Source organism: Lolium rigidum, chromosome 1 (assembly GCF_022539505.1).
Source record: "Lolium rigidum isolate FL_2022 chromosome 1, APGP_CSIRO_Lrig_0.1, whole genome shotgun sequence".
Lineage (NCBI taxonomy): Eukaryota > Viridiplantae > Streptophyta > Magnoliopsida > Poales > Poaceae > Lolium > Lolium rigidum.
The window spans coordinates 115,087,190-115,209,382 of record NC_061508.1 but is presented as its reverse complement, the minus strand read 5'-3'; the positions used below and the strand labels follow the sequence as shown (position 1 = coordinate 115,209,382).

The window sequence follows — 122,193 nt, the reverse complement described above, 5'->3', positions numbered from 1 at the left end:
GGGATAAAAAAAGGCAAATAGCCAGTAATTAGGGTAAAAAAAATCAAACAAAGGAAACTTTGACTGTTCATAGAGGCTGACATGTGGGACCCATGAGCCAGCAGCGTCTCAACGTTTCAGAGGCGGCATGAGATCGAAAGAAAAAGGCAAATAGCCGAAATTATGTGTCAATAATAAATCAAACAAAGGAAAGGTTTATTGTTCATAGAGGCTGACATGTGGGACCCATGAGCCAGCAGCGTCCTCAACGTTTTAATGGCGGCACGAGATCGAACGATAAAATAAGCCAAAAATCATTTGGTAAACAAAATCCAAGAAAAGAAACATTTACCGTTCTGAGAGGATGACATGCGGGACCCATGAGGCAGCAGCATCCTCAACGATTCCAAGGCGGCGAGGGGATCAAAAGAAAAAAAGGAAATATCCAGAAATTAATTAGGGGTTCAAAATAAATCCATCAAAAGAAACTTTTATTGTTCATAGAGGATGACATGTGGGACCGACGTGCCAACAGCATCCTCATCGTTTCAAAGGGGGCAGGAGATCAAAAGAAAAAGGCAAATAGCCGGACATTAGGGGTCAAAAATAACTCCAAAAAGGAAACTTTTATTGTTCGTAGAGGATGACATGCGGGACCCATGATTCAGCGAGCTTACTCAACGTTTCAAAGGCGGCATGAGATCGAAAGAAAAACGCAAGTGACAAAATATCGAGAGCTAAAGATAATCCAAGAAAAAAAGAAACTTTATTGTACATAGAGGATGACATGCGGGTCCCATTTAGCAGCAGCGGTCTCAACGTTTCAAATGCGGCTTGAGATCAAAAGAAAAAGAAAATAGCCAGAAATTAGGGGGTAAAAAACTCCAAGAAAGGAAAGCTTTATCGTTCATACAGGCTGACATGTCGGACCTATGAGCCCGCGGCTTACTCAGCGTTTCAAAGGCGGCAGGCCGGCGAGGGGTCAAAAGAAAAAGGAAATAGCCAAAAATCAGATGGTGAAAAAAAATCCAAGAAAAGAAACTTTTATTGTACATAGAGGATGACATGCGGGTCCCATGAGCCGACGAGGTTCCTCAACGTTTCAAACGTGGCATGAGATCGAAAGAAAAAGGAAAGTGACCAAATATCAAGAGCCAAAAATAATCCAAGAAAAGAAACTTTATGTTACATAGAGGATGACATGTGGGTCCCATTTTGCAGCAGCGGTCTCAACGTTTCCAAGGCGGCACGAGGACCAAAAGAAAAATGAAGTAGCCGGAAATCGGGGGTGAAAAAAATCCAAGAAAAGAAAGATTTCAATTGGGTCAGTATCCGGACATCTGGGCCTTCGAACTATCCTGCTGGGCCTTTTGTCTCGTACAATTTCAGCCCACTCCAAAACAGGAAAGTTCGGATTTTTCTAAAAAAAACAGGAAAGTCCTATGCATCGCAAAAACAAAAAACAAGGACACTCAACATATAAGTTTGTTTATGTAAAAATAAAGATTTAATTTATCCGTTTGCAATAGCTCAGAGCGAAATAATCAAGATATCACATGTTTCTTGTACGGGGAGGCTGACATCGGGGACCCATGAGCCAGCAGCGTCGTCAACGTTTCAAAGGCGGCAGGGGATCGAAAATAAAATAAAAAACCAAAAGTCAGTTGGTAACAAAATCCAAGAAAAGAAAACATTTATCATTCTGAGAGGATGACATGCGGGACCCATGAGGCAGCAGCATTCTCAAACGTTTCCAAGGCGGCGGGGGATCAAAAGAAAAATAAAGGAAATAGCCAGAAATTATTTAGGGGTCAAAAATAAATCCACCAAAGGAAACTTTTATTGTTCATAGAGGATGACATGTGGGACCGACCTCGCCACGGCGTCCTCATCGTTTCAACGGGGCGGGGGATCAAAAGAAAAAGGCAAATAGCCAGAAATTAGGGGTCAAAAATAACTCCAATAAAGGAAACTTTTATTGTTCGTAGAGGATGATATGCGGGACCCATGAGCCAGCCAGCTTACTCAACGTTTCAAAGGCGGCATGAGATCGAAAGAAAAAGGCAAGTGACCAAATATCGGGAGCCAAAAATAATCCAAGATTTATTGTACATAGAGGATGACATGTGGGTCCCATTTTGCAGCAGCGGTCTCAATGTTTGTAATGCGGCTTGAGATCAAAAGAAAAAGAAAGTAGCTAGTAATTAGGGGGTGAAAAAAATCCAAGAAAAGAAACTTGATGGACATAGAGGATGACATGCGGGTCCCTTGAACCAACAGCTTACTCAACGTTTCAAACGTGGCATGAGATCGAAAGAAAAAGGCAAGTGACCAAATATGAGGTGCCAAAAAAAACTCCAAGAAAAGAAAGTTGATTGCTCATAGAGGATGACATGCGGGTCCCATTTAGTCTGCAGCGGTCTCACCGTTTGAGAGGCGGCGGGGGATCGAAAGAAAAAGTCAAGTGACCAAATATGAGGTGCCAAAAATAATCCAAAAAAAGAAAGTTTTATAGTACATAGAGGATGACATGCGGGTCCCATGAGTCAGCGAGCTTACCATACGTTTCCAAGGCGGCGGGGATCAAAAGAAAAGGAAATAGCCAAAAATCGGAGGGTGAAAAAAAATAAAGAAAATAAACTTTTATAGTACATAGAGGATGACATGCGGGTCCCATGAGCCGGCGGGTTCCTCAACGTTTCAAACTTGGCATGAGATCGAAAGAAAAAGGCAAGTGACCAAATATGAGGAGCCAAAAATAATTCAAGAAAAGAAAGTTTTATAGTACATAGAGGATGACATGCGGGTCCCATTTAGCGACAGCGGTATCAGCGTTTGAGAGGCGGCGGGGGATCAAAAGAAAAAAGAAATTGCCAAAAATCGGATGGTGAAAAAAAACCAAGAAAATGAACTTTTATAGTACATAGAGGATGACATGCGGGTCCCATGAGCCTGCGGGTTCCTCAACGTTTCAAACGTGGCATGAGATCGAAAGAAAAAGGCAAGTGAAAAAATATCGAGAGCCAAAAATAATTCAAGAAAAGAAAGTTTTATAGTACATAGAGGATGACATGCGGGTCCCATTTAGCGAGCAGCGGTATCACCGTTTGAGAGGCGAGCAGGGGATCGAAAGAAAAAGTCAAGTGACCAAATATGAGGTGCCAAAAAAATCCAAGAAAAGAAAGTTTTATAGTACATAGAGGATGACATGCGGGTCCCATTTAGCAGCAGCGGTATCAACTGTTTGAGAGGCGAGCGGGTGATCGAAAGAAAAAGTCAAGTGACGAAATATGAGGTGCCAAAAAAAATCCAAGAAAAGAAAGTTTTATAGTACATAGAGGATGACATGGGGGTCCCATTTAGCAGCAGCGGTATCACCGTTTGAGAGGCGGCAGGGGATCGAAAGAAAAAGGTAAGTGACCAAATATGAGGTGCCAAAAATAATTCAAGAAAAGAAAGTTTTATAGTACATAGAGGATGACATGCGGGTCCCAGTTAGCAGCAGCGGTATCACCGTTTGAGAGGCGGCAGGGGATCGAAAGAAAAAGGTAAGTGACCAAATTTGAGGTGCCAAAAATAATCCAGGAAAAGAAAGTTTTATAGTACATAGAGGATGACATGCGGGTCCCAGTTAGCAGCAGCGGTATCACCGTTTGAGAGGCGGCGGGGGATCGAAAGAAAAAGGCAAGTGACCAAATATGAGGTGCCAAAAAAAACTCCAAGAAAAGAAAGTTGATTGCACATAGAGGATGACATGCGGGTCCCATTTAGCAGCAGCGGTCTCAACGTTTCCAAGGCGGCAAGGGATCAAAAGAAAAAGGAAGTAGCCGGAAATCGGGGGTCAAAAAAATCCAAGAATAGAAAGAATTTTGGTTCATAGAGGATGACATGCGGGACCCATGATCCCGCATCGTAAACGGCTCGATCGGAGAACGTTGAACGAGATGGCGCGATCTAGAAAAAAAACAATGCCAGAGAGGCTGCCATCTGGGCCCTACATCCCTCGGCGGTGCGGATTTGCGTTGACTCGGCCGGCGAACCCGAGATTTCGAGATGCACCACGTCCCGGGCCACCATACGCCACGTTTTGGCCGCTTTCGTCGGGCTAGGTGGCCTCAAAAACGAGAAAAAAAAGTTTTGACATGCACCACGGAGGGACCAAAATCGTCGGCCATGGTACACCAGCAACCACGGCGCGACTTCAACTTCGTCGGCCATGGCAACTTTTCTTGTAGTGTATTGGAGTTGAAGGAGAAGAGAATTTTGAAGTGTTTGAGGAAGACTAGGGACAAGTAGCCACTCAAGGCAAGCCATCTTTTGATCTCATGCCTCTATCCTATTTGCATTGTGCACTATTAATTGTCTTTGCCACTTGCATTATCCTGAGTTGATTATATTCATCTATTTGTTAAACTTGGCCCTCCCAAGTTTGATTGGCTCTATTGATACCTTGTTATCACCTCACTAGTTGTAGGATACCCTATTGATACCTAAATACCCCCTTACTTATTGGATGATTATTAGCATCATGCCCCTTGTTGTAGCCTTGATCATGAGACTTAAACTATAGGTTGGGAACCCCTCGGAAAATGTTGTTCAAATGTTTTAAAAACCTTGGGGAGAATTGTTATTTCTCAAGTGTAAGTTTAAAAGGAAAGGGTGTTGTCTTTTAAAAAGGAAGGTTTGAGGGTGGAAAGGAAAGAGGTGCAGAAGAGCAGAAGCAATCTAGCAAACTTACGTGGTCCGTGGGAGGGGATGATGGAGCAGAAGATATCTGGATGCCCTTAAGGGCACCCGACCTTTTGGCCCTTTTCGTGGCAAGGGCTCGGGGGCTCTCCTTAAAGACATAGGGCTTGGATGGTTCTGCGGTGGTCGCCAGTGGGTCAATGACCTTGGTAATGACGAAGTCATCTAGACCCGCGTCTTCGTCAGATGCATGGAGCTCCGTTTGAAGTCCCTCGCCCCAACATCAAACATCGGGTTCAATACAACAAAGAAGTCAAAAAACAAAAGCAGTGGCAGTTGAAAAGAATAACAAGTTATACTTACTTGCTCAATATTTGAGCCATGGCGAAGGGATCGTCAGCGTATGAGGAGGAAGGAAATGCCGCAGGGATTGATTCACCAAACGATTCTGAATCATCGGCAATTTCCATCCTCTTCCACTTCTTCTGAACTTCCTCCTCCCCATGCGATGTCACAGAGGGAGGGGAATTCTTGGTGTGAGATGCCTTAGATTGCGCGTCCTCCTCATCATCATTGTCGAGCTCTGGGGTGGCGACGGTATCTGCTGCTTCGCTTTCAGCGATAACGGCAGCCTCAGGCATGTTCCCACCCCAGGAAGTGGCGGGAGAGAAGATAGGAAGCGATGATCCTGAAGAATATAAACAAAACAATTGAAGAACAAGCTAACAAGCAGCATCAAGTAATGAAGGATATAGGTCGGCGAAACATACCGAAGGCGTTGGATGATTCTTGTCGAAGTACTCAGCCTGGCAGGTGATGGGTACTTCATTAGTTGTTGTGAGGGTGGTCAGCCGGCGAACCGTATTCTTCACCTCATCTTTAGCAACATCATCTCTGAAAACACGGGTTGCATCGGTTGAACCCGCGTAATTCCACATCTGATATGCTCTGGCTTGCAGAGGCTAGATGCGCATTCACATCAAGAAAACCATGAGTTGGAGGCATGAGAGCTCCTTACCCACCGTGGTCTGAAGGGCTTGGATCTTCTGCATCATCGACTATGTTTCCTCCAGCTCAACAGCAGTCAAAGGAATGTCCTAGGACTTCAGATTCTTCACTTCAGCAGCGGCAGCCAAAGGAGCAAGCCCGTACATCTGTCCATTGATTGGCTCATCCTTGACGTAGAACTACTTCTTGCGCCAATCATGGACAGAGTCTCGCTGGCGACGGTCGAAGTATCCGGTTGGGCCCTTCGTCGAGATAATGGCGCCCCCGATGTCATGCACGGCGGTCCGGAAGACATTGCGCTGGATGCAAATGATGCGGCGCCAAAGCCCCCAGTGGGGGTCAATGCCAAGAAAGCATTCACAGAGAGTGACAAAACACGCAGTGTGAAGAATGGAATTTGGTGTGAGCTGGTGAAGCTGCACACCGTAAACAAAAAGAAGTCCACGAAGAAATTCATGGACAGGAAGAGAGAGGCCGTGGATGAGACATTGGGAGAACATTACTCGGTAGCCCTATTGAGGGTGGGGCACTGTCTCCTCAACGGGGATCATCACCTCTGTGGAGGTAGCGAGGAGCCCGGCAGCGCGAAGCTTGTTCAGGTCGGTTTTGGAGAAGGTGGATGCCACCCACCCGGTGGCCTTCTCCTTCTTTGACACTGCTGCACCGTTGCTACCCCCGCGCCTTCCCTTTGCCTTGCCAATGGAGGTGGCAGCGGTGCAAGGAAGGAGCACTGAAGATGAACTGCGCAAAGGAAACAAGAGCAGCGGCGCGAGGAGAATGAAGATAAAAAGGGATTTTTGTTGTGCGGGGTGAATGGTCTAGTACGGGGCGTCTCTCCCCTTTATATGTCAAAGGATACGAAGCGGCCACCGTTCGATCTCAGGAAACGGTTTGCATGAAGAAAATCTAGGGCACCACATGTCCTCCAATTACGGAAGTTACCGCAGTAACTCCACGCGCCACGGGAAACGAGGAAGTTACTGCGCCGTGTGCCGGTCGTTTCATTTCTCGTGCGGTCGTGGGCGTCAAATCAAGCGACGTGGCGCACGCCACCATTTGTCATCATGAGGTGGGCCCACGAATGACCAGTCATATCAAGCATCTTATGAGGACGCAGTCGAGCACACCATCTTCATCAGCAATGACGTCATGGTTTGTTCAAATTTCAGTGAAAGCAAGGAAAATTATCGAGTGAACATCCTAAAAGATTACTCCCACCGGCAACGCTGAACGCGCACTTGGCAGAAAGACTTTTTTCGAAGAAGCTTCTTTGAACCTATGATCGAGTACGCATACTCGACCATAGCCTCGGGGGCTACTCCCATCGGGAGCGCTGACCATGCATCCGATAGAATCAACATCATCCAAGAGTACAAGTAAGTTTTTCATATATTATAATTGTTCTTGTGTGTGTAGAATTTTTGAACATATGCTCGAGTACGCATACTCGACCGTAGCCTCGGGGGCTACTCCCATCAGGAGCGCTGAAAGCGCACCCGATAGAAAATGAGGAAGTGACAAGCACAAGTATCAAGCAAAGGAGTTGGTGTAAAACTTCGAATAGATGTTCAAGTGGTAAACCCTTAACGAACATTACTTCGTCCTTTACTCGGCATCCGATAAATAAATAAATGCCTAATCTGCGTCGTCGTGAGCCTCCAGATGACATGGTAGAGCATGAAGGTACCTTTCACTCTCATTTGTTGGAATTTAGGACTCGATAAGTCATCTGCGGCTCGATCTAAATTACGCCAGTTTTCCATATTCGTGTCCGAAAACGCGAGTTTGAAGTAAGGTTTACTTGTATTTGCTCACGCAATTAACTGATTCCTGATCTTTCGGATGCATCAGGCTTGTTCCCAAATATCTCTATGATTAAAATATCCATATACAAAGAAAACAATGAAATGTCGCATTATCCATGTTCGAAAGGAAGAAGAAGTCAAAGGCTCAAGTAGAGTCTCGGGGGGCTACTGACGTGGTTATTCCATATCGGGTCCTCAACATTGGCGTCCCTGGTATAAAGCCCATGAAGGAATAAGGGGAAAGCTCATGAAGAAATGAAGAAATCCAGATGTAGCCGAAGATCTTATGTTATGTAAATTAGGAAAGCTAGGCCCATATCGGGTAAACCGACCTATGATGTAACTCGATCTCGAGATGGACTCTAAGACCTAGCCCGCTATATAAGGGCTAGGAGGAGCCACCGAGGGAAGATAGATTCAACCAGATGATACACCATGTAGCCCTAGATTCACATAATACAATCTCGGCAGAGCCTTTGATCATACTTTTCGTTGGCTGACCGGTTTGTTGATTCGCCAGTGTGCTCCTTCCTAGAAACCCCAAGTCCATCATCATGATCATTGACAAGGTTAACCCTTTGTCACCGGCGCCGGTGTGTCCCCGCCGCCACCGCCGACCTGCCCACTCGCGGCCGGCACGCTGCCGCGACACCTCGCCGCCCCACCCCGTCAAAGCTCCTCCTCCACCGGTACATCGCCGCCTCAGCCATCCCTCTAAGCCCCACCCCCTTCTTCCCGGCGCCGACACCCTGCACCCCAAACCCTAAGCTCCATCCTCACCGTCGCCATCTCCGTCACGGCCAGCCGCGCCGTCACCTGCTCCGCCTCGCGGACGTTCCCCCACCCCCTCCTCCCTCCTCCCGCTCGGTGTGTGCAAGGTAGAAGACGACCGCACGAATCTTGGCGCGATTCAACAGTTGCAGTTGCAGTTTAGTGAGGATTCGCAGAACCGATAAATTATTGACGGGGTATTTTGTAGAATTGAGGTTAGGCATGGGAATGAGGTCATGGAATTATCAATTGAATTGGCAGGCAAGATCTTCCTCCGGCTCAGGAGATAATCTGCTTAATTAGATCATAAAACAAATACTATGTCTAACAGCCAAGTATCTTAGTGCATCACAAACTTGCCGTGTGCGTTGGGGTCTGCAGTCGAACGCATAAATTAGGCGCCCGTGCGGATACCTTGTTGCCGAAAACTGAAACAATAAATCGTGGAGCAACATGGACATGCACGCGTGAATCATTTCGTGCAGCTGTATGCCGAAGACTAATTTAATCGATCCCACGTCGAAGTAAGCACCTCCTCCTCCTCCAGCTAGCCGTTCTTAAGCTAAACAAACATGCATCTCACTTCACGCATGCTCGTGCAGATGATGTTGCATGTGGTAATGGAGACATGGCACTGGCAGACAGCGTCTTCTCCATCGAGCTCGCGTTTTGCCATATCACATGAAAGAAGCAGAGACTTGCCGTGGAGAGATTCTTGCTGTCTGCAGGTCCAGCTGTGCAGCGGCATCTTCTTCATCATCCTGAGGTAGCAGACAATTGGAAGGCGCATGGAACGTCTCGAGATGCTGCAGCCTGCAGGTACGCGTTGGAGCCTCCAGATATGAAGTCAACTGCTCATCGATCTACAACGATAAGCACCCGTGTGGCCGTGCGATGAATTTGCCTCCAATAACCGAGATTCTTGTCGTGCAGATTCTTGCTGTCTGCAGGGCCAGCAATGCTAGCCTGTTGCTTACTCTTCTCATCTTCCACTGATATATAGGGGACAAGAGACACCATTGCACCTCCATCAGCTTCTCTTTGCTCCATTTCGAGAGAACAACAAGCAAAGCAACTCCAGCTTCTATTACTTACAGCCATGGCATCTCACCTCAGATCCGCAAGTGTGCCTTCCAGCCCTAGCTCCTGCGAGACCAATGTCGAAGAAAAGCTTCAGACCCTTAACGCATCTACCTCTTCGACCATCGAGATGGTATGCGATGGTTTGAGGAAGCTTGGAGACATCTACGACTGCATCGACGAGCTGGCATCTTTGCCCAGCAGCCAAGTTGTCCTTTGCAAGCCGCAGCAGAGGATGGCCGTGGAGCAAGAGCTTGAGTGCTCCCTTGTTTTGCTCGACCTCTGCGATGTTGTACAAGTGAGCTTCTCTGAGCTGAAGGCAACTGTCCAGGACATGCGGTTCGCCATCAAGAGAGGAGATGATGCGGCTCTTCAGGCCAACATTATCTCTTGGTTCCGCCTGGCCAAGAAAGCCCAAAAGCAGCTCAAGAAGGTCTGCAAGAAGTCCTCTTTCCCTGACCAGGAGAGCTGCAGAGTGGTCAAGTTGTTGGTTGAAGCTAGAGAAACCGCGGTCAAAATGATCGAGTCCTCATCGGATCTCATGTTGAAGCAAATCACGATGCCGAATTCTAGCAAGTGGTCTCTTGTATCCAAGACATTCCAGAAGACGAGAGTTACATGCAAGGAGGAGCAATTGCAGGTGCTGGAGTTGGACATCGCTGATCTCGAGAGCGGAGTCGAGACTTTGTTCAGGAGATTGATCCAGAGCAGAGTTTCCCTTTTGAATACTCTGAGCTTGTAGATTAGTCACATAGCAAATCTGGTACCATGTGGTTGGCGTCCGCCTTTTAGAGGATTTGCTGATCATCATAACAACCTTCCATGTATATATGAGACGAATTGTACATATACACTCAATTGAGAAACAAACACAATTTTGGTCCACTTACTGTTGTGCCTACATGGTTTGTTAACTGTTAAGTTTGGAGCTATTCATTTGAAAGATCCTTTTCCCGGAAAGAAACAATTTATTTACAAGATGCTTATCATTACTGAATATTATAGATGAAGTTGAACAGATTTTTCACGCTGGTTAGAAAATTCCGTACTATGGGATAGCCATGTTATTAAGAGTTTCAGAGATGTTATGAGTTACAGCAGAAAAGCAAAAGATCTTTCTTAGTGGATCTTGCTACCCGACTAGAATGTAAGCAAAGAAACATGAATTGTGCATAGTAGAACACCTTCTGGAATTAACAACTGCACAACAGCTAGATAACACGCTTCTGGCGCGCAATATTCCACCAAAATCATCTCTAGAGCATGCAATTATGCCAAGACCCACCAGTTGAGTTAACTTGCCTGCTGGTTCTTGTTGGCAATAATAAGAAAAGGATACCCTGGTATCATTGGGAGGACTTGCAGGCAGTCACTAAATAATTGAGCTACACACGACTGATGAAACAAATTATCACTGCCAGTACCTGGAGCACGCATGCACCAACGATGCTACTCAGTCAGTAACCTCCATTAAAGTAATAGATCATGCAAGCTACCATATTGATTCTTGCTGCCTGTAACTGGAACATGAAAGTGTGATACAGTAGTACAAAATTGAAAGCAAATTGATCATCTCGAGATAGGGGAAGATATCAAATTATTGCAAGCGTGGCAGGTAGGAGAAATATACCAGGGACGCCACACGGAGAGCGATCAGAAAACCAGATAAACAGTGTTGTGTTGGAGCCTGGAGAGGTAAAGTCAACTGCTCGTTGATCTACAACGATGAGCACCCGCGTGGCCATGTGATGAGTTTGCCTCCAATGGCCGAGATTCTTGTCGTGCAGATGGGTGGTGCCTGAATGCATGATGCAGCAGCACCATTATCGAAGAGATTCTTGCTGTCTGCAGGGCCAGCGATGCTATTCTGTTGCTTATTCTTCTCATCTTCCACTGATATATAGGGACAAGAGACACCATTGCAGCTCCATCAGCTTCTCTTTACTTCCATTTCGAGAGAACAAGCAAAACAACTCCAGCTTCTATTACTTGCAGCCATGGCATCTGACCTCAGATCCGCAAGTGTGCCTTCTAGCCCTCGCTCCTGCGAGACCAATGTCGAAGAAAAGCTTCAGAGTCTTAACACATTTACCTCTTCAACCATCGAGACAGTATGCGATGGGTTGAGGAAGCTTGGAGACATCTACAACCGCATCGAAGAGCTGGCATCTTTGCCCAGCAGCCAAGTTCTCCTTTGCAAGCCGCAGCAGAGGATTGCCGTGGAGCAAGAGCTCGAGCGCTCCCTTGTTTTGCTCGACCTCTGCGACGCGGTGCAAGTGAGCTTCTCTGAGCTCAAAGAAACTGTCCAGGACATGCAGTTGGCCATCAAGAGAGGAGATGATGCGACTCTTCAGGACAACATTATTTCTTGGTTCTGCCTGGCCAAGAAAGCCCAAAAGCAGTTCAAGAAGATCTGCAAGAAGTCCTCTTCCGCTGACCAGGAGAGCTGCAGAGTGGTCAAGTTGTTGGCTGAAGCTAGAGAAATCGCGGTCAAAATGATTGAGTCCTCATCGGATCTCATGTCGAAGCAAATTGCGATGCAAAATTCTAGCAAGTGGTCTCTTGTATCCAAAGCGTTCCAGAAGACAAGACTTACATGCAAGGAGGATCAACTACAGGTGCTGGAGTTGGACATCGCTGATCTTGAGAGCGGAGTCGAGACTTTGTTCAGGAGATTGATCCAGAGCAGGGTTTCCCTTCTGAATACTCTGAGATTGTAGATTAGTCACATACCAACTTTGGTACCCTGTGGTTGGCATCCACCTTTTAGAGGATTTGCTGATCATCATAACAACCTTCCATGTATATATAAGAGGAATTGTACATATACACTCAATTGAGAAACAAACACAGTTTTGGACCACTTACTGTTGTGCCTACATGGTTTGTTAAGTTTGGGGCTGTTCATTCGAAAGATCGTTTCCCCGGAAAAAACAATTTACTTACAAAATGCTTATCATTACTGAATATTATAGACGAAGTTGAGCAGATCGGTCACACTGGTTAGAAAATTCCTTTCTATCGGATAGCCATGTTATTAAGAATTTCAGAGATGCTATGCGTTACAGTAGAAAAGCAAAAACCTTTCTTATTGGGTCTTGCTACCCAATTGAGAATGTAGGCAAAGCAGCATGAATTGTGCATAGTAGAACACCTTCTGAAATTAACAACTGCACAACAGCTAGATAACACGCTTCTCACGCGCAATATTCCACCAAAATCATCTCTAGAGCATGCAATTATGTCAAGACCCACAAGTAGAGTTAACTTACCTGCTGGCTGCTGGTTCTTTCGGCAATACTAGGAAAAAGATACCCTGATATTATTGGGAAGACTTACATGCGGTCACTAAATAATTGAGCTATACATGATTGATGAAACAAATTATCACTGCCAGTACCTGGAGCACGCATGCCGGCATGCACCAACGATGCTACTCAGTCAGTAATCTCCATTAAAGTACTAGATAATGCAAGCTGCCATGCTAGTTCTTGCTGCCTGTAACTGGAACATGGTAGTGTGTTTCGGTAGTACAAAATTGGAAGCAAATGGATCATCTCGAGATTGGGATAGATGCCAAATCCTTGCAAGCGTGGCAGGTAGGACAAACATGCCAGCGACGCCACACGGGGAGCGATCAGAAAACCAGATGAACAGTGTTGCGTTGGAGCTTGGAGAGGTGAAGTCAGTTGTTCTTCGATTAGCCAAGGGACAGCTCACCAGCCTCACCATATAGGTCTACACGCCCGTGCAAATGAGTTTGTCCCCGATAACTGAGACATGATATCCTCATACCTCACTTAGAGAGATGCCACCTACTGCAGATGGTTGGAGACAGAGAAGAAGCACCACTTAGCCGCCTAGATGGTTGTTATCTGTTGTAGAAGCACAGCACTCCATCGTCGATGAGATTATTTTTGTTCACAATGCCAGCGATGCCATGATATCTGCTTCCTTCAGTATATAGGGACAAGGCATAGACAGGCCCAAACACCATTGTAACACAACTTCTTTCTCTTCTCTTCTTCCATCTCCAAAGAAGAAAAAGGAACTTAAGATTCCAATAAAGCCATGGCATCCCACCTCAGATCTGCAAGTGTGCCTTCAAGCCCCTGCTCGGGCAAAACCAATGTCGAAGGAAAGCTGCAGAGCCTAAACTCCACCATCTCTTCACCCTCTTCGACCCTTGAAACGATGCTTGATGGGTTCAGGAGGCTCGGAGATATTTATGACTGCATTGATGAGCTCACAGGCTTACCCAGGAGCCAAATTCTCCTCTGCAAGCCGCACCAGAGGATTGTTGTGGAACTAGAGCTAGAGCGCTCCCTCGCCTTGCTTGACCTCTGCGACACGATGCAAGTGAGCTTCTCTGAACTCAAGGCAAGCGTTCAGGACATGCAGTTGATTATCAAGAGAGGAGATGATGTGGCTCTTCAGGCCAAGATCCAATCTTGGTTCCGCCAGACAAAGAAGGCACAAAAGCAGTTCAAGAAGATCAGCAAGAAATCATCTTCCACTGATCAGGAGAGTTGCAGAGTGGTCAATCTTTTGGTTGAAGCAAGAGAAGCTGCTGTAATGATGATTGAATCGTCATTGGAACTTCTGTCAAAGCAAATTGAGATGCCAAATTCTAGCAACTGGTCTCTTGTGTCTAAGGCATTCCAGAAGAAAAGAGTTACATGCGAGGAGGAGCAATTGCAGGTGCTAGAGTTGGACATTATTGATCTTGAGAGTGGAGTCGAGACTTTGTTCAGGAGATTGATCCAGAGCAGAGTTTCGCTTCTGAATATTCTCAGCTTGTAGACTAGAACATACACCAATTCTGTGGCCCTGTGATTAGCATCCGCCTTTTAGAGGATTTGCTGATCATTATAACATTTTTCCAATGTATATACATGAGAGGAATTGTACATATATATACTCAATTGAGAAACAAAAACATAATGTTTTGCCCAATTGCTGTTGTGCCTTATGGTGTATGCATGTTTTGGTTCAATGACTAAGTTTGGGTGTTCTTTTATAAGAATCTATGCTAAAAGTAATTGATTAGAAGATGCTTGCAGAGCAGTTAGACAGACTGTTGACACTGATCTTTAAAATGTCTTAATATGAGATGGCCATGTTATTCAGATGCCATGTGTTGCAGCAAAAAAAGCAAGATGTCTTTTGTAGTGGATCTTGCTACCATATCTAAAACAAGCCAGCGCAAACCCATGATGTTGAGCATGTAAGCAGCATGAAGCGCACAAACACGTACTGGAATTAACAGCTGCACGAAAACTAGCAAACGCCCTTGTCAAGAATAATGCTTGGTTAGCACAAAAAATTACCTACAAAGAGCACGCAATTATGTCAAGATCTACCAGTAGAGTGAACTGACCAGATTACTTTTTTGGTAATAGTTGGAACATGATAACTTGATAGATCACTGGGAGGATGTAACATACTGGCAGTGTGCTACAAAAATTGGGCTGTGTTGATAAAATGGGTTGCTACTCCAGTAACCGTTGTAACACGCATGGCATCAAAAGCACTACTCAGTTAGAAATCTCCATTATAGTCTTAGATCATGCAAGCTTCCATTCGAGTCTTGCTGCCAGTAACTGGAAAATGAGGGTGTGATTCAGTGGTAGAAAACTGGAGGGCAGTATGTGTAATGTCCCAGGTTTAGAGACGACCGAGGGGTAGATTTTAGAAAGGGATGTGCACTGCATTGCAAATTCTGGGAAAATTTCGCGCTTTTAAACAAAAACTGCATCGTAGGGGGACAAGTTTCTCTCTCGACACCTTACAGGGTTAGGGTTTCGAGAGTGCGACAAACTTGAATCTCACCTAACTAGATTAGGGTTTTGAGAAGAGAGGGGAGAGTTTGAATCACCAATTTAAGTTGCATGATTGAATTCTAAGTTAAGATGGATGATTAAGTTCAAACCAAATTTGAATTTGAATTTCAAATTCAAACATCAAGTTAATATCTCATAATTCAAACTTGAGATAATTCAATAAACAATTTTAAGTAATTAAGAGAAATAAATAATACACATAATAAATAAAGCTCATTAGAGAAAACCTTGAGCTTTATTGATCATCACACATTATACAAGGTCTTTACAATATTTATAATGGAAATAAATGAATATTACAACACATTACAAGAATTGATAAAATAGGAAAAGAAAAGGAAAATTACAAGTAAGTAAAATTTATACTAAACTACAATATGATCTTGAATTTGGTAATCTTCATGTCCATTTGATCAACTTCTTGATCCCTGCACACAAACAAAACAAACACAAAGAAAATAAAACAAGTATTAAGCCAAGTGGCATTGCCACTTGGCAGGTTAGATAAGAAATGAAAATTTGGAAGGTATGATCAACTCTGCCGAGCTGATCCAGCCACAGCCAAGGACAAAGCCAGATACCAAGTATCTGCACACACACACAGCCAGACTGCTCACAAGGCTGTGTGCATGCAGCACACACACACAGTGAGTCACCAAGAGGAGAGCAGGAGCTGTCGACCAGGGAAACAAAGGTCAAACATATAAAAGCCTCTCCAACAGTGAACCCTAGATCATTCATCGACAGCAGCTGGGTAAGTTCACCAGAAATCACAAACACAAGAACAGGAAGAACAGTACTGCTGTTCAACCTGTCCAAGATCACCAAAGAACCAAAGCAAGCTTCACAAGCTCACCAGGAGGAGCAGGGCAAGCACCAGGGCATCACTAAAGCAAACCAACCAACTAGAAGCAATCCTCTGCACCAACAAACCATTCTAGGAGCTGGAGTGAGGTATACACACCATCATGAACAACCCAGATGGTTTTGTTCATAGATTGCACAAGCATGAGCTCAAGCACACCAAAGGGTGGGGTAACCCTGTTTTGATCATCACTTGGTCATAGACCAAGTGTAACCTGGTATAAATGGCAAAGCCCAGGGATCAATCAAGCCCATGACCATGGTTATGCCAACCAGTATAGTGGTAGCATCTTCCAAATGGAAACAGGAAAGAAAACCATCCCAGAAACTTACCCAAGCATAACCAGTCAACACTAGCCCATTTGAAAACCATCAGAAATGCAGAGATAATTGATCTACTGCAAGTATTTGTCAACACCAAAAGCTCTAGCAACCAAATTTGGCCAGGCCAGAAAGCAACTGTCCATGCAACCCAAGCCAACAGGTGTGGGAGCTTCCTGAACAGCCAGGATTGACTGTTGAGGCCACCTCAACCACAAAACCAATAATACTGAAAGAATATCATTACCCTGTTGGGTTCAAAAGGAGGGCTAGGGTACACAACCAGTGTTGGCATCCATCTAGCCCTACCAAAATCAATGAAATGATCATAACTGCAGAGCAGTTCACATCATTTATCTACTTAGTGAATCAAAGCTAAACAGATAAATGAAACAGGCAAGTTACTAATGCACTGGATCTTGCAGATGATCCAAAGGATCATTGCAAGCATCCACTGATGCTTAGATAAGCACCAGCACCCACAGGCTCAGCCTGTATGAAGCACAAACAGCACTGGTTGAGCACCATTAAATCACAGAGAGAAGCACACACTTGCTCCCAAGCTAGAAATAATCATCAGAGCATCACCTGCTCTTGATACAGATCACCACAGCCAAGCATAGTATCAAAACATGAACCAGACACTAAGATCAGCCACAGGACATGAACAAATACATCACGAGATAATCAAATAAGCTAGAGATCAAAGTATCCGATAGCGAGATCATCATGGGACGATGGCAGTACAGGCACAGCTCTGCTCAGTGGAGCATCTCCATGAAATAAAGCACCCAGGAAGGCATACCAGAGGCACTGGCACTTGCAAATTTGCAAGGATTACACACCATAATCAAGCCAGGGAAAGTAATTGAATACACTTGATGATCTAGCAATAATAGTATCAAGCACAGAGGCACAGGGATAGTTTCAAGCAAGAAATGCTCATAAGCAATCACATGAGAGCCACAGTAGGAGTATAGGGTACAACAGTAGTGCATAGAACAAAGCTAGAAGAGCAGCAGTAGCTAGCATGCATGACAACAGCAAAGAGCATAGCGGCATACACACAGTCAGAGCAAGCACAGCAACATCACGGCACGGCCACACCTCTATGAGTAGAGGCAGTCCAGTGACCAAGCTAGGAGAAGGAAGAGAAGAAGCAGAACAAGGAGAAGAAGAGGGATGGCGCACTTACTGTGGTCGAGTAGACAGGCGCGGCCATGGCGGCCACGACGGCACACGCCGGAGCGCGGCGGCGCCAGGCCAAGCCAGGCCATGGCGGCACCGTGGTACCACCCGCACCACGGCGGCGGAGCCAGGGCGGTGACCAAGCACCAGGAGCGCCAGGAATGGCGGGATCGAGCGGATCCCGTAACCCTAGCACCAGAGGGGGTCGAGGTCGAGCGCAGCTGGCCGCCCGCGTCAGATCGACGCGGATAGGATTGACCGCCGTCGTGGGGCGCGTCGATTGCGCACCCTGGCGGGGGCCAGTTCCGGCGAATCTCGCCGGAATCGAGCGGCGACGGCGGAGGCGATGCAGGTCGCCAGAGAGGGGATTAGGGTTAGGGTTCGGACACGCGCGAGAGAGAGAGGGAGAGAGTGAGGTGGTCGGGCCGGACCAGGTGGGTCGGCCGACCTAACCCGTTGGACCACCCTGACAGGTGGGGCCCAGGGGCAATTGTGACATTTCACAATTCATAAAATGCTGAAACTTTGAAATTAAATAGAAAATAGATAAAAGCTCTAAAAAATAATTAAAAATATGAAAATTGATCAGCATAAAATTCCCTAACTAAATAAAATATGAAAGGGAATTTTTGAAGACAATTAAAAATAAGTCTCAATTTGATGATTTAAATAATCACTTAAATCACACATATTATTTTCAATAATAAGTCCATTAATGCATTTGGACTTTAAAAACACCTTGACAACATTTCAAGGTTGTATTTTACCCTAAACAGAGTATCCCTAAAATTGTTCTTAGTATTAACCTTCTACATAAAATAATAAACACCGGAAAAGGGGGGGAACAACCCTAAAAGCTGAATCATGCATAATTGCTTCTTTAACCATTGCCCTTATCGGACAATGATGCTATTTTTCAGAAACAGAGGACAAGGGTCAGTCCACACCATCCAACTGCAACACTTTTCAGTGTTCGGGCAAGTTCATCGCTTGCTCATGTCATTTGAGTATTTTTACCAAATTACTTGCAAAGTACTATGTTTATCACTATTGCATAAAAAGCAAAACCACTATTTTCATAACTATGAATATGACTATGTGGTGGGCAATGGAACCATGGATTGTGTTGATATGGTGGAGGTTCCATTGCAAGGGTTTATATCCATCTAGGATTAAACAACAAATGTCGTCCAGTGATTCTTGTGCCGTAATACCCGTGTTAACCATAAGATCCGGAGTGGGACGGAGTAGTCAAAAGTGTTTCCACCTCTCGTTCATCAACGGATGCGCTTTACCGTAGTACACTTGTGATCCAAGGGGGCAAGCTGGTGAGGCTGGGGAGTCCTAAGTCCCCACGGCATAGTCTGTAGTACACTTGTCGCCCGAAGGAGCAAGCGGTGAGGCTGGGGTGTAACATCCCAGTTTTAAAATTTCCAAACATCATGCATGGAATTCATACGCATCATCTCATCATTGCATTTATAGGGAAAATCCAAAATTCAAATTCGTTTCAAAACCCCGAACCCCAAAATGGCAATCTAGCCACATAGGCATGTATGCCAATTTTTGGTTTTATAAAAGATTTTATTTTTCTTCGAAAGTGGTCTCGTAGTGAAGGCCTTTTCACAAGGTTTCCAACAATATTTTATTCGTATTTTTCCGACTATTTTTGAGCGCTGAAATGCATAATCAATTAAGAGAGAGAAATAAAAAAAAAAGAAAAAAAAAAGAGAAGGTGGCCGACCCAACTGGGCCGACCAGGCCAAGCACCGGCCCAGCCAGGCCAGCCCGCACCCAGCGCCCCGTCCCCAACCTCCGAACCGCCGCCACCTCCCTGTACGCACGACGCGCGCACGTACAGAGGCCCCGGCCACCTCCACCGCCCCACTCGCCACGACCTCTCCCGCGCCTCCCTCTCCCGTCCGAGGCCGTCCCCATAAAGCCCCGCCCCTCCTCTCTCCATTCCCCTCTTTTTCCCTCCCTATTGCGCCCCCAGGCTGCCCCGATCTCTCGCCGGAAGAGCTCGCCGCCGCGCCAACTTCAGCCACCCCTCGCCGCCGGCAGGGACCACCTTGGGCCGCGCCGTAGACGCCCCTAGACCCGCCTCGCCGCGCTGCACGCCGTCCCCGCCTCGGCTAGGCCGGGAGACGCCGTGAACGCCGCTGCTGGCCGCCGTCCGAGCCGCCGCCGGCGAGCACCTCGCCGCCGGCCACGTCACTGCCACGTCGCCGCCTCGTCATCGCCACCTCAGCCGCCACCTCTGCGCCACATAGGTCCACATCTTTCTCTTCTATTTCTTTTCCTTTTCTGTAAACAGATCTGGGCCGCACGTTTAAAGTAGATCCAACGTCCCTGAGTAGCGATCCGCGACGAAGAGGTCTCGACCAATAGCAGCACGCCACATGTCCAGCGTCCACCCTAGATCTCGTTTAATTCGATTTTCGATAGTCCGCGCCTTGCAAAAATCATAACCGGAGATCCGCTTGTCCAAAAATTACAAATTATATACCGTTGGAATCCTAAAAACATAAGGAACATTGTGGAGCTATAAAATGTGACCTAGCAGAACTTTGAAAATCATTCATATTTAAATGCCTAATCGGAGTACTTCACCCATAGAATGAGGTCTACATACCCTTTTCGGGTGAATCCTTTTGCATATGCTTGAAAATGTTACCCTCTGTCCAGTAGTACCAAAATCATCATTTGTCTACTGTACCAAAACACCTTTTACAATTAATGGTTGTTGCCCTTCGCTAGTGCGACATAGAAGGTTCGCAATAATTCAACCAACCGTAAAACTTGACAATGGCATCATGCATATAGTGACAACCAGAGAACAATAAATGAAGTGCACTTGTGTAAATCTCATATGCATCTCATGTCTATGTTTGTGCATTTGTGTCTTGCATTGTGCTTATGGTGCAATGTTATCGGATTGTAGATTGTGATTGTGCTGACTGCAACGGTTGTGCATGTGAAGATTGTACCAACTCTCCACCTTATCCAGGCAAGTGACACACACAAAAAGTCCCAGTTTTAATTCTTGCACTGTAGTTTTTTTATAGTAGACATGTCTAGGGTATATGCTTTGCTATGCAATCCCAGTAGTCTAGCTATCCCTACTTGAATTCTTTGTCGCCATTAAATTTAGTTGTTGCTCAGCTATGCTATAAAATGATTTTGACAGTGAGTTATGGAAAAACAACTAAGTTTAATGAATTACCTGGGTGGAATTGGTATTGCTCGGGTTATGTTGAGTGGTTCCCTGGGGTCATGTCGTCGAACCTCCGAACCGCTGGTGTATCGCACTTGTGGACGGCCACCCAGGAACAAAGAGATAATAGACAACCTTGCTCATTAGCTTTCCGTACAGCCACATGCTAATATGGGCTCGGCTTGATGGAGTATGTTGTGAGAACCCGGATCCTACGTGACGAGATGATGTAGGGGATTGTAGGTTGGTACGGGTCCGTAGAGAATGGTCTGGGGGATTACTTCGGAAAAGTCTTGTCCTAGTCAACATCTGTCCATTTGAGCAAAATGTGCATCATGGAAGAAGAGCAGACTAGGTCATGTGGGTAAATTTGTACAACCTCTGCAGAGTGTCAAAACTAAGTACTTAGCCGTGTCCCCGGTTACGGACAATTTGAGCGAACTGACAAGGATCCTGTTCGAAAGTCTCCTCATTCCAATTTCTTAAATAAAACTTGATGGGTGAACAGGGAATATGTCAATTGGTGCAAGTGACTATCGGCTAGCGGGTCCCGGTGCCATGTCTATGGTCCGAGTCTACGAGGGTAGGTCGCCCAAACCAAGTTGGTCATATGAAATAGGAAGGCTCACTTATGTCTATCGGTGGTGTCTAGGTTCATTGATGTCTATCAATGGTACCGCTTAATTAGTCTGAAAGAAAATGATTTGTCAAATGATAGGATAAAATTTGCTTTATGCAAATGTGCCTGAGCTCTACCAGCCAAATGTGCACTTAAGTGTTAGGTTGCCACTTGTGTCCACCATAGTGTCATCTTGCCAATACAATTCCAAATGTATTGACCTTCGGGCTGTAACGTTTTATGTTGCGAGTTACTTCTCTAGCTGAAGATGTTTGTTTAGGTTCACGAGTCTTTGCCCAACATGTCTGCTTCGTGGCTTCATGAAGGAAGATGGCTCCATGCTTTATATTTTCCTTGCTGCTTTAAACTCTGAATTTGTGCTAGCCTGAGAGCTATGCAACTTGTATCGAACTATTTTATTTCCGCTGGATCTTAGGTTGTAATGAAGACCTTTGCTACTTGGTATTTCATCTTAAACTGTGTGTGCTAGCAGTTCGATCCAGGGACTAGCACGGTTGCACAGAGACTCTCACTTTTTCAGGTGAGGTCACTACATGGGGAGTCCTAAGTCCCCACGGTATTGCGGTCTAGGATGGGTTGCAGCTACCGGCGTAGGAGTGTGTGGTAGAGCCCAGCACTGATGTCGTGGTCGGGGTCCACCTTGAAATCTACAGGAATAATGGGACCGACGTGGACCCAGGGTCGGGGCATGCAACAACGGGTGGGTGTTCGAGGTAGCGGAGGAACATGATTGACTAGGACCTTATACTAGGCCTCACACCAAAGGAAGTGTGGACGGGAAAGCTGCCCGGTTGGCACCAAGGTTAAGATCTCTTATGGGTAAAGAAACACACCTCTGCAGAGTGTAACGAACTGTGACCAGTCACTCCTTGTTCCGGGATTTGGAACTGCGAACGCTGCCGGAAAGGAACTACATGAAGTTCTAGTCAACCGGTGAAGGCCGACGGACATAGTTCTTCCGAATAAAAACAACCTTTTGAAGAAATGGTTATCAAAACCTGCATGGTATCGGACTTTCGGTGCTGGTACCGTAGTTAGTGCATTAAACACCTCTTTCCTAATATGAACTTGTTGAGTATGCTCGTACTCATACCACTCTTAAATCCCCTGCTTAGACTGTCTGAACCATCTGGAGGAGGACAACAACAACCCTGAAGGAGCCAACATCATCGGCTACGAAGAACCAGATCTCTCAGGAGGAGTTGAAGGTATAGACTACCTGATAGTCTACGGAAACGGAGAGGGATCCGGAGGAGTATAATCTTAGAACCAGTAGTAGTAGTTGTTGTACCGAGCAGTCCGAACTTCTAGTATTTAACTGCTCGCGGGGATAAATGTATAACCTAGTAAGACTTCTGTATTGTAAGCTAAGTTGGGTTCGCCTCGAACCCAGGAGTAAACCTCTTCGGACCCAAGAGGAGCTCCAAGATGATATGTATATATATGGTTTGTAATAATGTATGAATGAGTTATGGACCTGCTATGTTCTGTTGTACTACACTGAGGGATGTAATATTTGCGGATTGGTACTTCGCGAATGTTATATCAACGACTGGCATACTACAACATGCGGTGGTATGCGGGGTCACCACAGGTTGGTATCGAGCAAAAGCTTTGACCTTAGGTTGGAACCTAGTAAATGGGACGAAAACGTTAGGAGTCAAATAGGATTAGTAAAGAATTCTCTAAAAATATGGTGTATATTCAATTGAGAATACAACAATCATATCTTTTAGTGCGATAATTCTTTATTATCTCTATTATGATGCTTTATTACTAATCTCATATTCTTTCTATTTCTACAGCCAACAATGGCAAGTTCACGCCCGGGACGTAATGTGAAAGTGAAGACGTCAAACTTGAGTGAATACGACGACATTCTACGTGCCATGTTACTTGAATTTGGGTGCGATCCCCAAATCCAAGTGATGAAATATTGGTACTATGATGGACCAGTATTGGCAAAGTGTAGAGTAGGGCTACGACTTCCCGAATCTTTGGGAATGAGCGTAGTTATGCCAGCAGGAGAAGCCAGAACCATCAACACAGCCTACCATATAGCTGTTATGAGAGCCATAACCGATATCCGGGAGCATAAGACGAAAGAGCTTATGGGTTCCGAATTCACTCACATTCCTCACATGGAGAAAGAGGATGATCCCATGCTGAACCATCTTAAATATGCCAAACGCAAACCAGTTGAAGCTGCAAAATACATGGACAATAGCCGTAACTTACTATCATTGTTATTTCACTTGAACCGTCATTTGACGGGAGCAATTGATACAATGCTAGAAGAGTTCACCGAGCCCAAGGAGGAGACAAAAGGAAAGGAACCTATGGAGGGAGTGGTGCCTACACCAGTTTACTCAGCTGGTGATTACATTAGCATTGACCATCCAGAACAGCAAACCACACTTATTACTCCTAGGTATTTTCCTAATAACTCCTATGGAGGTTATGAAGGTGGCGAGGAATCCGGAAACCATCAGCGTTCCGTGACTCCTATAGAAAACTCAACAGGTTGGCGTTGGGGGTCAGATACTGGAAACCCTAGTGATTCGGTTAAGTATAATCCTGAGATGAATGATGATGCCACAACCCAGTTTCAGAACAATCAGTATAATAGAGGAGATATTGAGGGGTATCCTATGCTGATTGAGTCTGATACTGAAGGTGGGAATACCTTTGGTGGAGTCACCGGGGAGTACACCCGATGGGTGGACTATGATGCACTGAATGACCAGTTCATGAACACAGATTTTGCCCTCAGAACATCATCCGATTCCGACTACAAGCCTACGGGAAGACCTTATGTTCCAGATTCTATCAGGAGGACTTCACGTTCGACCGGATGGAAGCCTGGGATGTACCGGGAGTGAAGCACGACTAGAGACTACCATGGGAGGCGAGACTACAATACAGTTGTACCACATGTATTGTAGTATGTAATATTTGTATAAATTTGTACATATACTTTAATAAGTGAGTTTGCATACTCACATCGCTACTGAGTATTGTAATAAGACCACTTATGTATGTATATATGGGGTATATGTTTTGTATGATCTGCATTTGCTTCTTGATTTCCATTGCGTGACTAGTTCTGTGCACAAAGTTGAGCTCAGAAAACTTGCGCATGGAGTAATTATGAGTACCACTTTGTGTTGCAGAACTAGGGGGATATGTCGTGAGCGCCGAGTGAGGAGAGTGAAGAGCAGCGCCTCGAGCGCGAGGCCAGACAGAAGGCTGAGGCTGATGAAGCAGCCAGGGCTCAATTTCCACCACCACCACCACCCATGACGCAGCAGAACTTTGTCCAGTACATGCAGATGATGGAAGAAAGACAACGTGTGACGTTGGAGCAGCAGAATAGGTTCTTCCAGGAGCTGCTGCAACAGAACAGAGTTGAGAGACCTGAGAATCAGGGAGTCACCTTGTCAGACTTCCAGAACACAAAGCCAATATCTTTTGCATACGCGCCCGAGCCAATGGACGCGGAAGACTGGCTTATGGACACCGAGCGAAAACTCAATACTGTTGGTTGCAACGACCAGGAGAAGGTCCGTTACGGTACACACTTGTTGTGTGGACCTGCCGCATCTTGGTGGACAATATAGTAGCCGTTTATCCGGCTGGTAAGGTATTCACCTGGGAAGAGTTTAAGAGAAAGTTCAGGGAATCCAATGTCCCTGAAAGCATACTGGAACTGAAGCGTCGAGAATTTGAAAGTCTCGAGCAAAAAGACAATGCTATTCTGACTTATGTCAGAGAGTTCTCGAAGTTGTCTCGGTATGCCGTTGAGGAGGTCAATACCGAGGACAAAAAGAAGAAGAGGTTCTTGCGGGGATTAAGTCCCCAGTTTAAAGTACAGCTCAGAATGATGAGAGCAACAGAGTTCCAGGAATTGGTGGATGCAGCCATCACCCTGGAAGATGACTTCAAGCAATTACAGGAGGAGAAGAGGAAGAAGGCCAAGTTTGAGCCTACAACAACAACAACAACAACAACAACAACAACAACAACAACAACAACAACAACAACTACAACAACAACTACTACTACTACTACTACTACTACTACTACTACTACTACTACTACTACTACTACTACTACTACTACGGTAGTAGGAAGAACCAAGCATTCCAGACTGCAAATCAAATAGTTTGTCGAAGCTGTGGACTCACAGGACATTTTGCCAAGGATTGTAAGAAGCCAAGGATCATATGCTTTGGTTGTCGCAAGGAGGGGCATATGCTGAAAGACTGCCCCAAGAGAAGAAATGATGGAGGAGGTCAGTCAGGAGGAGGAGGAATCCGAGGAGGAAACACCGGAGGGAATTGGAAGAACAAGAAACCCTTTGGCAAGTTGAACTGTACCAGCTTGGAGGAGGTGATTAACTCCGATCAAGCAGTGATAGGTACGCTTCAGATACTCACTCATCCTGGCAAAGTACTTTTTGATACTGGTGCAACTACATCATTCATTTCCCAGCAATTCATCATCAAACATGGGATTAGATGCAATAAGTTAGATAAACCAATAACCATACTTTCTGCGGGGGGCACGATATTAGTCACCCATACTAAACCTGGACAAGTCATTATGATCAATAAGTGTGTGTTTGACGCAGACCTGTTCATTTTACCGATGAAGGACATTGATGTCATTCTTGGTATGAACTGGTTAGAGGAAAATGGCGCACTTATAGATTGTACCCATAAAACAGTGTCTTTGAAAAGCCCAGGTGGAGAAAGAATCATTTACCAAGGAGATAAGCATACTCAAATTGAAGTGGAGTTGAAGTTGAACAGTATGAAGGAGGTGAAACTGGAGGACATTCCAGTTGTCAACGAATTCCAAGATGTATTTCCTAAGGAATTACCTGGAATGCCCCCAGATAGGGAGATAGAATTTACTATCGACCTAATTCCAGGAACAGCTCCGATTGCTAAAGCACCATACAAGATGGGGCCTAAAGAGTTGAAAGAACTCAAGGAACAATTGGATGACCTGGAACAGAAAGGATTCATACAGGAGAGTATCTCACCATGGGGATCACCTGTGATTTTCGTGGATAAAAGAGATGGAGGTCGACGCATGTGCGGAGACTATAGGAACCTGAACAATGTCACAATCAAGAACAAATACTCACTTCCTAGAATCCAAGATCTTTTTGATCAAGTTAGAGGCGCGGGAGTCTTTTCCAAAATTGATCTAAGATCCGGTTATCACCAGATAAAGATCAAGAAGGAAGACGTTCCGAAAACAGCCTTTGTCTCGAGGTACGGACATCATGAGTATCTCGTAGTACCTTTTGGACTAACCAATGCCCCAGCAATATTCATGAATCTCATGAATAAGATCTTCATGCCATGTCTTGACAAGTTTGTCATCGTGTTCATCGATGATATCTTGATATATTCCAAGGACAAAGCAGAACATGCTGAACACCTTAGGATAGTGTTGCAAACACTAAGGGAACACCAACTGTACGCCAAGTTCAGTAAGTGTGAATTTTGGCTAGATCAAGTAGAATTTCTTGGTCATGTCATTAGTAAGGATGGGATAGCAGTCAACCCAAACAAAGTAGCCTTAGTTTTGGACTGGGAAGCACCCAAGAACGTCAAGGAAATTCGAGGATTCTTGGGAATGGCAGGATATTATAGGAGATTCATTGAAGGATTCTCCAAGATAGCAGGACCAATGACTAAGCTGCTAAGGAAGAACACACCATTCGTGTGGTCTGATGAGTGTGAGAAGAGTTTTCAGACTCTGAAAGAAAAACTCACCACAGCACCGGTGTTAGCAGTTCCGGAAGATGGCAAGGATTACACCGTGTACTGTGATGCATCCAAACATGGATTGGGATGTGTACTCATGCAAGACCGGAAAGTAATATCATATGGATCAAGGCAACTCAGACCTCATGAAGTAAACTATCCAACTCATGATTTAGAGTTAGCAGCAGTTGTTTTTGCCCTTAAGACTTGGAGACATTTTCTCTATGGAGCCAAGTGTGAGCTCTATACTGATCATAAGAGTCTCAAGTACTTCTTCACTCAAAAGGAACTCAACATGAGGCAGAAGAGATGGCTTGAATTGATCAAGGACTATGATTTGACCATCAACTATACTCCAGGAAAGGCTAATGTTGTAGCAGATGCCTTGAGCAGGAAGAGTACTGGCGGAATAGAACCAGAAATATCACCAGAGTTGAAGAAAGAAATAAGCCAAGCCCAAATCCAACTTTGGGAGAAAGAGGCTCATGAAGGACTATCAGCTCTACAAGTAGCTGATGAGATGAATGTCAACCTCAAGAATGAGATAATCATGGGTCAATTAGATGATCCATTCATCGTTGAGGAGATGAGGAGGATTGACGAAGGAAGACCATCAGAATTTCACCGTGGAGAGATGGGATCACTATGGTTCCAGAAGAGGATTTGTGTTCCGGATATTGCTGAGATCAAGGAAGTAATACTCCGGGAAGCCCATCAAACACCATACTCCATTCATCCGGGAAGTACAAAGATGTACATGGATCTAAAGGAGCTATTCTGGTGGAACAACATGAAGAGAGAAATAGCACAGTATGTGGCGGAATGCCATACTTGCCAAAGAGTGAAGGCCGAACACCAGAGTCCGGCAGGAAAGTTACAACCTTTACCTATTCCAGAATGGAAATGGGAGGAGATAGGAATGGATTTCATCACCGGACTACCCGTGACCAATAAAAAGAAGGACATGATATGGGTAATCGTGGACCGGTTGACGAAAAGTGCACACTTCTTAGCGGTAAACCAGCAAGATAAAGGAGAAAAACTCATTGATCTTTACATCAAAGAGATCGTGAGTAAACATGGAGTGCCCAAGAAGATCGTGTCAGATCGAGGATCAGTGTTCACATCGACATTCGGAAGCAACTACATGAAGCTTTAGGATCCAAGTTGGATTATAGTACCGCCTATCATCCTCAGACGGGTGGACAAACTGAGAGAACTAACCAGATCCTAGAGGACATGCTTAGGGCTTGTGCTCTAGACTTCGGAGGATCATGGGAAGAACACTTGCCATTAGCAGAGTTCTCATACAACAACAGTTATCAAAGCAGTATCAAGATGGCACCATTCGAAGCTTTATACGGAAGAAAGTGTAGATCACCAATATGCTGGTATGAAGCTGGATCAAGCAAGGAGTTCAACCCAGATTACGTCAAGGAAAAGCAACACATCATTGACATCATAAGAGATAGACTGAAGATAGCCCAAAGTCAACAGAAGAGCTATGCAGACCAAAAGAGAAGGACTTGGGAGCCACAAGTTGGAGATATGGTATATCTTAAGGTGAGCCCGATGAAAGGTCTTCAGAGATTCGGAGTAAAGGGAAAGTTGAGCCCTAGATACATCGGACCTTTCAAGATACTGAGCCAGAATCGAGGTTTAGCCTTTGAATTGGATCTACCAGGAAGGCTAGCTCAAGTTCACAATGTATTCCATGTGTCACAACTCAGGAAATGCTTAAAGACCCCAGATGAGCCAGTATCACATGCTGAGCTCGAGTTACAACCAGATTTGACATACATCGAGAAGCCAGCGAAGATTCTCGAAGAGAGCTGGAAACAACTCAGAAATAAAGCCATAAAGTACTGCAAGATACAATGGAAGCATCACCCCGAGAGGGAAGCCACCTGGGAAAAGGAAGAAGACTTGAGGAAAACATACCCCGAACTGTTCAGGTATTACAACCACAACTTCGGGACGAAGTTTTCTTTAAGGGGAAAGGCTGTAATGTCCCGGGTTTAGAGACGATCGAGGGGTAGATTTTAGAAAGGGATGTGCATTGCATTGCAAATTCGGGGAAATTTCGCGCTTTTAAACAAAAAGCCGCATCGTAGGGGACAAGTTTCTCTCTCGACACCTTACGGGGTTAGGGTTTCGAGAGTGCGACAAACTTGAATCTCACCTAACTAGATTAGGGTTTTGAGAAGAGAGGGAGAGTTTGAATCACCAATTTAAGTTGCATGATTGAATTCTAAGTTAAGATGGATGATTAAGTTCAAACCAAATTTGAATTTGAATTTCAAATTCAAACATCAAGTTAATATCTCATAATTCAAACTTGAGATAATTCAATAAAAAAATAAGTAATTAAGAGAAATAAATAATACACATAATAAATAAAGCTCATTAGAGAAAACCTTGAGCTTTATTGATCATCACACATTATACAAGGTCTTTACAATATTTATAATGGAAATACATGAATATTACAACACATTACAAGAATTGATAAAATAGGAAAAGAAAAGGAAAATTACAAGTAAGTAAAATTTATCCTAAACTACAATATGATCTTGAATTTGGTAATCTTCATGTCCATTTGATCAACTTCTTGATCCCTGCACACAAACAAAACAAACACAAAGAAAATAAAACAAGTATTAAGCCAAGTGGCATTGCCACTTGGCAGGTTAGCTAAGAAATGAAAATTTGGAAGGTATGATCAACTCTGCCGAGTCGATCCAGCCACAGCCAAGGACAAAGCCAGATACCAAGTATCTGCACACACACACAGCCAGACTGCTCACAAGGCTGTGTGCATGCAGCACACACACACAGTGAGTCACCAAGAGGAGAGCAGGAGCTGTCGACCAGGGAAACAAAGGCCAAACATATAAAAGCCTCTCCAACAGTGAACCCTAGATCATTCATCGACAAGTTCTTGGGTAAGTTCACCAGAAATCACAAACACAAGAACAGGAAGAACAAGATCATTGCCGTTCAACCCGTCCAAGATCACAAAGAACCAAAGCAAGCTTCACAAGCTCACCGGAGGAGCAGGGGCAAGCACCGGGGCATCACTAAAGCAAACCAACCAACTAGAAGCAATCCTCTACACCAACAAACCATTCTAGGAGCTGGAGTGAGGTATACACACCATCATGAACAACCCGAGATGGTTTTGTTCATAGATTGCACAAGCATGAGCTCAAGCACACCAAAGGGTGGGGTAACCCTGTTTTGATCATCACTTGGTCATAGACCAAGTGTAACCTGGTATAAATGGCAAAGCCCAGGGATCAATCAAGCCCATGACCATGGTTATGCCAACCAGTATAGTGGTAGCATCTTCCAGATGGAAACAGGAAAGAAAACCATCCTAGAAACTTACCCAAGCATAACCAGTCAACACTAGCCCATTTGAAAACCATCAGAAATGCAGAGATAATTGATCTACTGCAAGTATTTGTCAACACCAAAAGCTCTGGCAACCAAATTTGGTCAGGCCAGAAAGCAACTGTCCATGCAACCCAAGCCAACGAGTGTGGGAGCTTCCTGAACGACCGAGATTGACTCGTTGAGGCCACCTTAACCACAAAACCAATAATATCGAAAGAATATCATTACCTCGTTGGGTTCAAAAGGAGGGCTAGGGTACACAACCAGTGTTGGCATCCATCTAGCCCTACCAAAATCAATGAAATGATCATAAGCTGCATAGACAGTTCACATCATTTATCTACTTAGTGAATCAAAGCTAAACAGATAAATGAAACAGGCAAGTTACTAATGCACTGGATCTTGCAGATGATCCAAAGGATCATTGCAAGCATCCACTGATGCTTAGATAAGCACCAGCACCCACAGGCTCAGCCTGTATGAAGCACAAACAGCACTGGTTGAGCACCATTAAATCACAGAGAGAAGCACACACTTGCTCCCAAGCTAGAAATAATCATCAGAGCATCACCTGCTCTTGATACAGATCACCACAGCCAAGCATAGTATCAAAACATGAACCAGACACTAAGATCAGCCACAGGACATGAACAAATACATCACAGATAATCAAATAAGCTAGAGATCAAAGTATCCAGTAGCAGATCATCATGGGACAGGGCTGTAGTCATGCAGGCACAGCTCTGCTCAGTGGAGCATCTCCATGAAATAAAGCACCCAGGAAGGCATACCAGAGGCACTGGCACTTGCAAATTTGCAAGGATTACACACCATAACCAAGCCAGGGCAAGTAATTGAATACACTTGATGATCTAGCAATAATAGTATCAAGCACAGAGGCACAGGGATAGTTTCAAGCAAGAAATGCTCATAAGCAATCACATGAGAGCCACAGTAGGAGTATAGGGTACAACAGTAGTGCATAGAACAAAGCTAGAAGAGCAGCAGTAGCTAGCATGCATGACAACAGCAAAGAGCATAGCGGCATACACACAGTCAGAGCAAGCACAGCAACATCACGGCACGGCCACACCTCTATGAGTAGAGGCAGTCTAGTGACCAAGCTAGGAGAAGGAAGAGAAGAAGCAGAACAAGGAGAAGAAGAGGGATGGCGCACTTACGCGTGGTCGAGTAGACAAGGCGCGGCCATGGCGGCCACGGCGGCACACGCCGGGAGCGCGACGGCGCCGAGCCAAGCCAGGCCATGGCGGCACCGTGGTACCACCCGCACCACGGCGGCGGAGCCAGGGCGGTGACCAAGCACCAGGAGCGCCAGGAATGGCGGGATCGAGCGGATCCCGTAACCCTAGCACCAGAGGGGGTCGAGGTCGAGCGCAGCTGGCCGCCCGCGTCAGATCGACGCGGATAGGATTGACAGCCGTCGTGGGGCGCGTCGATTGCGCACCCTGGCGGGGGCTAGTTCCGGCGAATCATGAGCATTATTCAGCAGTAGAAAATTAGACAGCACATGGATCATCTCAAGATAGCAATACATGCCAAATGCTTGTAAGCGCGGAAGGCATGCAAAACATGCCAACGATGCCGCACAAGAAGCGATTGGAAACCAGATAAACACGATGTTGCATTGGAGCCTATCAGCATGGAGCAGTGAAGTCAAGTGTTCTCCTACTACCAAAGGCATAGCTCACCTATCTGGATCGACACACAAGTACATATGAGTGTGCCCCCCAATAATTAAGAAGCTTGGTTAGGAGTCATAGGAAAAAGACATCAGCATGTAGTGGAGATAGGTGGTATTTGTCGCAGCAGAACAACACATGTATCAGAAAGGAGAAAGGTCCAACTTAAAACCACAGAGCCAATTCAATTGGACTTTTGCTAAATCTGAACATGAATAAGTGAGGCAATTGGATTCTTGCTACAATAACTGGACCATGAATAAGTGAGGAACACACTTGAGGCTCCTCAATGCAGAAAAAATAAGTGTGCATCTGATACCTTCATTCAAGATTTTACCAGCCCCATTGTTATCCGTATCTGGGACTCAGCCTCACACAAACTCTACGAGATCAAACAGCAAGATTAGTGTTTACCATTAGAAACATGCTTCCTGTTCATAGATAGGCCTTCTCCAAAGGGTGAACATGATCAAACCTGTTTCTTTCATTCTATGTTGTTGTTTCTGGTTTATTTGTCACCGCACATATTACAAACATTTACATTGCTATATATTCTGAGCTAGTATTTTTTGTTTGCTTAGTCAATAGTCATTCTACAACTCATGGCTTGAGAACAATAGGAGTTTACTATGAACTCATGAAATTTAGGCTGCTTTGCACAATCTTCACATCAACCAAACTGTCCAGATTCTATAAACATCACCTAATAACATTATGCCTCCTTGCAAACACCACAATGAAAATATACAAGAAAGACTGTAGTCACTCATCTGTGTCTTGATGCACAGACCTGCATCAGAAATATGTCCATGGTTTCATGCTTCGTGGAATCCCTTTTTTCAAAAGTAAATGTCACTTTGCTTGGACTGTGCCTTGAGACCTTTCAATTTCTTTAATATGTTGGAGAAATAATCTTGCAAATATTTCTCTAAGGTGAGGATATCCTTTGCCTCCACCCCAAGAAGCTCGTATGTCTCATTCATTGGAGCTGAGAAAACAGTGTCACTGGAGAGCACCTGGATTATAAAATGTAAAAATTCTTGTAAGCTTTCACAGGATTCGATATATGTGTTACTGTTACAGTATTACACGCGCACTGCATAAGAGGCCTAGACGAACCTCTGAAAATGCGAGCCTGTCAGCCACATCATTTGTCCACTGGAAGAACCGTGTTAATTGACGAGTAAATCTCAACACTCCAACAGGGACAGTAGTTACATTGGCATCTTGCCCAGCCAGTCTCTCGCATAATGTAATAACCTGAATAAGGCAAGACAAATAGAACCTCAACAAAAACGTACCAACTCTCATGAGCCATCATGTGGTACATTCTCAAAAGCAAAATAAATGCCTGAATGATTATATTGGTACACTTCCTACGAAATAGGACAATATACCAACTATTCATTAGTGACAAGCCAATACTCAGAAGACCTTTCCTTCATTAATGACAGGCCAATACCATTCATTAATGTACTTCATTCGCTAAAAAAGCATTAGTGTTAATTACCTCCTGAGTTGTCCAAGATCGTGGTCCAGCAAATGTTAGGAGTTTTTTGCTGGCCTTCTCATTGCGCAGAGCAACAAATGTCAGGCGAGCAACATCCTATAGTTGCACAGAGAATAGGCGTCAACAGAAAGCTACTTTGGAGAGAGACTGGTACAGAGATATCCACAGTTCAGTTTTCCTATATGGAGGAGGAGGGGAAAAAAGATAACCTGGGTATCCATGTACGCAATCCGAGTCGGAGCATCAGTTCCCCAAACTGACTTCTCTTCTAGTATAGGCACCGCATACTGCCCAATGAGGCCCTGCAACCAAACAGGCGTCAGAAATTCATTCCTAGAAACAACCAGCAAAACATAACTAGACAAAGATGTACGATATGAACTTCCAACTATATGTCACATCATTGCTTTTAACTTTTACTTGTTCAGTACTATGATGAATTATGAACAGCACACAGTTAGTTTAGCAAGAAACTGCAGTGCCTTCTGCGGTCTCACATATCAGCATCTCGGGAAAAAGGAGCAAATCTAGCTACCTGCATGAAACCACAGAGCCGGATGATGGTGTAATCGAGACCGGTATCCTGGATAAACTTCTCGGTGCAGTACTTGATCTCCATGAGGGGGACCTCGGGGTGCTTGTCGCAGTTGTGGATGGAGTAGAACACGTACTTCTGGATCCCCATCGCCTTGGCGCACTGGATCAGAGCAACCTTTCCTTCCCAGTCTACCTAAACAGAGCAACCGTCAGCGCGCGCGCCCGAACGTACCTCGTGTGACAGTAGCAGCATTCTTCTCTGTGTTTTTGTTAGAGATTATTATATGCGGATGGCATACCGTTCGAATGGGCTCTTCCGGCCGCCCCGTCGCGCAGTCAATCACCGTGTGGACGCCGACCAGCGTGGCGGGTATCGTCTCCGGCTTGCTGAGGTCGGCCTGATTAAATCAGTTATTACACGCACAAACGATATCATGAGATGGATCCGCAATGTGATACGTGGTGCCGCAAAATTACATAGAGCAGGAAGAACTGAACAGTGAAGTCGATTGCACACAGTGCAAACCTACATTGACCACGGTGGCGCCCCAGTCCCGGAGGAAGTCGGCGGGGGCGGGGCGGGGCCTGACGAGGCACCTGACGTCGTAGCCCTCGTCCAGCGCCCGCCTGACCACCTGCCGCCCCAGGGTGCCCGTGGCGCCGACCACCAGCACGCTCGTCGGCCTGACGGGCGTGCCCTGCCCAATGCTGATCGCCTGCGCGTTGCAGGTCACCGCCAGCCTGCAGCGGGACGAGACGGCGCGGGCCGCCGGGTGGGGGAGCGGCCGCGCGCGGGCGATGGCCCAGGAGAGCGGGGCGCGGCGGCCCGGGGTGGCGAGCCGCGAGGGCAGCGCGGCAGCAGGGCTGGTGGACGTCGCCATTTCTGCGCGCGGTGGTTTTTGCCGTGGCAGTGGCGGAGGCGTGGTTTTGGGGGTGCGAGGAGTGGTGGAGAGGGGATGCGGAGCAGCCGATGCCCGTCGCGCCACGTCACCTCCGCCATCCCCGTGATCCGTCTCGCTTCCCGTTTCTTTCCCCGCCCACTTGTGAGAATTTTCACCCTTTGCTCCCTTCCATATTCTACACGATTTTGTTTTGAAAAAATGTTAAAATCTGATCTCTGCATCGAAATCGAACTAGGAAAACTAAGAAAATAAAGACTTCGGGCTATCTAAAAGCAACGCCTCCAACAAAAAAACAGCACGGTTTTCATCCTGAAGATAGTACTCGCTCTCAAAACAATGTTTTCAACAAGGTCATTGCCAGACATAACCAATTAAGGCCAGATCTGGCCCAGATCGGGCTCGCGCCACCGTCGCCCAGCTCACCAGCCGCCTCAATGTCTCCTCCGCAGAACCACCAGGCCCACCCACCGCCGCGCCTCCCCACTCGGACGCACCGCTGGAGGCGTCGCCTCTACCCTCCACCATTTGGCGGGTCGGGCGCCGCCACCGCCGCCGGCGTCGGCGATGGCAGCGGCCTGGTCGGCACGACGTTGGGAGGGGCGGGGTTAGGGTTTCTGGGTGGCCTCCGGAGTCGCCCCAGCGGGAGCGACCCAGGAGACAGCGTCGATTCTGTATGTCGCTAATATCGAAACCAACTGCATTATGCATACGACTTATGACTTTTATTTAAATTTTATTTAACAAATATCCTCCAAGAGCATATACAAAAATCTGAAGCCACCACACAACATCTATAAACCCGACAATTGGTGAAGGTCATGCTATCAACACAATATGCTTTGAAAACACGAACTACGTCCCATCAACTGGGTACCGGAGGCATCACTGAGTCACCCTATGGCAAAACAGGAGCACACTTTTGACCCCAGATGCCATCACATACATGAGTTTTTATTTGGTATATTTTTGATTTTTCGTCCTTCTAACTCACTTAATCTCGATTCTTGAAGGTACATCCATAATTTTGTGTCACTATCCTCATTGTCATTTATTCTAGGCTCATGCTTATAGGGAAGCAATGGATATTGATTTGGGTGGATAGAAGCTCCTAACAATTATAATTTCCCATTTAGGCTTATGAGATGTGTAATGTCTATGTTCCACTAAATTGCATAGATAGGTGAAGATACCTTGCAGCAAATGATCTAGAAACGAGTCGATAAATTTATAAACAGTTAAATCGTATTAAAAATATGGTGGTCCATGCCAAAATAAAATAAATTGTCTTGGAAGATACTACTAATTGACCGAACCGGTATGTCCGTGAAAGAGAGGCAATTAAGAGACGTTTAGGGTTTCCCAGCCACCTCCCGTCGGCTCTGCCAATCTGTCCAATTATGTGGCCTCTCGGGCCGTGGAGGAGGCGTGGATCTCGACCTCGTTGGCGGGAGGGCTCTGATTTTTCTAGTTTTAGGGTGAAGGTTTGGTCGGATGGGGCTAAGTGATGGCGGCGGCGCCTTCTCCGATAAAGTTTCATGGGTTCAGCCCCATCTCAGTGGTGACGTCGAGAAGCTTGTGGGAGTGGTGTGTTTTCATCGTCGGTTATTCCTTCTTCCACGTCTCCAGGACGGGTGCGGTCTTCTCGACCCGTTCGGCAACTTCCCGTCCGCATCCAACAACATCAGGTCGGCTCAGGGAGAAGCGGCAGCCATTGGCGCGGGCTGGAGGTTGAAGTCGAAAGGCATCCAAGGATTTCGTTGTAATTTTCCTTTTTGTTGAGATGCTTTGTACTATTCAATGTTTCTCTTAATGCCAGGGTTCTGTTCGGAAAAAAAATATTGGTCTTAGTGGCTACGAAATTAGAATAACCTAAAGCTGCAAGTTTGATATGTTTAGGAATTGAAAATTGTTAGATGTATATATCTGTATATTGTAGTTTCCCCATATGTTAGGGGGCTTCCTGCATATTTCCACCTGTACATGTACTATATATTGTGGCCTTTGGCCCCCTGGTAATACAACAAGCATATTAACCTAACATGGTATCAGAGCAAATATTGATCCTCTAGTTTCTCCCGGCGACGCTGCTTGTTCAATCTCCCGTCCATCGCCCGATTACTGCTCCAATCTCATCCCGGTCGATTCCGCCCGGCCTATTTCGCCGCCCGTTTCATTCCCCACGCGTGGCGCCCGCCCGGCAGACTCCTGATTCCTCCGCCCGGCCGATTTCGCCGCAGGTTTCCTTCCCCGCGCGTGGCGCCCGCCCGGCAGACTCCCGATTCTTTCCTTCCCCGCGCGTGGCGCCCGCCCTCCTGCTGCGTGGCCGGCCTCCACGATTCCTCCCAGATTGGATCTCCACGCGCCGCTGGCCTCCTGCTCTGCTCCGTGTCCTGCTCGTCTTCTGCAGTCCGGCCGATCTCCCCAGGATCCGCCTGCCCCCGATCGACCTCCCAAGGATCCGCCCGCCCTGCTGCTGGCCGATCTCCCTGCCCTCTCTCGCGTGGCCGTCCCTGCTGCTGGCCGATCTCCCTGCCCCCGCTCGCCCGTCTGCCCCTGCTGCCTGTCTGCTGCTGTGCGTGGTCGCCCCGACGCCTCGTGTGCGACGCCTGCCCGTCTACTTTCCGCCAGATTGGGCCGCCTGCTCTTCTCGATCGGCCCGTTTCCCAGCAGTTTGATATCAATCTGAGGTACAAAAAAAAATATACTATCGTCAGCTATGTCTTCTTCCGCTGATCCCGCCTTCTCTTTGGGTCTCCCTTCGGTACTTGGTACGGCTAGCCATTCTTCGTCGTCGTTTGCAGCTTCTTCACGCGGCTCTGCCCGCGCTTTCCCGACTTCGTCTACGTCGGCTCGCCGCTCTACATCGACTTTTGCGGCCTCTTCACGCGACTCTGCCCGCGCTTCGCCGACTTTTGTGGCCTCTTCATGCGGCTCTGCCCGCGCTTCGCCGACTTCGTCTACGTCGACCCGCCGCTCTACATCAACTTTTGCGGCCTCTTCCCGCGGTTATGGCCGCGCTTCGTCGACTCCGTCTACGTCGGCCTGCCGCTCTACATCGACTTTCGCGGCCTCTTCACGTGGTTATGACCGCGCTTTGCCGACTCTGTCTTCATCGGCGTGTTGCTCTCCGTCGCCCCCTTTGGTGGCCTCTGTGCGTGTGGCTGATAGCTCCTCGTCGGCACCTGATTGTACGTCGACCTCTCCAGTCGCGCCCCTCTCTGCGCATGAGATAGCGCAGCTTCACCGCCTGCTTGATGCTTGGGATTCCAGTTTACGTCAGCAGCCTCGCGGTCCGAGTCTCCGCCCTCGTCCTCATTGCACCTCACTGTGGCAAGGTTGGCCACACTTCCTCCACCTGTTGGACGCGGGATCCCGGTTTACGTCGGCAGTTTCGGGATCGTCGGCGGGCCGGCTCTTCGAGATCTTCTGCGGTTGCACTTTCCGATCGGGACATTCTCGGGGGTCTTCGTGGTCTCGCTCGCTACTACGGACTCTTCCTCGCCGGGCGCTGCTGGTTCCGTGACCGGCTCTTCGCGCATCGCGCGACCACCAGTTTCTACACAGTCAGGTACATCCCCGTGGTATCTGGATTCTGGAGCTTCCTTTCATATGACCTCTGAGTCTTCTATTTTGTCTGCTCTTCGGTCTCTTATTTCTCATGTCCGTGTTGTCACGGCTGATGGTACCTCTATCCCTGTTTCTAGTAGAGGCACCCTTTCTACTCCCTCTTTCTCTGTCCCTGATGTTTCTCATGTTCCTCGCCTTCAGATGAACCTTTTCTCTGCTAGCCGACTCACCGATTCCGGTTGTTGCGTCATTCTTGACACCGAGTCTTGTGCGGTTCGGGATCGTCACACACGAGCCCCGATTGGAACTGGCCCTCGTAGCCGTAAGTCTCCGGGGCTTTGGGAGTTAGACTGGCTTCGTGTTCCTTCCGCTGCCACACCATCTGCTAGTTCTCCTCCGGTTGTTGCCTCTGTCACCGGCTCTTTTCAGCACTGGCATCATCGTCTTGGTCACCTTTGTGACTCTCGCCTGTCGTCTTTGGTTCATCGTGGCCTTCTGGGGTCTGTCTCGGGAGATGGGTCGTTACATCGTCGGGGCTGTAGGTTAGGCAAACAGATTCAGCTTCCTTATCCTACTAGTGTGTCCGTCTCTCGGCGACCGTTTGATTTAGTCCATTCGGATGTTTGGGGTCCGGCTCCCTTCGCTTCGAAAGGGGGCCATCGATACTATATCTTATTCATTGATGATTTTTCACGGTACACCCGGGTGTTTTTCATGTACTCTCGCAGGTGAGGTGCTCTCTATTTATCGGCGTTTTGCGGCCATGGTCCGCACTCGGTATTCCTCACCCATTCGCGTGTTCCGTGCTGATTCTGCCTGGTGAGTATATCTCCCGAGCACCTTCGTGGTGTCCTTGCCGAGGAGGGCACTCTCTCTCGGTTTTCTTGTCCCGGCGCGCATGCTCAAAATGGCGTCGCCGAGCGTAAGCATCGTCATCTTCTTGAGACCACCCGTGCTATGATGATTGCTTCTTCTCTTCCGCCACATTTCGGGCTGAGGTCTGTTGCTACGTCGGCCCACCTCATTAACATTCAGCCTTCCGCTGCTCTACGGGGTGGCATTCCTCTCGAGCGTCTCTCCGGTGTTTCTCCGGACTACTCGACTCTCCGTTCATTTGGTTGCGTCTGCTATGTCCTTCGCCTCCTCGTGAACGCACCAAACTAACCGCTCAGTCTGTTGAGTGTGTTTTTCTCGGATACAGTGATGAGCATAAGGGCTATCGCTGTTGGGACCCCGTTGGTCGTCGGATGCGCATCTCTCGTGACGTCACGTTTGATGAGACGCGTCCCTTCTATCCTCGCCCCACCTCGGGTACTTACCCGGTGGATGATATCTCTTTTCTTCTTTTTCCGGATGCACCCCCTACTGTTCCTCCTCCCTCCCTCCTACTTCGATGCGCCCCCTTCGGCGCCATCCTCTCGTTCATCTAGTCCACCTAGTACTCCTCGTTCTCCGGCTTCGGCTCCTTCCGATGCTCGTCCCTTCTTCCTCTTCTTCTCGATGACTTGTCTTCCGCGGATGAGCTTTCCCCTTCACGGCACGTGCGTCGGCGTCGTGCTCCAGCTCGTTACTCTCCTAGTCAGTATGGTCTCTCTGTCGTTTCCGAGCCGACTTCTTATCGGGATGCCGAGCGTCATCCTGAATGGCAGCTTGCCATGGCTGAGGAGATCGCTGCGCTTGAGCGCACTAGCACTTGGGATCTTGTTTCTCCCCCTTCTGGTGTTCGTCCTATCACGTGTAAGTGGGTCTATAAAATTAAGACTCGCTCTGATAGATCTCTTGAGCGCTATAAAGTGCGTCTTGTGGCTCGTGGCTTTCAGCAGGAGCACGGGCGTGACTATGATGAGACTTTTGCCCCTGTGGCTCATATGACTACTGTGCGTACCCTTCTTGTTGTTGCTTCTGTTCGCCGCTGGTCTGTCTCCCAGCTTGATGTTCGGAATGCTTTTCTTAATGGCGAGTTGAGTGAGGAGGTTTACATGCAGCCTCCTCCTGGGTATTCTGTTCCCGATGGGATGGTTTGTCGTCTTCGACGTTCTCTCTATGGTCTCAAACAGGCCCCTCGTGCCTGGTTTGAGTGCTTTGCTTCTGTGGTGACTGCTGCTGGTTTCTCTCCTAGTCTTCATGATCCAGCACTTTTCGTTCACACTTCTCCTCGTGGACATACTCTTCTTCTTCTTTATGTTGATGATATGATCATTACTGGCGATGATCCTGAGTATATTGTCTTCGTCAAGGCTCGTCTTCGTGATCAGTTTCTTATGACTGATCTTGGTCCTCTTCGCTATTTTCTTGGCATTGAGGTTTCCTCCTCTTCTAATGGTTTTTCTATCTCTCAGGAAAAGTACATTCAGGATCTTCTTGCTCGTGCTGCTCTTGGGGATGAGCGCACAGTTGATACTCCTATGGAGCTTAATGTTAAGCTTAGTCCTACTGATGGTGATTCTCTTCCTGATCCCACCCGTTATCGCCATCTTGTTGGGAGTCTTGTTTATCTTGCTGTCACTCGTCCTGATATTTCTTATCCTGTTCATATTCTGAGTCAGTTTGTCTCAGCTCCTATCACTGTTCACTATAGTCATTTCCTCCGTGTTCTACGTTACCTTCGTGGCACGATCACTCGTCGCCTTTTCTTTTCCCGTTCCAGCTCTCTCCAGCTCCAGTGCTATTCGGATGGTACGTGGGCGAGTGATCCTACAGATCGTCGTTCACTTCTACGCTTCTTGTGTGTTTCTTGGTGGTTCGCTTGTTGCTTGGAAGACGAAGAAACAGGTCGCAGTTTCCCGTTCGAGTGTTGAGGCTGAGTTGCGGGCTATGGCTTTGTTGATTGCTGAGGTGACTTGGTTACGGTGGTTGCTTGCAGATTTTGGGGTCTCTGTTACGACACCCACTTCACTTTTGTCTGACAGTACAGGTGCTATCAGTATTGCACGTGATCCGGTCATGTTGGATAATTAGGCACAATTTCCATGATTAATTCCAGAATATAAAACATGATGATAGCAACTACTAACATGTGAAACTCGAACATACTAGATGCATTAATCAACATGAGTAGCAGCAGCGCAAACGGTAAAGCATCCATCGCTAAACAGATCGAGATATGTCGCACGTACCGATCTGGTGGAGGTGGCGGTGGAGGTGTAGCAAATGATGTCGCAGCAGTAACGTTGTTGATGACAACGTTGTTGACGAAAGGTACGACGGGTCGAAGTAGACGGCGTTGAAGACGACGGTAGGCAGCACCGCCCGACTCTGACGGAAGGCGACCCGTGATGAAGAGCTTGAGCAGTCGCGCAGAGCGCTTCCCAAAAACCTAATTCGCCCTCTCCCGTACAGGATCGCAAGGACGAGCGGTTCCGGAGACCTGCTCTCCCGTTCGCCGATGCACGTCGGCGCGCGGGATGGAGTAGGCTACGATGGCGGCGCAAGCACAGAGAGGTGGAAACCCTAACTCGTGTATTTGGTGTGTTTCTGCGGTAGCCGGGCAAGAGATTATATAGGCTCGGGAAACCCTAGGCAACGTGGGCCACGCCCACGTCGCACGAACGTTTCGAGTCGGTTACAGATAGCCCATGATCCGGGAGCGACCCGAACCGACTAACTGTGACGCGTCCGTCTAGGACTCTGTTCGTTTTCCTGAGCTGCAAAAAGTAAGGAAAGTCTCGGCTCGAGGCTCAATCCACTCACCACGAGCGCGGCGCGCGTCGTGACGTGTCGAGTCGAGTCGAGACGAGACGAGCGAGCGAGGAGGAGGAGGAGCGCGCGTGTAGCTAATACGTCCCAAACGTATCTATAATTTCTTATGTTCCATGCTACTTTATTGATGATACCTACATGTTTTATACACATTATATGTCATTATTATGCGTTTTCCGGAACTAACCTATTGACGAGATGCCGAAAGGCCGATTCTGTTGTTCTGCTGTTTTTGGTTTCGAAATCCTAGTAAAGAAATATTTTCGGAATCGGACGAAATCAAGACCGAGGACCTTATAATTCCCGGAAGCTTCCAGAGCACCGGAGAAGGACGAGAGGGGAGCCAGGGGGCCCCACACCACACCCCGGCGCGGCCCAGGGGGGGCGCGCCCCCCTATGGTGTGGGCACCCCGTGGCCCCTCCGACTCTATCTCTTCGCCTATTTAATCGTCCCTGACCTAAAAACACCGACAGAGAAGACGAGACCCGAGAAAACCTTCCCGGAGCCGCCGCCATCGCGAAATCAAGATTCGGGGGACGAAGTCTCGTTCCGGCACCCTGCCGGACGGGGAATTGCCCCCGGAGTCATCTCCACCGCCGTCTCCACCGCCATCTTCACCGCCATCGCTGTTCCCATGATGAGGAGGGAGTAATTCTCCCCTGGGGCTGAGGGCTCTACCGTAGCTATGTGGTTAATCTCTCTCTCTCTGTACTCCAATACAATGATCTCATGAGCTGCTTTACATGATTGAGATCCATATGATGAGCTTTGTATCGCTACTAGTTGTGTGCTACTCATGTGATGTTATTAAAGTAGTCTATTCCTCCTACTTGGTGTAAAGGTGATTAGTGTGTGCACCGTGTGGTTCTTGTCGTAGGCTATGATCACGATCTCTTGTAGATTGTGGAGTTAATTATCATTATGATAGTATTGATGTGATCTATTCCTCCTTCATAGTGTAATATGGACAGTGTGTGCACTATGTTAGTTCTTGGTTTATTTTGCAATGATCTATTATGCTCTAAGGTTATTTAAATATGAACATTGAATTGTGGAGCTTGTTAACTCCGGCATTGAGGGTTCGTGTAATCCTACGCAATGTGTTCATTATCAAACAAGAGTGTATGTAGCACATATGAGAAGAAGTATTTATTATGCGATCAATGTTGAGAGTGTCCACTAGTGAAAGTATGATCCCTAGGCCTTGTTTCAAATACGCAAACACCGTTTACTTACCGTTACGTTGCATGTTTACTCGCTGCCATATTTTATTCAGATTGCTATTACCACTCATATACATCCATATTACTTGTATTTCACTATCTCTTCGCCGAACTAGTACACCTATACATCTGACAAGTGTATTTGGTGTGTTGGGGACACAAGAGACTTCTTGCTTTGTGATTACAGGGTTGCTTGAGAGGGATATCTTTGACCTCTTCCTCCCTGAGTTCGATAAACCTTGGGAAATCCACTTAAGGGAAACTTGCCGCTGTTCTACAAACCTCTGCTCTTGGAGGCCCAACACTGTCTACAAGAATAGAAGCACCCGTAGACATCAAGCACTTTTACGGCGCCGTTGCTCGGGAGGAAAGGTAAAAGGCACTAATACTCCGGTTCCAGTGTAAAGTACTTTTCTGGCGCCATTGTGTGTGTGCTCGAAGCTATTTCCTTTAGACTCTGCAATTACATCTTTTTGTTTCTTGTTTTTATTTTCACTAGTTAGGCATAATGGAAAACAACAAAAAAATTGGTGAGCTTTTTAATCTTTTTCCTAATTTAGAATTGTTTGATGCGAAAATTAAAAAACCTATGGAACCTTATTTACATGATAGTAGCAATGTTATTAGTATGAATGCAATTACTGCTAATGCTATGAAGAAGTCTAAGCTTAGGGAAGCTAGTTTACATAAAAATAATCTTTTTGCTCCTCCGCTTTGGAAGAAATATTTTGCTCGATGATGCTTTATCTCCCATATGCGATAACTCTAATGATGCTTCGATATTTTAAATCCACCTGCTGAAAGTATTCCGTATAAAATACCTATGGAAATTATTGAACGTGTTATGGATAACCGCTATGAAGGGGATGGAACTGTCCATCCCGGGAATCATTTACTTGTTTTTGCATGAATTATGCGGGTTATTCAAGTGTGCGGGTATTTCAATGGATGAAGTTAGGAAGAAATTATTTGTTATGTCGCTATCACGGTGAAGCAGACGCATTGGTATAAACTGCTTGAAGGACGGGCGCTCTCTTGATTGGAAGGATATTGTGCCTCTATTTTATTCCAAGTTCTATCCTCCAAGTGAAATTCACAAAGATCGAAACCGTATATATAATTTCTGGCCTCATGATGGAGAGAGTATTGCCCAAGCATGGGAGAGATTGAAGAATTTAATGCTCAAATGCCCCAATCATGAGCTTCCAGGTAATATCATCATTGATAATTTCTATGCAAGACTTTCTTTTCAAGATAAGACCTTGCTGGATACTACTTGTTCTGGATCATTCACGAGCAATAAAGAAGAGTTTAAAAGGGACCTTCTTGATCGGATTAAGGAGAACGCTGAAGATTGGGAGAACGACAAAGGTAAAGAGTCGGGTATAAATTATGATTATGAATGCATTGAAACTTTCATGGATAGTGGTAAATTTCGAAATATGAGTGCTACTTATGGTCTTGACTCTCAAGTTGCTGCAAATCTTTATAAAGCTTTTGCTTCTCACATTGAATTGCCTAGGAAGAATTTTGATAAGTATCATGAACCTTTTAAAGACGCTTGCATGAAGAATGAAATTGTTGTTAATGATTGCAATAAGCGTGCTCAAACTCCTAAGAATGCTATTTCCTATAAGCATGTTAATTTTTGTGGAATACATAGACCTTGTGGAATTAATCAAATAGAAGATGAATATTGTATCCATCACAGAAATGAAAAAACTAGAAAGTGGTCTAGAGCTCTAGATGATCTTGGAGAAAAAGTGTGTGCCCTCTATCCTTTTATTTGTGAACTTTGCCATAGAGTTGGTCATTTTAATTTTCAATGCTCCTCCAATGATAATTCGAACCCCATGAGTGCTGCAAATTTGTATTGTGATGATGAAATCATTCCTAATCAGCATGATGAACTTACCTTATTTTTGAAATGTGAAGAGTTATCAAGAAAAATTTCTTTGTTAAATATTAACGATCTTGATATTGATGATGTCCTGCATGGGTGTTTTTCTTACTGCACTAATAATTGCCATACAAATACTTACATACAGAATATTTTAGAAGATGACACCTTGCCAAAATATGATAGGACCGCTGTGTGTTTTCAATTAATTAATGAAAAGGAGGGATCCTCCCAAGTTTCTTCTATTGTTTCTAAAAGTAAATCAGGTTATGCGGACAAGCCACCCTTCAAACCTCTTCCTCCTAAAGAAGGGAGCGAGGAGAGGGAAGAAGAGAAGAAGAAGAAGAAGAAGGGAACGAAGAAGAAGAAGAAGAAGAAGAAGAAGAAGAAGGAGAATAAAAAGAAAGAGGTAACGGCGTATCCCCGCGTGAATGAGATAACGCTAGGTAACCGTAAGTATGTTGCTCCTAATGATTATTGTGATAATGAATCTGAATACGATGATCTTCCTATGCCCTTTACATACATTAGCGATCATGATTTGAATGAGCATACTACTTTTGATATTACAAATCTCTGGGAAACTAATTCTGAAAATGATAATAATTGCCATAGTGTCAGTACTATCCATGCTTCCCCCCATAATAATATAGAAAGCTCTAAGCTTGGGGAAGAGGTGTTTGAAAATCCTTTTGCTACTGGTCATTATGTTCTTGATACATCTCCTTCTAATAACAATGATGGTATGGTCATAGATAAACCGATCTGTGAAAGATAACTATTCTATTTCTTATGATGACACTCGTGCCTCCGATCTTTGATGATTATTATAAAGAATGCTATGATATAGGTTATAACTATCCTTATGAAACTTGTCATAGTCATGATTGGATTACCAAAAACAATTCTTTTAATATGCAACTTGTTTACCATGTTCAAATTCTTGATAATAATCTTGCTCCAATTACTATTAATGAGAATAACTCTTCTTATGCCAAAATTAATGATATTTCTATGCATATGAACCATGATAAGAATGTTTTAAGTGATGGGTATATTGTGGATTTCATCAATGATACTACTGAAAGTTATTATGAGAGAGGGAAATATGGTTATATGCATCTTAATAATATTAAGTTTCCCCTCTTTATGTTGAGAATCTTTAAGTTACTCGTGTTTTATCCTCTTATGCTTGTCACTTTGCTCTTCATGAATTCATTTGTGTATAAGATTCTTCTGCATAGGAAGCATGTTAGGCTTAAATGTGTTTTGAATTGCCTCTTGAAGCTCTCTTTTGCTTCAAATACTATTTCTTGCGGGTGCATCACCAAAACTGCTGAGCCCATCTTAATGGCTATAAAGAAAGAACTTCTTGGGAGATAACCCATGTGTTTATTTTACTACAGCAATTTTTGTTTTGTTGAGTCTTGGAAGTTGTTTACTACTGTAGCAACCTCTCCTTATCATGTTTTTGTGCCAAGTAAAGTTTCTATGTTAAAGTTGATGTTATATTTGGGATCGCTGCGCAGAAACAGCATTGCTGTCTGTCACGAATCTGGGCACAGGCCTCTGTAGAAAATTCGAAAAAATCTGCCAGTTTACGAGCGTGATCCTCAGATATGCACGCAACTTTCATTAGTTTTGAGTTTTTCCATTTGAGCAAGTCTGGTGCCATCTTAAAATTCGTCTTTACGGACTGTTCTGTTTTTGACAGATTCTGCCTTTTATTTCGAATTGCCTCTTTTGCTATGTTGGATTCATTTCTTTGATCCATTAATGTCCAGTAGCTTTATGCAATGTCCAGAAGTGAAAACAATGTTTGTGTCACCTCTGAACATGTGAATTTTTGATTATGCACTAACCCTCTAATGAGTTTGCTTGAAGTTTGGTGTGAAGGAAGTTTTCAAGGGTCAAGAGAGGAGGATGATATACTACGATCAAGAAGAATGAAAAGTCTAAGCTTGGGGATGCCCTGGTGGTTCATCCCTGCATATTTCAAGAAGACTCAAGCATCTAAGCTTGGGGATGCCCAAGGCATCCCCTTCTTCATCGACAAAGTATCGAGTTCCTTCTCTTGAAACTATATTTTTATTCGGTCACATCTTATGTACTTTACTTGGAGCGTCTGTATGTTTTTGTTTTTGTTTGAATAAATGATTGTTTGGGAGAGAGACACGCTTCGCTGGTTCGTATGAACACATGTGTTCTTAGCTTTTAATTTTCATGGCGAAGGTTGAAACTGCTTCGTTAATTGTTATATGATTGGAAACGGGAAATGCTACATGTAGTAATTGGTGTAATGTCTTGAATAATGTGATACTTGGCAATTGTTGTGCTCATATAGATCTTGTTTAAGCTCTTGCATCATGTACCTTGTACCCATTAATGAATAATTACATAGAGTTTGTTAAAATTTGGTTTGCATGATTGGTCTCTCTAAGTCTAGATATTTTCTGGTTGAGGTGTTTGAACAACAAGGAGACGATGTAAAGTCTTATAATGCTTACAATATGTTTATATGTGAGTCTTGCTGCACCATTTTATACTTGAGTTTGCTTCAAATAACCTTGCTAGCCTAAACCTTGTATAGAGAGGGAATACTTCTCATGCATCCAAATACTTGAGCCAATATTCATGCCATTTGTGTCCACCATACCTACCTACTACATGGTATTTCTCCGCCATTCCAAAGTAAATTGCTTGAGTGCTACCTTTAAATAATTCAAAATTTATCACCTCTTATTTGTGTCAATGTTTTATAGCTCATGAGGAAGTATGTGGTGTTTTATCTTTCGATCTTGTCATTTACTTTTGACGAGACTTTCACAATGGACTAGTGGCTTCATCCGCTTATCCAATAATTTTGCAAAAAGAGCTGGCAATGAGGTTCCCAGCCTCAATTAATTAACTTGCATTAATAATTCTCTTCACATGTTTTGCTCGATCTATCGGTAAGCAACTTAAATTTGCAAATAGACACTCCTCCATGGTATGTGAATGTTGGAAGGCACCCGAGGATTCGGTTAGCCATGGCTTGTGTAAGCAAAAGGTTGGGAGGAGTGTCATCCATAAATAAAGAAAAACTAAACTAAAGTACATGTGTAAACAAAAGAGAAGAGGGATGATCTACCTTGCTCGGTAGAGATAACGTCCTTCATGGGAGCCGCTCTTGAAAGTCCGGTTGATGAGGTAGTTAGAGTGCCCACTACCATTCGTTGACAACAACAAACACCTCTCAAAACTTTACTTTTATGCTCTCTATATGTTTTCAAAATCAAAGCTCTAGCACAAATATAGCAATCAATGCTTTCCTCTTTGAAGGACCTTTCTTTTACTTTATTGTTGAGTCAGTTTACCTATTCTTTCTATCTTAGAAGCAAACACTTGTGTGAATTGTGTGCATTGATTCTTACATGTTTACCTATTGCACTTGTTATATTACTTTGTGTTGACAATTATCCATGAGATATACATGTTAAAGTTGAAAGCAACCGCTGAAACTTATATCTTCCTTTGTGTTGTTTCAAAGCTTTCTACTAAGAATTTATTGCTTATGAGTTAACTCTTATGCAAGACTTATTGATGTTTGTCTTGAAAGTATTATTCATGAAAAGTCTTTGTTATATGATTCATTTGTTTACTCATTATCTTCATCATTGCTTCTAATCTCTGCATTCATCTCATGTGCTTTACAATAGTATGATCAAGGTTATGATGGCATGTCACTTAAGAAATTATCATTGTTATCGTTTACCTACTCGAGGGCGAGTAGGAACTAAGCTTGGGGATGCTTGATACGTCCCAAACGTATCTATAATTTCATATGTTCCATGCTACTTTATTGATGATACCTACATGTTTTATACACATTATATGTCATTATTATGCGTTTTCCGGAACTAACCTATTGACGAGATGCCGAAAGGCCGATTCTTGTTTTCTCGCTGTTTTTGGTTTCAGAAATCCTAGTAAAGAAATATTTTCGGAATCGGACGAAATCAAGACCGAGGACCTTATAATTCCCGGAAGCTTCCAGAGCACCGGAGAAGGACGAGAGGGGAGCCAGGCGGGCCCCACACCACACCCCGGCGCGGCCCAGGGGGGGCGCGCCCCCCTATGGTGTGGGCACCCCGTGGCCCCTCCGACTCTATCTCTTCGCCTATTTAATCGTCCCTGACCTAAAAACACCGACAGAGAAGACGAGACCCGAGAAAACCTTCCAGAGCCGCCGCCATCGCGAAATCAAGATTCGGGGACGAAGTCTCGTTCCGGCACCCTGCCGGACGGGGAATTGCCCCGGAGTCATCTCCACCGCCGTCTCCACCGCCATCTTCACCGCCATCGCTGTTCCCATGATGAGGAGGGAGTAATTCTCCCCAGGGCTGAGGGCTCTACCGTAGCTATGTGGTTAATCTCTCTCTCTGTACTCCAATACAATGATCTCATGAGCTGCTTTACATGATTGAGCTCCATATGATGAGCTTTGTATCGCTACTAGTTGTGTGCTACTCATGTGATGTTATTAAAGTAATCTATTCCTCCTACTTGGTGTAAAGGTGATTAGTGTGTGCACCGTGTGGTTCTTGTCGTAGGCTATGATCACGATCTCTTGTAGATTGTGGAGTTAATTATCATTATGATAGTATTGATGTGATCTATTCCTCCTTCATAGTGTAATATGGACAGTGTGTGCACTATGTTAGTTCTTGGTTTATTTTGCAATGATCTATTATGATCTAAGGTTATTTAAATATGAACATTGAATTGTGGAGCTTGTTAACTCCGGCATTGAGGGTTCGTGTAATCCTACGCAATGTGTTCATTATCAAACAAGAGTGTATGTAGCACATATGAGAAGAAGTATTTATTATGCGATCAATGTTGAGAGTGTCCACTAGTGAAAGTATGATCCCTAGGCCTTGTTTCAAATACTGCAAACACCGTTTACTTACTGTTCTGTTGCATGTTTACTCGCTGCCATATTTTATTCAGATTGCTATTACCACTCATATACATCCATATTACTTGTATTTCACTATCTCTTCGCCGAACTAGTACACCTATACATCTGACAAGTGTATTTGGTGTGTTGGGGACACAAGAGACTTCTTGCTTTGTGATTACAGGGTTGCTTGAGAGGGATATCTTTGACCTCTTCCTCCCTGAGTTCGATAAACCTTGGGAAATCCACTTAAGGGAAACTTGCCGCTGTTCTACAAACCTCTGCTCTTGGAGGCCCAACACTGTCTACAAGAATAGAAGCACCCGTAGACATCAGTAGCACTCCTATTCTCACTCACTTACTAGTGGTGAAACAACCCACCTTATAAGGTGGTCTAACTTCCTCCCAACTTTCCATGTGGGACTAAACTTCCCACCTCTTGCCACTCACTAGTGAGCTGCCACCAACTTGGGCTCAAACTCACAAGGCTGCCACTAAGTGGGCTTTGAGATTTATAGGGAAAATCTGAAATCTAGTATGGGCCACTAAAAGTGGGCCCAATATTTCAACAATCCCCCACCAGATCTCAAATCCCCATTTAGAGATTTACCAATACTCGCTACTTGTTTATATACCAGTGTTTCAGCGGAGACTGTTAAGTTGAACTTCCGCCTAGAACCTTAAGCTACATCCATTCACACTTGAAGAATGGACTAAGCCTTGAATTGCAAGTTTTGCGTGAACATGGTTTCACTCAAAGTCATGACCAGTACATGGCTGCCAGTAGCCTACCCCGCGGGTGAAGCATATGCGTCATACTTCATGGTCTCTTCATGAGTTTACTAGAGATCACCCAAATCTCATAGATTGCGACGTTTAACAATCGGACTCATATAGGTGTGTTATTTCAAGAATGCTCTGTAGGACAGCATCTTTGCTATAATAGCCAACATAAACACATTGAGGCTTGTCGCCAACCTACCTTACAGCAATTGAGAGTTGTGCATCTTCACATAGAGAGGGTTACATAATACTCTCCTCAATTAAACCACTAGTTTGTTCTTCCCAGGTCCTAATTCACGGGATCTCCGATCACAAAGGTTGGGTTACCACTATGGTGTAACATCAACGGGTCTCAAAACCATCTCCCTCGATGCACTTTCTATCACATTACGTGATAGTCCCTTTGTAAAGGGATCTGCTGAGTTTTTGTCTCGTTTGAATATATGTAACGGTTATTACTCCGGAGTTTCGCAATTTCTCGACGGACTTCAAACGTCTCTTGACGTGTCTTGATGACTTCGCGTTATCCTTAGAATTGTTCACTTTGACAATTACGGTTTGATTGTCACAATTCAAAAGAATTGCCGAACAGGTTTTTCAACCACGAGCAAGTCCATCAAGAGCTCACGCAACCATTCCGATTCAACGGTGGTTGTGTCTAAAGCGATAAGTTCTGCTTCCATAGTTGACCTCGTCAATATGGTTTGCTTGCAAGATCTCCATGACACTGCGCCACCTCCAAAGGTAAATACATACCCACTTGTGGCGTACAGATCAGCTACATCCGAGATCCAATTCGAATCACTATATCCTTCAAGCACAGCTGGGTGCCCTGAATAGTGAATCCCATAACTCATTGTACCACATAGGTAGCGCATGACCCTATCAAGTGCATGCCAATGATCGATACCGGGTTTGACATGAACCTACTCAACTTGCTAACGACAAAAGAGATGTCGGGTCTAGTCGCGCTCGCTAAGTACATGAGAGAGCCAACGATCCGAGAATATCTCAATTGATCTATGGCGATTCTCCGGTTCTTGCGTAATGTCACATCGGGATCATAAGGTGTTGAAGAAGGCTTGCTATCAATATAGCCGAACCGGCTCAAGATCTTCTCAACATAATGGGATTGCGTTAGAGTAATCCCACTCTCGTTCTTAATCAGCTTGATGTTCGGAATCACATCGGCTTCTCCCGCATCTTTCATATCAAAGCTCTTTGACAAGAAAGACTTGACCTCGTGTATTACTTTCATGTTTGTACCAAAGATCAGAATATCATCCACATACAAACATAATATAACACCTTCGCCCCCACCATGGCGATAGTAAACGCACTTGTCGACCTCATTGACAACAAAGCCTACGAAGTTAAAGTTCGTCAAACTTCTCATGCCATTGCTTAGGTGCTTGTTTTAGACCATATAAAGATTTTAGCAACTTGCACACCTTTCTTTCTTCACCTTTTACTACAAACCCATCAAGCTGATCCATATAGATTTCCTCTTCCAACTCTCCATTAAGAAAAGTTGTCTTTACGTCCATTTGATGAACGATAAGACCATAGGAGGCAGCCATGGATAGTAGTACTCGAATGGTGGTAAGTCTAGCGATAGGTGAATAGGTGTCGAAGTAATCTTCGCCTTCTCTCTGTGTGTAGCCTTTCGCTACAAGCCGCGCCTTGTACTTCTCAATAGTACCATCAGGTCTTAGCTTCTTTTTGAACACCCATTTGCAGCCCACGAGGCTTGCATCCATGGGGTCGTTCCGATAGCTCCCAAGTTCCATTAGAAAGAATCGAGTCCATCTCATTATGGACAGCTTCTTTCCGATCATCCGCATCCGGAGATGCATATGCCTCTGCAATGGACGTGGGAGTATCATCCACAAGGTACACAATGAAATCATCACCAAAGGATTTTTCAATCCTTCGTCTCTTGCTCCGTTTAGGAGCTTCATTGTCATCCTTCTCAAAAACAATCTCATGTGATTGTTCAAAATACTCATTAGATGTACTAGATTCAGGAACTATCTCGAGTAGAAATTCTAGCAATGCTATGCATATCTTTCATAGGAAACATATTCTCAAAGAATGTTGCATCACGAGATTCCATAATAGTATCAACATGCATGTCGGTACTTCAGATTGAACTACTAAAAATCTATAGCCTACACTCCGCGGAGCATAACCTAGAAAGATACAATCCACTGTCTTTGGTCCGAGTTTGCGCTTCTTAGTAATTGGAATATTGACTTTCGCCAAACATCCCCATGTGCGCAAATATGAAAGTGATGGTTTTCTCCCAGACCACTCCTCGTAAGGGGTTTTATCTTTATTCTTGTTAGGAACTCTATTCAGGACATGACATGTCGTCAACAAAGCCTCCCCCCACCATGCCTTTGATAAACCAGCAGTGGCTAACATGGAATTCACCAAGTCAGTCAGCGTGCGGTTTTTCCTCTCGGCAACCCCGTTTGATTGGGGCGAATAGGGTGGCGTCCTCTCATGAATAATACCATGTTCCTCATTAAATTCATCAAAGATTTTAGGAAAATATTCACCACCACGATCCGACCTAAGACGCTTGATCTTTCTCTCTAATTGATTTTCAACTTCGGCCTTATAAATTTTAATGTAGTCTAAAGCTTCATCTTTAGTTCGCAACAAATAAACATAGCAAAATCTAGTCGCATCATCAATCAATGTCATGAAATATCTCTTTCCACCTTTTGTCAACACACCATTCATCTCGCATAGATCAGAATGTATGAGTTCTAGAGGTGCCAAGTTTCTCTCCTCGGCCGCCTTGTGAGGCTTTCGAGGTTGCTTTGATTGCACACAACTATGGCACTTAGAACCTTTGGCAATGGTGAAATTTGGAATTAAACTTAAACTGGATAGCCGAGACATTAAACCAAAATTAATGTTGCATAAACGAGAACGCCAAACACTGGTATCATCACTAACATTGCCACAAATATGGTTCACAGACTTATTACTGAAATCAGAAAGCGAAAAGCGGAACAAGCCTCCGCACTCATAGCCTTTACCAATAAATTGTCCAAACTTGGAAACAACTACTTTATTCGACTCTAAGACAACCTTAAACCCATCTCTGCATAGAAGGGAGCCGCTAACGAGATTCTTGTTCATAGTAGGGACATGCTTGCACGTTCCTCGTCCGCACGATCTTTCCCGAAGTGAACTTCGGATCTACCGTGCCAACACCACGAACGAAGCATGTGACCCATTCCCCATCAAGACGGAAGAATCCCGGGCGACCTGGTAAGAAGTGAACATGGATATGTCAGCACACACATGAACATTAGCACCCGTATCAATCCACCAACATGGAGATTGAAATACCGAAAGAACAAGTAAAGAGATTACCGTACCCATCAGCATTGCTAGCGGTCACCGTGTTGACTTGCCTCGCCTTTTTCTTGCGGTTTGCCCTCTCCGGACGAGTCCTTAGAAAAGTGGCCGGTCTCTCCACGAGTAAAGCAGCTCAGATCTGCTTTGTTTATCATCTTCTTCTTCTTGAAGGTTGTAGTCTTCATAGGCTTATTGAAGGAGGGCTTGTTGTTCCCTTTGTTCTTGCTCGTAGGGTTTCTTCGCACCATGTTGGCGCTAGACCGGCCCTCTCCTTTCTCGGTAGTATCCTTAGCTCGAGCTTTCTCCTCAACATCAAGAGACGCTATCGGGTTTTCAACCGATATCTCCTGTCTCTTGTGTTTGAGAGTTGTGGCAAAGTTCCTCCATGAAGGGGGCAACTTAGCAATAATGCATCCAGCCACAAACTTGTCAGGTAAGGCACACTTAACGAGTTCAAGCTCTTTCGCAATGCACCGTATCTCATGAGCTTGTTCGACTACGAACGGTTGTTCACCATCCTGATGTCATGGAAGCTCTCCATGATGTACAGTTCATCGTCTGCATCGGTTGCACCGAATTTAGCATTCGGTGCATCCCGGAGCTCTTTACCATCCGTTATGTGCATGTACACATCACACGGACGATCGAGCAAGAATACTCAGAACGCATCCGACGAAGAGAGTATTGTTTTCCTTGAACTTGTTATGATCTTGGTCAGATATAGTTCCTTCAGGTAAACCATTACTAACTTCGAACACTTTCAGATGAGTAAGCCAGAGCGTGGCCTTAACCTCGCCACCTCTTAAAGTGCACACCGGTAAACTTATCCGGCCTCAGTGCATCAACAGAAACCAGCCATTGTTAACTCAGGAAATTGCCTACAATTAGGTTTTTGGATTGTTGGATAATTAGGCACAATTTCCATGATTAATTCCAGAATATAAAACATGATGATAGCAACTACTAACATGTGAAACTCGAACATACTAGATGCATTAATCAACATGAGTAGCAGCAGCGCAAACGGTAAAGCATCCATCGCTAAACAGATCGAGATATGTCGCACGTACCGATCCGGTGGAGGTGGCGGTGGAGGTGTAGCGGATGATGTCGCAGCGAGTAACGTTGTTGATGACAACGTTGTTGACGACAGTGCACGACGGGTCGAAGTAGACGGCGTTGAAGACGACGGTAGGCAGCACCGCCCGACTTGGACGGAAGGCGACCCGTGATGAAGAGCTTGAGCGAGTCACGCGGAGCGCTTCCCAAAAACCTAATTCGCCCTCTCCCGTACAGGATCGCAAGGACAAGCGGTTCCGGAGACCTGCTCTCCCGTTCGCCGATGCACGTCGGCGCGCGGGATGGAGTAGGCTACGATGGCGGCGCAAGCACAGAGAGGTGGAAACCCTAACTCGTGTATTTGGTGTGTTTCTGCGGTAGCCGAGCAAGAGATTATATAGGCTCGAGAAACCCTAGGCAACGTGGGCCACGCCCACGTCGCACGAACGTTTCGAGTCGGTTACAGATAGCCCACGATCCGGGAGCGACCCGAACCGACTAACTGTGACGCGTCCGTCTAGGACTCTGTTCGTTTTCCTGAGCCGCAAAAAGTAAGGAAAGTCTCGGCTCGAGGCTCAATCCACTCACCACGAGCGCGGCGCGCGTCGTGACGTGTCGAGTCGAGTCGAGACGAGACGAGCGAGCGAGGAGGAGGAGGAGCGCGCGTGTAGCACTCCTATTCTCACTCACTTACTAGTGGTGAAACAACCCACCTTATAAGGTGGTCTAACTTCCTCCCAACTTTCCATGTGAGACTAAACTTCCCACCTCTTGCCACTCATTAGTGAGCTGCCACCAACTTGGGCTCAAACTCACAAGGCTGCCACTAAGTGGGCTTTGAGATTTATAGGGAAAATCTGAAATCTAGTATGGGCCACTAAAAGTGGGCCCAATATTTCAACAGGTCAAGCATGAGCTGACCAAGCATATTGGTGTTGATGCTTTTTACACACGTGCTCAGGTGCAGGATGATGTTGTTGCGGTTCATTATGTGCCTTCAGATTTGCAGTTGGCGGATTTCTTTACGAAGGCACAGACTCGAGCGCAGCATGATTTCTTACTCTCCAAACTCAGTGTTGTGGATCCACCATGAGTTTGAGGGGTGTTAGATGTATATATCTGTATATTGTAGTTTCCCCATATGTTAGGGGGCTTCCTGCATATTTCCACCTGTACATGTACTATATATTGTGGCCTTTGGCCCCCTGGTAATACAACAAGCATATTAACCTAACAAAAATTATCATCACACTCGAACTCATATGTTGTTTATCATTGGCTATAGTACAATAGAAGGCTAAACTGTCACTTGATTTTGCAAAGCTCTTAGAGGGGTTGCTACACTGCAGGAGAGTGTTCTGCACGAGAGAAGAAGCAATGCCACTTCCTTCACAGTTTCATTTGTTGTAGGACAGGAGATGCATATTCCTGAATCAGGGAATTTGCACAAGAGACGGTTGTTAATACACATTAACAAGACGTCACAGGCAGGCCAAGTTTCCTTCAGAGCTTCATCTGTTGTAGGACAAGGTTTACGGTTTTTTTTTTTTAAGTTCACAGTTATATAACTTGGCCAATTCTCGTAAATAGATGTACATTATCAGTATGTAACATTCATCTGACTGTGCCGCAAGCTGAGCCGGGAGCACAAGTCACAAACCAGAATAGTCATGATCAAGACATTATATGTTTTGGGTTTTCCATTGCAAGGCACATGCACTGTGCTATAGAATAAGATTAAGTAAAAGTAGAAGTAGGAGCAAAGGAATGGAACAGGCTGCAAGATAAGTATATGTACAAAAAGGTGCGTTACGCAGGCAATCTTTTGTCCCCAGCAAAAAATAACATTTGCTGACATGGGAAAAGGAGTAGGAACAGACAAATCAGGTGAGGGATGTATAACATTTCAGTAGGACACAAATGGTGCACCCTTAGGTGGAGTTCGAGAGAAAAAAACATATCAGGATGGCGAACCTGCATGCAGAATACATCTGCCCGATGCAAGTTTGCTCTTCCTGTAAAAAACTGTGATATATAAAACCTAGTAGGATTTAGGAAATCTAACTACTCGTATATTACTCCAACTCGGATTCTGATGGACTATGCATGCCTAGATCTGTATATTTGCAGAGAGCGGCACTAGAGACATGCATGCAGAATACAAGAATTTAGGATCCTTCAACTGTTAAATCGGAAATTATATACCGTAACAGTTAGATCCGGAGTAACTGGGGTTCGTTTTCTTTTGATATACACGGAATTGGCTAAATCATTGTGCCAGTCCGTTACTGCAACCACCGCTAGCGCTAGGGCTCTGGGATCTTGGATGGGGCTGACACCAAAACGTCGCCGGCGTTCCGCCAAGCAGCCAGGCGGAGTGGACTACATTAGCGCTCTCCCCGACGACCTCCTCCTCCTCATCCTCGCCGGCCTCGGCTGCACCGCCGCCGCTGCGCGCACCAGCGGCCTCTCCCGCCGCTGGCGCGGCCTCTGGGCCCGCCTCGGCAACATCTCCCTCCGCGACGTCGCCTTCGAGTCGCTCGCCGCGGTGCTCAGCCTCGTCGCCCGCCCACCGGCTTCCGCCATCTCCCTCCTCGAGATCCGGGTGCCCAGGCAGAACCGCCGCGTGCCCAGGGAGCACTGGCCCGTCCGCGAGGACGTCGCCTCGCTGGCGCGCGTGGCCGCGCGGCTCGCGCCGGAGACGGTCGTCCTGGCGCTCCCGCCGAAAGGATCGATCCCGAACCCCGCCGACTTCCACCTCCCGTGCTTCCGCCGCGCCGTCTCCGTCGTGCTGGAGTCGCTCCCGTTCGTCCTTCGCGCGCCGCCCGCCCCCGGGGGCGACTTCTTCCCCGCTCTCCACACGCTGCGCCTCCTCGACTGCATCGTCGTCGACAAGGAACTCGGCGCCTTGCTCTCCCGCTGCCCGCGCTTACGCGTGCTCGAGCTCAGGCACAAGTTAACCACTTGGCCCGGCGTCCGAGCACGGAGGAGAGTCCGCTCGGTGACGCTGCAGGAGCTCATCCTGCACTCCGAGAGACCGTGGCTCAGCCAAGTCGACATCGTTGCCCCAATGCTCAGGCAACTGACCATGTCCTTTTGGGCACACAAGGAGGCCACCATCTCCGTCTCGGCACCAACGATGCAAAAGGTCTCTTGGCGCTGTTCCTATGCCCAAAATGCTATTGGATTCGGTCTTTGGAGCCTCCACAAGCTGAAGCTAGAGACGGCAGAGACACCGGGACAGCTCCCTTCCCTGCAGATCTACGCAGACAATAATGTACGTACATGTGTCACTCTCTCCTGCTCAATTTTAATGTACCAGAGTTTTCATCTTACTCCTAGTAAACTAAATTTGTATGAATTGTACATTGCATTTTCAGAGCTCCCATACTTTTTCCAACCAAAAAGCCAACCTTGCAAATGAGGTAGAGAAGCATACGGTTGTTGAATTCTCTGATATGGAGCTGCATCTCTCAACAGCGGGGCATGTCTTTGGAGCGCTTGTGTTGCATCTTCTTCAGATGAAGAGGATTCGTTCCGTTCTACGGAGGCTTAAGGTCGTCCGGCAGAGTTCGCCGGTAACTAATTTCCTACTCTCCTTCTATATAGTACATCTGAATAACATAATCTGTACTAATTCAGGTTGTATTTGGTTTTGTTAGTATAAAGAAGCTTGCCATGCAAATTGTCCATGTGAGCCTACGGACTGGAGGACACAGATTATCGCGTTGACGGCCCTCGAAGAACTAGACATATATGGCTTCCGAGGCGAGGATCATGAGTATGATCTGCTGAAACTCATACTCGGTTCTGCACCAATGCTTAGAAGAATAACCGTGAAGCTGTCACATGAGTTATCATCAGCCAAGGACGACCATCGCACCAAAATACACGACCTCGTGGCATATTCTTCCGTGGAATGCCTTGTATATCTTGGGTAAGTATTTTTCTTGCATGCATGAATGATTAGCATAGCTCCTGCCAGGGTCTCCTCAATGCACCAAAATTATTATGATGCCAAGCTGTCAGTGATTTTCATCTTGGATACTAGTAGTATCACTAGGGTAGTCCTCATACTGTGCCATTTTGACATGCCAATTACTCCTGGTTATTCTGATGAGTTCATGTGCCCACATCTTTCTATATTGTCACCATTTTGCTCTATGCAATCCTCTCTATAGAGATTACGCCCTTTGTTCTTTGACTTGTTGAACTAAACTGATTTTTCTAGATGAGCTGTGGTTAGTTGTTGGTCTTGCAGTCTGGGGCAATTTATTTTGTTCCATTTACATTCGCATGAAGAAGTATTTTGCTATTTTATTCTCACCAGAGCTGGTTTTAAATTTTCTCCTCTGCAGGGTTGATGCACCATAGCCAAAATTCCCTGCAGACACGATTACCATCCTTACATTTGCTTATTCCTGGTGCTCATCGACAAGATCACCTTTCCCATGGGAATCTGATTGTTTTGTTCAATCAATAAAACGAAGTGTTGTTTTGGCACTGCAGGGCTGCTATGTGCTCAGAGTATCGCACTCTTAGCAATTATATTCAGTTGTCTACAGCAGAGGGAACACCAAAATGATATAGACATGACAAACTGATCAAATTAGTGCTTCCATAACAATCCCTTACACATTCATCACAGGCATGGAGCAAGCAGCGAGCTCGGCAGATTTCAAGGCTACCTTCAGAGAAGTAAGGTAGGTTTTATCATGAAAGGATCATCACAAGTGCAGCTACTAGAACAAGGAAGAATCCAGGCTACACGATTCAGGTTCTACCAGCAAAAAACCCAGCTAGTTGGTTAGATTAGATAGGCAGCATGCCGCAGCCATCGATGAAGCCTACAGAAGATGGATGTTCAGTTCAAGCCATCCAGAAGGTAAATATCAGAACGGCCGGCTTCACTTTTTGTGCACCCTGCAGTCTGGAGAGTTTTGCTGCAAGGGTGACAAAGGATGCCTTGATGCATCTGCACTGTTGAAATCGATAGCCAGGCTCACTGGGCTCGTGTCCTTCAGACTTGATGATTTGCGCTTCTGCTGCAAGCGAAGCAACAAATTGTTGCACTGCATCAACCCTCTAATCTAGATATTTAGATAATAGGGAAATCATAGTTCTACTCCATGTGTATGAAAATCAGTAAACACTTAGCTTCAAGATGGGTATTTTACCTTGGTGGAATTACAGGAAGAATGCTTTCGTTCAGAACGTTGTTTCTGCTCTTTGTCCAGTAAGCTCAACAGCCTCTTGTTTGCTCCGTCAAGAGCTCTATTTTCTTCGAATAGCAACTTAACCTTGGAGGAAACATGCAAGAAAATCTAACTATCAGAACTACATTTGTGTTGCACGAATTGATATACACTGAAAAAGTTGCATGTACAAAACATAGGGACAAGAGTGCTTCAATATCTAATACCTCCTCCTCTGCTTTGTTGAGATTGGTCTTCAGTATCTCTCTGTCCCTCTGCAGAGCTTGCACTTCATTATTTAGTGCAGTAAGCTGGACATGGAGAACGGCAAGGGTAAGGTGAATGTTGAAGTTTTAGATTAAACCGCATGACAAATAAGTGAACAACCACTGCATTAGCTTTTTTGTTCAAACGCTCAACACACAAGCATATATCTTGGATGCCAGAGCCAGACAAACTAATGCAGCTGCGTACACCATATAGTAATAGGCCTAGGAAATGCACAACTTTTTTTTGTTCCCCTGCTGTAACTTGCTACTGGGAATGCTGGCAAAACAGTTGTCCCATTAGGTCCCTAAGAGGGAAGACATATTAATGGCCATGCTAGATATGAAGTTTTAATATCAAGATAGCCTCAGTAAATTTGTGATTCTTAGACAATTTTGTATGGAAAGCCAGATCCATTTTCGCTATTAGTTAGATATATATAGGTCTAATAATAAACTCAAATCATCTGATGGAGCTGTATAGAACCCAGATCAGAACTAAACCATGCAACATAGCCAATCAAACTGAATATGCAGACTTGAAAACTGTGGGTAATAGGATTCATCGTCGACCATGAAATCAACTAATATGTGCAGCTAACTATCCCATTTGGAAGCTAGATTGCAGGCCGGGTGTTTGGTTTCAAAGGTTTTACTGCAGTATCAAATCAGGATCGGGGTCAAAAGGTAAACTACAGTGAGGAAACTGAAAACGAGGGACGGGACGAAGTGGCGGTACAGACGTCGGGGGAGTCCTTGAGGCGCGCCCGCAGGTCGTCGTTCTCCCTGGCGAGGTCGTCGCAGGACTCCATGGCGCGCTCGAGGTCGCGCTCGTAGAGGGTGACCTCCTTCTCGAGCCTGGCGGCGTCGGCGGCGAGCCTGCCGCGGTCGGCGGCCACGGCCTCCTTCTCCTCCACTCAGCGGCGGATCCCCTCGGCGTTCATGGCGGACTCCTTCTGCGCATTCGAAACGGGATGGCGTTAGGCCGGCCGTAGCGGTGAGATGGGACGGAGTAGCCGCCGCGGCGGGATGGGCCGGGGAGAGGAGAGGGGGGGGGGACCTTGAGGAGGTCGATGCGGCGGGCGGCGGGCGGCGGGCGGCGGGCGGCAGCGTGGAGGTCCTCCTCGAGGGCGAAGACGTGGTCCTGGAGGCGGTGGCGGAGGTCCTTGGAGGCGAGGAGCTTGAGGCGGAGGGAGCGGTCGGGTACGGGGAGGCCGAGGGAAAACCTGATGGAGTCGCGCACGTACTCATCGGCACCGCCCGAGAGGGCGGGGTGAGGAGGAGGAGGAGGAGGAGGAGGAGTGGCATCCTTGTCATCATCCGGCGCCATGGATCGGACCCCACCGCCGCCGACGATGAGGTGGTGGAGGAGGAGGAGGAGAAGGGGGTTTGATTTGGATTTTGAAATCACTGCCGCTATCCGTTGTGTGTCTCGTCTCTGCTTGTGTTTTTTTTTAGGAATCTGCTCCGCGTGACCGCGTGTGCGAATGGGAAGGGAAGAGCTGCTGCCTGGGCCGCAACGTGTATGTCAACTGTCAAAGGTGTCGTGGGCTGGTCCATATCGATGGTGGTAGGAAAAGAAGATGCTGCTGCGGATGAAAAAGAAGACCGTGTTGCTTCCAACCGGACCGAAAATCCGTCTCGAACATGCTTCAGCGGGGCGAGGGACGACCGACGACGCATAATGATTAGCCGTTCGCAGCGACGCAAACCTGCTTTAAATATGTAACTCGGATGCGTCTTTTTGGACGGTCCGCGGACGCGTAAAGTGTCCACTCGCGTCTGGCGAACGTTTCGTCAGGCCTGCCTGACAGTGATCCAGGCTTGATGCGTCTTCTCAGTCACGCCAATACTGGCGCCGAGGCGTCCTTCAGCAATCTATGGCCACGTAATGGTGATGCCTCGCGTGGCGCGCGACCGTCGCTACCTCTGCGCACGAAGTAATGGCGATGTCACGCGTGCAGCGGCCGTCGCCTGCCTCCGGCCTATATAAACAGGGGCGCGCGCATCTCATCTCCTCCCACACTAAACCTTAACTGCCGCACAACCTCCACCGTAGCGCCGCTGCCGCTCAACCTCCACCTTTGACACCATGAGCAGCACCGGCCGCGGCCAGGCTGCCGCGCCTCCACCTCCTCCTCCGACTCCACCTCCCCCGGCCTCGAGCTCCGACAGCACCGATGACCTCCTCGACCCGGTCAGGGACACCAAGTTCCTGGCTGACGCGGAGAAGGAAGCAGAGGAGGAGCGGGCGGCCCAAGCGGCGTTCGACACTGAGATGGAACGCCGCAGGGTGCCGGCCGCCACAGCCACAGAGGACGACGACTCCGACATCTCATGGTCTTCTGATGACCCTGATGTGCCTACCCCGGAGGAGAAGGCGGCGAAGCAGAGGGCGTTAGTCGACTCCTTCGAGACGCTCAAGAAGGTCGAGGACGCCGCGAACGAGATGTTGCGATGGTGCCTGCTAGAGGACGCGGTGGCACACCGAGCCCTAGCGGCCGCACGGCAGGCAGCGGAGAAGCAGACGAGGGGCCGGGCCGTCGTGCAGCAAGTAGTCTAGGTTTCTACAACTAGTTTGTATAGTTTCTATATAGTAGATAATGCTTTTTAAATATTTTCCGAAACAAAAAATGGGTCGTCCTGCTGGGAGAACACCCAGACGCAAACGGACGCGCAGTCTAAACTCTAAATATGTCCGCGGTGCGAGGCAAACAAACGCCCACGATCACTTTTGGGCGTCCGATATGTGTCGCCCCGTTGGAGATGCCCTGACCATGTGCCCATCTCGCCGGTGACGAGAGGACGCGGCTTGTCGCAACATCTCCAACGGAGGCGACGCCGAGACCTCATTGGAGACAGAGATGACACGACTGTCTGCGGCTTCGTCGGCGGAGGTGAGGCAGCAAACCTTAGGGTTTTAGGATGGGGTGTTGGTACAACGACTTAGGGTGGGGTTTAGGGTGGTGGTGCGGGGACCTTCCCGGGGATGGAGAAGAAAAAAGTTTAGAGGAGGGCCAGGAGGCGACGACTCGAGCAGTGCGGTGCGATGAGGCTGCGTGGCCGGCCGCGGGTGGCGACAACATGCGGTCAGGCCGACGGGGGCATGACTTCGGCAGCGAGGATGAAGCCGGTTGCGAGGAAGACAGCGGGGAATGATGGGTTTGTTCCATGTATGCATCGTTGCGACGCTCGGCGACGCAAAACGCTAAATAGGACCCCTGCTTTTTTTTGAGAGCAACCACATATTTCATTAATCGAAAACCAAGTTACATGAAGCAACACATGTGGAAACTAAAAGACAAACCGGGATAAAATGATTATCCTGAATTTGCAGATAAAATCCTAAAAGATCGAGAAATACAAAACGATTCCTAGGGTTTCCTGCAACCACCGTAGCCAGCGGCCGCCGTCCAATTCCAACGCCACCGAGACGAACGCAAGAAGAGACGCCGAGCCTCCACCATTGCAAGATCCAAGAAAGCACCATCGCCAACGAGGCTTTGTGAGTCGATGAACGGGCCTGCCGCAGCGGCGAGGCACATGTCGGCCGTGGCACGTCGACCGGGGGACATCCCCGTGCTGTCTTGGACCAAGATACGCCGCCTCCCATCGACGAAGTCGAAGTCGGAGAAGAACGACATATCCACCACCTCGCCCCGGCCCCCAGCGCTGTCGTGGACAACGACAAACGCCAGTGACACATCGAGAAACAGATCTCGCCAGATCTGAAGAACGGCGAGAAGACCAAGCTGCCGACCTGAAAGATCGACAAGCACACGTTGCCAACAACTCCGAGACGCCGCCGTGAAGGTCGCCGCCGGTGTGGGAGTGGAGTTGAGGCAGATTTATTTGCCGGGCGCCGCTCCCACCACCCCAACGACGCACCACGGCGGACAAGCCCTAACTACAAAACGGAGGAGGAACGAGGTCCCCTCCCCCTCCTGCCGCCGGAGCAGCAAGCGGAGGGAGAGGGGCCCAGAGCTCACACCGGTGGAGATGGGATCTGGCCGCCGCCGCCTGGGAGAGAGGAGCAGGGACAAAACGTTTCACCCAGATCAACCTTTTTTCAGCCAGGTGCTGGGTGTAAACGCATAGGACCCCTGCTGGTGAGCTATTTGGGCGCTAGTTATTTCGGCCTTCTTCCTTTCATGTGTTGCTGACCCATGGCATCCGGTTTTTATTTATTTATTTTATTGCTTTGTTTACCTGTAGCTTTGGTTCAAAATTAAATTATAGATATTTTAGATAATTTTATTATTGTAAAAGGGTTAGGTTTATTGATTTGTACGAATAGAAATTGTCTGAAATTTTGTATGAAGTAGTTTGCATTCAGCTATATTTGTTCCAAGTAAGTATGTAAGAGTTGCTCTCTAATTCTATATATATATATATATATATATATATATATATATATATCTATACCTAATAATAAAGGGAGGATTGTTTCCTTGGTCCGACATTTTTTGTTTCAAATTTACCCCTGGTTGCTAGACATGAGGTAGGAAATATTACAGGATTTGCCACCGCTGAGTGAAAACGGTTCGCTCGGGTTTGCTCGTTCTGATCGACGCGTCGTTCCTAGGTTACGTTGGGCTGTCAGGAACCGGTTGTAATAGAGCAGGCCGTGTATAGAGAGGCCCAGTTCACCAGCACGTTCAGAAAAATGTATGTGAGCACACAAATCGGGTCCAACACGAACTCCTATGAGCCTTCAACCTCCACGAGCAGGACTTCGGTCAGAGCATGGGAACATGGGGCACCGACCCTATAAATAGAACTTGAGAACCTCGATAAAAGAAAAACAAATCAAGTTCTCCATATTGTCTGGTAACTCTTCCCTCGATGGGAGTCGATCGAGATGGGAGTAGTGTCTATATATACTCCCTCCGTCCCAACGCTTAGGGCGTAAAAAAATATCTAAATTTTCACCATAGAACAAGGCGCGGACGAATCAGGTGCTGCAATAGTCGATGAAGTCCCGTAACTGCCCCTACTCTTGTTTAATCGGTTCCTTAAAAGTCGCTGAGCATTAACTTTCTTGCGCTGCCGTTCCTCAAAAGCCGCTTGGTATGGCCGCATGCATGATGGGAAACGAGGAGTCTATGCAAGTAATGAGAGATTTAAGGAGAGGTTGTGCGCATGCATGTAGGGGTAAGAAAGGAAAGATTTTTTCAGCTAATCACTCCTTAATAACCGCGCCAGAATATATACGCCTTAAGCCATGGACCGGAGGGAGTACAACTGAGATGGCAAGAAGATCAAATCGAGCCAATCAAGGAATCCTACATCGACCGCCGTGACAACGACTTGAAGATCATTGCGCTTGCCCGCCTTCACGCCATCTCCACCGTGCTCTACGCCTCCTTCCTCCGTGCTTGCGCTGCTGCCGATGACGAAGATGGCGGCGGGACCAGGACCGCCGTCAACGGAGCACATCCCGAGGGCCAGTCAGGACGACGTCAACGCCCACGCTGGACACACATGCGCATCGCCTGGTTAGAATAATCAGATCGGCGTGCTTATTTTAGGACTTGATCTGGAAAATTTCTGTCAAATCGGTGTTCTTCTTTGATGATTCGATGCATTGACCTCTGTTTGGTGTCCGGGCGCCGCGCAGATCCGTCGCCGTCACGGCCTGCAGGCCGTACAGCATCCGCACTTGCTTCTTGATGATGATTCATAAACTATGAGTTGGCGACATTAGCATTTGCAGCAGCTGCTACTGTATTCTAAAGAAAAGTTAACCGGTGCTTCGTACTGCTTGATCTGATTAGCCCCATATCATGCTCCCATCTGCCTGGCTGGCGCTTGCACCGACGCTCTTGGCAGCATCTAAACGACCTCTACGCTGTGAACCGCTACATCAAGTTGGACAAGATCGAGACATTGACTGAATATGGTCTGACAAATTCTTTCTGATTCTCTACTATTTCAATGACAGTAACTTAAGAATTTAAACCGGGACGTGCAAAACTGCTAAACTATCTTTCTCACAACGCTACTAATCTGCTAAATAAATGGCTTGCCTACTTTCTACTTTTCAGCCTTTTACGTGTTAGAAAAAAGTAAATATTCTGTTGCATTATTGTTTTGTTAGCAATGACTGCAGGTCATGATCTTGGGATCCCCGTTTCATTTTTGTGAGCTCACGAAAATACCATTTTGATATTTGTGTTTAAAAGGGGCGTTGACTTATCAATATGTCATTTTTTGCGAATAGACTTCTCAATATGTTCTCTTGCAGTTTAGCAGGTGAATGAGTTGTGCACATCTAGAGACTATGTTATTATTTACAGAGTAGTGGTTTGATGTTCGTGATGTATACCGACATTGCAGGGGCTTTATGGAACTGCTTTGGCTGTTAGAATGTGGTTTACAGAAATAAGAGTGTTTAGAAGCTGCATGACTTTCCACAAGCCTTCTGAATTTCACACAATTTATCTTATATTTGGTGATGACTATTTTTTATTTGTTAATCCGTTGTAACGCACGGGTATTTTGCTAGTAATAATAAAGGAGTTAAGGTTTCTGCCAAAAAGTTTCGTCAACGCTTTTTTTTTGACCGTTTTGTCCTCCCACCAAATCGCATAATACACCAAATTGCCACGGTACCGATTCGTTCGGCCAAGTTACCGGTTCATCCTTTCCCTCGGAGGGCTTTTTTGGCCAAAAGTATCGCGACGCTGGCTCACACACGAAATCAAAAATATCACGGCGCTGGTTTACACACGAAATCAATAGTCCCACCTCGCTGGCATAGAACCAAATTCACCAGTTTATATGCCTAAATTTTCTGGGTTATAACAAGCTGACTTGGAACAACAAGCATCAGCAAAGATGGAGGGCAGAAATTGAACGCTGGGATCCGAATTATAAAGGACGGAATTAAAACGAAGGAAAGGATCCCGTCCACAATTTGGGAACGGACGGAAATTAAAGGAGGAAATTGCACGGAAGAAAGATCTCCAAAGATGGAGCGCGGAAATTGAACGCTGGGATCCGAATTAAAGGAGGATATTGCAAGGAAGAATGGGCGATGGGGAGGTGGCTTGTCCATCCGGCTTCGATCTTGGCGGGTGGGTGATCGATCCTGGAAAGGAGCCTGGTCGTCGGTCGTGTGTGCGTGGTGGTGCGCGTCTGGCGGCGGAGTGAGGGGAAGCTGGGAGATGAGGAGATTGATTCGAGGATGGAGGAGTCGGCTGGGCCTTGGTTCTAGCTTGCCTTGCCGGTTGGATTTCTGGGCCTGCTTTTACTCAACATATGTTAGTATGTACAAAGCATCAGCTAAAAAAAATCATGTACAAAGAAAATAAGCTTCAGTTCTTTCCGTAAGCAAATAAGCAAAGTTTTCTAAATTCATCCCTTTTTAACGTAATAGTACATGCATGATAGTTGATCTTTACATACTACAAAACTATGTTGTACAGATGGTATTGCGCAGGATGAAGGTCACAAATTAGGAGTTGCACAAACTTAATAAGTTGGAAACAGTGCTTGCCGCGCGAGCCAGTTTCCTACCATGGCCGCTGGCTGAAATAGCCGATGCTTGCAGCCTCATTGTCTCATACCAGCCACCGACAACATTGTCCTCATCTTCCTTCGCCGGCACTCTCTCCTCGTCAACATGCCTCGCAATCTGCAGACAACATGGGCGAAGCTCACGCTGACCGCTCGTGAGCGGTTCCCGCTGACCGCCAAGCAGCGCACATCGGAGGAGCGCGAGGCCGGGGCGCGCGTGGAGGCAGAGAAGGCATCGGCGGCAGAGGGCACGGAGCAAGCAGAGATAGACCTGGACGTCGACGAGGAGGAGGACGACAACAAGTGGCACGACGCCACCAAGGACGGACCGCCGCCTGGCCATCAAGCTGCGTTGGTGGCCTCGTTAGAGACCTCTCAGCTGGATGTGGTTCATGAGCGCGACCTTGCGGCGGTGAAAGCCATCATCGAGGAGCGCTTGGCCAAGCTGTCACGCACGATCATAGAAGCCGAAAGCGCGCGGCGAGCCGAGCGCTGGGACATCGGCGACCTGCTCACGCGGAGGGTGGAGATCTTCGCCGACGCGCATGCCCTGCGCCTTCGCTAGATGCCCTTGCCCGATCGGCAGGCACACTACGAGGAGTCGAAACACGACGCCATCGTGGAGCGCGAGGGCCGAAGTGATGCGCGGCATGCCGACTCGGGAACAGACACACAGCTGCTGACTGTGTAACCTGTCTCCGAGCAAGCCAGGATGCCGAGAGTAGCACACGCATCGTCGCGAGCGCCATGAAGCACACGTAGATGGTGGAGGCGGAGAGGAGAGGGGCGCAGAGAGCATCCATGGAGACGGAGGGCGTGTGTGCATGCGCTTGAAAAGCCGCTCAGGAGAAGGCCAACGATGTTGCTAGGCCATCAAGCTGAAACTGGAGTGGAATCCTCACGCCGGCGGACAGCGACAGGCCATCCAATTTAGCTAGAGGGAAATCCTAGCGCCGTCAACCTACCACTTCGAGTGAAATCCTCACCCTGGTGGTGAGGAAGGCCCACCTATCTGGCAACACCTTATCATAATGGCATTTTTTCTCCCAGTGCAACGCACGGGCACTTTCTTAGTATAATAATAAAGGGAGAAGCGTTTCCGCGGTTTGGTCCGTCAATTTGCGCTTTTAACCGTCCGTCAAGGCGCTTTCGTCCATCGTTGCTGCTTATCTCACGCACAATAGAGAGTTCGAGCCTGGGTTGGTAATTGATACTGTTACCGGTTCCATCTCCGAAACGTACCAGACCTGGTCTCTCTGGTATTCCTTTATAACAACAAAGTTCCAGATGACACCGCGATCCACAAATTTAAAAGGGTTCTTTCCTTTTCTGGTTCGTTCCGTACGCATACGCAGATATGGGTAGGCCAAGCCAAAACAAAGCAACAAGTTTTCGTTTGAGATAGAAGGCCTTGATGCAGAGCACCCCAAGGAGAAAAAAAAATCTGCGAACAAGGAACTCATCTAGGAACTCGCTGAACCTCAAAAAAAAATCTAGAAGTTCTGCTCCGGGATGAGCTACGCTGGAACATGCGGCTATGGGGCGGCCGTATAAAAGAAGGTCTCCAACTCCTTGATCGAAACCACTCGCCTGATCGAAACCATGGTCGAAATTGCTTTGCCCGAAGTTCCGTCTGATCCCGATATTTTCATGCCTCATGCCGCCGTTTCGACTCTTGGTAGGCACTACGTTGCCACCGCCGTTCTGCTGACATGAACTCAACTTCTTGACGCAGACGTCAAGGTACACAGTGGCTAGACCATCGTCGCAGACAAGACGCGCAGGAAGGACTACTCCTACCGCAACTCAGCTAGCACCGTAGCACGTGCATCGATCAACCAATTCAACGATCGGTCTGCTGTGCGTGTGGTGTGCCTGGTTCGTCAAGTCGTCATCCGTAGAGAGCATGAAGAAGGTCGCATCGTTGGAGGCAAGTGCGAGAGGCTGCACACCATGGTCGTGAAGCGGCTCGACAGACGACCTGAAGTGGCGGCTTGACAAACGCCATGGTCCAATATGAGAGAGGAGGTCGAGCCGCAACAACCATCCATGGCTCAATGCGGGAACCATAGCATATGAAGCACAATACCCCAAGCGGAAATCATACCATCTGTACTAACTTGGTATAATGGTTCATCCGGCCATCCGGGTCAGCTATGACATGCATCGGCCACAACCTTAATGCGGACTCATTGCACAATACCTCAAGATCTGCCGCTTGCTTTGAGATAAAAACATCAACCTCACCCAAGAGTTGCCGATGAGATAAAATGAAAGTTCACTGAAGCTCTGTGTACCGAATTTAGTTTGAAGGCCTTGACGTCTCTGATTTCAAGCAAATCGTCTGAAAACCATGGGCACCTCCTGGCTGCAAATTTTTCTTCTAGCTGTCGCATAAAGACCGGCTTTCGTTAGTAGATCACTTCTTAATAAGGGGATGGCCAAGGAATTACTCTTGTCCCATCTGCATGCGCGAGCTAGCCATCGTTGGTAATTTTGTCTCGGCAATAAGGTATATATGCATATTTTTATATCCCAGTGCAACGCACGGGCATTTGTGCTAGTTCTATAAATATTCTAATTTATAATCAAATATATAGGAACAATTGCGAACATTTTATAATATAAATTAATATTATTAGAACTATCATAATACATATTTCTTAGTATATGTATTTAAAATTATACATATTGTTATTTTTTATTTTTTTGTTAAACTTTAGAAAGTTTGGTGTAATAATGGGGAAGCAAGAGAATCATTGGCAGAGAACAATTATGGGAGCATCTCACCAAGTCCCAAGCAAGCCAAAATTGACTCTACCACAAGTCCACAAGTATGTACCTCTCATTGGTAATGGTATTAGCCAACAATTATTGAAGTTGCTCACAATTTCACAAGCAAGCCAGAATTTGCTTAAGTTCTTAGGGGAGGAAAAAACCATACTTGACAAGTGAGTAGAGGCCAAAACTATCCATAACTAATGCAGGACTTTTCATGGCATTTGACACTCATCAGAGCTAATACAAACTCAAAGTAAAGATCTTCAGAAAATTAACTTGCGTGCTAGTACTCGCGTTTGCAGCGAAAACATCGTTCTTTTGTGACATGTTTGCTCCATGCATGTTCCGTAAAGCCAGCGAATATAAATGAAGAAATATATCCACTCTATCCCATAATATAAGATGTTATTATAACTAGTCTGCTCTTATATTACTTGTAATAACATCTTTTATTATGAGACAAAGGGTGTTATAATGATAGGAATGTTGTTATGGAAGTGACTGAACTTTCAGGAGTCACATTTCAAACCTAAACAAGTGACATTCATGACAACTTCCTAGATACAAACTGAATAATTTCCCATTGTATCCAAACACCAACATTATCGTCAAATCCATTTGACTATATGTCGATATTTAATACGGTCATATTTATTATATGTTAGTATGAGGGCAAGACCCGATGGTTAGCACATAAGAGACAAAAAAAGAAATATACTGGTTTAAAGACCCCAGATGAACACATCTAACAACTCTACTCCTCCTTGCGATCGACCGATAAATGGGTGTGCTCTGGTACGAGAGAATGTCCATATGTGAGTCTCTCAAGTCTCGAGAGAATCCCACAAAGCTGCCATTGGGGAGGCCTGAGGCCTCTTATCCGCGTTATAGTGATGAACGAATGGGGTTTGACTAGTCATAGTGGGGAGTAACATATAGTACTGTCATGCATATGACACTATAGTAATTTAGATGTAGTATCATGTATTAATTAGCTTGTAGACTCATTCTATCTTGAAAAGTGTGATGTTATGGTAACATAGCTAGTTACCACAACCATCTATTTCTTCATTTAATATCATGCCATATCATCAATTTGCCTAGTTGACAATGCATGTAACTCTATGTTACTACCTTAGTTACTTCCACTATGAGTAGCCTTAGACTAGTCATAGTGGGGAGTAACATAGAGTAGTAACATGGTGCATGTTACTACTCTATGTTACTACCTCCATAGTGGATAGTTACTATATGTGATGTCATGCATGTTATATTTATTATATTTGTAGACTCATCTTGTCTTGATAAGTGTGATGTTATGGTAACATAGCTAGTTACCACCTCACTCTCTTTCTTCATTTATTTTCATGCCATGTCACCAAAATGCATTGGGATGTGTGATGTTACTAGCTATGTTACTTTCACTATGAGTAGTCTTAGGCTGGTCATAGTGGGGAGTAACTTAGACTAGTAACATATGCCATGTTACTAGTCTAGGTTACTACCTTCATAGTGGGTAGTAACTTTTATGTGGTGTCATGCATTGTATCATTTATTATGTTGTAAACTCATCTTTCTTTGGGGTGTGTGATGTTATGGTAACATAGCTAGTTACCACCTCACTCTCTTTCTTCATTTATTAGTATGCCATGTCACCAAAATGCCTTGAGATGTGTGATGTTACTAGCTATGTTACTCCCACTATGAGCAGTCTTACAGGTTCCAGTCAACGTGTTATATATAATGATGACCGTAATCCGCTATTGGGGATCATGCAATATATGGGCACAACCTAGCCATTACCTTTGTGCGTAAATCAACCGTCTCTTGAGCTCCTAGTTGAACCGGTGTCCATCCCATTGTGGTTAGGCCTCATGCGATGGCACAAACTACCGAGGTCCCCTAAAGCGTCCCCCAAAGCGTCCCCCAAACCGCGCCGGATCGAGCGTTTGGGGGACGTGTTTTGTCCGTGCCGCGTTTGGGGGACGTCGCTCCCCAGCCGCGTCCCCCAAACGCCGCCCCCAAATGAATATTTGTGCACGAAAATAAAGATTTTCATTCAATTTTGATAATATATTACAAAGTTTGAATGAAAACGGCTAGATTTCATCTAAATCTAGACTACTGACCGCCCGGCGGCGCGTTCGACGGCCCCGCCCCGTCGTCGCCTCCCCTACGCCGCAGCTCCTCCTGCGCGCGCCTCCTCTCCTTGCGAGCGGCGGTGGCCGAGACGGTGCCGCTCCCGCCGCGCGTCCTCCGCCGTCCCCTGCTGCGCCGCCTGGAGGGAGAGCTCGATGGCGCGACGAATATGCGCCTCTTCGCGGGCACGGGCGTCGTCCTGGAGCTTCTTCTCCGACTCGAAGGACTCGACGAGGGCTCGTTGCTGATCGGCCGTCTCGTCTGGGTGCGGCCCGTCGTCGTCGGACCAGTCGAACTCGTCGTCGTCGTCGTCCTCCACCTCGGTCTCCTCCGCATCGGCCTCCTCCTCCTCCATTGGCGCCTCCTCCTCAACATCTGTTGGCGCCTCCATCATCGCCGCCGCTAACGCGTCGGCCTCCGCCGCCAACTTGCTCCGCTCGCCTCCCCATAGCGCCGTCGGCGCCGCCTCCCGCTGCCGACGCTCCTCCGCCGTCACCTCGGCTGCGGAGCTCGATCGACTCACACCGGCGGCGCTCGATCGACTCACGCCGTTCACGGAACACCGCTTGCCGCTCATCGCGACCGGCGCCGGCGCTCGTCGGCCCATCGCTGCTCCATCTCCTCCCGGCACGGCGCAGCCGCGCCTCTTGCCCGTCGAGGCGTCGAATGCCGCAACGGTGTCGCACCGCCGCTTCTCTGCCACGCTGCTGCCGCCGCGGCCTCCTCGGCTGCGGAGGCGGGGCGGAGAACGCCGCTAGATCCGCCGCCTCGCCGGCGGGCCTCCTCCTCGAGTGCCTCCTCTAGTGTCGCACGCCGCCGCCGGGGCCGGAAGTGGAGGAGACGGCGGTGGAGGGAAGTGGCCATCGCCGGGCGGTTCGCCATTGCCACGCGGTGATGGAGGAGACGGCCGTGGAGCGACGAGGGCTGTGTTTGTTGCCGGCGGGGTGTGGTGGCTACCGTTGATGAGCCGGGAGACCTTTTATAGACGCCGGCGTCGGGAAGATAGCGCGGGAACAGACGAGAAGAGGCGGGAAGATCGCGCGGGAACGGGCGGTGGCGTGCGAACGCCGGCGACGCGTGTGGAGGCCGCGCGGCGACCGACGAGACGTCTCGCCCGCCCCTCCGTCGCCATTAAGGCAAAGATGCCGCCGCGCGCTGAATAACTTCCGTCGCGAGGTAGGCGACGGTTAGGTTAAAATTAATCGTGCCGCCGACGCGTCGGCCCCGCGCCTCCTCGCCTCTCATTTCGTTGTGTCCGGCGTGCCCGGTGCGTCCCCTGTGGGACGGGGACGGGCTCGGGGCGCCGGACACCGTATAGGGGTGCGCCGGACAAAAAAGGGCTTTGGGGGATGCGGCTGGAACGCTTTTTTTGTCCGGCGCGCCCCAAATCCCTTTGGGGGACGCTTTGGGGGACTGGAGATGCTCTAACATGGGTCTTACTGCTGCCGTAAGGTCTAAATTGACAAGACCTTCCCAAAGCGGTGATTAGCGTTCCACCCGAGTCGCATCATGCGGAGCGAGGCAGGGGCCTTCTCACCTTTTTTAATCTTACATTCTTCCACATCACTTATTTCAAGTAATGTTCATATATATATGTATTCATCATGTTTTCGATCACAAAGATCAATTGGAAAGTTTCGACATGGTAAAGCCCAAATCTTGTTTATCCGTTGATAGAGTTAGATTTGCCCTACTTTCTTTTGCGAGGAATAGGTGAGAGCTACGAATTCAAAACATCCTTAAAATTAGCATCAAAACAACACATTTTTTTTAGGTAAATGCAGTTATATCCGTCATGCAATTAGATAGAAGATAATGATCTAGTTTATAAGAAAAATCGGGTCAAAAAACCATACAAACTATACATTGCCCAATTTATGAGGAAAATCGAAGAAAAAGAACCACATGTGTGAGAAGACTCGTCGGCCACAAAATGCAGCTACCTAACGCAACGAACACACACATCCAGCTTCCAGGCCGCTGCCCCGACTTACATTAACCAGCAATGGACCACCCTCAGACCTTGAACATCATGCCAAATTTGGGGCTACCGCCTTAACCTAGCACCTAGATCAACATCCACATTTTTCAAAGACGAACCAGGTGAGTCGAAAAGCTCGTTGTCCACACATATCTCCAAGCCACCCAATCCCATGCAACAAAAACAACACATCACGTCTCTTGGTTTAGTAGAGAGTGTAGCCGCATTGGTGTGATATAGTTGTATTATTTCGCAAATAAGGGCACACACAATAAGGTGATGTCAGTCTTTCCTTAGAGGTGCCACATCGGATCTTTTGTAGTTGGAGGAGAGAGGTTGACGAAAGAGGAGGTTGTCTTCTCTTGGCTAAGTGATCATCTCTTGAAAAATAAATAAGAGAATGCTATTTCTTCATTATACCACATGTCTTCCATTAACAACATAATTTTTTTACCAATATCATTAATTGGTAGAGATGGTTTGCCGTGCCTATAAAAGATAGGGAAAATTTTCCACATGACACCGTTATTTTTCGGTGTCTGCTGAAACACACCGTCTAGTTATGTCTTTGCCGGATACCATTTTAATTATGTAACATATTTGCCAGACCACGCCACCTGGTTAAAAAGAAAACATATTTTTTTTCTACAATTTTGTATATGCACGTGGTATGGTTTATTAGTTTCGGGAGTGTGCACGCCAAATCATTGTTTTTTTCTGATTCCTTCTTACGGCCAGGAAATGAAGTTCTGTCCATGTTTGGAATACGTGTCCCGTACCAGTATGCATCAGTGGAAGGAACCTGAACTACGTTTCCGATCTGGCAAAGCGGACTTCAATCTCGTTAAGGACTGTGGAAGGCGACTTACCCGCCGTGACTCCATTCAGCGATCTCCGTTCGCATCTCCGACCGTCTCGCCGGCGGGAGCAAGAATGCAGGGCGGATCCACCGGCATCGTCTATGGCGGCCTCAAGTACCAGGCAAGCACCACCACCTTCTCGAAGCTTCCAGATTACCCCCCGTGGCGCCCTTCTCCCGAGTCACCTCATCTTCTTCCTCTTTCCCCCTTCCCCAGGCGCGTTGCATCGCCGACGTGCGCGCGGACGCCGGGTCCACCACCTTCCTCGCCGGAACCCTCAGCCTCAAGGAGGAGAACGAGGTGCGTCTGGGTTTCCGCCCACTGGCGGGCAATTCGAGCTGTGGTCTACTCTTATGGTTGTCTAGAGAATGGTGTGTGATTGGATCTCCGATTCTTGATGTCCAAGTAGGTGCACCTGATCCGGCTGCTGCCGGGGGAGAACGAGCTCGTGTGCGACGGGCTGTTCTACCACCCCAACGAGATCTGGGACCTCAAGTCCTGCCCCTTCGACCACAGGCTCTTCTCCACGGTCTACACCTCTGGTAGAAAAAGCTCCAGCCTTTCCCAAATTCCCCTGCTTATTTTTTTGATGCATTGAGCATTTCGATACACAATTCTGAAGCGTCTCCATGTGTTACAATGTGAATGGAAGGCGAGGGTTATGGCGCGTCCGTTTGGAAGATCCCGGAGCTGTACGGGCAGTCAAACTCGCCTCAGCTTGAGGAACTCTTCAAGCTCGATGAGCACACGGCCAAGATAAGATGGTACAATCTTGTTTGCCTTTTGAAGTCTTGTGCTTGCTCTGGAGCTATTAAATCTTATGCCGGTACAGGATGTATTTGTGCTTGTTAAATTTTAGACTAGATGTAACCAGAACTCTGTTGTAGAATGTATTTGCTGTTTAATGTGGCTGTGCCAAGTGGTGCTTTGTTTGCAAAGTACTAATTGGGGATGCTCATTTGGTGAGTGACAAAAAACGACAGACCGTAAAGCTCTGTGACTATGGCCATGGTAATGGTAATATAGCATGTATTGATATGAGAGGGTTTTACTGAGGCGGGTACACTGAATATATATCGACTTTGGCAGAACACGTACCTCACTTGTTTCAGAGCACATAATAGATGTTTTTTTACTATGCAATTATTCTGAGCTACGTTTAATTGTTTTAATCTCTGCCATGTTCTTATAAGTTTTCTTATGTTATGTATATAATATGTGTTAGCTTTGTATATATGGATATATCCTGGACGGCCTGTAGTAGAATAGATCTTATCATGCGTATAATCTTCATTAGCTAGTTTATTTTTGCAGTGTTCTGTGGTGGCCACTGGGGAAGCATGATAAGATAATTAGCATCGATGAGAGAAATATTTTTCTCTGGAACATAGACCCATCTAATAAATCAGCCAAGGTGTGTCCATCTGTTCTTTTCATCCTTTATGAGCATGGGCTTAATATCATTTTTTTATAACTGAAAAAACAATATTGCTACCAGCATCAGTTTAAGTACATCATGGTCCTAATTTGAGTTCCGAAGTTGCAGGTGGTATCACAGGGATCTGCTGACATGCTTCCCAATTTACGTGGTGGAGCTTGGGATCCACACAATCACAACTCAATTGCTGCTATAACTGATTCGTCACTTCACTTCTGGGATCTCCGTTCCATGAAGTCAGTACTTTGACAAATTTAACCACATTCGACTATCTGAGCTTATACTTGTATGTAGGTTTTGATATGTTGTGCTTACATCTTTATGTGTGAACTCATCATTCTCAGGAGATCAAATGCAATTGAACATGCACATATTCGAGATGTGGATTATAACCCCAAGAAGCAAAACATAATTGTGAGTTTGGTACACTTCTTCAGATAAAATATAGGTCGATTTCTTCTACCAGAAGAACAGGTTTATCAGCCGCCTTTGTGTAGTGATCTTGAGAAGGCATATTATATGTCTCTTTTATTTTTCTTATTACCTTTTAACTTTGTGGAGTTTCGTTTTTTCTTACACTAGTAGTAAGTAGCATAGTTAACATTTAATCTGGATTTTCCACTACGTATTACTTTGTTCTACCAAATGCTTTGTGTTGATTGTGCTTGGCATAAAATTTGGAATTTGTATCTCTTAGAATAATTTAGTCTAGTTAAACCTCAAATATTATTTTTGTAAAATCTTGATGATTCTGGCACTAGTATCCATGTCAGAGTAACAGTGATAGCCTGAGAGTTGTTGCTAATTTATTTTATTCACCTTTCATGTATTAATGCTTCCCGTGATCAATTACGCGTTGCAGGCAACCGCAGAAGACGAATTCGGAATTCGCTTGTGGGATCTCAGAATGCTTAAGCATCCTCTGAAGGATCTCCCTGGACATTCACATTGGTATGTCGATGTATCTTGTAGTAAACTCAAACGAAAATCCTGTCATCGCCAATTTAGTTGATAAAGTACTGTAAATCATCGTTTATTTCTATAATGTGATGCAAATGTGTGCTGCTTGATGCTTGACATCCTTCAAATGAGTGTAGTTCATCCCATCTCAACATTATTCTTACTTTTTTGTTCGATCTAGCGGTTTAGCGCTTACCACTTATATGGGATGATGTTGTCGAGTCACCAACTAAAATTTTGTGGTTGCTATTTTGCTTTTGTTATTCTTCAGTCCGGCAACATCAAGCTAATTGACCTTGACGTAATGATTTCTACAGGACATGGGCTGCTCGGCACAATCCTGAGTATGATGAGCTGATTCTGGTCTCTCTCTCTCTCTCACATGTGCACTTGTAAGTGTTTCTGTAGTAATATATTTATTTTACTTGTACTGATTATTGACACTTCCGTAGAGTGCTGGAACGGATTCAGCTGTCAATTTATGGTTGGCTAAAGTTGGAACTGATGAATCTGGACTGGAAAGGTTTCTATTACTTACAACTTTTCTCGTTTGATTACTTTGTTTGAACTTATAATTTTGATGCCCCCTAATCTTGTTTTTGCAGCCCATCTGGTTCGCCCAATAGTCAAGAAGAACCATTACTGAACTCATATACTGACTATGAAGATAGCATATACGGTACCGTTGAATCTCCCTACTTCTATGTAAATTATAATTTTGGCAAAGAATCTTAGAGCTAATTTAAACTGTAGGAATTGCATGGAGCTCTCATGACCCATCCTTGTTTGCTTCTTTGTCTTATGATGGAAGGGTGAGTACCTGCAGCCTTTATTGTTTATTGTAAACGTTTGATTTGTGCTTTCTAATGTTACATTGGGTCTGAATGTTGAGAAATCCTCTGATGGTCAGGTTGTTTTAGAATCTATCAAGCCCTACTTGCAGAGAAAATGAAGCTTGTTGGTCTATTTTCTCCACTTTATGTGTATGTGTGTGAAATTCTTCTCTTTGCTCTCAGTATAATTGTCCTTAAGATTACCTATGCTATTTTCTTGTTCTAATAAATTGCTCCTTTCTCTCTCAAGCAGACTTGTGTGTTGTGGATATAATTGGTGTTGTAGAGCTCTCCGCCCTTGCCATTCTGTGTTTGGCTATGAGGGGCTATTATCCGGTTGTGGTAACCCTGGTACTGTAGCAAGCCAATAATATTTCAGTAATCATTGTGGCTGAAGTCCAGGATGGTTTAGGTCAGCTGCGGCTGAGAAAGAAAATTGTAATCTAGCCACAATTGAAAATAATATAACGCAGCTGAGGTTTCAACTGCTTGCTTGTATCTTCCAATGTGGTAGTAATTAGTTCTTCAATTTTGGTTCATGGGGAAACTGTGAATGTCTGATCGGTAGTGTTAATTACTGCTTCTCGAATTCTTATAATTCTGTGATGTAGTGTAATTGAAGTACTGAACTGAAGTTCGTAGTATTGTTGGGATTTACAATATCAAATCATATTTTTTTTTGTTTCTGTGCCATTTGTGTATTTTACAATATATTGGGTCTCGAGATTATTATTTTTGGCTGAGTTAAGTTGGTAGATACTTAAATATGATGTGCATAAGCTTGTCCGAGTCAAATGTGTGGCTCCTCATTTCAGGGCATGGATGTCTGAAGGTACATGTTAGGATCACGAACTTGGTAAGTTTCTGTTTCCGTAACCTACTTTGCGCATGAACAACCTACCACTTAGGAAGGATTGCATGCTTTGGGTATGGAACCAGGAAGGAACCATCTACTAGCTTCTGGCAAATATTTGTGTTCACAAATTGATATGCATTGGATGGTGTTTTGTGTTATATTACTGATCACAGACAAATTTCCTCAACCCCATTTTAGAGTAGGAGAATCTATATTCTGCTAGGAATATTGACGAGTACAACTCTTTCAAATGCAGGCACTCTATCTATCTACCTACATCTTCTTTTCTTCACTAAGAGTCATTTATGAAAGTCTATCTGCACAGAATAACTACCTATATTAAACCTACTACATGCTTTTGCTGTCGCATAAACAGTGCTCATTTTTATTTTTATTTTTATTCACTTATAAAAGTTCTTTAATGTACTTTAATAGAGCATCCTTCTAGTATCTAACCACACCGCACGCTAAATCCAGCTAGTTGTTGGTAGAAAAAAAGGAAGCATATGTTTGGACTTGTAATGTTGCTTGGGAAATACACCACCTAGTAATACACATGACTTCTCCACAATTTTAAGTCTCCAATCTGTTAAGAAAATTGATGTACTTGTTCAAGTTTGATAAGCAAGCGGTTGGCATCCTCTTTTACCCACCACAAATATGGATACGCATCACACCGTCTTCCACAATCTACACCATTCACCTCTACGTCTCGCACGCTCCACTGCCAATTCCTATAAGGTACAATCGCCATCCCTCTTGTCTCTAATGGGTGGTTCCCCAAAAGGTGGTTTACCAAAAGAACCAACATTAAACACTTCCTCCTTCTCATATTGATTCCCTCCGTCATCTTGCTCCATTTTACTAGTCAACATGCTTGATCTTCTCGTAGAACTTCCACATCCCATGCCTCGAGTTGTTTGCTCACCAAGACCAAAGAGAGAACATTCATTCTCTATGTCTCCATTTGAGGGAGTTCTACTTAGCGATTTGATGTTTTCCATTTTACCATCTTAACATTTCTTCATCGTTGAATTTTAGCGAGTGGGCCATATTTCGTGTCATAATGTACAATTGTCTCCGACCCTATCTACTCCCCACTTCACCCACCTCTCCTACCCGTCTCACATGATGTTTTTGTTGAATTAGGTCATCTCTTGACCCCCCCCCCCCCCCTCATCGATGACCCCCTATTGTGAAGCCCTAACCCTAACCTAGATCCCCACCTCATCTTCCATGTCGTCGCCACTCCCTACGTGTACCCTGCCACGTCAAGCCAAAAGAATAAGATAGCGGTAGAAGAAAATGAACTTTTTTTTTTGGCGAAAATAGTATTGTGGGCACCGTTCATCGATGATTATCTATCTTTGCCGTTGAATTCGATCCTAAGGACACTAGTGACGGAAAACAAGACCTAAAACGTGATTCAGTTTTAAGACGATCGCCGTACGCTTTCAGTACACCGGTCTCGAAAGTTCAAACACACAACTGATCCGTAGGGCTCCCATGTCGCCGCTGTCCCCGCGACAACTCCGCCGCCGCCGCCGCCGCGGCGCTCTCCTCCTGCCCTAAAATCCCCAGCCGCCGGCCCCGAGATGGTCCTGCCGCGGCGGCGCGGGGGCCACAACCATAACCCGTGCCCGTGCCCGCGCCGCGCCGCCCTGCCGCCGGCGGCGCTCCTGCTGCTCTTCCTCCTCGCCGCCGTCGCGCTGCTCTACGTCTCCCCGCCGCCGCTCTCCGACCACCCGGCCCTCGCTTCCTCCCGCCGCCGCTCCTCGCATGCTCCGGTACTCCACTGGAACCCCTATCTGCTTCCGCCTTTCCCCCACATCTCTCGATCTAACCCGTGTCGTTTCACGGGTGCTGCCTCCGCGCGCTTGCGCAGCTGAACAGCTCTGGCGGCGGCGGCGGCGGCCTACTGGAACCCGCTCGCCGCGAGATTTCCCGCGTTCCGGTAAGTATGTGCCTCTCCCCTATTTTGCCTTTGTATTCACCAGATAGGACCATTCTTCAGAGAACCGAATCAATTGCTTGCATGGCTATTTTGTTCTGTTTGGCGGAGTACTGACTTGAGTATGCCGCATTACTCCCGATCCTTGTCGACAGTCGACCAGTTTCTCTGATTGTTTGCTTTGGGCGCTAGATCTAAGTGAACTAGGCTCAGTTTCGAAATTAGTTGGTGGTAAGCATCGGATGTCACTGATTTTGGCAGTTCAGCCTTTACCAAGCCTGTCTATTTCGCCGAAGAAATCAACTGCACCGAGGAGATAAAGGTGCAATATGATCAGGACTACAAAACAATTGTAGAGAATTTCGTAACTGGTATGGAAAAGAAAGACATATCTACTTGGAACAAGGACTATCTAATGAACTGGATGAAGGATAAGTCTGGAAATAAATTATGCTCTCTCGAAACCTAGAGATGTCTCATAGACACGCTTCCTTGGAAGATACTTCTCATTGGGATAAGTTAAGGGAGCAACTATACGGAAAAGGATATCATAAAAGAATTAGTACTAGGATAAGTAACTCAATAGACTAGTAAGCTGTATTTAATGTATCACCTGTTGAGGTTCCAAAGTACGTGGAATGAATTACGTTGTGTCATGCCAGGTACAGGTACGAGATCACAAGATACCTGTTTGCCACAACGTAATTCATTCCCCTGACTGCAATGTACCCTGCAACCTCAACATGTGATGCATTAGTACAAATTCCCAGTCTACCGAGTCATTTATTCTAGTATCACTTCTGTTATGATATCTTTGTTATGTGTTTGCACTTTTAACTTATCCCAGCGTGAAGTATCTTCCACCTGCAGCTTGGCCATGTGACGTCTCAAGGTTTCCAGAAAGCATGCTGTACTTTCAGACTTATCCTTCACCCAATTCATAAGATAGTCGTTGTTCCAAGTAGATGGGTCTTTCTCTTTCATGCTAGTTACGAAATTCTCCATAAATGTTTCGTAGTCTTGATCATAATGCCCTTTTACCTTCTCATAGTAGTTGATTTCTTCATCGGAATAGACAGACTTAACAAAGGATGAACTGTCAAAACTAGTGACGTCCCGCTATTAAAGTTTAAGTATTTAGTTGGTGGTAAGCATCTAGTGCTTTCATCTTGGTTGCCCCTCCATGTTTCTTCCTGCGGGCAAGGTTCCCAGTTCCGGCTGGCAACATGCACCTGATGGTCAGTGTGTGGATCGGGGCGATGCCCTTGTAGATATGCCTTATTCCCTTTGATCCCATCATACGCGGCGGGTTTGATACTGCAGCGACTCCAACGACGGTCCCTCTTCAGGTCTACTTTGACGACTCATCGGTTGCTGCGGCCTTCTTCTCCAAAGTTTTGCTCCAAGGGCTTGCTTGTATTTTTTTATGTTCTGCACGGGCTTTTCTTTTATTTGGGGACAATTGTCCCACACATGGATATTTGTGGTGTAATTTGTTCCTTTTATATATATATTTGGATTTTTTTTTCAAAAAAGAGAGTTGATGGTAAGCTACTGAGTTAAGCTCCGTTTCTATTTTGTTTCAGAAGGACTTATATTTGCATGCTCCAGGGTTCATTGAGCCTGTCTTCTTGAGTTTCTAGAGGTGTGACTTGAAATAGATTTTGTTTTTCTGTTCCACTGCTGACTATTTTGAGTGTAGACCTGTTGCCCTTTTGGCAAACCATGTTTTGTCTTCTTTTTTGTTGCTATAGTTTGTTCAAATAGAACCTCTATTTTCAGTATTGTTTAGTTGGTTACAGTTTCTCAAACCTTGCTGCAGAGAGGTGGTTGGACTGCAGCAGATGACCAATGGGGTTCAAAGCTTGCTAGCAAATTCTACGGGTGCAGCAACTCCAGCAGCAAATTCCCTGGTGCGCAATATTCTTTTCCATTTAGGATTGGTTAAAATTTGCTGCAGCCACATACGGTATTTCAGATGTTAAACTTGCTCTACAATCTTAGAATGCACGCCTATTGTATTCTGGAAAAGGTTGAATGCAAACCTTTTCTTTGTTGTCCTGGATTTTTTTTTGTTTGCCTGAAGTAATTATTGTTTAATCTGTGCAGATTCAAGTGTTATAACACACCCAGACCGTTATTTGATGATTGTTACGAGTGGAGGCCTCAATCAACAGAGAACAGGGGTAAGTTATGTGCAACTGGCACATTATTCCTGCTCACATATCATGATGCATGTAGCTGGGTAGGACACACATGTAAATCAACAAGTTATATGTGTATAGTCTTAATGCCCTCTTATTTGACCAGTGTTACAGCTGCAATTTGTCATATATTATTTCATCTATGAGAATCTGCTCCTAAAACATGTTTGCAGGTTTGCTTTGTTTTGGATATCATGATTATAAATCAAATAATCAATTGAAGATACATTATCAAGCGAATAAACTGATACCAGTTTCAATATTAGAACAGAGCCAGTATAAATAAGCTAACTGATTGATACACGCAACACATAAATAAGAGGTTGTATCCTTAATAATATCATTATTAGTCTTCAGTCAAAACTTAGAGCAGTCTAAGCTGATGCTGGGAACAGCGAGACACCTCCTGTGTAGTGTCTTAAGGATGGGGTGAATATTTGAAGTTTGAGATCTTCACAGTTTTGCTCTGAAAACGAGCAAGGTTGGGAGTTTCACGTTATGTCTCAGAGCTAACTCTGCAGTAGTTATATATGTTTTTTGGTTCCATATTATGATGTTCATAATCATCCATTAGCCTAAGTATTCTGTACTGCTTCTCAGATAATTGATGCTGTTGTTGCTGCACGTATTCTAAATGCGACACTTGTTGTTCCCAAACTGGACCAGACTTCCTTCTGGAAAGATGCCAGGTTTCTTCGAGTACCAGACACTTATCACCCTAGCCCTCAAATCTGCTGATGTTTTTAAAAAGACTAGGATGCATTTTGTCTGTACTTAATGCCATTTCTCTGCACTCTGCAGTGACTTTGCTCAAATTTTTGATGCCGACTGGTTCATCTCATCTTTATCAAAGGATGTGAGGATCGTGAAAATGCTTCCAGAGATAGGAGGTAAAGTGCGGGCTCCTCATAGAATGCGTGTGCCCCGAAAGTGCACTCCGCGTTGTTACTTGAACCGTGTGTTGCCTGCACTTCTTAAGAAACATGTAAGTCATTGCAGTGTAGCAATGTTTGTTACTGAGATACATTATTTAATGTGATTTTATCACTTGCATCAACCTGTTACACCCTCATTGGATTGTATTAACTGAAAATAGAGATATTTCATATGCATGGTATTGGATTGCATGTTCTTTCAAAAGACTATAGGGCCATGCTTAGTTCTTCTGTTGGGAAATTGATAAGAACTTCTGGTAAAGAAAAATATAACATCATTTTGTCAGCATTTTCAGAAGCCATAACTTTTACTCTTTAAGTTCCCCATGCTCAAAGTTATTTTGTGAATGTGAGAGATTTGGCTTCTATGATTGAAATACTAGGATAGCTTATATCTCTTCTTCCACCTGATGCAGGTTGTTCGACTAACAAAATTTGATTATAGGCTAGCAAACAGGTTGGATTCTGACCTGCAGAAGCTGAGATGCAGAGTAAACTACCATGCGTTGAGATTTACTGACCCAATACAAGAAATGGGTGAAAAGATAATACAGCGAATGAGGGAGAGGAGCACACATTTTATTGCTCTTCATTTAAGGTGCTCACAATTCAAATTATCATTGCCGCAAAGTGAGATAAAGCTTACTGATATATGCCATATTAGGCTATCAACTCTTTGTGTATGTGAAACACATAGTTGGTATGAGGTGAGATTTAGTTTAAAGCATACAGATTGCCTCAATCTTAGCAGGGATGAGCAATAATGCAAGCTTCTCAGCAACTTTGTCATTGGTATTATGAACATGCTGTCTTGTTACCAGGAATACCTTAAGCATAGTCTAGTTGGGAGGATGCACAAGGAGTGAAGGGATGTTTATAAGTTGGTGTTGGCCCAACACTATTCAAAGTAATAAATGAAAGATGTTAGAACTGAAAAGAGAAATCTGTATAGGCTCGGCCTTTCTGTGAGCATATACTCATGATTCCGAAGTGGCACCTAGGAGGGACTCATGTGTTATGCTGTTGTATGAAGTTCAATCTTTGTTTCAAATGTTCGGTTGGTCTTGTTAATAAGGAGGAAAGGGTCCTATTTGGTCCTCCATATATTTGACTACTAGATTCCTAGGAACAGTTGGGTGCTCGGGCTAGTGAACCACTGTCGTCTATGGCTCCATTAGCGAATGTGATTTTGGTCTGAAGTTTACTACTCCCTCTTATCCATATTAAGTTGTACTTAATCAGCGACACTTAATATGGACGGGAGGGAGTAGCTTTCTACTTCTGAAGTGTCCTTGTATCAATGCTATAAATTGCTACCTCAGATGATGTACACTCTTTATTTAGTTCTTAATGGGTCAATGTTTTTTCTTTCCCTCTTAACACTGTTTTGTGGTGCCAGATTTGAACCTGATATGCTTGCCTTTTCGGGGTGCTACTATGGCGGTGGAGAGAAAGAGAAGAGAGAGCTTGGTGTGATACGGAAGAGATGGAAAACCTTGCATGTAAGTATGATATCATAATGTATTGCTAGGCACTTAAATAAGTCATGAACCGACGATTAAACTATGAATGCAACCTCTGCTATTTTTGCATTTCAGGCTAGCAATCCAGAGAAAGAAAGAAGGCACGGTAGATGCCCACTAACCCCTGAAGAGGTGGGGCTGATGTTGAAGGCACTGGGCTACACAAACGATGTTCACATTTATGTTGCCTCTGGAGATATATATGGTGGGGCAAGGACATTAGAACCCCTGAAAGCCCTCTTCCCCAATCTCCATACCAAGGAAACAATAGCAAGCAAAGACGAGCTGGCTCCATTCTCAAAATACTCATCTCGCATGGCTGCATTGGATTTCATCGTCTGCGATGGAAGTGATGCTTTCGTGACTAACAACAACGGGAACATGGCCAAAATTTTGGCTGGGCGAAGGTATAAACTTTGTTTTGCTGCTGTATCCTCCGCTATCATCACGTTTCTGTCGTACAGTCTGATGTTAATCCTGACTATTTATTGGGGCCCTTTGCAGGAGATATCTTGGGCATAAGAGAACGATCCGACCAAACGCTAAAAGGCTGTATTCTTTATTCTTGACTAGAGGAAACATGTCTTGGGATGCATTCTCCTCCAAAGTGCACATGTTCCAGAAAGGGTTTATGGGAGAGCCCAAAGAGCTCAGGCCAGGAAGGGGGGAATTCCATGAGAACCCGTCGACGTGTATATGTGAAAAGACCGATCCCAAAACACTAACCAAATCTAACCCTCGAAGCCAGCAAGGCTTGACTAATGGTACCGAGGGAGGCAAAGCCACTAGTGAGCCCACAGTTCCTGATAATACCGGTGAAGAGCTGGGAGGATCCGGTGAGGAAGAAGATGACGCTCCCATGGAGAAAGAAGATGACGCTCCTGTGGGGAAAGAAGATGACGCTCCTGTGGAGAAAGAGGAGATAGTCGACACTGAAGTGGAGGATGATGCGTTGGTCAGACCAGATGATCCTGAGCTAGAGGAGTTCCTTTCAGATTAGACAAGTTATTATCCAGGAAGTAGATGTTAACCAGCCGCCGCCACAGTTTTGGTGAGCAACTGATGAGTTTTGACCCTCTTAACTTGTACATACTTTCTGCTGTGTAAAATGCGCATCCTCAGCTCTACTGTAGGTAGCTCATAGTGTATCATGACCATTCCTTAGTCCAGTATCGTTGGCTCTTGATTGTTGTAACTTTATATTTTGAGGCTGTAGCGTTTGTGGTGGTATGAGTTTGTAGCTGTAGCATGCTCCTGTTTCTGTTTATTCGTTTTCTGCAAGCCTTTCTGATGGTGTCTAAGGTGCACATATCTGACTTATTTTGCAGCAAACTGCAGCTGAGCATCATTGTTTAGAGACCTGCGAAGTGTGTGCTTTTCAGCTGCATAACTGCCAGGTTCATTTCACCTACTCTCCAGCCAACTTTTCCTGTGGGTTTTGAGCTGTTAAGTTCGAATTCTATCCTCCGAGAGAGGCTGTACAAACGCCACACCCAAAAAAACCCCGAGGCCTCGTTTGGTAAGAGTGTACACGATTGAGTATTTGAGAGTGTTTTTTTCAAGTGGATTGGGTGAAAACACTTCTGTCTTCAAAAACACTCTGTTAGACCATAATCCCCTTTTTCATCAATAGTACATATTGATTTATCTGTTTGGAAGATGGGGAAATTCTACAACCAATTTGTTCAAAAAAAGAAACAAAAAAAAACTACAGCAAATAATTCAATTTCCACAGCAGAGAATAACCTGTTCTGCTGATTGTGACCATGGAAACTGAAACTCATCAGAATTCTCAAGCGCTGGTGCTTGTGACAAATCTATTGCAGCACCATTCTCATACTGTCAAAATTAACTGACCAACCAAACATACACATGGAATCATTCGCGGCGAGCAAAGAGATAAAAAATGACCTTGAAAACGGGCCTGCCAAACAAGCCTGAACGGTGACAAATCTGACTCGCTTCTTCGTTTCCTTGCCCAGTCAGTCAAGTGCCAAACCACGTTCTGCTCCAGAGCAAAATGGTCTTTCTTTGGAACTTGGATCGTTATCCTGGCATTGAATTCTCCCTAGACTAAACGAACAGACAAAGGGGTGGTTTCCTGTGGAACATTTTAGTTCCAATACCCCCAAACTCTAGTTCTTTTCCCCTTATTTTCTTCAATCCTTTGAGCAGCCTTCCTTCACCAGGAAGCGACGAAGGAGGCAAAGCCCTCTATCCAAAATCCAAGGTGGTACTGTTCTCCTGTGATCTACCTGCGACGCTGGTAGGCATGTAGATTTCTTAGGCGATTCTTGCCCATGTTTGTCCTTACCTCTCGTAGTCTTGTTGCATCGTGCATCTCCCCACGCGTTCAGATTTCGAGCAGTTTCATACTGTTACAGTCGTTTAGTACAAGGCTATTGGAATGGATTGGCAGGCTACTCCAGCCCAGGTCTCTTTGCCATTTGATTTGACCCTCTGCATGAACGAGACGAGAATCTCTAGCTCCCCGTGAGGCCGTGAGCCTGAGCAGCTCAACAAAAGTCCGTATCACCGGATCACATGATCACTGTTTCCTTTTTTCTCCGGTACTGTCTCTGCAGTACACCACCCCGTGCAAACTGCATCCATGGTGTAATTTCTTCTTCCTGTTCCAGCCTTCCAGGGAAGAAGAGGCCACACACTTTCCCCAATGTTGACTCACGGACCTGTGTAAGCGGGTGAGTGCGAGGTGTCCATCCGTTTTCAGTTGTAGTCCTGTAGACAACTACACGCCCAGCACTTCAGTGGTGTAACGCCTTAACCGCAAAGTTACACAAACTGTTAAGGCGTTATTAATTTAAGGCAGGGCTACGGCCTTACCTCTAAAACATCAGAACGCACGCGCTGCCGATACTTCAGAGGCCGGACACGTACACCTAACTCTGTCTTCCAACTTAATCTCTGATGTGGAGTATCTCTTGTGGTTAGGTTAGGTACTTAGGTACATGATCAGAACGCACTCTGGTCATGAGTAAGGTTGTCTAACTATAATTTTTCTGGGATGTTTTAGGCTTCTGGATCAACATCTAACTACCCAAGTCACTCCAGATATATACTATAATCTAAAGACCAGAAACAGCGGCCACGTCTGCTAATATTGCACACTTTCGATAATGTATTTGGGACATAAAAAATTTAGGCAACTGAAAATTGGAAAATTTTTATAAATTTTGTATTTGCTATTGCAGCCAATGAGATCTACCCTTTGCTGTTTGCATTCTCATTTCTTTTCCCAGATTTATTGCTGCAAGCAAGAAAGACTGAAGGAACATAGACATGTCAGTTTCATGATCTCTTTAATGCACTCCCTTTCCAATCACTGCAGGAGCTGCTAGATACCCGCAAAACCCATACTTTACTCAAAAGAGCTCCTTCAATCTCGTTGGTCTGATGACCAGTAGTGGCATCTTTGACAATGACATGTATATTCCATCGTCTCCTCTCCTGCCGGCTGCACTTCTCAACTCTGAAGGCGCCACATGTTACCGACCAACCACCAAAGGAATTAAACCAAGGCGGACCACGCCATTGCCGCACCTCCTCCACCCTCCTTGGCTTCAACTCCACGCACACATGCTTGCTTTCCAAACCAAGGGATCAATTAACCGCCCGCCCGTCCATCTAAGCACCGCCAGCAAACCACATTCTGCAAGCACAAGAATCGATCAGTGGAGGGAACAATTCATTGATTGATCTATCCATCATCTCATGGCGAAGCTTAGGTATTACTTCTCCTTGTTCCACTGCCGTTCCTCCACATGCATGTCCATGGGTGCATTGCCCAACTGCCATTAAATCTTGCCGTGTTTCAGTTATTCATTTTCTATATAAGCACGCACACGCATAATGCTGGCTTCTCACCTTGCTGAAGCTGCAGGAGTCTCGTGGCTTGCTGCATGGGCCCTCCACGGGCAGCCGTCGACGCCATGGACGGTGTCAAGCTTAAGGTCACCAACAGATACGTAAGTGCTGATCTGCCTCGTGCTCTCCGTGCTGTTTATGTTCTCGGTTGTGAGATTTGCAGGATTGAATTGATTCGCGTGAACATGCATGTCGGCGCGTGTTCTGTGTTTACTGTATATGTGCAGGTTCTGATTAAAAATGACATCTTCGAGCTGACGCTCTCCAACCCCGACGGTATGGTGACCGGCGTGCGCTACAATGGTGTGGATAATCTCATGGAGATTCTTAACAAAGAAGACAACAGAGGGTACCGAGTCTTCTGTGCATATTTTGTTTCTATGATTAGTTACTTCGGTTATAACATAGAGAATGACCATTATTCTATCAGGTACTGGGACATTGTTTGGAATCCACCGGGAGAGCGAACTGGAATATTTGACGTGTAAGAGCTCACTGTTCACGGTTCAGACTTCATTGCGGGCTTTCCGACTTGATCTGACACTGAACACTCGCACGCAGGATCAAAGGTACAGACTTCCGCATCATATATCATGATGAAAACCAGGCTGAGGTCTCCTTCACCAGATCATGGGATCCTTCCCTCGAAGGAAAAGCTGTTCCGTTGATCATCGATAAAAGGTGACTGACTGATGCATCATAAGCATAATATTGGAGCTGCTGTTTCCAGTTCATTGTGGGAAAATAAGGTACAGATCATGTTTATCTGATCAAAGCATTTCTGTACAGGTTCATCGTGCTTCGTGGCTCCTCAGGATTCTACACCTATGGAATCTATGAACACAAGGAAGGGTGGCCTGATTTTGGCATTGGGGAGACCAGAGTGGCCTTCAAGCTTCGGAACGACAAGTTGGTACTCAACCTTTTGTATTTATTTTGATATTCAACTCTATTTTTCTGCCTACTGAAACTATGTCCTGGTGGAATGAAGGTTCCATTACATGGCAATGGCTGACAACAGGCAGAGAATAATGCCGATGCCTGATGACCGTTTGCCTCCCCGTGGCCGGCAATTAGCGTACCCTGAGGCTGTCCTCCTTGTGGATCCAATTAATCCTAAACTCAAAGGGGAGGTAAGCTAGTAGAGATTTAAGATTGTAACCTGACTATATTCTGAATAATCTGAACTTCACTGGTATGCCTGTCAAGGTCGATGACAAGTACCAATACTCGTGTGAAGACCAATACAATAATGTCCATGGATGGATATCATCTGATCCTCCGATTGGCTTCTGGCAAATCACGCCGAGCGACGAGTTCCGTACTGGAGGACCTCTGAAGCAGAACTTGACATCTCATGTGGGCCCCACTATGCTCGCGGTAAGTTCAGACCTTGACAAGAGCATATTTACAAGCTTTGACTATAAATAATATTTTTTGGCTGCTTTTTGGAAAAAAATATTACGATAATCTGGAACCTACAGAGGCGAAATTTAGTTCAGACTATTGAAGATTTTTTATTCTGGTTTTAGATGTTTCTTAGCGCCCATTATGCCGGGGATGACCTTTCGCCTAAGTTCACCAATGGGGAATATTGGAAAAAGGTTCATGGACCGGTGTTCATGTACCTGAACTCCAGTCAGGACGCATCTGACCCAAGTCTACTGTGGGAGGACGCAAAAGTTCAGGTGATTAAGATTCAGATGAAATAAGTACTTATGGATTTAATTCAGTTTTCGCACAACAAAGAGCATCATACGTCATAGTTTATTAAACGACAGCAATTATGAACACTATATAAGTAACTCGGTACTTTTTTTGTTATTTTATTAACCCTTGGAAAACAGATGATGATGGAGAAAGAGAGCTGGCCATATGATTTTGCACTTTCAGAGGATTTCCAGAAGACTGAGCAAAGAGGCTGTATCTCTGGTAGATTGCTTGTAAGAGACAGGTACTCAATAGTGGCATTTCTCAATATCCTACAAGTAGATAGGGCTCCTAGTAACTTTACTTTCTTAATCACCGTAGATATAGTTCAACTAGCTATGGATCTCTCGCTAATGGTTGCTTCACCATATCATTAGGTATATTATCGATGGTGAGGATCTTTATGCCACATCAGCCTATGTAGGCTTAGCACTACCAGGAGAAGCTGGATCGTGGCAAAGAGAGTGCAAGGTACCGCATGCTTATAAGTTACAGCATTATTTTGGATGTTTTTTTTTTCTCACATGCTGCGATGCCATAGGGATACCAATTCTGGTGTAGAGCAGATGAAGATGGTAGCTTCTACATAAAGAACATTGTAGCTGGAAACTACAATCTTTATGCATGGGTTCCAGGTTTCATAGGGGACTACAAATTCGATGCCACACTAACAATATCTTCAGGTTCGCCTCTTAGCCTACCTCTTGCAATTTCTAACCTGATATTCTGAGATGTTCAGGAATGCTGTTCAGGGGATGATATTTATCTGGGTGACCTTGTGTACGAGCCGCCAAGAGACGGTCCGACTATGTGGGAGATCGGAATACCTGATCGATCTGCTGCGGAGTTCTATGTCCCAGACCCGAACCCCAACTATGTCAACAGATTGTTCATCAATCATCCTGACAGGTGAAACAAACTGGTTACCTTCTGTCCTGTAAAACATCTAGTATTGCCATTTCTAATCATACGGCTGGCACACTTACAGATTCAGGCAGTATGGGCTTTGGGAAAGATATGCAGAACTGTATCCAGACCGTGATTTGGTATACACAATCGGCGAAAGCGACTACAGCACCGATTGGTTCTACGCTCAAGTTACCAGGTGGCGTCAGTTGGTTCATTCAGATATCATACAACTGTGTGCACCAAGGTACATCGACTAGGACAAACATTCACTGATCTGCTGCCTTTCTGAATTGCAGAAGAACTGATCAGAACACATACCAGCCCACCACATGGCAAATAAGGTTCAATCTTGACAGCGTCTCTCCGAACAGCAATTACAAATTCAGGGTGGCGCTTGCGTCTTCGGCTAACGCTGAGCTACAGGTTGTTGAATGCAGAACTAACCCCCAAAACCTTCGTTCGCTAATATGCATTCAGTCTTCCTTATCAACCCTCATAGCTGAGGTAGCTCCTTAATCTGAATGATCAGTCAACCGTGTTCCATTTCCATCTCCAGGTCCGTTTCAACGATCAGGACAGGGTTGTTCCCCACTTCACCACTGGGCTCATCGGGCGTGACAACGCCATCGCGAGGCATGGGATCCATGGCCTGTACTGGCTGTTCAACATCGCTGTGAGTAGTGCCTGGCTTGTCCGAGGGATGAACACGATATACCTGAAGCAGCCCAGGAACCAGAGTCCCTTTCAGGGGATCATGTATGACTACCTGCGCCTGGAAGGACCCTGTGGCTGCTAATTTAAGTCCAAAGCTAATCATCCCACCTTGTCTAGATTAGGTATGTTCTGATACATAGTAGAGCTGTATTGTGTGTAGTTATATGTTCGGTTTGGTAGAATCCATCTACTGATTACTAATACTTAATCTAATATGTCTGCCTGTTCCACTATCGAAAATAATATGTCTGCTTGTTTGTGCTCCATGACCCTTACTACCTGCAATGTGTTCTATAGCATGAATTATGGTGGATTTGTGAAGTTTCCTTTTTTTTTTGGGATTTCTATTTTCGTGCCCCTGCTTCGTTAGTTGTACTCAGTTTTCTCCAGCTCGTTAGTTTTTCCTCAGTTTTCCCCTCCCTCTAGTTTGAAACCCATCGAAGACGCGGGTTGCCGTCAGGTCAGAGGCCTTACCAGTTCCTCGCTGACCGTCTCGTGCTGACGGGTGGATCCATCTACCGCTGACGCGTGGGCCGTTTTATTTACTGATTGTATACGCGGTGCTGCCAATGACAAATGGGGCCGCTCTATGGGGCTGCCGCAGCCAATGACCAGTGGGTCGTCTATTTATTTATAGAAAATTATATATTGCCGCTCTGTGGGGCCTCCGCAGTCAATGACCGCTGTGGTCGTCTATTTTATTTAGAGAATATAATATAGAGCCGCTCTGTAGGGCAGGTGACTATTTTCGCAGCTTAATCTAAAGTGACTTTTATGCTAAACATTGTGCATCCCGGCGTTGACCTAGCAGTGGCGGCGAGGATGTGGTGCTCGAATAATAGTGGAAATGCGATATTATTTTTTACATGCATAATATATAGAAAATAGCTAGATCTCTAAATCGATGCATATGAAGCTACATATATATTCTTGGTCATGATCCCCTTAATTATCTAAAGGGGATGGATGCATGGCTTCACGTCGTCGTCGCTTTCATCATCAGTATCTTCGTCGTCTGAGTAGTAGTACCTCCTGCACATTGTTCCGTCAAACACCTTCACTGTGAGCACATCATCGCCTTCATATTTGAAGTGTACGAACCAGCCGAAATCCACACCGTGCGCGATGGCGAATTTCTCCCAGCCCTTGTCGAGGTACATCCGGCCTTGTCCGTCAAATAGGACCTCCACGGTCCAGAGACGAGGACCGCAGTCAGCTGCTCGCAGATACACCTTAGCTGGCTCCTTGCCGTCAAGATAGTCCGCAAATTTTTTTGGGAGTTCTCGCAAAGAGATCGAGCGCCGATCGTTTGAAATTAGGGAACCCTTGAAATTAAAGGTTTTTTAGAACATGCCCATAATTAATCACATGCATCATATATGTGGGAACGCGTACGTACCTTCTTGACCAAATGGTCTTCATAGACGACGATGAAGAACTCCTCTATGATCAATGGCAGTGTTGACGGTGGTGGTGGCAATGATGATGATCCACTTCCCATTCCCCTTCCCCTTCCCCTTCCCCTTCCGGTCCGCGTCCGAGACGTGGAAGCCATGGCAATGGATAAAGTGTATGTGAACGAAGAAGAGAGAGGCAGAACCTATTGACACAAGGGATGGCCGTGTGGGTGTTTATAAGGGAGAGATGACCGTTGTAGGGGTTTACACAATAAAATAAGGAGGAGATGACCGTTGTGGGGGTTTATACACAATAAATTAAGGAGGAGACGACCGTTGTGGGGGTATATATCTCAACAAAAAAAGTAATGCGGACTATGTTGACTAGTTTATCATTTTACCGTGAAAAGTAATGCCTAAAAGAAAAGTAATGGCTACAAGAAATCGGTGATGGTTTATCGTTTTTTGCGTGAAAAGTAATGGGTACAAGAAATGGGTGATGGTGTATCATTTTTTGCGTGAAAAGTAATGGCTACAACAAAATCGGTGATGGTTTATCGTTTTTGCGTGGAAGGTAATGGGTACAAGAAATGGGTGATGGTGTATCATTTTTTGCGTGATAAGTAATGGGTTCAAGAAATGGGTGATGGTGTATCATTTTTTGCGTGAAAAGTAATGGCTACAACAAAATCGGTGATGGTTTGTCGTTTTTTGCGTGGAAGGTAATGGGTACAAGAAATGGGTGATGGTGTATCATTTTTTGCGTGATAAGTAATGGGTCCAAGAAATGGGTGATGGTGTATCATATTTTTGCGTGATAAGTAATGGCTACAACAAAATCGGTGATGGTTTATCGTTTTTTGCGTTGAAAGTAATGGCTACAAGAAATGGGTGATGGTGTATCATTTTTTGCGTGAAAAGTAATGGCTACAACAAAATCGGTGATGGTTATCATTTTTTGCGTGAAAAGTAATGGCTACAAGAAATGGGTGATGGTGTATCATTGTTTGCGTGAAAAGTAATGGCTACAACAAATCGGTGATGGTTTATCATTTTTTGCGTGAAAAGTAATGCCTAAAAAGAGTTTATAATTTAGCTCGTGAAAAATAATGCAGAAAACCAAACTTTAGCGTACTAGGTAACCGCCCTTTCGCATACATAGAGTGTGGAAGCTAACCGACGACGAGAGAGAGAGGGTGGTGGCCCCGACCGAGAGAGAGATAGGGGTTATCCTGCCCGTTAGATCATACGATCAACGGTCGGCGGGCAAGATCCGCGTGACATGGGCTAGACCAATCGGGGCAATGTTGGACGTCCGTGAGAGTTTGTGAAGGGAGAGGGCAAAGCCGAGTAGTATCAAGAAACCAAGGGCAAGTGAGTAGTAAACGAGACTAAGGGATTCAAATATGAGATTTAAAAAATGGAAAATGCGTGTTTTGTACAATGAAACCCATCTTGGCCTACCTCAAACTATTTGCAATACCAATATACATCGGTGTGAGAATTGTGGCCTCATTTAGACAAAGTATGTTTTGGGGAAAGCTGTTTTGGGTAGGGCTTATTATGGAAAACCATGCACCTTCATAGCTACTAGGTGATTTGAGAAGTGGCAATTTGTGGTGAAACTTGATTTATCTATGATTTATCTATGATTTGAGAAGTGGCAATTTGTGGTAAAGACTCCATGAGTAAGTGCCACTCTTTTTCGGATTTTTTTGCACATTAAATAACTCATTTAACTAGTTAATCCCATTTGTTGACTCTCCGTTGACCAGCCACTTGAGGGTAAAACTGAGTATATTGCACTAGCCGGATTAGCACTCGAGGAGAAAACTGAGCACACAAAAAATGCTAGTATATGACTCGAGGGTATACCCGAGTATATCTAAATTTCCAGGGTTAGACCCGAGGACGCGTGTTGCGGTGCAGAAGTGGAAGACGTGCCATTGTTGACGCGTGTCGCGGTGCAGACGTGCAAATAGTGGACGCGTAGGATGCGGGTCGCATTTAGGACGCGTAAGCCCCTCCCTCCCTCCCTCTGCACACAGTCGTCTCATTCTCGCTCACGCACGAAACCACCCCTCTCACGTCCCATCAACTTCTCCAAATCGAAAAAACCCCAACCGCCGTACGCACGCTACCCCTGCCGGCGATGGAGAAGAAGAATGCGCCGGCGGCCGTCGCCTCCGAGCCCGTCGCCTCCGAGCCCGTCGCCTCCGCGCCCGTCGCCGCCGAGCCAGTCGCCGCCGAGCCCGTCGCCGCCGAGCCAGTCGCCGCCGAGCCCGTCGCCGCCGAGCCGGTCGCCGGCCGAGCGCGTCGCCTCCGAGGGCGGCGCATCCAAGCGCGGCTCCTCCGTGAACTCGGGCCTCTCTCTCGGCTGATGGACCACTTCACCGGATCGGCGAATGCTTGCCGGCGAACGAGGAGTACGCCGACACCTACTCTGCCATGAGGCAAGTCCGTAGAAATTGGCGCTCAGGTTTGCCCGAGCCCGACGTGCACACGGACGAATGGATCATGCTACACCACGCCCTTCCACACGTCGCTGAGTTCACCTTCCTCCAACTCGGCACATCACGCTACGTCACCATAGATCTATCGGAAGTTCATACAAGGTTCAACTTCCTCCATATCTACCTCTTTATTTTCAATCTTAAACATCTTAGTGCTGAATGTTATCGTGCTTGCCCGGATACTACTTCGTCGGATTTTGCCGTGGCGTCATCGTGCTTGCCCAGAAGTACCCGCCGCACAAGATACGGCTTCGAACCCACTCACAAAGAAATACACTATGTTTGAGGCGCAGATGCCATCTGTTTTCCTGAAATCAGTCGATGTGATCAAATCCCCGACTATGGTCTTCGTTACCGCACATTACCCGTCGGAAATTGGTTGGGTCGATGAGAGCACTCCAACTAAGGATATAGATAAAGGTTGGGAAAACAGATTTTCGATCAAGAACCATTGTCTGCGTTGCATTACACCGTTCAATGGTGAACTGTATGCACTAGCTGTGGACAATTTAGAGCATGGAAGAATAGTGTGCACCAATGTACGGTTGCGAAGCGCGCGAGCACTCGTCAAGATGGAGACACTAATTTCATTTCCAGAACTTGGACATCGAAGTTCTACCTCGTGAAGTCGGATGGTGATCTGCTGCTTGTGTTGTTGGTCAGCGTGGCTTTGGCGGGCAGACCATTGGTGTACCGTGTGGACACTCAGAGCCGCTCTCTCCATCTGGTCAGTAACATTGGCAGTAATGCCTTCTTTGTGAATTATACCCGGTGTATCTCCGTCGACACCAGAGTGTACCCGACACTTCGACCTGGCTGCATCTACTACACGGATTTGGGTTATATCGAGAGTACTCTCATGATACAAAGGCCCGGGAGGAGTGGCCAGAACGTGTGGATAGAATAGGAAACTCCGGTCTGAGAAATGAACACAGGCCATACCGTTTGGAGGATGTATTGGCCTCACACTGCAGACGGAAGGAGTTCAATCAATATTTCCTTGGGGTAATGCACGGCTGGACCGACGCCGAAATATATGAGGAGGAATGAAGAACAAATTCATTCATCCTAATCTTCTTGTTGTCCATACATTGTGTGCGTCTTGTATATTACAACGTTATTGGCTGCTTTTGGCTGTCTGTATGCAGTTTCCCTATGTATTATACTTAGCTTTCTGATTATGCAGTTGTCAATTTATCATATACTAGCTTCTAGATTTGCTACTAGATTTGCTGCCATATTGGGCAAAAAACGAGAGCCAAAAGGCATAAATAACCATAGAGATTTGCTACTAGATTTGCTGCCATATTGAAGAAAGACAGAAATAGAAGCTTCTCTAGATTTGATACTAATTTGGTGAAAAAGACAGAGAGAGAAAGAGGGGAAAAGGTGCTCTTAAAAATGCCAATTCCTGTCCCACGCGGTCCCTTTCTACCAGCCCCACGCGACGCGGCCCCACACGTCGCGGCCCCACAGACGACGCGGCGCAACACGTCAGCACAGAACGTCCAAATAAACGGATTCCTTCCGTCTGAGCTCGTTCTGCGGGTTTCAAACATAGGCTTGGGGAAAACTGAGGAAAAACTAAGGGGCTGGGGAAAACTGAGTACAACTAACGACCCGAGGGCACGAAAATAGAAATTCCTTTTTTTTTACGCCGAGTAAAGTCATATTCTGGTTGCAAAGTACCAGAATTAGTAAAGTTTCACACATGTATACATTCCATTCCCAAACCGGTTCTTAGCTTTAGCCAGTATTGTACCACAGCCCAATTTTTTTTGAACAAGGCAAAATATTTGCCATTTTCATTGATTAAGGAGAAGTTTTAGAAGTCTTACAAATCAAGACTTGAAAAAAAGTCAAGCCCAAAAAACAAAGCCTACGCAAGGCCTACTCTCGCGGCATTACAACACTCAAAGCCTTAGCCCCGGCTAGGCTCCATAAGGCGACTTCATCTTTGATTTTGGCTACAATCATACTCAAGGTGGAGGCGTTGTTCCCAAAAATGTGATCATTCCTTTCTTTCTCATGAAACCAACATTGCAAATGACGCCATGGCCTTCTTTGATTGTCCTTGCTTGTGAATCGCCTCATTCCACCTCCTTTACGTTTCGCATAGCATGCCAGTTTCTTGGATCAACGTCATGAAGGCCTAGCCAATTCTTCACATTTGACCACACACGAATGGTGAACCGACATTTGAAAAGAAGGTGAGAGGCAGACTCTTGTACTTGATTGCAAAGCTTGCATCTTCCACAATTTGGCCATCCTCTCTTTTCGATCCTATCTTCTGTCCATATTCTATTTTGGATGATCAACCACACAAAGATTTCGCATTTAGGAGGGGCCCATGGCTTCCAAACTTAGGAAGGCATGTAAGATTTCGGTTGAGAAGAATTACATGGTGTAGGCTGACTTCAATGAGTAGCAACCATCATCGGTGAGTTTCCAAAAGATTGAATCCGATGTGTTAGGGTCCAATGTATAGCTTGAAAATCATCTCCCAAAGGTTGGCGAATTGCATAGTGTGGTCTAGCGAAGAGACCATCTTGGGTGTTGACTTGTGTGCTCCAAAAGTCATTATCCAAAGCTTTGTTGACACTGTAATTTTTTCCTTTTCGAACCTTTATATATGAGGCATGCGATGTCTTTGGAACGCCTTCTATTTAGCCAAGGGGCCTCCCAAAAGCTAGTTTTCTTCCAAAATACTATGATGACCTTTGTAGCCTTCGCAATAAGATCTTTGTCAAGCGGAGTGCAAGGGGTGCCAAGGCCAACCCAAGGTTGTCATTCTATTCATGCCATATCCATCTCATATGAAGGGCTGAAGCAAATTTTGCGAGGTTGAGGATCCGAAGACCTCCACAATTCTTAGGCTTGCATACCATTTCCCAATTAACTTTGCATTTATCCCTGGTGACCTTGTCACAAGCCGCCCAAAGGAAAGCCCTTCCAATGGAGTAAATGACGAGGAACTACCACATTACAGACGGTCATGTCTGAAAACTACCAATATTGGGAAAGGCGACACATAACTACCACTTGAGGGGCATGGTTGTGACAAAAGGCACTAATTTTGCTGATTAGCCGTGTAAACCGTTTTCTGACCGTTCGGGCCCACCTGTCGGGTATACGTGGCTAAAACAGAAAAATCGAATCTCACTACAAGAATTTTATAACCGTTGAGGGTCGATTTGCAAAATCACCAAGGGATAAGATTCCCATCTTCTCCCTACCTCCTGCCCGTCACCAACCTCGCCGTCGTCGTCTCCCCAGTCCCCAGGCGCAGCAGGGACGACGCCCCCGCCGCCCTGCTCCTCCCGCAAACGCTGCTTCGCTGCCCCTGGCCAGCCCTACCACAGCAGCTCGCCGCCGCAACCACGGGAGGGCGCTGCTGCGCGCCGGAGGGGCCGATGGCCGCCGCCCCTAGCCAGCCCCACCTCAACAGCTCACGGAGGACGCTTCTGCACGTCGCAGGGGCCGCTGGCCGTCGAGGGAGCGAGCGCGACCCTCAGCCCTGCTCCTCCGCGACCACGGGAAGGAGCTCGTCTCCACGGGATGGCCTCGGCGGGCGAAGATGGAGGCGCGGGAGGAGTTGCGTGGGCTGGAGGCCGGTCTTGGCGAGCCATACAAACTGCTCGAGGAAGTAGTAGACGCCCTCGCCGCCGTAGGTGAGGAGCACAAGGGGCAACGGGAGGAGGGTATTGCGGCCGGCGCGGAGGGCGTTGACGTCCTGCACGAACTTGCCGAGGCGGAAGGCCTTGCAGCTGAGTCCGGCGCTGGACTCGAAGGACTTGAGCCGCGAGGAGGCGGTCGGGGGCAGCGGCGGCCACGCGACGAGCGCGAGGCGCGCAGCGTAGCGCGAGATCTTGAGCAGCTTGTCGACGTCGTCGCAGCGGGCCAGGTAGGCCTCGAGGTGGACGAGGAAGTCCTGGGGAGGCGCGGCGGGGGCGGAGCAACGGCTATCGATCTGGGTGGAGCAACTTGATTGCTTTTGGAAAATAAGCCCGGGGGTTTTGGGTAAAACTGGCAGACCATCATTTGCCACGTAGACCCGACAGGTGGGCCCGAACGTGTTAAAAATGTTTAACACAGCTAATCAGCAAAATCAGTGCCTTTTGTCACAACCATGCCCCTCAAGTGGTAGTTATGTGTCGCCTTGCCCAATGTTGGTAGTTTTTAGACATGACCGCATGTAATGTGGTAGTTCCTCGTCATTTACTCCTTCCAATGCTATCAATCTTCATGAGAACCTCAACTGGAATGTTGAGGACGGTGATATAATAGATAACAATGCTAGTAGGAACCGACTTTACAAGTGTTGCATGGCCGGCCATGGTAACATTCTTCCTAAACCAAGGGACAAGCTTGGCGGCTACCTTATCTTCCATAGGTTAAAAGTGAATTCTTTTGAGCCTTGTGACCGAGAGCGCGGGAGCCCTAAATATTTCATCGGGAAATTTGTGTGGGTGGTTGGAAAAACATGAAGGATGCGATCAAGGTCAAGGACCATACATCTAATGGAAGCCACCTGACTCTTGGAGCAATTGGTTACAAGCCCGGTTACATCCCCAAATTGGTGCAAAGTGGAAGCATGGAAGTTCATATCGTCCTTAATTGGGGCTATGAAAACAGCCACATCATCAATATATAGGGATGTGCGAATCGTGGGAACTCTTACACGGATCCTTTGAATGTGACCCTGATCGGTGAGTTTGCGGAGAATATGGTGTAGATGATCTATGGAAAAAACAAAAAAGAAGTGGTAAAATAGAGTTCCCTTGTCTTCGACCCCGACTATGCTTTATTGGATCACCCGCAATACCATTGAGAAGCACTCTAGAGGAGGAGGTGCAAAAGAGGGTCATAATTCACTCACGAAATTTGCTTGGAAACTCATATGTTGAAGCATATCAATCAAGTAGTCCCATATAAGGATTCAAAAGCTTTCTTTATGTTGAGCTTGAAGAGGAGAGTTGGCATTTTTGACTTGTGAAGTTTCCTTCCCAAGTTCCCAGCTCCCATAAAAGAAATTATTGTGGATGCTTCTCTTCTTTATGAAGGCGCTTCGGGCATTGGATACAAACTTGTTCATGTGAAGTGTGAGTCTAGTGGCCATTTTTTTGGAGATTAATTTTGCAATTGCGTGTATAAGGCTAATTGGGTGAAAATCGCACCTCCTCAGCCCCCTCTTTCTTGGGAATGAGAACAATTTTGGAAGAATTGAGCCAGTGGAGGTTATTGGTGTGAAGATTGGAGAATTGATTGAGAACCGCCATGACACATCTACCTTGATGGTGTTCCAACAAGTCGAGAAGCCATCTAGACCTGGCGCATTGTCATTGCAGGTGTTGTTGACCACGGCTTTAACCTCTTCCTCCATAAAAGGCTTACTAAGACCGGCAAGATCACATTGAAGTTTTTGGTGCGAGGCATGCCTCTCTTGATTATATTTTTTGACTATGGATGATAGTTTTTTTTTGGTCATACGCCGTGACCCAACCATTGTTGTGTTTAAGGCGATGGATGTGATTCTTCCTTCTTCGGGCATTGACATGAAGATGTCAAAATCTCGTTTTTTGCATCTCCCTCCTTAAGAGTTTTGATTCTTGAGGCTTGCCTTTTCCTTGATCTTTCAAGGGCTGCTATCCCAATGGCTCTTCTTTTCAATATTGTTCTAAGCTCTCTTTCGTCATTGCTAAGAGCCCTATTTTCTTGTGCCACATCCAAATGGCGATTGACTTCTAAGGCCAGATGGAGCTCCACTTTTTCTTTGGAGAAGAGGCTCTTATTCCAAATCCTCAACTTTTTCACATTCTTCTTGAGCTTGTGGAAAAGGTGTTGGCAAGGTTCCGCATGATTGATGTCCCCATTCCAAGCTTCATTAACCACATCCATGGACCCCGACATTTTGATCCGAAAGTTCTCAAAGTGGAAGGACTCGGGGTTTTTTGGGGCCACTATCATTTGCAAGGAGAAGTGTGCAATAGTCGGACAAGGATGACAAATGGGCGTGGAGAGGAAGAGAAAATGCATCGAGTCGTTTATCAAGAAAGTGGACGAGCATGGCGGTCCCTATATCTCTGAGGGGTGTACCACTTAAAATAAAAGTAAGCTTAAGAGGTTCAAAAGAATGGAAGCAAGACTCTGGTTGGAGAAGGTGATATCCCACTCCTCATTGCAAAAGGAAGTGTCAAACTAACTCATGGTTGGGCCTTGTTGTTCATTCGCCTAGGTGAATTTCCGATTTTGTAGATGTATCTCCTTGAGGTCACAAGTATTAAGGGCATTCCGAAATCTATCTATCGGGCTTATAGTTGGAATTGGCTCGATTTTTCCCCTAGCACGATACATTTGGTTGAAGTCACCCGTGACTAGCCATCTTGTACCAATAGGAGGTTCCACCGCAACCAATTCAGCAAAGAAAGCATCTTTTAGGTTACCTCGAGTTGGCCCATAAACGATGGTGAGTTTGAAGGAGATATCCGTTCCAACAATGGTGATCGTGGCGGAAAGGGAGAATGTGCACATGATCACATTGAAGTCTTGTACCACATTTTCATCCCAAAACATCAAGATTATGCCACCTTTTGTGCCATATGTCGGTCTTTGCGCAAACCATCGCAGTCTATGGCCTCCTAGGCGGGCAGCTGTGAATTGATCAACATTTTGTAGTTTTGCTTCTGGTAGGCAAACAATACTGCCCACATTTTGTCATGGCTGACATATGATTAAGTGCATATATTGCGAAATTAATGTTTCTACTTTTGCCATGGCCTTCAAGTCCGTCTAAAAAAAAGTTGCCTTCTAGTGGGGCGACATGGAACTCAGGGACATTCCTCCACCACACGCGCAGCGATCGTCCTGGCCGATCCAGTTGAACTTACTCAGCCCTTGTGCGCTGTCCAGGTGTCCGGCCGAGGGCGCGCCACACCAGCCGCTCCATCCAGGCACATCCACCCTCCGAGAACACGAGAGCCAATCGCAGCGCAGATCGTGATTTGTGAGATAAGGACGTGGCCCCCTCCCCTCGCGCGCACGGCATGGTATTTAAGCTCCATGCGCTGCTCCTCTCTTCCCCACGCAGCCACTGATCAATAGCAGCAGCAGCACATCAGCAGCTTGCTCTATTCCATCCAGTAACAATGGCTGCGGCAACCATGGCTCTGTCCTCGCCTGCAATGAAGCTCGCCGGAGCCTCCTCCGTCCTCGGCGGCGGGCGCATCACCATGCGCAAGGCCACGGCCAAGGCGGCCAGCTCCAACAGCCCGTGGTACGGCCCTGACCGTGTGCTCTACCTCGGCCCACTTTCTGGTGAGCCCCCGAGCTACCTCAGCGGCGAGTTCCCAGGCGACTACGGCTGGGACACCGCCGGGCTCTCCGCTGACCCGGAGACCTTCGCCAAGAACCGTGAGCTGGAGGTGATCCACTCCCGTTGGGCCATGCTCGGCGCGCTCGGATGCGTCTTCCCGGAGCTGCTCGCCCGCAACGGTGTGAAGTTCGGTGAGGCCGTCTGGTTCAAGGCCGGCTCCCAGATCTTCAGCGAGGGCGGCCTCGACTACCTCGGCAACCCAAGCTTGGTCCATGCTCAGAGCATCCTTGCTATCTGGGCCTGCCAGGTCGTGCTCATGGGTGCCGTCGAGGGGTACCGTGTTGCCGGTGGCCCGCTCGGAGAGATCGTCGACCCACTCTACCCTGGTGGCAGCTTTGACCCCCTTGGTCTGGCTGACGACCCTGAGGCGTTCGCTGAGCTTAAGGTGAAGGAGCTCAAGAATGGCCGCCTCGCCATGTTCTCCATGTTTGGATTCTTCGTGCAGGCCATCGTCACCGGTAAGGGTCCACTTGAGAACCTTGCCGACCACCTCGCCGACCCCGTCAACAACAATGCGTGGGCTTTCGCCACCAACTTTGTGCCCGGCAAGTGAGCATTTGAAGGTCGAGTTCCTATGAGTATACATATACTCTGAACTCTAGATGTATCATTAAGCTGTGATCATTTGTACACTATCAAAGATGTTTTTAGCTGAGGCCTACTTCTCTGATCGTCAAGGACCTATGCTGGAACACGAAATGTCTATAAGGAAAAATGCAAGATCTTGATTTCCATATGAATATGAATGGACGTGGTTCGATCGTTTGGTTCTTTGTTTTCTCATGAAAGTTGTATATCCAGTTACCAGCGGGGAAACTTGAAATATCTTTACACCTTTGGTACACCTCTTTTGCCAAGAGATTGAGTGAAAATTGACAAACAACAATTTATGTGGTGGTTAACACGTCCACAATCGACATCCCACAATAATTTTATCAATGCTTACACAACATCATCAATACATAAAAACCCTAAGGACACCCCTGCGGACACAGGTTGGACATCATACCCGGTTAAAAGACATGTGCGGCGAGGCTTGGTAGAATAGACAAACGTGAGCTAATAATACATATCAACGGTCTATAATGATGACCGTTGCCGACGTGGTCAGTTTACACAGGCCACAAAATATTTTACGGAGCAAAGTGTGAACACTTAGACATTGTATTAACAATTGTTGATGTGACCGCAAAATTATACACCCTGTAACCCACAGAAACCCTATAACCTCTTCCCCACTCTCCATGATTTGGATGTTGTGTGGCGGCGGCACTTGTCATGACCTCGCACTCTCACAACTCCCGACGAGAGAGTTCGTCCAACGTGTGAGAGCACAAAGTCTCCTCCTCATCATCCAAATCTCGAGCCTAGGAAGAGAGGTAGAAAAGGCACAGCGAGAAACGTGTGAGAGGAGACAAGGAGGTGGAGATGATATGTGTGAGAGGAGAGGAGGGATAGTCACCGAAATCTGTGGGAGGCCAGACAAAGGAAAAGATTGGATCCGGGACACAACTTAGTGGCCGAGGGAGAGGACAAATACGACATCAACATTGGTGGGAGGGAGCACCTCTCCCGAGAAGCCCCAATCCATGATTGGTCTGGCCATCTCAAACCCAACTGCGCCGCGAGAGGAACCCTGCCAAAGAGTCACTAGCCAGACCGGAGGACGAAGACCATCACCTTGAGTCAACTTTCCTTGATTATTATATATGTTACTTTGTTGATAGTACTAGTATGGATGATAACTTCATATGCAAATGAGATAGATGTTCAGCTATTGATTTTCCGCATCTCTTGTTTTTCTATACTCCCTCCGTTCCAACGAACAAGTTTTTTTATTTTTAAAAGTCAAGCCAAATAAAATTTAATCAAATTTTATAAAAAAAATATCGAAAAATATGATATTCTATAGATATCCTATGAAATATATTTCTTGATATATCTAATGATTTTTTTATTTTGAATGTTAATGATATTTTGTACAAACTTGATCATACTATACATGATTTGATTTTTCAAAAATAATATAAATCTTATTTATTGGAACGGAGGCAATACAACTTACCCTCTTGTATAGTTTTGTCCTGGTAATAATATGGATTAAGTTAATTAATATATGCTACTGATTTTAACATTGTCAAATTTATCTTGGTTGGCTGCATCTTCTTATTACTTTCGACCGAATTTTTGTGTTTTCTTAATGTGGTAATAAAAGTATGTGTTAAAACTGTTTGCTTATGTTTCTTGGGTTCTTTTTCCCTCACTATATTTAATGGAAATGTTTTGTCGATTGTGTTCAGTCTATTGGTTGGTCAAAAAAATCCAATTGTGTTGAGTGAGACTTTTTTTTGTTTTACACAAAGCAAAACCATGCAAGAATTAGTGAATTGATTAGGGTTGTAAAGCCATACTATTACCCGAATTAGTAAATAGTTTTTGCCAATTTTAATTCATATGAGAATTAGCTTAGAGCTCAATCAACTCCATAGCTTGGATGTTGACATAGAGATTTGTATGATCAGTTGCACAATGGTTGCAACTTTTATTTTGGTTACGCGATGGTTGCAATTGAATCCTTTTCACTTATATTGTGAATGCAACTGATTTTTTCAGTTGCAAACTAGTTGTAACTGATTTTGTTTTCCATTTTAAGTTGGAACTTGTCCTGTTTTACCATTATTGCAGGTGAATATTTATCAGTTGCCATATAGTTGAAACTGATTTTAAAAAAAATCCATAGATGACATCGAACGAGTTAAAGTAAGCAGAAGGCGGACTCATTAATGTAAAGTTCTGCACATGTATACTTTCCACGATGTAGCAGCAACAAACCGGCCCTAAGCTTGGATAGTAGCCTACTGCCTACCACTGCCCAAAATTTATCGTGGCTATTGGCTAGTAACATGCAAATAGATGTATGTATTGGAAAACCGAAGGTTTCTACTTTCGGATGTCATGACAAGAGCTAGCTGATTAGTGGTACAGACATACAACTTGACGAAATTCCACCACCACATCCGTAGCGAAGGTCCTGGCCACTGGCAGATCAGGTGTCCGGACCTGCGTACGCCACACTAGCAACCCAATCCACCGTCCTCCAGCCAACGAAGCCAATAGTAGAGCAGTTCGTGATTCCCGAAATAAGGACGTGGCTCCTCCTCTTGCGCACGCCCTGGTATTTAAGTTCCCTCCGCAATGCTGTCTTCCTCACGCAGCCATCCACCACCAGCAGCAGCACATCAGCAGCTTGTCTCTTCCATCCCGTAGCAATGGCAGCCACAACCATGACTCCGTCCTCCCCTGCTATGAAGCTCGCCGGAGCCTCATCCGTCCTAGACGGGGGGCGCATCACCATGCGCAAGGCCACGGCCAAGGCGGCAAGCTCCAACAGCCCGTGGTACGGCCCCGACCGCGTCCTTTATCTCGGCCCACTTTCCGGTGAGCCACCGAGCTACCTGAGCGGCGAGTTCCCAGGTGATTATGGGTGGGACACCGCTGGGCTCTCCGCTGACCCGGAGACCTTCGCCAAGAACCGCGAGCTAGAGGTGATCCACTCCCGTTGGGCCATGCTTGGCGCGCTCGGCTGCATCTTCCCGGAGCTGCTTGCGCGCAACGGCGTGAAGTTTGGCGAGGCGGTCTGGTTCAAGGCCGGCTCCCAGATCTTCAGCGAGGGCGGCCTTGACTACCTCGGCAACCCAAGCTTGGTCCATGCTCAGAGCATCCTTGCTATCTGGGCCTGCCAGGTCGTGCTCATGGGTGCTGTCGAGGGGTACCGTGTTGCCGGTGGCCCACTCGGAGAGATCGTCGACCCACTCTACCCTGGTGGCAGCTTCGACCCTCTTGGTCTGGCTGACGACCCTGAGGCGTTCGCCGAGCTTAAGGTGAAGGAGCTCAAGAATGGCCGCCTCGCCATGTTCTCCATGTTTGGATTCTTCGTGCAGGCTATAGTCACCGGCAAGGGTCCACTTGAGAACCTTGCCGACCACCTCGCCGACCCCGTCAACAACAATGCATGGGCTTTCGCCACCAACTTTGTGCCCGGCAAGTGAGCATTTGAAGGTCGAGTTCCTATGAGTATAGATATGCTCTGAACTCTAGATGTATCATTAAGCTTTGATCATTTGTACACTATCAAAGATGTTTTTAGCTGAGGCCTACTTCTCTGATCGTCAAGGACCTATGCTGGAACATGAAATGTCTAAAAGGAAAAATGCAAGATCTCGATCTCCATATGAATATGAATGGACATGGTTCGATCGTTTGGTTCTTTGTTTTCTCATGATAGTTGTATATCCAGTTACCAGCGAAACTTGAAATATCTTTACACCTTTGGCACACCTCTTTTGCCAAGAGATCGAGTGACAATCTACAAACAACAATTTATGTGGTGCTTAACACGTCCACAATCGACATCCCACAATAATTTTGTCAATGTTTACACAACATCATCAGTACATAAAAACCCTAAGGACACCCCTGTGGACACAGGTTGGACATCGTGCACGGTTAAAAGACATGTGTGCTGTGAGGCTCGGTAGAATAGACAAATGTGAGATAATACATATCAGTCTATAATGATGACCGTTGCCGACATGGTCAGTTTACACATGCCACAAAATATTTTACGGAGCAAAGTGTGAACACTTAGACGCTGTATTATGTTAGGATTTCAGCCTTGCCATATATGTGTAAACCGAAATTACTACTGATTGAGTCAATCAGGGGATTCGGTAGGTTAGGTTGAGCATAGATGGAAAGGCATGATTGAGTCAATCACCCTTGTCCCTCTCCCCCTTAATCTCCTCTCTGTAACTGTTGGGCTTTGCTCCTATTTAACACGCAAACGATGAGAGCTCCAACCATGGATTCATCCATGTGTTTCAATATGGCTAGAGCATGCAATTCCACATGGTAATAAGGTCATGGGTTTAAATTCTAGCCAACGCAATATTTAAAATAAATATTTTCAGCCTCCCTAAAAACAAATCCAAGGATACACTTCTAAGGCCCGTGCGAGATCTAAAAAAAAGGCCCACCGGCCTAGACGTGAGGGGAGGTGTTGAATATAATTGCCTAGTCCTCTTCCATCAGATCGATTTTTTGTTTGAACTGGCTAGAGCATGCAATTCCACATATTAACCATTGTTGATGTGACCGCAAAATTATATATCACCCCGTAACCCACAGAGACCTGTAACCTCTCCCCCAATCTCCATGATTTGGATGTTGTGTGGCGGCGGCGCTTGTCATGACGTCGCTCTCTCACACCTCCCGATGAGAGAGTTCGTCCAACGTGTGAGAGCACAACATCTCCTCCGCATCATCCAAATCTCGAGCATGGGAAGAGAGGAGGAAAAGGCACGGCGAGAAGCGTGTGAGAGGAGATGAGGAGGTGTTGATGATATGTGTAAGAGGAGAGGAGAGATAGTCACCAAAATCTGTGGAAGGCCAGACAAAGGAAAAGATTGGATCCGGGACACAACTTAGTGGTCGAGGGAGAGAACAAAGACGACATCAATATTGGTGGGAGGGAGCACCTCTCCCAAGAAGCCCCAATCCATGATTGGTCTGGCCATCTTGAACCCAACTACGCCACGAGAGGAACCCTTCAAAAGAGTCACTTGCTGGACCGGAGGATGAAGACCCTCACCTTTAGTCAACTGCCCTTGATTATTATGTTACCTTGTTGATAGTACTAGTATAGATGATAACTTCATATGCAGATGAGATAGATATTCCGCTATTGATTTGTCGCATCTCTTGTTTTTCTATATTCCCTCTGTTCCAACAAACAATTCTTTTATTTTAAAAAGTAAAGCCAAATAAAGTTTAATCGAATTGTTGTAAAAAATATCTCAAAGTATGATATTCTATAGAGATATCCTATGAAATATATTTCATGATATATCTAATGATATTAATTTTTTATTTTGAATGTTAATGATATTTTGTAAAACTCTATCATACTATACATGATTTGATTTTTCAAAAATAATATAAACTTACTTATTGGAACGGAGGCAATACAACTTACCCTCTTGTATAGTTTTGTCATGATAATAATATGGATTAAATTAATTAATATATGCTACTGATTTTAACATTCTCAAATTTATCTTTGCTGGCTGCATCTTCTTATTACTTTTGACCGAATGTTTGTGTTTTCTTAATGTGGCAGTAAAATTTTATGTTAAAATTGTTTGCTTATGTTTCTTGGGTTCTTTTTCCCTCACTATATTTAACGGAAATGTTTTGTCGATTGTGTTTAGTCTATTGGTTGGTCAAAAAAATCCAATCGTGTAGAGTGAGATTTTTTGTGTGTTTTACACAAAGCAAAACCATGCAAGAATTAGTAAAGTGATTAGGGTCATAAAGCCATACTATTGCCCGAATTAATAAATAGTTTTTGCCAATTTTAATTCATATGAGAATTAGCTTAGAGCTCAATCAACTCCGTAGCTTGGATGTTGACATAGAGATTTGTATGATCAGTTGCACAATGGTTGCAACTTTTATTTTGGTTACACGATGGTTGCAATTGAATCCTTTTCACTTATATTTGTGAATGCAACTGATTTTTTCAGTTGCGAACTTGCTGTAACTGATCTTGTTTTCCATTTTAAGTTGGAACTTGTCCTGTTTTACCATTATTGCGGGTGAATATTTATCAGTTGCCATATAGTTGAAACTGATTAAAAAAAAATCCATAGCTGACATCGAACGAGTTCAAGTGAGCAGAAGGCGGACTCATTAGTGTAAAGTTCTGCACATGTATACTTTCCACGATGTAGCAGCAACAAACTGACCCTAAGAGCAAGTACAATAAGGTACAGTCAGTTGGCTATAAGAGATAAAATATTATAAATTTGCTTAGTTGGAGGAGAGAGATTAGGAGAGAGAAGAGGAGTGGGCTCTTATCTTATAGCCAGCTCTAGCACGTCTTTCACCAGTGCTTATGTGAGGCTAAAAAGGTGGGTCATGTATTGTAAAAAGTCTTACATTTTTATAACTCACTATTGTATATGTTGGCTCTAAGTTAGCTATAGATGACATAGCACTTGGCTTATAGCCAGCAGCTGGCTACACTATTGGAATTGCTCTAAGCTTGGATATGTAGTAGCCTACTGCCTACTACTGCCCCCAAATTTATCGTGGCTATTGGCTAACATGCACATAGCAGATGTATGTATTGGAAAACCGAAGGTTTCTACTTTCGGATGTCATGACAAGAGCTGATTAGTGGTAGAGACATAAAAGTTGTCGAAATTCCACCACCACATCCGCAGCTAATTAAGGTCCTGCCCACTGGCAGATCAGGTGGCCGGAGCAGCGTACGCCACACTAGCAACCCAATCCACCCTCCTCCAGCCAACCAAGCCAATCGTAGAGCAGTTCGTGATTGCCGAAATAAGGACGTGGCTCCTCCTCTTGCGCACGCCCTGGTATTTAAGTTCCCTCCGCAATGCTGTCTTCCTCACGCAGCCATCCACCACCAGCAGCAGCACATCAGCAGCTTGCTCTCTTCCATCACGTAGCAATGGCAGCCACAACCATGACTCCGTCCTCCCCTGCTATGAAGCTCGCCGGAGCCTCATCCGTCCTAGGCGGGGGGCGCATCACCATGCGCAAGGCCACGGCCAAGGCGGCAAGCTCCAACAGCCCGTGGTACGGCCCCGACCGCGTTCTTTATCTCGGCCCACTTTCCGGTGAGCCACCGAGCTACCTGAGCGGCGAGTTCCCAGGTGATTATGGGTGGGACACCGCTGGGCTCTCAGCCGACCCGGAGACCTTCGCCAAGAACCGTGAGCTGGAGGTGATCCACTCCCGTTGGGCCATGCTCGGTGCGCTCGGCTGCGTCTTCCCTGAGCTGCTCGCCCGCAACGGCGTGAAGTTCGGTGAGGCCGTCTGGTTCAAGGCCGGTTCCCAGATCTTCAGCGAGGGCGGCCTTGACTACCTCGGCAACCCAAGCTTGGTCCATGCTCAGAGCATCCTTGCTATCTGGGCCTGCCAGGTCGTGCTCATGGGTGCTGTCGAGGGGTACCGTGTTGCCGGTGGCCCACTCGGAGAGATCGTCGACCCACTCTACCCTGGTGGCAGCTTCGACCCTCTTGGTCCGGCTGACGACCACCGAGGCGTTCGCCGAGCTTAAGGTGAAGGAGCTCAAGAATGGCCGCCTCGCCATGTTCTCCATGTTTGGATTCTTCGTGCAGGCTATAGTCACCGGCAAGGGTCCACTTGAGAACCTTGCCGACCACCTCGCCGACCCCGTCAACAACAATGCGTGGGCTTTCGCCACCAACTTTGTGCCTGGCAAGTAAGAACTTTGAAGATCGAGTTCTCAGTACTCTGAACTCTGGATGTATCATTAAGATGTGATCATTGTACACATCAGAGATGTTTGTAGTTGAGGTATACTTCCCTGTTGCTCAAGGACCTTTCTGGAACTTGAAATTTCTACAAGGAAAAAATGCAAGGTCTCAATTTTCATATTGAATATGAATGGACATGATTTGATCGTTTTGTTCTTTGTTTTCTCATGTTAGTTGTAGTTCTCATTGCTGGCGAAACTTGAAATATTGTTACATCTTTGGCACGCCATTTTTGCCCAGAGAGTGACAATTGACAAACAACAATTTATGTAGCGGTTAAAAAGTCCACAATGGTCAGTTCACACAATTTAGTCAATGTTTGCACAACATCACCCTAAAAACACCCCATCGGGCACCGTGAGAATTGAGGAGAACTACCTCAAGTAGTCAAGTTGGTCAAGATTCTGTCATACCGAACGCAAGGCTCTCTTAGTCATCGTTGGGGTGCAATCCTTGAGTGTTGCAACCGATGGGCCGGCGCTGTTGAGTTAGTGACCAATACACCACCGAGTGGTGTGCCAATCACCCAATATGGACCCATCCAACAAGACATATACACACACCGCAACAAGAAAGGTGGCCACAAACCCTTTGCTATGTTTCATTGCTACAAGAAACTAGAGGGCAATGAGAAGTGCCTTCGAAGAAACTATGAGACCATATCAAAGAGGGCAAGAATTAGCACGGCCATTGACGTTGATGATGATGATGAAGAAGAAGACCTCAACAAGAGGCCGAAAGGTGTCAAGATAGCAAAAGAGAAGAAGAAAAGGGGAGGTCCTGCCATTGAAAAGGGGAGGTCCTGCCGCACATGAGAAACCTAATGTGTTGGTGAAAATTTACTTCAGGCGGAAAATTTACTTTTGCTCGCAGGTATTGACTTCATTAAGAGGAAGATTCTCATACCATTCTCATGCTGCTCGAGAGGGCAGCAGAAGTAAATTTTCCGCCTGAATATTTCTTTTACTTCGGCGAAGTAAAGAGTCGAGGTCCACTCACTTGAACCGTGTTTCTTCATCTTTACAGTAAAGTTGAAGTGATGGAAGATTTTGCAATAATTTTCCACATGAAAACACTGGTGTTTAAGTTCTTCAAATTCACAGTCAAATTCCTATAAGAATGATTGTTAGTAAAACTATTTATACTTGAAACAATCAGAAAAACTTATAGCACAGTTCGAAGATAGAAATTACAGCCAAACCTTAAGATCATCTTCTTTCTGAAGGTATTTTTGAAATGCTACCCACAACTCCTCGCTCATCCATCTGTTCCCATTATCAGCAATTTTTCCTTTGGAACCTTCATATCGCCCTTGTGCTGCAACTGCTGATGCTTGTTCTTGTGCTCGAACTGGCTGAGCTTGATTTGGTGTTACCAGCACCCGTTCAGCTTCAAATTTGTCTAGTGTAGGCTGCTGGGAAAATGGTAGCACCTTATCTCGAGCAGCTCGAGCTGCTCTCTCACTATTACAAAAATAGTCCATACAATCGTCAACGCTGTCAAATGTAGGCTGATTTAAGAGCAAATCAGCTATGCTTGGCTCCTCTGACCTAAGTAAAACCAACAAGTTATGCCATGCAACATGTAAATTTGATAAGGGCACAGTTCAGCAAGTGAATCCATTTTCCTAGAACTAAATAACAAATCATGACTGACAGAATAAAGCAACACAAGTAGTACAGTACTAATTCATCTACAGAGGCAGTAGGTTGGCCACTTAAACGTAGTACTAAGTCATCTACAAAGGCAGTAGGCTCGTGATATTGCAGTCCTTCAAGTCTCACTTTACAGACTCCTCCCATGTCAGTTTTGGTCTACCCCTGCCTTTCTCTACAATTATCAGTGCCCTTAGTTTACACCGTGCATCGGTGCTTCTAGGGACCTAGGTTGTATATGTTTAAATCATCCAGCGCCAAAGTAAATAGATAAGGGCCTATTACTGAATCTTGGTGTAGTCTCATTCAAAAAGAATCATGGGTTTGTATAATAGCAGTTAACCTAAGAATTTTAGTGACAAAAAGTTTTATTTGTGGTGTTTACATTTTACATCACACACAAAACACATGTTGCATTGCTCATTACTTGCTCCATATGCAGGTAAATACCCAAGTTTTACTATTCTGAGGCTTACGAGTGGTACATGTAGCAAAAAAAATCTTAAGGGTGGATTCAATAAGGGTCCGATGTTCGAGACAAGGGCAGCAATAAATTTAGATATCATGTGAGGAAAAAAAATGTTCTCTAAACTTTCCTGCCCACACAGCAAATTCATGCTAGTTTCCACATCTTCCAATCTCAAAGTAGTGCAGAATTCCAACCCCAAACAATATGCCATGCTACTCTAGTGCAAGCAGATTCTTGTCCAAACAAGGGCAACCTTTTTTTGCTTGATAGAAACAATATGCAGCCATAGGATTCAAACAAGCACTCCATCGACTTGTCGTTATCCAAAATTTATATATTAGATGGATACACATAGGAAACATCGTTGTAATGAAAAACAGAGATAGGAGTCACTGTAATGAAACATGAAAACTTGAAAGACAAAGTATTGTTTGAACTTTTACTGTAATAAATTTTTTTCGAAAATGGTATGTTTGAGTGACTTAAGTAAATATATATAACAAGCGCTACACCCATGATAGAAACAACATGTCCTCCAGCATTTACTAAATGACGGAGTAATAGAATTGCAGGCACAAAAGTCTCCATAGAAGAGCAAACCAATAACCATATACATCACAATCACATGAAATATGCCTGGGAGGCCCACACATGACTGGCAAAGGTTTCAGATGCGTACTACCCACATGGTTGTCAAGTACCAGAACACTAGGTCATTAAGAATCATACCCATGCTGCCAATGAACATCTATCCAATGTAAGGTATAACCGTACATGTCGTATGAAATATAAGCTCGGATATGCTTACCTGCATGACAGAGCTTCCTCAGCAGCTGGTGACAGCATAATTGTAGGATCAGGTAGACCAGTGTCCGTGTCACCAGCATGCACCACAGCCCTAGATCAGAACAATTAAGATTTGCAAGTCAGTCAAAACATTTATCCCAAAATCAACTAAAAAAACATTTATTCCAAAATGGTTCTTGCAGAAAGAACTGAGAGAAGTTCAATTCACCCCCTAAACTTGTCCCATGGTTCACTTACAACCCAAAACTCTTAGTTGGTTCAACCTTCAACTCTAAATTATCAAAACCATTCAAAATTACCCACTTACACTGTTTGGACTGGTTTTGAGCCGGTTTTTCTTTCCACGTCACCTTTACCCGTATGCCAACTCAATATATTGGTGGAAATAATATGTACATGTATGCGATCGCCCTTGTCTCCCGTTCTCATCTTTTTTTCATGCGAGAAAACTCGCATGTATCGGCCGGGCCCTTAGCAGATCACGAAGCCGCCGGCCCCAGCCTAAGTCGGCGCCCTCACCTTGCCCAGGTAAGCGCCCATGCCCCTGCCCAGGCCGCCGCCCACCCTATCCAGGCCATCGCTGCTAGGGCTGGGGCCTGGGGTTAAGTTGCCGAGGAGCCGCTTGGTTGCCTCCTTCGTTCTAGCTGCTGCTAGGTCGAGGCTGAACAGAGGAAGAACTTGCTCATGTGTTTCTCATGTGTGCTTGCCAAAGGATCAACAGTCAGCGACCAATTGGCTTGTGCTCGGTCTGAACCAAACAATTAAGAAACCGCAAAGGAATAGAGCCTGATTATTAAGGCTTAGGCATGGAATTTGTTTGCACATGTGTGTACATCTTACAAGACAATGGGTGGATATGAGAGATGAGGCGACGGGATCCATTACACAGCTGAACTGCGCTCATCCAAAGTTCCGAACATGTGTGTGCATTACACGGGCTTGGGAAGGGTCATAGCGGCAGTCTGGGCAGAGAGGCATGCACGACAGCCACCTGGGTCAAGGCACGACAGCGACAGACGACGGCAGGCTGGTCCGGGGCATGGTGGCTGGCAGGAGCACGGTGGCAGTCTGTTTGACGAGAGGCCACAAGATTGAAGCAGAATCAGGGTGGGCATTCGGTTCGGTTTTTGCGGTTTTTGAACAAATTCGGTTTTCAAAAATGGTAACCGAAATTGGCATGAAAATTTAGGAAACCGAAGATTCGGTTAACCGACAAATTCGGTTCGGTTTTCGGTTAAAACCGAATGAACCTACTCACTTGAACAAATAGTAGGCATCACCGAAGAAAACAAATAGTGATTGACATATCAACAGAAAAAGCATCAACAATTATTTCTTTAGTTCATCTGTGGTGATGCGCTAAAGAAAACATGGGGATCTGTTTCATAAATATAAGAACACCTAATACAGCCAAGAATACAAGTGAAAGGGCGCAAAAGAATGGGCCATCTTTGTCAATTGATAACTGAGGTAGGCTGCGACACTCGTGGTACAGGTGCATCACTCGTGAGCGATTAAAAGGGGTAGCTAAGACTTCGAGCAACGTTTTCTATAATGCAGGCTTCACGCTATATTCAGAAAAAGCTAGTACATCAAAGACCAAAGTCATACATTGAATGAATAATTTTTGGAACATCAAACGCAATTGGGCTTCTATGGAATGATCGGTTTATGCACAAATTGATGGTAGGTTACTCAATTCGGTCTATTCGGTCTTGTTCGGTTGGTGGGGCTAAAAACCGAATTCTACCAAATTTAATTCGGTTAGTATAAATGGAAACCGAAAAAATAGCGGTTAATGGAAAAAACCGAGATTTCGGTTAGTTTGGTTTTGGCTTCAGTTCAGTTTTCGGTTTCACGGTTTTTATGCCCACCCTGAAAGCAGATACATGTATGACGAGACGAATATATGTACAGTTTTTATTTTTTATTTTGATGCCGACTTGGCACAAAAACCGGGTACAAACCTATCAAATCAGTGGAAGGAGTGATTCCGAACGGTTTTCGGAGTTTGGGGCTGAAATTCGAACCAAATTAGAGATAAGGGTTGTAAAGTAAACTGTAGGACAAATTTAGGGTGGTAATATGGACTTCTCTCGAAATAATTTCAACTCTAATAGTTCTTAAACAGAATGTGCTTGTAACCATGTAGCACTTATCTTTATCCTACACAATGTGAGAAGAGGGTGATCAAGGCAAAACAGAAATTTGCTGGTCAATCCTGAGGGGTTCTTTCAACACAACACACTATCGATCTGTAATTGTAGCGCACTTCTCTGTGTTCTGCTCATTTATTTTGCTTTTTTTTTGGGGGTGTGATCATGCTACCAGATGGAACAGAGCCAATTTCCAAATTAAAGGTCATACCGATCGGATGAGTCAAGTGCAGGAGGTGAGTCATTCAGCGACAATGTCTCGAATTTCAACGTGTCAGAAGTTGTAGGCCCAAGCTCACTGCTGCTTGCCTTGCTGGAATCCTCCTCCTGAACCCTGGTTAGAACATGTAGGATGCTGATTGTTATGATGGGCACACAACCAATCGATATTCTATCAAATGTATGAGAACCACGTTCAATAAACAGGGAAAAGGACGCGGCGGTAATTTTTTTTGTAAATGGAAAATGTCATAAATATGTTGTGTGCCCAAAAAGAAATGGGAAAACAACCGTTGACACTTACTGTGAGCTGGCTGGCTGCTGCACTTGTCGTCCTCGATTGCGCCGGGATCGCCTTGGGCGGTCTGAATACATAGCACTGTGCCGGACACGGAACCCTTTCTGGTGAGAACTGCAGGAAAGATGTAAAGGTAAATTTTACTAGTAGTAACAACTGCACATATATTCAGCTCTATTTTCCTGGGAGACAGTGTTATATATCTGTTGATGATTCTACGGTGAGAAAGCATAGGTTTAGATGGGGATCGTCATACAGAACCTCTCTACTCATCCATGAAACCTATCAAATAGGAGGAGGAGAGGGCGGCCAAAAGTAAGAGGGGGGACGGGCTCGGGGAGGTCGCTCACCCAGTTGCACGGGCGGAGGAGGATGCTTGAAAGAGGATTCGATGCCGCCGGTCTCTCTCTAGGGCTGCAATGTGTGCTCTTGCAAATGCTTCACTAACCAAGCCATAGTCATGGTCCTCGGTACGAAGATGGACGTAGGCGGAGCCGGAATCGCCGCCGTCCGTGGCAAAATTGGGGAAATTTGGATTCTTTTTTTGAGGGGAAATTTGGATTCTAGCTAGGGTTCCTTCCCTCTCCCCATATCACTCTCCTCATTTCCCCCTCCTTTGTATCGATCTGTCCTGAGTGTGTAGGTTGCGGCTTAGTGCGCAGCCGCGTGCTTCTGCAGCCGCTCAAGGCGGGGCGCGGCCGCCGGCCGGCGAGGAGTTGGCGAGAGGGGCCGGTGAGGGGAGACGAGCAGAAGAGCGCTGCGGGTCTGGCCTGCGGTTTAGCTGTTTTTCTTTTTCGAGAAAACCACCCCTTTACAGCTTTATTTAATCATAATAATGTTATTACAAACCCCCTTAGGTGGACCTTAAAGCCAAACATGCCTCCCAACATGGATCGTCTCGCTAGGTCATGAGCATCTTTCATTAGACCTTCTCCCTTCATGAGCAAACTCAAACGACACAAAATCATCTCTTGTCGTTCTGATCTTCCGAACCACCTGGTCATAAGCTATCAACTCCTCATTACTATTGATGTTCTTGATAACATTGGCATAGTTGCTCGCTAATGTGACCTGTTGCAAGTACAGATCGACATCCAACGCCATTCCTTCACCTGCGGGTTAGATGGTAGGATTGTAATCTGTTCACTAGTACCTATTGGCTCAGGCTAGGCCCATGTCACAGCCTCAATATTCAGTGCTTACGCTTGGACGCTCGCAGGAACTAGCAGATGGGCCAGGCCACCACGTCACTACTAGGAAAAAGCCTATAGGTGGAGGAAATATGTGCCGGCGCACCACCTTGCACGTGCGCCGGTGGAAAGTGTTGCCGGCGCACCACTTTTCCGCCGCGCCGGCGATGGACCTATACTGCCGGCGCACAAAAAAAAATAGTGCGCCGGGGTAAAATTCGAAGAGATCCGGCCGGAACTCCAAATTTTGGGTACCTTACCCCGGCGCACCTCTATGGTGGTGCGCCGGTGGTAAAATTTTTACCACCAGCGCACCACCATAGAGGTGCGCCGGGGTAAGTTGCCTAGATTTTCTCTCCACACCCCCACCGGAATCGCCTTTTCGAGTTTTTGAAAAAATAATAGAAAATGATAGAAAATTCAAAAAATAAAATCCTTTGAAATGCCCATGTAATATGTGATCTAGTTTTAGTGAAAACTTGAAAATTTGAATTTCGATGTATTATGCAAAATGGCGTCATGTTTCGGTAAAACGGGATTTCCCGTTGCATACGACCTCCGATGAAAAACTTTTTTATATCAAAATCTATCTACGCGAAATTTCCTATTCGAATTCAACCGCCTACGGCCGTTTGGAGAAAAAATGGATTCGTCAAATTCAAAACAGAAACAGGACTTTTTTCAGATTTAAGATTTGGGAGAAAAAAAAATACCCCGTGCGCACCACCCTACTTGGTGCGCCGGCGATAACCTATGGTATATATATACTCCACACCCGCCTGTGCTCCTCACTTTCACATTTTCCTTCTCTTTTCCTCCTCCTCCTCCTCCTCATCTACTACATCGAGCTATCTGCGGCGAGCTACTCCGGCGACCTTTGCCGCACCGAGCGGCCACGATGGCCACCGACGGCCACAACGTCCTCCGGCCTCCTCCAACACCTCCGACCTCCTCCACCACCTCCGGCCTCCTCCACCACGTCCGGCCTCCGCCACCACGTCCGGCCTCCTCCACCACCTCCGGCCTCCTCCACCAACTCCGGCCACCTCCATCAACTCCGGGCTCCCCCGCCTACTCCGGGCTCCTCCACCTCCGGCCTACTCCTCCTCCTCCTACACCGACGCGATGACCTCGGGAGCTTCGCCATCATCCCGCACCTCCTGTACCTCCTACACCGGCGCAGAGACGAAAACCAGCGATTAGCTAGATCTAGATCTAGATCTAGATCTAGATTTGATTTTTTTGTTTTCTTGTATAACCTACCGCCGGCGAACAAGACAGGTGCGCCGGGGATAACGCGAG

At 45.9% G+C, this 122,193-nt stretch overlaps 9 protein-coding genes and 2 pseudogenes across 10 annotated transcripts; 8 read left to right on the top strand and 3 right to left on the bottom strand.

Moving 5' to 3' along the window:
• The first annotated feature begins 9,260 nt into the window (after positions 1-9,260).
• On the top strand, positions 9,261-10,071 carry LOC124680476. The gene has a single exon (XM_047215536.1). It carries the CDS (start codon positions 9,349-9,351, stop codon positions 10,069-10,071), a length of 723 nt encoding a protein of 240 aa, XP_047071492.1. The 5' UTR covers positions 9,261-9,348.
• A 1,255-nt stretch (positions 10,072-11,326) lies between these two features.
• LOC124680465 lies at positions 11,327-12,049 on the top strand. Its single transcript, XM_047215525.1, has one exon. The coding sequence runs from the start codon at positions 11,327-11,329 to the stop codon at positions 12,047-12,049; it is 723 nt and encodes a 240-aa protein (XP_047071481.1).
• A 1,351-nt stretch (positions 12,050-13,400) lies between these two features.
• Positions 13,401-14,132, top strand: LOC124680454. Its single transcript, XM_047215515.1, has one exon. The coding sequence runs from the start codon at positions 13,401-13,403 to the stop codon at positions 14,130-14,132; it is 732 nt and encodes a 243-aa protein (XP_047071471.1).
• An 18,759-nt stretch (positions 14,133-32,891) lies between these two features.
• Positions 32,892-35,240, bottom strand: LOC124660833 (protein HIGH CHLOROPHYLL FLUORESCENCE PHENOTYPE 244, chloroplastic-like). The gene is made up of 7 exons (XM_047198701.1): positions 34,862-35,240; positions 34,631-34,729; positions 34,330-34,524; positions 34,004-34,096; positions 33,795-33,890; positions 33,404-33,544; positions 32,892-33,300 (listed from the first exon to the last, which is right to left on the bottom strand). The coding sequence occupies exons 1-7, from the start codon at positions 35,210-35,212 to the stop codon at positions 33,124-33,126; spliced, it is 1,152 nt and encodes a 383-aa protein (XP_047054657.1). The 5' UTR covers positions 35,213-35,240; the 3' UTR covers positions 32,892-33,123.
• A 25,310-nt stretch (positions 35,241-60,550) lies between these two features.
• LOC124650441 lies at positions 60,551-62,576 on the bottom strand (annotated as a pseudogene).
• A 13,957-nt stretch (positions 62,577-76,533) lies between these two features.
• LOC124680444 (WD repeat-containing protein DWA2-like) lies at positions 76,534-80,416 on the top strand. Its single transcript, XM_047215505.1, has 14 exons — positions 76,534-76,649; positions 76,745-76,828; positions 76,938-77,070; positions 77,181-77,292; positions 77,843-77,942; positions 78,075-78,202; positions 78,311-78,380; positions 78,829-78,917; positions 79,244-79,289; positions 79,379-79,449; positions 79,532-79,605; positions 79,680-79,738; positions 79,837-79,909; positions 80,013-80,416. Exons 1-13 carry the CDS (start codon positions 76,602-76,604, stop codon positions 79,876-79,878), a joined length of 1,056 nt encoding a protein of 351 aa, XP_047071461.1. The 5' UTR covers positions 76,534-76,601; the 3' UTR covers positions 79,879-79,909; positions 80,013-80,416.
• Positions 80,417-82,473: 2,057 nt separating this feature from the next.
• LOC124650428 (O-fucosyltransferase 6-like) lies at positions 82,474-88,495 on the top strand (the record flags this gene model as incomplete). The annotated part of the gene is made up of 9 exons (XM_047189960.1): positions 82,474-82,569; positions 84,389-84,479; positions 84,676-84,752; positions 85,371-85,459; positions 85,572-85,755; positions 86,122-86,303; positions 87,105-87,207; positions 87,304-87,635; positions 87,733-88,495. Coding segments are annotated over 9 exons (1,650 nt in total), but the record flags the coding sequence as incomplete, so codon positions are not given.
• Positions 88,496-90,513: 2,018 nt separating this feature from the next.
• On the top strand, positions 90,514-94,611 carry LOC124660696 (probable rhamnogalacturonate lyase B). Of its 2 annotated transcripts, XM_047198539.1 has the most exons (16): positions 90,514-90,974; positions 91,130-91,214; positions 91,341-91,462; positions 91,544-91,597; positions 91,675-91,794; positions 91,903-92,022; positions 92,105-92,246; positions 92,323-92,493; positions 92,646-92,801; positions 92,961-93,067; positions 93,201-93,294; positions 93,365-93,506; positions 93,576-93,732; positions 93,812-93,928; positions 94,029-94,155; positions 94,289-94,611. In XM_047198539.1, the coding sequence occupies exons 1-16, from the start codon at positions 90,961-90,963 to the stop codon at positions 94,526-94,528; spliced, it is 1,968 nt and encodes a 655-aa protein (XP_047054495.1). In that variant the 5' UTR covers positions 90,514-90,960; the 3' UTR covers positions 94,529-94,611. The 2 variants fall into 2 exon arrangements, with proteins under 2 accessions (XP_047054495.1, XP_047054556.1); XM_047198600.1 differs by lacking the exon at positions 90,514-90,974 and having other exon boundaries at positions 91,132-91,214; positions 91,683-91,794.
• Positions 94,612-105,450: 10,839 nt separating this feature from the next.
• On the top strand, positions 105,451-114,248 carry LOC124660595 (chlorophyll a-b binding protein of LHCII type 1-like). Its single transcript, XM_047198456.1, has 4 exons — positions 105,451-106,277; positions 107,038-107,044; positions 109,376-109,799; positions 114,071-114,248. Exons 1-3 carry the CDS (start codon positions 105,502-105,504, stop codon positions 109,775-109,777), a joined length of 1,185 nt encoding a protein of 394 aa, XP_047054412.1. The 5' UTR covers positions 105,451-105,501; the 3' UTR covers positions 109,778-109,799; positions 114,071-114,248.
• On the top strand, positions 113,191-114,248 carry LOC124660498 (annotated as a pseudogene).
• Positions 114,249-114,941: 693 nt separating this feature from the next.
• LOC124650419 lies at positions 114,942-120,805 on the bottom strand. Its single transcript, XM_047189952.1, has 4 exons — positions 120,630-120,805; positions 119,396-119,575; positions 115,299-115,647; positions 114,942-115,208 (listed from the first exon to the last, which is right to left on the bottom strand). Exons 1-4 carry the CDS (start codon positions 120,803-120,805, stop codon positions 114,942-114,944), a joined length of 972 nt encoding a protein of 323 aa, XP_047045908.1.
• Positions 120,806-122,193: the final 1,388 nt, after the last annotated feature.

Excerpts from the sequence above, each read along its gene's own strand:
- LOC124680465 (XM_047215525.1), top strand. The coding sequence starts at position 11,327 with ATGGCATCTGACCTCAGATCCGCAAGTGTGCCTTCTAGCCCTCGCTCC.
- LOC124680454 (XM_047215515.1), top strand. The coding sequence starts at position 13,401 with ATGGCATCCCACCTCAGATCTGCAAGTGTGCCTTCAAGCCCCTGCTCG.
- LOC124680476 (XM_047215536.1), top strand. The coding sequence starts at position 9,349 with ATGGCATCTCACCTCAGATCCGCAAGTGTGCCTTCCAGCCCTAGCTCC.
- LOC124650419 (XM_047189952.1), bottom strand. The coding sequence starts at position 120,805 with ATGGCGTTGGATGTCGATCTGTACTTGCAACAGGTCACATTAGCGAGC. Across the intron at positions 119,576-120,629 it reads TTTGCTCATGAAGGGAGAAG|AATATCGATTGGTTGTGTGC; the intron begins GTCTAATGAAAG and ends TACATTTGATAG. Across the intron at positions 115,648-119,395 it reads GCACTTGACTCATCCGATCG|GTCAGAGGAGCCAAGCATAG; the intron begins GTATGACCTTTA and ends GGTTTTACTTAG.
- LOC124680444 (XM_047215505.1), top strand. The coding sequence starts at position 76,602 with ATGCAGGGCGGATCCACCGGCATCGTCTATGGCGGCCTCAAGTACCAG. Across the intron at positions 78,381-78,828 it reads CCAAGAAGCAAAACATAATT|GCAACCGCAGAAGACGAATT; the intron begins GTGAGTTTGGTA and ends TACGCGTTGCAG. Across the intron at positions 79,290-79,378 it reads AGTATGATGAGCTGATTCTG|AGTGCTGGAACGGATTCAGC; the intron begins GTCTCTCTCTCT and ends ACACTTCCGTAG.
- LOC124660595 (XM_047198456.1), top strand. The coding sequence starts at position 105,502 with ATGGCTGCGGCAACCATGGCTCTGTCCTCGCCTGCAATGAAGCTCGCC.
- LOC124660833 (XM_047198701.1), bottom strand. The coding sequence starts at position 35,212 with ATGGCGACGTCCACCAGCCCTGCTGCCGCGCTGCCCTCGCGGCTCGCC. Across the intron at positions 33,891-34,003 it reads TTGCGTACATGGATACCCAG|GATGTTGCTCGCCTGACATT; the intron begins GTTATCTTTTTT and ends GTGCAACTATAG. Across the intron at positions 33,301-33,403 it reads ACAGGCTCGCATTTTCAGAG|GTGCTCTCCAGTGACACTGT; the intron begins GTTCGTCTAGGC and ends TTTATAATCCAG.
- LOC124660696 (XM_047198539.1), top strand. Across the intron at positions 91,215-91,340 it reads TTAAGGTCACCAACAGATAC|GTTCTGATTAAAAATGACAT; the intron begins GTAAGTGCTGAT and ends GTATATGTGCAG. Across the intron at positions 93,068-93,200 it reads AGATTGCTTGTAAGAGACAG|GTATATTATCGATGGTGAGG; the intron begins GTACTCAATAGT and ends CCATATCATTAG.